Source organism: Jaculus jaculus, chromosome 9 (genome assembly GCF_020740685.1).
Source record: "Jaculus jaculus isolate mJacJac1 chromosome 9, mJacJac1.mat.Y.cur, whole genome shotgun sequence".
In the NCBI taxonomy this organism is placed as follows: domain Eukaryota; kingdom Metazoa; phylum Chordata; class Mammalia; order Rodentia; family Dipodidae; genus Jaculus; species Jaculus jaculus.
Window position 1 is genome coordinate 18,367,242 of NC_059110.1, and position 124,926 is coordinate 18,492,167.

General features: G+C 42.8%; 1 protein-coding gene across 1 annotated transcript; it reads right to left on the bottom strand.

Annotated features, from left to right (window-relative positions):
* Window positions 1-59,711: 59,711 nt before the first annotated feature.
* Window positions 59,712-112,734, bottom strand: Samd5 (sterile alpha motif domain containing 5). The gene is made up of 2 exons (XM_004651136.2): window positions 112,013-112,734; window positions 59,712-60,462 (listed from the first exon to the last, which is right to left on the bottom strand). The coding sequence occupies exons 1-2, from the start codon at window positions 112,448-112,450 to the stop codon at window positions 60,400-60,402; spliced, it is 501 nt and encodes a 166-aa protein (XP_004651193.1). The 5' UTR covers window positions 112,451-112,734; the 3' UTR covers window positions 59,712-60,399.
* Between the last annotated feature and the right edge of the window lie 12,192 nt (window positions 112,735-124,926).

Here is a 124,926-nt window from a genome sequence, read left to right on the forward strand (position 1 = left end):
GAGATGGCGTAGCGGTTAAGCACTTGCCTGTGAAGCCTAAGGACCCCGGTTCAAGGCTCAATTCCGCAGAACCCACATTAGCCAGATGCACAAAGGGGCACATGCATCTGGAGTTCAGTTGCAGTGGCTGGAGACCCTAGCATGCCCAAAACGAAAAAAAAAAAAAAATGATTTTTGAGTGTGGTGAGATTGCTTAGTGGTTAAGGCATTTGCCTGCAAATCCTAAGAACACAGGTTCAATTCTCTAATACCCATGTGCACCAGATGCACAGTGTCACGTGCGCCTAGAATTTGTTTCCAGTGGCTAGAGGCCCTGGTGTACCCATTCTTTCTCTCTCTGTGTCCCTGTGTCTCTCTATGTGCCTCTTTCTCTCTCACTCTCAAATAAATAAATAAATAAATACTTTTTAAAAATTTGAGTTTTAAATTTTCCCTTCAATTTCTGATAAGGCAGGGTCTCATATAGCCCAGTCTATCCTCATCCTTGCTATATAGCCACAGATGAACTTGAATATCTAATCCTTTCACCTCCACCTCCTAAGTTCTGTGACTTCAGGTGTGCACTATCACATCACCTCAATGTTTGTTTTTAAATGCTCATGTGTGGGCATGTGTGGGGGCATTAGTGTGTACATGTGCATGTATGTATATGGTTATGTGCGCATGCATGTGAATGTGGAGGTCATAGGACAACCTTGGGTGTTATTCCTTAGGCACTGTTCACCTTTCTTTGAGGCAGGGTTGATCACTGGTGTAGAAATTGCTAAGTACACTAGCCTTGTTGGCCAGCAAACTTGACTGCCTGACCCTCCTCCTCAGCTCTGGGATTACAAGTATGCACGACAATACCTGCCTTAAAAAATATTTATTTTGTGTGTGTGAGAGGCAGATAGAAAGAGAGAGAGAGGGAAAGAGAGAGAGAATGGGTATGTCATAACCTCTAGCCACTGCAAATGAACTCCAGACCCATGCACCATCTGGTGTATCTGGCCAACATGGGTACTGAGGAATCAAACCAGGCTCCTTGGGATTTACAGGCAAGCACCTTATCCACTAAGCCATCTCTCCAGCCCCTACCTGGCTTTTCTGATGTGGACTTTGGGGAATCACCCTCAGGACTTAATAATTATAAAGCAAACACTTTCCTGACTGAGCTTTTTCTCTAGCTCTGTTTTGTTCATTTTTAAAACTCAATCTCTTCTTTCATTTGCTCTATAACCTAGACCTTGGTGGCTTTAAAATAAAAATAATGTTTCTAATTACTTCACATTAGGCAAAACTAATGCTTTAGGTCCTGGGGCCTGTGTTATGGAAGATGCCTCCACTTCTGGGATTCAGGTTGGGAATGAATGGACATGCACCAAGACCGTCCACCAGGCCAATTTGACACGGTATTTCTACATGCAGGTGAGTCATGAACCTAGCTGTGGGGGGCGGGTGGGGGGGCGGGAGGTTAGGCTCTTACTCTAATTTCGGAACTACAGAAACATAGAGTGTATAATATACTTACCTAAGAAATCAGTACATCGAGAAATAAAATTTAAACACTCATGTGTGCATCTGGTACTTGTTAATTGTTCATTTTTCTCATGTATTCTATTTTACTTAAATGTACTGCTCCTCTGAGATCTTAGGGTTTCAGACATACCTGGCGCAGGGCCATGATCAAAGCTATAAAAAGCAAAACCTAACTTTCCCACAATGCGTTTGGTTTTTCAGAAGAATTGTTGCAAGCATCTGCCCAGTTCTGTGATTTCTTGCAGTGAGAGTGCTCTCAGGGGAAGATCAGTCCTGGCAGTAGCAAGGATGGTATCAGGCCTTTCCATCTCAGCTGCCTGGAGCTGTCTCCATGGGGTGGGGGGTAGGGTTGGACATTGTAACATTCACTACAGTTCAAAGCACACCATATGTCTCCAAATCTGGAAATACAATTTTTTTTATATTAAAGTCCTTTGACAATTTGAATAATGATTTTTTAATGTTGAAGGTATTTGTCATATGTGGTTAGTTATTCAGTAAGGCTGCTCATGGGGGAGGGGCTGTTAGAAGGGAAATGCTCTATACATGATCAGAGTGGGACATGTATTCTGGGGTGTCAGTGAAGTACATATGAGGCACCCCTCCTGGTGGCCATTTGCCCCCCTCCCCAACAAAATTCATGCTCATTAGCTGATCCCGCTCAATCTTGGGCCATTCATTAACCTGAGAAGATTGTATACCCACACGTGTGGGCTCGGGTCTGAGTGACCTATGGTCTGACTTGGTGTCCCAAACAGGAGGTGGCATTGCACATTCGCTTCTCAATCCATGGCTCAAGGAGTAGAGAAACAGGGTTAGTTCTCAGTGCCTTCATCGTCCTGGACTCTGGCCTTTCCTGAACCCCACTACCTCGCAGCCTCGCTTTCTGGAAGGAAGACATTCTTCCTGAAACCTACAGTAAGCTCCCTTCACATCTCAAGTCAGTTCCCACCGCCTTCTGTACTGAGTGCTGAAAACAGCGGTGGTGAGCAGTCTGCCGGGCCCGGGGGATGTCATAGCTCAGCTGGGGAGACAGGTGCAGACACACCTAGACCCAGAGATCTTCAAATGTTCTCACCACAATAAAAGTGACATTCCTGAGGCGATGGACACGTTAACTAGCTTGACTTAATTATTCCACTTGGTATTCATAAGTGACATTATTTCATGCCCCATAAGCTCATGTAAGAAAAGCCTGCATAACTAGCACAAATAAATAAAAATAAATGCTGTCGTATCTTCAACGTGGCATGCCCCACAATCACATCTTTCTCCTGCTTTCTTGGTTGCGTTCTTGCTAGCTGTTTTGTCGGGTCTGAAATGTCTGGCAGGAAGCAACACAATACCAAGCGTACGCAGACGCAGTCTCGCTTTGCAAGAAAGTCTGCAGATTTGCGAACACTGAGCTGGTTCCTCTGTGCCATCTTTGGTTCCCCTACGTGGTCCAAAGATGCCTGCCAGCCCACAGCAGCCATCGGAGGTACTCCTCAGACACTTTCTTTTATCACACGTCTCTTGGCTGACTTCTTTCACCAAGTTGATTGACCAGACCTAGTAAAAGATCCAATCTCAGTTAGGGATTAACCTTGTGTCGGCAAGACAGGCCGGATGTCACGTGGCCATAGTGAGGGTCATCAAAGCTTTCAGGTTCGAGCTCTGCCATCATACCTGACTGCATCCTTTCTCATTCCTGTCTCCACCCTGGATCGGCACCCTGGCTTTCCTACCAGCTGGAAGTCGAGTCCCATGATTGTCCCAATCCCTCCTGCACCTGTCTAATCTCATGATCTCACCATAGCTGTTTGATTGTGCATTTGTTTCTTACTTATGACAGTACAAAAATAAAATAATAACCTTGCCTGTGGTCTTCTCACCACCAGTTCCTCTCCCCTTGGACACTGAGATGTTTCTGCAAAGCTCTGCCCAGGTGATGGCATCCTGTTATCCCTCTGCCACTTTCAGGGGCTCCTCCAACTTCAGAATGAGATTCACGCTTGTCAGTCTGACAGGAGAGATTGTAGGATGCCACTCCACCACCTTTCTCAGTGCCCACTGGCAAGTCAGGCTTGTTGCCTTATTTCTGCCTACATGAAGACAGAGAGAGAGAGAGAGAGAGAGAGAGAGAGAGAGAGAGAGAGAGGGAGACTGGCCTATTTCTATTGTCGACTTGCACTTAATTTGTGTGTGCGTGCGTTGTTTTAGTTTTGTTTTTGTGCACGTGTATATATGTTTGTGTGCCGGGGTGCACATGTGTGTGCAAATGCCCATGCACATGTGCGTTTACTCATGCTGAGGCCAGAGGTTGACATCGGGTGTCAATCCTTCCACACTCTCTACCTTATGTATTGAGACAGGATCTTGCCCTTGAACCCAGAGTCACCAAGGTGGCTGCTGTAGTGATGGCCATCTCCACGTCCCAAGCACCAGGGCTGCAGGTAGACCACGGTGCCTGGGCTGCTTTCATGGGAGCTGGGGATCCAAAAGCCATTCCTTACACTTACGTGGAAAGTACTTTACTGATTCAGCCATCGCCCCAGTCCTGCCATTTTGCTTTTTGCATTTTTTTTTTTTTTTGAGACAGCCTCATTCAGTAGCCCAGGCTTATCTTACACTCACTGCAATTCTCCTGCCTCAGCTCCCTCATGCCCCTTCAGTGCCAACCCCGCCAGGACGGGCGTTGGCATTGCAGGCATGGGCCACCACACCTCTCATGTAAACTTCTCTCACACCACACAGTCCCAACGACCACGTCTAATCCCCATAACGAAGTGTTCTTACTATTTTCCCACTGGGGGTAGACACACAAGGACTGATGTTCTGAGCATAGCCCACCAAGATAAACCTCCCTGAGAGATGGCCTCGTTCCTCCCCTGCGTCTCACTGCGAGCACACAGGCGAGAAAGGCCGGTTCAGAGCAGCTCTGCATGCTGGACACGGGCCTCCCGCGGTCATCTGTCCAATGTCACCCAGCAGCGCTGCCCTGGAGCACAGTTGGGATGCCTGGCTCGGGCCCCTCCCGCGCCGCTCCTGGAGAGCAGAGCTCTTGCCCAGACTTGACACAAAGTATAAATAGTTACAGGTTTCAGAGGCCAAACCCAAAGCCACAGGTGTGGTCAAGTAGAGCAGCCCAAGTCAGCCGGCTGATTCGAAGCCCTGCGCGGAGAAAGTGGAGGCCACAGCAGGAGAGAAATGGCAACATCAAAGCAAAGTACTTAGGATGCCACCGAACTTGCACAATGGAAGCCAAGCGCAGGGCAGAAGGAGGCAGCTTGGGTTCATGGGAAGTAAGGGAGGGAATCGCAGGGCCTCCCTGAGCAGGGGGCACACAGAAAAACACCTGTGCTCCTCCTCTGCCCTGGGCTATGCGTGCTTCCAAGGGCAAGCCACCCGCATTGCAATGTATTTTGACTCAACAACACGCTGTACTTCCTGCAGAAGCTGTAGCAAGTCAAACGGCAGTACTGTCTGCTTCTACAGTTAAGCTAGAAGATAAAGCCATTAAAGTAGAAACCAAGGTTTCTACTGTCTCATTCCACTCCGCCCAGGGTCTTCTTCAATCACGCCTCCCCCTGGGGCAGTAGAACGGCAGACCCCTTAGATGAGGCACTTCGGGTTATCACCACGAGGTGGCACCCTCCCTCGGCCGGCTCCCCTGGACCACCTGCCCGACACCAGGGAAGAATGATGGAACCACCACAGCAGTCAGCTGACAGGGGCAAGAGAAGGGGTACTCGCTCCCCATCCTGCCAGACTGATCTTCCTCTCCGGTAGCTCGGAAGGGCGCAGTTCTCGCTCGTTCTGAGAAAACAGAGAAGCAGAAATTGTATAATTTTCTCCACGAGGCATAATGTGAGGACCGCTTCCTATATTCATTTGTAACTGGAAGTAGCCATGAGCAGCTTTACCTAAGTGTGTTCTGTGAGTAGCCTAGCTGCCTTGGCTCTTATACAAAATTCAGGAAGATTTCCTGGAGACCAAAGTCCGTCCGTTCCTTTCTTCCTTCCTTCCGTTCTTCCTCCCTCCCTCCCTCCCTCCCACCCTCCCTTCCTTCCTTCCTAGCTTCCGTCCTTCCACCCTCCCTCCTTCTCTTCCTTCCTTCTTTCTTTCCTCTCCTTTTAGAGCTTCCAGTCTCTGCAAACAAACTTCAGATGCATGCACCACTTTGTGTTTCTGGCTTTACATGGGTATTGGGTAATTGAACCTGGGTCATTAGGCTTTGCAGGTTAGCACGAGCCTTAACTGCTCAGTCATCTCTCCAGCCTCCAAGGCACATTTCTTTCCAGTCAGGGTATGCAAGCTAATGGATCCGTTTTGTTTCTGTGTCTACATTGGCTACTAGGAAACTGAGAGATAAATGCAGTATTCTCTAAGTGCTTGATTCATTTAAAGTACATGGTAATGTTTTAATGTTTTTCATTTCCTGATTTCCTATAAATAAAAAATATGAATGGGAAAAGACTTCATCTTTAAATGATTTCAGTGTGTAAGTTCTAATATTTTGAGATACTATATCCAACTTCCCAGATATGCTTCCTTGGAGAAATGAAGTAACATTAAAAACATGGATAAACTACTGGAATATACTGAAGAGATACATCTCTTGGAAGAGGTGAATTCCAGGTAGTAGTAGGTTGCTGAATCAATACAGAAATAAGCAGGGTGATCATGAGAACAAGCTGGGCCAGGGTTTCCTTAACTGTCTTTATTGTGCCCATGCAGTGACCATGGGCCTGAGGGGTGCATGCCACTGCACTCCAATTGTGTTGGCTCAGCAAATGGTTTCACACCTCAGCTGAAACCACAAGTGACCCGATAAACAGGCCCCCATCAGGGACTGGGTGTTGGTGGTACTCTCTGCTTGTCCGAGTTACTTTGCTCCTTGCTGTGGCAAAATACATGGCATAGACCTATAACAGAGGAAGGGGCTATTTTGGCTCACAGTTTGAACGGACACAGTCCACTGTGATTGAGAAGACATTCATGACTGGTCACATTGTATCTGCAGCCAGAAAGCAGCAAAAGATGATTGTTGGCACCCAGCTATCTTACTCATGTCTCTCTCTTTTTTTAAAAAAAAAATATTTATTTATTTACTTAACAGAGAAAGAGAGAGAGAGCGAGTAAGAGATTGGGCGTGACAGGGCCTCCAGCCACTGCAAATGAACTCCAGATGCTTGTGCCCCCTTGTGCATCTGGCTAATGTGGGTCCTGGGGAATCAAACCTGGGTCCTTTAGCTTTGCAGGCAAATACCTTAACCACTAAGCAATTCCCTTCAGCCCATTTTTTTTTTCTTTTTGCCAGAGTGGAGGCATGCATGGAGCTATCATGCATCTCTTTTTATTCGATCTAGACCCTTAGTCCATGGGATGAGGTCACCCACATTCAGGATGAGCTTTCCCCCCTCAGTTAAACTTCTCTGGAAATCCCACCCCAGAAATGCCTGGAGGTTTACCTCATAGGTGATTCTAAATATTATCAGGTAGACAGTGGAGGCTAGCCATCACCCCACTCCTCACAATATGGAAAAGACAGCCTCCCTGAGTTTTGCGCCTTGTCTGGTGTATTAGTTACACAGTCATTGCTGTGACCAAATACCTGCCCTGAAGCAACATAGGGAAAAAAAAGTTTACTTCAGCTTGTAGCGCCGATTTACACTGCATCATAGTGGGGAAGGCATGGTGGCAGGAATGCAAAGCAGGCGGTCACATTCAGCACGGCCTCCAGGAAGCAAAGAGCGAGGCATGCTAAAGCCTAGCCTGCCCTGTGCTTGCTAGACAGTCCAAAGTACTCATATCCTAGAATGGTGTTACCCAGCTAGGCAGGTCTTCCCATCTCAGTTAATCTAGTCTGGAACACCTCTCATACACATGGAAAGAGATTTGTTCCCTGGGTGATTTTAAATCCTGCCAAGTTGACAACCAGAGACAAACCATCATGCTGGGGTCTGGCAGCTCTGTTTTGGACAACGGGCTCTGCTTTGCCTTCCTATATCTGGGCCACTGGCTCCAAAGCTGCAGGATCAATATCAAAAATTAAATAACTATTCCCCGCTTGCCTGGATGTGTGCGTGGTTGCCCAGATGTGCCAATGGGCGGTCCCACAGGGAAGTGGGACCCGGATGTCGAGGCTGAGCACGCCCCTCCCCCACTCACCCAGACCCTGCAAAAAATCATAATAATAAAATAAATAAATAAATGAAGTAAAACTTGCGAAAATGGCAAAATAAAATAGAATAGAATAAAATAAAATAAATTAAAATATAAAATAATAAAAGACGCAAAAATAAACCATGAGAAAAAAAAATTAAATAGCTCAGGACTGGGGAGATAGTTCAACCAGGAAGTGTTTTCCATGCAAGGATGAGGGCCTGAGGGGGCCTGATCCACCCCAAGTTTGACATAAGCAACTGAGCACAGCCACTCACGCCTGTCGCCCCAGTCCTGTGAAGAGCAAAGATTGCAGAATTGCTGGAGCTCTCTGGTCAGCTAGTGTGACTGAAAACAGCAGCCTAGGGTTCAGTGACTGACCTTGCCTCAAGGAAGCACATGAATGAGCAGAAAGAGGAGGCCACCAGACATTCTCCTCTGGCCTCTGTAAGTTCACAAGGAGCATACATCTACACACACATGTGCATATACCATACACCTCACAAGACCACACACATAATGCAACAAATAAAATAATGTAAAATGAAACAACCTCTTATGTCATAGGAGATAGGTAATGTTATCACACAACGTGCCTGCCAGTCACAGACAGGACGGTGACATCACCAGAAGCAAGTCATGCATGGACAACAAGGGTAAAATTTCCTTCTCACTGGCTCTGCGCTCCTTCCTAGAAGCCAGGGTGACATGATGAGTTTCACATGTGGCCCAGTGGAGACAGTGACCCTACAAGCTAATGCACCCAGCATTTGTTTCCGGCATCTGCCAGAGCAGTTTCAATTAGCTTCCAGAATAGATCCCGCCACAGAGCTGATGTGGCACTTTCCATTTAAAGCACCGTGGAGCAATTTCACTTCATAAAGCCATCCCTGCAGCTTACAGCCCAGAGGATGCCACATTTGCGAAGATAGAAATGGCGTCATTATGTTCTAAGTAGAGCCTGTAAGTCACAAACCAATTCCAAAGGCCAGTGGATCAGAAAAGTTGCTTTCTCCATGTTGGTTTTTGCAGTCTTTTGAGGGCCCGGTCACAGCAGCCAGTGCTGCACAGAGAACCCACACAATAGGTCCGACACCCAAGGAACTTGCTGAGCCTTTCCCACCTGTCTGTCAGGGGATGCACCTGCCCTGGAAAGCGATGGCTCTCGGTCCTCCTTCGACTGACTCTTGCACTGTGTAAATCTCCCATTCCGAGAATAACATCCTCTCACAGGTATAAGCTTCATCCCAAAGAGACAGCCCACGAATACCCCTCACATAACTAAGAAAGAGAGACGAACATTAAGAGAAGGAGAAGAACTGGAAATTTTCATTAGCACTAGAGCACTTGCCCAGCATGTAGGAGGCTCTGCATTCTGTCCTCAACCCATGAAAAACAATAAAAGGAAAGAGAAAGAGAAAGAGAAGAGTCCTCAACCTGGAATACATAGATCCCAAGTCAATCACAGAAGACACTTTTGTACCATAATTCCAACTTGTCCTATCTCACTAGAATTTATTTACCAACTCTGAAAACAAGGAAACAAAGGGAAAAAAAATCCCTGTTACTCATGTAGATCCTGAAAGATTCTGATGCCATGTGACTATAGCTATCCAAATTAAAAAGCAGTGGGAAGGATGTGGTCACTGATACCTGATGGAGGTGACCACAGACCCTCTGGAGAGGAGGAAGGGGGTGCAATATTTATTGAGCACCTGTCATGTGCCAGACACACACTCTCAGCCTCTGTCATTCGGTCTTCAGAGGACTGCACGCTGCAACAGGTGCCTGTAGCCCTGCTTTCCTCGTGAGGCCACAGCTAAGAAAGCCAGATACCAAACCCTGACATAACACAGCCGGCAAGGCTGATGAGAGCTTGAATTCAAGTTGCTTGAGTGGATCACTAGATAAAGAGCTTGTTGGGCATGCAAGAGGACCTGAGTTGGGACCCCCAGCACACACATAAAAGCTGGGTGTGGTTGCACATACCTGTGAGCCCAGTACGGAGGAGATGGAGATAGTGAATGGATCCCTGGGGCATGGCACATAGCCAGCTAGCTGAATCAGTGAGCTCCAGCTTCAGTGAGAGACTCTACCAAAAATCAGCTGAAGGGGGCTAGAGAGACTGCTTAGTGGTTAAAGCACTCACCTTTGAAGACTAAAGGACCCAGTTTTGACTCCCTAGAACCCACGTAAACTGTATGCACACGGTGGCACATGCATCTGGAGTTCATTTTCAGTGGCTAGAGGCCCTGACTTGCCCATTCTCTCTCCCTGCCCCTTCTCTCTCTTTCTCTAATAAATGAATAAAATTTTAAAAATAGGTGGAGAACAATTAAGTAAGACATATGACAGTGACCTTTGGCCTCCACATGCATGTCCACAAATGTCACCACACATAGGAACACATGCATATGACACACATGTGCGTGCACACACACACACACACACACAAGAGAAAAAAACGAATTCAAACCTATCCTTATCTATCCTAGCAGCATTTTCTTTTAACATCAAGTCAAGGTAAATTCCACAATGGTGAAAATACCATGAAGAAAATCTCTATCTTTAGTGCAGTGTATTTCAAACCATAGCTACTATTTATTTAATTAAAAATATTCAAATGCATAAACTTTCAGTTCACCAAGAAATATGTCATCCTAGCCAATGTTTTCATATCACCCTGCTGAAAAAGACATGTTTTTACCAACACACATTTCTGGCATATTTCAGGGAACAAAACATTTATTAATATTTGGGTTTCACTAGTGTCATATGCATGCAAATTCTTCCCCTATGTCTGGAGGGTTTTGATAAATAAGTTCACAGTCATAGATAAAATAGTGGATGATTTCTACTCCTCCCTAGATAAATAAAATCTCATTTTTTCTCAATGTATTTCAATGTAAATAAAAGTGAACACTTTCCCCAAGTCATAGAAATCAGGTACCAAAAAGCCCAAGATAAACATTATTGGTGATCTATTTTTAAGTTAATAAATATTTAAAGGTACACATTTGTTGAATCTAATCCTAAAATCAGGGCTCTAATGTATTCCTATGGCATCGATGAAATCTAATTTTAAATCACAACCAGCTTTTAAAATCCAGAAATATACTGCAAAATCAGGGCTTGTGTCTGATATGCTTTTCATATAGTGGTCTATACATATATTTCCATTCTGTTTACCTTTTTAAGACAAATATATACCATACATTATATATAGTAAAAAAGCAAAAATACAAAATAGGCAGCTTGATGAATTTCCACACACGAACATATCCAAATACTCAATTTCCAAATCCACATATAGCAAACCTACAACATTCCAGAAAATCCTTGCCTGACTCTTCCCAGGCAACGCGAAGCCCATGCCAGGGAGCCATTTCTCAGATCTGACATTACAGATTGGTTTCGCTGGTGCTTCATCATTGGCGTCGTGGGATCACAGTGTCTGCTTGTCATCTGGCTTCTGGGATGCGTGTATGGGTCGTGGCACACTCTGCTCCCTCCAGTCTGGTCTCGGTCTCAAGTCCCCACCCCTTCACCTCCCAAGTCCTTGTCAGCTCACCCACCACCATCTCCTGCTTTGAGCTTTTCTGAGTTTCCCCCAAACCCTTTTTCTGTCCATGCTGCCTCCTGGGTATGTTGTTAGTTTGGGGAGGGAGTAGAAAATGTCAGTGGTCCCACTCTACAGAGCCACCAACTGCCAGGACAAAGAAAAGGGACAAGTCATGTTGCGGTTACCCTCCATGTAGCTGGGACAAAACACCTGACCAACCGCAGCTGGTAGAAGGAAAAGTTTTATTTTGTCTTATAGTCTCTAGGAAAAGCTGCATGATAGCAGGGGAATATGGCATGAGCAGAAGCTGGACATCACTTCTGCCATAGTAGGTGGTGAACACTAGCAAGAGAATCAGCTAAGAAGCTAACAATGGCAGGCTAGGTGCTAATAAACCTCAGGGGCCTCCCCAAGCAACACACCTCCTCCAGCAAGACTCCGCCTTCCACATTGCCATCAGCTGGGGACCAAACAAAACACATGAGTTTATGGGGGACATCTGATCCAAACCACCACAAATAGTTACTTGGTGGATGTGTGCAAATGAGAGAAATAGCTGTAGAGAATGAATCTAGAGAACTACTGAATTAAGGTGCAGACATTCTCACAGTTCTATTTCCCTCCGTTCCCTCTGCTCTCTCTTCCTACTTTTCCTCTATCTATCCAACCCTAACCTTACTACCCTCCCTCTTCTTCCTTCTTCCAACTTGCCCATCCCCTCTGGATCTTTCAAAGTCAAGCCCTGCTTTCTTTACCTGGGATGTTCCTGTTTTTTTGTGCTCATGCTCTTTAACTCACTTGAAAAAAATAGTCAACGGAACTGCAGGCTACTGACTTAAAAATGAACCTCCACAAGCTCGTGTGTTGGAACAGTTGGTTCCCAGGTGATATTTTAGGTGGTCATAGAACATTAGGAAGTAGATAACCACTCTGAGAAGCAGGCCTTCTAGGGGTGGGTCTTGGGGTTTATTAGCCAGCCCCCACTTCCTGTCACACCTCTGTTTCCTGTTGCACTGAGACAAAGTGAAGCCCAGTCGTGTTCCTCCAGTACAGAGCCATCTGCAATCACGCCTTCCCGCCCTGATGGGCTAGAGCCCCAGAAACCACTGGCCTAAATAAACCCTCCCTCCTTTAATTTGCTTTGTTGGGATTTGGTGACAGTGATGGAAAAAAGTAACTAATATTGATACACCATAGGAGGGACAATGTCAGTGCCCAGCTGCTCCATAAGACAGGACGGTGTACAAAATCCCACAATGGGTCTGACTAGATTCTAGTGCCCAGTGTGTTCAGAGACATAGAAGAGCATGACAAGGGGAAATCAAGATGGAAAACTATGCATTCACAGGACCTACAGCTAAACACCACTCTATACACAGCCACTGTAGGGGTTTCAGGATGGCAGGAGAAGGGGCACTGGATTGTGGGTCAGACTCAGGAGTCACTGTCACCTCTACAGTGAGACTATATGTAGTAATCTTGGAAAAGAGAACCCAGGGTTAGAGACAAGATTAAGTCTTCTCACCTGTTCTAAAGATACTTAGCATAATGCAGCTCAGTGGCCATTCTAAAAACAAGTGAAAACCTTCAAGAGCAGAGGTTCATACTTAAAGAAATTCAAAGACAGTGGTTCAAGATTGCTAGGAAGATTAAAATTGAACATTAATGGGAAGGGAAATGAGGAAAGTAGTTTGAGGGCCAAATTAGTAAGACATTCAATGCCAGGTAATTAAGTGTAAGCCTGGTCCTGGAGAAGCAGCAATGGAATGAGCATTGGGATTTTGGGTTAAAAAAAAAAGCCTGGAAAACATAAGGTATAAATAATGTGTTGGGGGGCGGGGAGAGGGTATTACCATGGGATATTTTTTATAATCATGGAAAATGTTAATAAAAATTGTGAAAAGAAAAAAAATAAAAATAAAAAATATTATAAAAATTAAAAAAATAATGTGTTGAGCCATTAGGTAAATCTAATAATTTTCCAAATTGTGATTTTAATTTTTTTTTTATTTTTATTCTATTTGAGAGCAACAGAGAGAGAAAGAGGCCGAGAGAGACAGAGAGAGAGAGAGAATGGGCACGCCAGGGCCTCCAGCCACTGCAAACAAACTCCAGATGCGTGTGCCCCCTTATGCATCTGGCTAACGTGGGTCCTGGGGAATCGAGCCTTGAACCGGGGTCCTTAGGCTTCACAGGCAAGCGCTAGGCCATCTCTCCAGCCCCAAATTGTGATTTATTTATTTCATTGTACTTTAGGTTAAGTATGTCCAAAAATGGCATAAAACTCCCAGTCCCTGCTAGAGCATTTCTTTACAAATGTCACCACAGAGATAGCTCCTCATCCTGCAGCCTCCCCATTGTGTGATCTCCTAATCATGTGACTGCCCCATCATGTGACCTCCCCATCACGGCTAACATGGTCCAAGATAACTCCATCTATTTGAGGGAGCCATAAGAAAACAGCGTGGCTCCACTAAACCCATAGTACGTTTGCTTTGTGAAAGCTTAAAGTTGACATGTACAATGACAGAAAAAATGAATACATAATCTAGAAACCAAAGGCACACACAGTAAAGCAGACTCAGATATATATATATATATAGAGAGAGAGAGAGAGAGGGAGGGAGGGAGGGGAAACTGTCCCACATTTGCAGCCCAGCACTTGTGCTGAACCATTGGAAGATAAGCAGATGTGTCTAAATCCCAATGAGATCATGGTTTTCCCAGACTGCATTTTCATCACCACGAAGCCCAACCACAGGACTGATCCCAGGGTTCAAGACTATCTGAGTAAAGTTCCAGCCACACTTCTTTATAACCAGCTGTCATCCTTCAGGGGACTCAGGGAGTCTCTAACCTTATTAACTAAAGAATTCAACCCCCAGCAAAGCTGAAAACCAGGTGGCTCAACTCCACCCTTCAGAGGAGTCCAGAGGACCATTTGCATTAACATTGTGAGCACCACAATGGAGGCCACAACAGGCAGCCCTCACCTTCCTCAGTGACTTCTTACCAGTCTCCACTTGAACTTGCTCTCCGCAGACACCCCCCTTTTGTACCTTCTTGCATCTCAGGGCTCATATCTGTTACCCCAAAGCCACACATCTGAGCTTCTCACAGAACGTCTGGCATCCATTGGCTCAGAGGCTCTCTGCATCCAGCCCTCTTCAGCGGCCCTCACCCCAGGGCATCCTGAAAGCCCTCGTCAAATCCTTATCAGAACGCATGCAACCATGAGTGAAATGAGAAGAGATGCTACCAGGATGTAAACTACAGGATTTGGACCATCTCCTAAGACAGGCCTCCTAGAAGAGTGTGTGGAGGTCTGATTAAAAGATGTGCTGGGTATTTGAATTTCAAACACGCTCGGCTGGAATGCTGTCATGTCCTCCAAGTATGGACTAGTAAACTACTGGAGAAGGGATACAAATTTCAATTCCAATTTTATAGGAAATATATTGCATAACAGATGGCAGCGGCAAGAATGCTGTGGAATCCTTTCCCTGGGGCATGGCTTACATACATCGCCCGGCAAGACAGGCTATCCCAGGAGTGCATTCACTGCACCAAAGCCAGGCATGTATTAAATACAAGTCTCTGTTTAGAGGGAATTATTTTTTTTTCCCTCTAGGTTTTTCTCCGAAGGAGGGGTAGATCAGCTAGGAGTCATAGAAATTGCGATGGAGTAGACATTTCAGGAAAATGATCCATTTTCTTCGTTCCGCTGTGTGTTTATCGGCTGGCCCAGGTTCTTTTCACATATGAATGTAAATGGGAACCTGTGCGCACACGATGAAAGATGAGTAACGAGAGATTTGTGCTCAGCATGGGAAGTATTTCGTAAGTGAGAAAATAATGTCCCTAGCTTACAAAACGCAGCGTGGAGTGGGTTACAGGGGGTGTTCATGCTATGTGGGGCGTTTCCCCGACCGTTTAAGGAAAACGGCAGAAGCCACAGGTTGAGTAAACTCACACTAGACTGTCATGAAAATTAAATCCTAGGGTATCAAAGGGAAATAAAGGATGCATTTGAGTCGAGTCTTTTTCTCTATCCCACTGGACATGATCTTCTCTGAGCAGTTCAGCAAAGGGGCAGAGTTCACAGCTTTTGACTTTGGATGGTCTGGTGGCTTGAGATGTGCATGCGGGTCATGTCACGGGACTTTGGTCACTCTTTTGATTCTGACATGTTATAAATTAAATGTTTTTTTTTTTTCCTTTAAAATTTGTATGTGTTTCTGTGTGGGGTATCCTGTTGGTCAATTTTGTGGGACTCAACAGAACCGATCTAATTTGTTTCACTAAAGGAAATCTCCCAGTATTCAACGCTGGACACCTACTCACACATCAGATGTGGCACACGCTGCCCCAGGCCTGCTGGAGTCCTCTCCCTGGGACATACTCTGCCCTCATCTTCGCTCTCAGGCTGTGCTTACCCGTCTCATGGGAATGTCCTCTTTCTATGTCCAATTGGGTTTCCTCCTTACAAGTGGAGCTTTTTTCCCCCTCCTTTGATGTGTGTTTCTCAACACCACATGCAATCTTCGTTGCTAATTTCTTTTTCTTTGGGGTTCAGCTCCTCTTGTCATCTTGGATTACTGCATGGCAACCCTACAGAATTGCTTCAACCCAACTGTGTAAATTCTCTTGAGCGTGTGAAGACACAAAAGAGTAAAAGGCTGATTGTAATGGAATTTCAATATATGTATCTTAAGTTAATACTTTAAAAAAATAGTCATTCCGCCCACCTCCTTTTCTGTTCATTATTTTGTTTATATGAAAGCCTTAAAATATTTCTTTTCCAAGTAAATTACATGATACTTAGATTTTGAGTAAAGACCTAAGACCACAAGGATTACTTACAGATTCTTTGCCTTTCTGTCCTGCCAGTACATTTTATGAACTTAAAATGATGCTAAAAACAGCAACATGAGCATAGCACGAGCCTAGCTCTGAACATGACATGGAAAATTGAGAAACCTCAAGGAAATAAAACCAGACCATAGATTCTTTATTTTCCCACCCCTGATACAAGTCAGTGGCCACATTTTAGAGCTTTATAAGTTCTTCCTGGCAAGCATTTTAAGTTCTCCACTATTTAGTTTATTCACACATGCATCAGGGGCTGGAGGGGGACGGGGGTGCACAAGGGTCCCTTGCCACTGAAAATGAATGCCTAGCCAACCTTACATAGATGGTTGGGGAATTGAGTCAGACAGGTAGGCTTTGCAAACAATCAGCTTTAAGCACTGAGCCATCTCCCCAGCCCTGTGAGAGAAAGAGAGAGAGAGAGAGAAAAAAAAATAGGCACATACTAGGGTCTCTTGCTACTGTAGGTGAATATCTTTACATAGGTGCTGGGGACTTAAGCCTGGGCCAGGAGGCTTTGCAAGCAAGTGTCTCAAATTGCTGAACTACCTCCTCAACCCTCCCCATTCATTTTATTTAATTAAAAGAGATAATTACCCTGTTTTCCATGCTCCAGCTAGCCAGTAAAGCACACTGCAGAGTTTGCCTGATACCAGCACATGTGGGCTGCAGGTGTTTTAGAAGACATGCCCGGGAAGCTGTCTGGAAGGTAATCACATACTAGGTGAATTCATTTGGTAAATCTTCCAGCCTTACCCCACAAACCCCGTGATCCTGGAGCTTAATTAAGTCAATGTGTCAGTGAATTCTTCCAATCAAGCTGAGTTCAAGATCGTTGGCACTTCGAGACAAGATGAACCAAAAAACAAGCTTCACTTTTGAAAAACAGAGTTGAAATTGGATCCCCATTGAATGCTGCTGTTGGCTTGAGCTTGGGTGTTGAGAACTCTATAATTCTGCCAACAAATCCCCCCCTCCCCCCCCCCATTTGTAAAAGTGATTTTGTAATTGCATGGCATTTAACCTGACACGGAAACTGTCTCTTGGCTGTGATCAGCATGTGCAAGGAAAGAACATCGTGAGCCAGGAGAAAGTGAAGAACGCATTTGCTGTCCTCCTCAAACCAGGGTCAGTAAGGCGGTCCAGGCCTTTCTACTGGGAAAAATTAAAGGAAGCATCAAAAATGAGAATTTTCAATGATCTAAGAATGAACTCAGGCCATAACTCCTAATATTAAGCATCATTTAGTAAAAAATTTAAAAAAAGACAACTATTCAGCACATTTATGTAAAAAAAGTGATCTTGGGCTAGAGCGATGGCTTAGTGGTTAAGTGCTTGCCTGTGAAGCCTAAAGACCCTGGTTTGAGGCTTGACTCCCCAGGACCCACGTTAGCCGGATGCACAAGGGAGCACACACATCTGGAGTTCGTTTGCAGTGGCTGGAGGCCCTGGAGCTCCCATTCTCTCTTTCTCTCTCTATCTGCTTCTTTCTCTGTCTGTCACTCCCAAATAAATAAATACAATTTAAAAAAAAGTGATCTTGTCAGTCCGGCATAACTCACCTTGATAGTTTTGCAAATTTACAATTCTCCAACTGACAGTGTTTAGGTTAGAAATAAAACATGATTTTCTAAGTCTATGTTCTAGATTAAAAACCACGGTTGCTGGATTTAAAATTGATTATTTTAACCCGACTCCTATGGCCAAATAAGACCTAAAGCTATGTGTGTAGCCTCGAAAGTGAATGTCGTCTAGGACAATCATTGCAACAACTCTACCAACTGAAGCTGGGAGCACAAAGAAATCAACTGCCCGCGGCCAGGATTACAGCTCTTGCCTCAACCCTCCGCCTTCCAGCAGGGGAGATGGGTAGCGGAACAGTGCTGCTGGGGGAAATTCAAGCGACCAGGATTCAAGACTTGGTTTCAAATGTGACCAGCAGTGTGATGCTGTGCCCAAACAGCTCAGGAGCGACCAGCCATGAAAGGGCCAGGCCCTGGTGCAGCCAGCGAGACAGAGAATGCCATGTGTTTACCCCTTTTAAAGTCAACAAATTCATTATCAATTTATAATAGAAGCAAACTTGAGATGTTGATCGTGGTGTTTAAAATAAGGATTCCCTTGGTGGAGTGTCTGTATTCAAGATAGGTCAAAACTAGAAATCTAATGAAAAAAAAAATCTGTCAATAAAAGCCCAGATTAACATCTACAGCTGGAAAAAAATAGGGCACTAAAAATATTTCAGCTGCCTGGAGAATATATCTAAGATACTGAAATGATGGTAACATTAGATTCTACTTTATTTGAAAAAAGAAAAAAACAACTAAGTCTCAGGGCTAGGGAAATGGCTCAAGAGGTGAGTCCACTTGCCGCACAGAAAGGGGGCCAGAGCTCAACTCCCAGCACCCACAGCAAAAGCTGGGCATGGCCACACATGTCTGAACCTCAACACTGAGTGGTGGTGGGCAGAGAGACAAGAGGGTCGCTGGGGATCCCTGGCTAAGCAACCTAAGGAAACATCTGGCAGCTTCAGATTCAGTGAGTTTCTCTCTTCCCCTTCCCCTGCTCAAAAAACATAAGGTGACAGAGTGATGGAGGAGGACACCTGATGTGCCCTCGCGGCTCTGAACAGGTGCACAATGGGTACATGTATCTGCACACAGGTACCACTACACACACACACACACACACACACACACACACACACGCATGCACACACACATATACACACACATCATTACACACACACGCACACACATATACACATATATACACATACATTACACGCACGCACACACACAAATACACACCCACACAAGTACATACACAAATACACACATACACACACACCTACATCACTACACACACACATGCACACACACATACACATATACACACACATACATCATTACACATTAAACACAAACACACACATGCACACACATATAGACATATACACACATACATCATTACATACACACGCACACACATGTACACACAAACACACATACATCACTACACACACACACATAAACACTCACAAACACACACTTAAGCACACACATCACTACACATACACATGCATCACAACACACATAAACACATATACACACACATAAACATGCACAAACACACATACACACACACACACACACACACACACACACAACCCTCTGCCAATTCAACTTAATTTCTCCTACAATCACCTAGCAATACCCTTGCTCACTGCATTCCATATATAATTGCATAGAAGAACAAGATACAACCAGTTCCGTTTTAAAGGATGAGAGCCTTGAGCCTCAGCTGCCTTATCTTCTCAATTCCGTCTCCACTTTCACACAGCTTTGAAATTACCTCAGTAAGGTGTGTGGGCCTGGAAAATGCATTCCCTTGTATGTGCTCTACTTGATGCTCACCGACTTCAGATGCCGCCCTCTTTTCACTTGTGTACCCAACTTCCTCACCTACACATTTTGCTTTAGTACCATTGCACTGAATATTTCACTCTGCCCTCTTCTGTCTCTATTTTAGTTACCTAACAGTTGTCCTCATTCTGGAACTGCTCTGATTTTATTAAGTGAGGATTATTTTGTGACACTCCCCCCTCCGTAGCATCACTTAGACTTTTCCAAAATTTGAACCTTTATACAATCCCAGAAGTAACTTTCAAAACAAGAAAAGTTACTATAGGGCTGGAGAGATGGCTCAGCAGTTAAGGCACCTTCCTGCAAAGCCTAAGGACCTAGGTTCAATTCCCCACTACCCATGTAAGCCAGATGCATAGGGTAGCACATGCATATGGAGCTAACTTGCAGTAGCTTGTGGCCCTTCCATGCCCATTTTCTCCCTCCTCTTCTCTTTCTCTCTTTCTCCCTCTTACTCTCAAGTAAATAAATAAGCATTTTTTTTAAATTTTTTTTATTTGAGAGCGACAGACACAGGGAGAAAGACAGATAGAGGGGGAGAGAGAGAATGGGCGCACCAGGGCTTCCAGCCACTGCAAACGAACTCCAGACGCGTGCGCCCCCTTGTGCATCTGGCTAACGTGGGACCTGGGGAACCGAGCCTCGAACCGGGGTCCTTAGGCTTCACAGGCAAGCGCTTAACCACTAAGCCATCTCTCCAGCCCTAAATAAGCATTTTTTAAAAGCCAAAATAAATAATAAAGAAGTTTACTATAATAGGGTTTAGGGGATGGCATACCTAAGTATGAGGACTTGCTTGCGTGGCCTGAAACTGTCCAAGTTTGACTCCCTAGAATCTATGTAAAAAATTGGGCATTAACAATGCATTTCTGCAATCCCAGCCACTGGGGACAGTGTGAGGGACAGGAGGTCAAGGAATTGCTAGGGTTTGCTGGCTAGAAACAGCAGCTCAGGTTGAAGAAGAGATTCCATCTCAAGAAAATACACAGATGAGTAATAGGGGGGAAAAATGCACCTAACATTTTCCTTGGACCTGCTTGCGCATGGCATGTGCACACACCACACACAATACCCCACACCACACATGCTCCCTATACACAGACACGCGCAAATCCAGACTGCTATACTTTAATAAAGACTTCATGGTGTCGTATTTCCACCATCGTCATTTCCAGTCCAGATGTTCGATTCCACACTGAACATGTTGTCAAAAATGATGTACAGGGGCTGGAGAGATGGCTTAGCTGTTAAGCGCTTGCCTGTGAAGCCTAAGGACCCTGGTTCGAGGCTCGGTTCCCCAGGTCCCACGTTAGCCAGATTCACAAGGGGGCGCACGCGTCTGGAGTTCATTTGCAGAGGCTGGAAGCCCTGGCGCGCCCATTCTCTCTCTCTCCCTCTATCTGTCTTTCTCTCTGTGTCTGTCGCTCTCAAATAAATAAAGAAAAAAATTTTTAAAAAATGATGTACAGAAAAAAAAAAAAGATTTTTGAAAAGGAATACGGTCTTTAGCCTGTCCGATCACAAATAGAAATGAATGCCATTTAAGGTGAGAGATCTTAACAGTTCTCAAGCTGTTATGTGTTTCTCAATCTGTGCTGGGACATTTTGTAAAAAATGTAAAAGACACTTATGTCTTTGACAAACTAAAACTTAAAACTAAGCGGAAGAGAAGGGAATCGGGCTGAGGCAACGTGGAGAGGTGAGTTGAGCAGCTGCTCCCACACCAAGGCTGCACATCGCCCCATGCCTCTGGGTCTTCCCGGCCTTGAGGACACTTGAGTGTCGATTCAAGCGAAGGAAGCAATGGACCTGCATAGCTTTCGTATAACATGAGTGCGCCCAGCGCACGTTCCTCTCAGCTGCTTCTTCAGGAAGTCCTTAAAATGCATGAATACAAGTACCCTGAAGTAAGCTGAGTCACATCTATCCACTCACTGGCCAACAAGCCATGACTAGCCTGTTAGTCCATGAGAGACAGGAATGGCAGGCACGCGAGATGAAAATAATGCTGTCATTCAATGATTTCTTTCTTTTCTAACTAGTGTCCCTATGCATAGCCACGATTGGAGATGGTAATATCAAATATGCTTATCATCAAACAAAATGGATGCATGGTCATTGGGGAAGATTTGAAAAGAGTGTGCCCTTGGGATCTATTGAAGTTCCGGGTCCCTAAAACAATATTAAATCTGTACAATTTAAAATAATAATTAATAATAATAAATCACAAGAAATGGTAAAATACTCAACTTCCATTAAAAACAAAGTTCCAGAGCTGGAGAGATGGCTTAGTGTTTAAGGTGCTTGCCTGCAAAGCCTAAAGGACCCAGGTTTGATTCTCCAGGTCCCACGTAAGCCAGATACACATAGTGGCACATGCATCTGGAGTTCATTTGCAGTGGCTGGAGGCCCTGGCATGCCTATTCTCACTCTCTCCCTCACCGTTCTCCCTCTGTCTCTAATGAATAAATAAACAAATAAAAGCAAAGTTCCATCATGAGTTAATGAGGTTGTTTTGGACATAAAGATAACTTAATTATCCAAAATCAGAATGAACTAATTGTGTGCAGTCCAGCAAAAAAAAAAAAAAAAAAACCCTCTGATTTATGGTGTTCAGGCCATACACAATACCAAAAGCAATTGCAATCTGCAAATTCCTATGGCAGAAATGTGATGGAATTTGTGGTTTGTTTACTTTGGATGCTCATTTCCTAGTGAACAGCTGCCAACTTGCTAGTTATGACACCCTGGTTCGTAATAAAAGCTGGGTTTCAAACAAGAAGTCCCACTGGAGGAGTGGGTGAGCTAAGTTTCGTTTGTCTGTGATCACTGAGTTCATTCCACATGAAGCCCAGGGAAGGCGACTACATGGGCCACATGCCCATGTTGTGTTTATCACCCAAGTAAAGCACTCAGACCTCATAGTCCCAAGCACAGCAAGAAACACTCACATCCATTTCTGAAGCCCCTATTATTGAAGATACCCAGTTCTAAGCTGGGGCATTCATTCTGCATTGCTTAGTGTACCATCCAAACACCCAGTTAAGGGTGGAATAGCGACAGTAGAGTTTGGTTTCCTTAAGGAATTAAGGTTCTGGCTCGGCCCCTCACCTCTGCCCTCGTTCACAAGAAGCACAACTTGTTCTCACGCTTCTTGGTTTCGCAGCATCATTCAGAGGCGTCCTGTTAAGTAAGATCCCGCGGAACACGGAGACCTACGATCACTTCTTGACAAGCCCCATCTCATTAGTGCCTTTTTTAATCATCAAGGGTGACAACCCGTGATCAATCATGTCAAAACACGGGGCCCTAAATAAGGAGAGTGAAAGTGGGGAAAATGCAATGTACTCCTAGAATAGATAATGTTTCTTTGCCTGATTTTGAAATTAAAGAGAAAGAAAGACAAGCTGAGGGAAAGAGGGCTCTGAGCTAGATGGGGCGGGGGAAGTCTTTACCATACTCCCCCATCACAAAATTAAAAATATGGGAGAAGAGTATTTCCCACTTCGGTTTCTTTACCTCTTTTTTATCTCTCAAGGAATAGAGAATTTTTCTGAAATCAAGAGGGAAAAGACAGGAAAAGTCAGGCATCTCAAACTCAGGTTACCTAGTCAGTCCCTCCATAAAGCTCCATTGGGGTAAAAGCAGAGATAGCCGTAAAAGGAAGGAACTGGGGGACCTCCTGCCAAAGCCATCACAGCCCATTATTGTGGGAAATTTCCATGAGGAAGTGTCCTGTGCTCAGCGCCTATGCAGAGCTCAAGAACCAGCTTCAGTTCTGATAATGACATAGAGAGGATCCACATGCCAGAACCTGGCTCCTGCTCGCTGCTGAGAAGCAGGCCTCCTGCTCTTAGAAGGTTCCAGGAAAGCTAGGCTAGAAGGGTCATAGCGTAGAATTCCAGGACCTGGAATTCCTGGTATGAGGATCTCTCAGAGCCCTGAAATGCTGAGGTCAGACTGGTCCTACAAAATGCATCTAATTAGTTAATTATTTTTAAATAAAGTACAGGTAGAGTTTTTTTTGAATTTATTTGTTTATTTGAGAGAGAGAGAAGAAGGAGGAGGAGGAATAAGAATTAGATAGAAAATGGGCACACCAATACCTCCAGCCACTGCAAATAATCTCCCGATGCATGTGCTACCTTGTACATCTGGCTTACATGGGTAACTGGGGAATCAAACCTGGGTCCTTAGACTTCATAGGCGAGTGCCTTAACCACTAAGCCATCTCTCCAGCCCCTGGAGTTTATTTTTTAAGAAAACATTTTAATACAGGTTTAAGCACAGATATTAAGAGGAGGGAGAGGAGCATGTAAGAGCAGGAGAGGGATGATAGCAGGTGTATCCCTTAGTGAGTGTGAACTTCTCTTGAGAGTCTTCTTGGGGCTTTAGTTGAACAAATGAAAGAAATACCAGTTTGATGTATGCAGTGGAGTTTTGTGTTTTTCTAGGCAGTCAAGCAAAGCTGGGCTCAGTTTTCACAAATCTCCCATGACAAGCAACAGAAGTGAACTATGAACTGATGATGGGCTTGGTTCTCATTGCTACTGACTCTAAGGCAGGAGGGACATTGAGGCCTCAAAGACAGTCAGAGAAAGGTGAGCTTGTACTTTTCTTCTCAAAAGTAATTCACTAATTAAAATAGCAGGTTTAATCTGGAGTGGCAGAGAAGCTAAAAAAAAAAAGAGAATTTCCTAAAACTGACAAGCTCTATGTATTAGATCAAATGTGTATGTTACTTTGATAATTTAAATTGAGGGAACATATCAGCATTTATATAGCTTCAGAAACCTATCTCACTGCAAATTCTTAATAATTTAGACAAGCAAAACCATCTGGCACTTACCATGGAGTCTCTAGCCTGCATATTCTGAAAGGACAAACCTCTGTGAAACCTGCATGTTCGGTTTAACACTTTCTTCTCTACGGAGACCCGCTGCTTTCAAGAATCGTGACCTTCTTATTCACGTCTTTCCCTGCAGCACTGGGGCATTCTAGCCACCACTCTATGGAAGACTCCGGTGGCCTAGCCTTGGCCAGTCAGGCAGACACTCGAAACCATTCGACATATTTCTCACTTGCCCCTTGGTAGTCTCCAGTCTCTTCTACTCCCCTGCCACACACACATGGTGATTCTGTCCCTCTGTTTTAGCTCCACCTTATTCATAACCAGCCACACATCTGCTGCCCTTTCTTGAAATGCTTTATGCATCAGAGGCCCTTATGTTAATTTGTACACATTTATGGTGAGGAGCCCAAATACATCCACTGCCTCAACCTACCACCCAGGCTTTTTCTTCCTTCCGGTCCTTTTCCTTAATCGGATGCACTTGTGACACACCTTTGGGACATAAACCAACACAGTAGGATGTGAACCAACATAGTGAGACACACAGAAGGACCAGGCTGAACAGTGAATGAATGGATGAAACTTTCAAATGTGTAAAAGAAAGTGTCCTTACCTCTTCAGGGAACCCAGGGGTTGGGTTCAGGGAGGAGAAAGAGGAGATACCTGGGTCATGCTCAGTGTCTCAGATGCACATCCCCTCAGCTACACCATGATGCCAGTATCAGGGAGCTCCTCTTGGTAATGCATGTAGACATTGCATGTGTGCGTGCTTCCAGCCCCAGTTCTCTAATTCCTTCATCTCTCGTTTTCTGCTGTATGATACTGCCTCCCATCTACACATAGACTCACAATAAAGTTGGGGACAGAATCATTCTCTCCTACATTTGAAAAGCATACCTTAAAGTTGTGTTCGTTTAAGGGCTCCACTGCTTCAACTGCAGGGTTATGACTGGGCTCTGGCATCATCTAGTCAGGGTAGTTTGGTGCCAGGGAGGGACAGTTAAGCAGAGGAAGGTTCCACCGTGAAAGAAGCGGCATACAAGGAGGAGGCGGTGATCCTACCTTGGCAGCATCTGAGTGACTAGAGGCCAGGGCAATGGAACCGTGTCCAGTGGAGGAAGTCGCCCTGGAGGCCACTAGAAAATTAATCTCTGTGATTCCCGGGAAGAATCCCAGAAGGATTTATCAACCTGGAGGTTCCATGATTTTGAAGCCAGAGCCAGGAAAGAAACAAGTTGCTCCTTAAAATTTATGTTTGTGCTTTTGTTTTGTTTTGTTTTGTTTGAGATACAGGCTCCCTGCATGGCTTTTGGGTGGCCTGGAACTTCCCACATAAATCAGGCAGGCCTCAAGCTTGTAGAAATCCTCCAGCTTCTGCTTCTTGAGTTCTGGGTTTACAGGAATGTGCCAGCATATCTGGTGATGTTTTAACTCTTCCCAGGCTGGCCTTAAGCTCTCTAGGTAGCTGAGGTGACCACGAATGCCTAATCTTTCTACCTCCACCTCCCAAGTGCTGGGGTTGCCACTATGCCCAATGGCCCCTAAAAGCAATGGGTCTCAAGGAAGTCATGAAATTCAAGTAACTGAAAATATAGGTATAATTTTCTTGCTTTATTGAAATAAATAAATCATGTTTAAGAATGGCGAGTCTTTTCTGCTCCATTGCAGTGTTTAATTTTGTGAACACACTCTCCAGTATAGTGTGAGAAATTACAACGGAAGAGCTATGAAGATGTTTATCAAACGTTATCAATTCATGACACAGAAGTATGTCACATACGTGAGTGAGGAGGATGACCTGAAATAATTACAAATAGATTTTTGCTCACAGCAAACTCACAACAGGGCTCTCTTAATAAATCGTCTCTTTTAACTGTAAAGTTCAATGAAGGAAAGGGCTTAATTCAGAGTCTGAAGATATATCCCAGCAGGGCTCAAGGGACAGTTTCTCAACAGACATCTGGAGAATCCACTGATTAATTCATAGATTAATTAATCAGGCAGCTGTACTCTTAGGAGAGAATTTAATTGTTTGGATTAATAACCCCAGTAATTAATCCTTAAAAATCACTAACCTTATAGTTGAGGAAAATGCCAGTTTTCTAAACAAGAATACAAATGATAAATGTCCTTCTAAAATATTGTTGGGCTGACTTAAACAATCACATCCCAGGACAGATGGCTAGTATAAATCCAGGTGATTTCCCCAGCTGGCCATAAAGACCTAGAACCCCCCCCCCTCCCCACCAACTTGTAAGCTCTTCCCTTCATGAAAAGCACCAGGAACACTTGTGGAAAAGAAGTCCCCAAATGGAACCTGACACATCACAAAGCAAGTCTTGAAATATGACTATGAATAAGTTTAAAGGGAAATCAACCATCAGCTGACACAACACGACCACCCAGCCCGCTTCCAAATGAAACCCGTCCCACAGGAGCCCTTGTCCAGCACCTGGTTAGCAGGTGAAGCAGAAAGCCACGTGCACCTTAGTGCACAGGCACGCGTGGAGGGCAGGTGACTCACCCCCGGTGCTGTGTATGACGGAGGAAAAAGGCAAATGGAATGATCTTCATAAACTATTCCTACAACTCTATAAAGTTTTTGATAACAGCCCGTAAGTCATTGAGGGGAGGGCGCTTCTTAAGTCATTCTTTAATTAGTATTTTTTATATGGCACCCAGGGGCCAGAGAGATGGCTCAGTGGGGAAGGCACTTGCTGCTCAAGCCGTGGTACTGGAGTTCGTTCTCAAAACCAAGTGTGAAAACATGGAAGCCATGGTGGGCTTCTGTGATCCCAACGTGCTGAAGGTGAGAAGGGGGGTGGAGGCAGGAGAGGTCGCCAGGAGCTCCCAGCAAGTATGGCAAAGAACAAAGGAGAAAAAAGCCCTGCTTCAAGTGAGGTGGAGAGGTGAGAACCACCCTGAAAGTTGTCCTCTGACCTCTGTGTGTTGGGACATGTGCCTTCCCACACTCTCACGACATACGCACACAAACACTCAACGCATACACGAGTAACAAAAGTGGGTCTCAGAGAAAATAATCACCTTGTTTCCTGTCAAATGTATTTGCAGCAAATGAACATAACTATCTGATAATTACTTGCACACACACAAACCAAAATTTTATCAGACTAGTAATTATGGCCATAAGCACAGACTACTGGCTTTAATAAACCTAAAACTGAAAATAGACTTTTTAATTCATTTTTAAGATAAGACTAAGTTAATGCTTGGGAATATTGCAGAAGGAATATATAGAATATTGTATATATTTCCAGTGTACTATGAATAAGCACACAGGCATGGACCATAATTTCGTCTGTATTATAACATGATGCTGGACAAATGTTAGAGAAAAGCCACTAAAATCAACACCAAAAAAAAAAAAAGAAGAAAAGAAAAGATAGAAAAACAAGAGGTAATACACATGGAGAGAAACATAAACATTGCATGATCTTGGCCAAGAGGGAAAGGTTAAAGAGGATAAAAGAAATACTAAAATAGTCTAGTTTTCTAGACAATTTTCAATTACTTTTACACGGCTGTGGTCACCATACTCAACTGTAATCCCAGAAAAGATAGATGAGGCTATAACTAAAAGCATATAATAAAAATAGAGTATTCTAAGCATGTTATCCTGGGCTAATACTGGCCAGCACAGGACACCTTGTTAAAGACTCACTACCACATTTATATTTGTGTTGATATCAAAAACACGAGAACAGGGCTGGAGATATGGCTTAGTAATTAAGGTACTTGCCTGCAAAGCCTAATAACTCATGTTCAAATCTCCAGGTCCCACATAAGCCAGTCATACAGTGATACAAGTATGCAATGCTGCATTTGCACACAAGGGGGACACGCATCTGGAGTTCATTTGCAGTGGCTGAAGGGCCTGGCACACCCATTCTCTATCTCTTTTTCTCTGTCTATCTCTCTCTCTCTCTCTCTCTCTCTCTCTCTGCCTCTTTCTCTGTCTCAAAATAAACTTTTAAAACTCACAAGAACACTCTTGGGTATCGAGTTCAGTAGTGACTAGTATATGTGATTCTGAGTTTGGTCTTCAGAATTACACTTAAAAATCTAAGAATAGGGCTGGGAGATGGTTCAGCAGTTAAAGGTGCTTGTTTGTTAAGCCTGTCAGCCTGGTTCAACACAGAACTACCCATTTAAAGCCAGATGCACAAAAGGGCACTTGCATCTGGAGCTTGTTTTGTAGTGGCAAGAGGCCACGGTACACTCATTCACAGTCTCTCTTTCTCTCCTCTGCTGACAAATAAATATTTTGTAAAATCTAAGAATAATATTGTGTTACATGTAGAGTACATATTATAATAGTTTTCCAGGTAAGAAAACTAAAGTTTGAAAAATAACCACTTGTTGAGGAATTAAAAAATTTAAGCCACTACTAAAGATAGATGGGTAATTAGGACGCCTAGCCCAGGACATGTTAACTGTAGGGCCAAATAAAATCAAGTTACTAAAGCACTGAGTTAAAATCTGAGTGTCAGTCACTGTTTGTTAGGAAAGCTGTTAGAAGTTTGACACTATTAAGTGTATGTGTGTGGAGGGGATAATAGGATATATTACACACGCTTGGTGTGAGCATTGTCGTGTCTTGTACACATATCTTTTGGCACAGTAATAGTACCAGCAATGCTCATTACTAAAAGAGAAAAAAAAGAGTTGCTAGCTTGGGCGCATTTCAGGTGTACTGGAAAAAGTTTAAGGACTTTTTTTAGACCTTTTTTGTTTATTTATTTATTTTTATTTATTTGAGAGGGATAGACAGATAAAGAGACAGAGAGAGAGAGAGAGAGAGAATGGGCACGCCAGGGCCTCCAGCTGCTGCAAATGAACTCCAGACATGTGTGCTCCCTTGTGCATCTGGCTAACATGGGTCCTGTTGAATCTAGCCTCAAACCAGGGTCCTCAGGCTTCACAGGCAAGTGCTTAACCACTTAAGCCATCTCTCCAGCCTTTTAGAGCTTTCTTTGGTTGTTGTTTATTTTTATCTATTTTTTCTAGAGGGACAGACAGAGAGATAAAGGAGTTTAAGCAGCTGCTGGTGGTGGAGCGAGTCTCACAGCAGCTTAGTTCCCAGATGCCCTGTGACACAGCGGTCTTCTCACACAGGCTAAGTTCTAAGGGTTTATAAAAATATCCTGCCACGTAGAATGCATAGCTTCATCAAGCTTTTCCCTCCAGTTTTAGTCAAGCTTGACTTTGGGTTGGAAAAGTGTGTATGGGCTGAGTCAACACTATAGTAAACAGAACCGTCACATTCGGAGCACAAGACGCCGCCTCTGAGGGGGAGAAAAAGAAAATACCTAGAACCACTCCTGTGTTACATCAGTTTTCCTCTGGGACTCCAGAGAGTACTTCAGGCTCTGGAATTACCCGAGGACCACCAGCAGAAGGGACTCCAGTTTTCATTATCTGTCCAGAGAAATGCTACTTGGTGATAATTCTAATTACCTGACCCACAACGACAAATGCCAGAGTTATCTTTCTCTATAGCCAGCTGTAATAGAAAGACTCTGGACTCCTCACCAGATTCATTCCTTCTATCTTTCTTTCTGTTTTAGATAGGCAGTCAGTCAGTCAGTTAGTTGGTTTGTTTACAGTGCTTGGATGGAAACCAGGGATTGCGCCCACCAGGCTACAACTTCAGCCCTGGTTTCCACTATTGAAAAGACTTAGAAGAATCTGTTTAATAATATTCCTTAAAGTAAAAACAGTATCTGCCTTTGTGGCAGAATGGGTTAGATGACCATGCGTAACATAAACTCAGGCTCCTTAAGTTCTGCTGCTCAGAAGCGGGTGTGATTAAAATCAACAACATTGCCTGTAAACTTTGTTATAATCTCATTTTACTTTCCATCTTCCCTGCCACTGAAACCTTTGGCAAGATAGGATCATGAAAAGGAACAAATACTATTGCATTGTCCTATTTCTGTTCTCTCCTGACTTCTGGTCAAGTCTTAGCAAGCAAAGAAATGAGCAAGATGTCAGTAAGGGGAGCAGGGTGGTTAGACCAGGTGCATAGATAATCCACACGCGGTGTCATTAACGCTGGGGAATGGAAGGGCTCATTGTGGTAGCTTCCCCTTTCATGTTGCTGTTGCTTTCCTCCTTCCTCCCTTGCTTCCTTTCTTCCTTTCCTTCTTTATTCTTCCTTCCTTTCTTTTTAATTTTTCATTCATAGGGGTGAGTTTATAAAAATGTAAGTAGACTTTCCTGCACAGGAATATTTCCCTAGACCTGCTTCTCCTGGGTCCCCTACAGCAGCTTTTCCTACCACTTTCTTGCTCCATTATAGCTGGCTCTTCATTGAATGGCAGGAGAGACAAAAACCAAGAAACATAAGAAGGCCATAGGGGAAAAGAGCCATGCCACCTAGCATGGGACCATGTTTGGAAGTAACCACCATTGTGCCTCCATGAATATAAAAGGTATGGCACACCAGAAAAACGTTCTAGTTTTAACTGTGTTTGGTTTTACACAGTCGCCCCATGGCTACCCTCCCCTCAGGATGGAGACGTTAGAGGGATGTCACAAGGTGGAAGGTGAGGTTCTGTAGGGGACAAACCTGCTCAGAGGTGGCCCAGTCTGAGCTTCGGGCTCCCGGAGCAGAGGTGCTGCTGCCTCAAGGGTACAGACAGCTACACCCACGGCGGCCACCCGCTTGTCACAGCATAAGACATTTCCAAAAACGTGACAGCAGCCCTTCTCTTACTCTAAGCACAATAAGTCAAATTGGTGTGAAGGTTCGATTTTTAAATTCATACAATTTCCGTTTCAATGGAAAACTTAGCAGCGTGGTTTCCAAAAACATGGCAGAGCTGAATTTTGCCTTGAACATCCATCCTTGCATTACAAACCTTAAAGCGCATATTGGTCAGAAAGACCGGTTCAAAACTATGCAGAAAGTGTCATTTGTTCAGGGAGGGTCAAAGTGACTTCTTAGTGAATTTTCTTCCAAATAAATAAGCAGAAGGGGAAAATAAAATCTGAAATCAAACATGGGATGAGCCCTCCTGGGTGGGGTGGCCCTTTGATCCAGCAAATACTCCCTGGCGGTCACAAAGCAGGTCTTTATGCCCAGTGCGTGGGGGCTGCTGGACAGGCCTGCCTTACATATACTGGAGGCACTCGTTCCGCAGGAGTTATGCCTGTTCTTCTAAAGCCATCTTCGTAAATAGGTAAGATATCTCCCAGTTTATATGTGGAGATAGGTATGTGCCTATTAGGGTATAAATACCTCTTTATCTTCTCTCTATTTTTCTCTCTCCTCTCCTGAAAAAAATCAACAAAATACTTAGCACTATTAAATCATCAAATTCTGGCTTTCGCTCCACATAAAGTGGATAGCTAAACCCCTCCCTTCTCCACGTTTCTAATTTGGCAGAGCATTTATACACCCTCTAAGAGCAAGTGAAGTTCATATTTGCATCTTCCTAAAAAATGTGCTGGCATTTGGCTAGATTCGTAACTGCAATTTGGCAACCCTGAACCGTCGATTTGAGGACATAAAGCGATTTCTGCTTGGTTTCTGATTCTGGGCCCGTATCAATATGTATATGCATGTGCAGGTTCAGAACGCCTATGTTGACTCCATTTTCACCAGGACAGAATCCAGCGGTGTGCCGGGAAAGTATCCACGAACAGTATTAGATCTCATTTGTTGAGTGCAATCTATGTGATCGGCCCTAGTGTTTATTCCCTATTTAATTCTCGGAGCAGTAATACCAGCTGCTCACATTTACTGAGAACTTTCCATGCGTCAATGTATTCTAAAAAAAAAATATTTTATGTCTGTCAAATTACACGATGTGGTTGGTAGAGCTGGGATTTGGACCCGCGTAGTCGGGCACCAAAGTGTGGGCACGCTCTACTGACTTTCTAAGGAAAACTACCAGCCCAGACACACAGACGGTGAACGGCCAAGCGGGCACTTGGGCCCAGGTGACTGGATCAGGTCTCAGCCCTTCAGGTCTCGCAGCGGCTGTGTTGCTTTTATCAGCAGCATAGAGGAGGAAAGGCAAGGTTGATCTGTGAAAAGTAAGGGTGGGTGAAAGTGGGAAGAAAGGAAGAGACTATGCGGAAGGTCTTCTAAATGTCCTTTTGGGGGGACTCACCGTGCAAACAACTGTTCAAACTTTTGCAAGTGAAAGTGGTGACCCTGTCGATGATGTTGCCAGGGCAACAGGCATAAAGTAGAAATGAGGGATTTAGTCACAGGACTCTGATATGAAGTCACGTGCATATTGCAGCCAGTCAAAGGACTAGAAGAAATGAGCGCCAATGGTGCAGGAGAGAGCAGTGCGGTACCACGTCCTGCACTAAGTGGTCCTTGTAATACGAGAATCTTGTGTTCACACACAAACTGAGTTGTGGTCATAAAAGCTGTTTCGATATCACATTATGGGTTAAGAAGAGAAATTGATCCAAGAAACTGGAATGATTCATTGAAGCTAGACGATATTATTCATATTGTGTGTTTATGTAAAAACATTTGAAAATCAGTTAGATGCATATCTATGATCCCATTGAGACTTTTGATTGTCATATAATGATGACGCTTGAGAATAAATGAGGTAGGGCTGGGGAAAGGGCTCTGTGGGTAAGAGCCCAAGAGGGCCTCAGACCAACTGAGTTCGATCCCCAGCACACACACAAAGCTAGGCGTGCCCTTGAGGGTTTTGTTAGAGCAACACAAAACAGACTAAGAGGTAGAACTCGAAAATGTTGAAGGAGAAAATGCTCATTTCAGTGCCAGAAGGTATATCCTCATTTGTATGTTAACATATCCATCAGGGCATGAGAGTAGGTTCTATTTTAATTTTATTCTGCAAACTTTTGGATGTATTATACTAGATATTTCTTTAGAAAACAGAATGTCTCTAGCAACCATTGAAAAACAAATATTCTTACCAGGAGTTACATTTGCTGTAAGTATTAAGAATACAGTAATTTGGGCTGTTAGCAGTTAAGGCATTTACCCACAAAGCCAAAGGACCCAGGTTCGATTCCCCAGGACCCACGTTAGCCAGATGCACAAGGGGGTGCATGCGTCTGGAGTTTGTTTCTAGTGGCTGGTGGCCCTGGAGTGCCCATTCTCTCTCTCTCTCTCTCTCCCTGTTTCTCTATCAAATAGATAAATGAAAATAAAATATTTTAAAAACAGAATACAGAAGGGGTGAAGATAATGTAAGAGCCACAGGGTAGAAAGGAACATCCAGAGGAGCTGCTCCGCTCAGTGACAGACTGCTGCTCTCAGAACTTGTAGCCTCCGACTGCAGTGTGGATACTGGCAATGCCACTGAAGAGAGCCCTCAGTGGAGTGGGGGCAGGGAGGAGAGGAATGATGCCACCAATGCTTGATGTGTCCTTATAAAGTTTCTACTTAATAAAAACAATAACCAGCAATAATAAATAAATTCACTATCAAAGTGCCCACATGTTCGGTGCCCATGGAAGTTTCTATCCCTCACTTCCAGAAGACCACTTTCTCAATGAGACCAATGCATGCATGAGACAGGGTGAGAGAAGAGAGAAAAAGAGAATGTAAAAGAAAGATAAAATTTTAGTGTGTTCTCCCATGACACCGATCCAGTAGGATTAGATCACACGCTTACAACCTTATTTAACTTTAACTAATTCTTTATCATCCACATAACAGCTCCAGATGCAGCAACGGGGAGGGTTACTGTGTAAGGCTATGAATTTGTGGGGAGACATTCAGCTGATAATTAATGCCTGTCTCTGGTCTGTGCTTTCCAGAGACGACTAATGTCCGAGTCCGTTGGGATGACAGCAGCAAAATGACATGCACTGTGTGGATCATAAACAATAGTAGCTTGGGAGGTCACTCCCCTCCCTGATGAGCTAAATTGCAATTGAAGGTTGCCTAGGAGAGGGAGTTGTTTCCATCTGAGGCGCAGCCATTAGGAAGGGAGGAAAAGTAGAAGTGCAGTGAGACAGACAGGAGTCAGGGTGATCTGGAGGCTAGTATGGGGTGCACATCATCAAAAGGTAACATGTAACTCTGAACATGTCCAAAAGGCAATAAGTCATATTTAAAAATTGAAAAGAATACAGCAAGGAAAAAGATATGGGCCTTACCTTCTGAAATATATAATCAAATATATCAAATATAATCAAATATATAGTTAAGAAAGGAAGACAAAGGTTAAACTAGAAATCACACAAATACATATAAAGCTCTACAACTAAACCTAATGGGAAACATTATGTTTTTTTAAAGGCACTGATGTTAAAATCAACTTTGTTGGAAATGGCTATTTTTCAAAGCTCAAAATAACATGTGAAGCAGTGGTAGATTCTGTGTTCATTAGTTCCCTTAATGCTGAATTCTTTCTTACAGCATATTGAGAAAGAGGAAACCAGGAAGCAAGAAAAATGGAAGAATGATAGTATGTTTCTGCATTTTGGCTTTTTAAAAATATATTTCACTTATTTACTTATTTTGAGAGAGAGAAATATTGGGCATGTCAGGGCCTCCACCCACTGCAAATGACTCCAGATACATATGCCACATTGCATATCTAGCTTATCTGGGAACTGGAGAATCAAACCTAGGTCCTTAGGCTTTTCAAGCAAAAGCCTTAAACATTGAGTCATTTCTCCAGCCCTGCATTTTGGCTTTAACCTCATGAATTGGCCTTTACTATATTTTATTTTTGCTACCCTGGGGCATTTTTACATAATCCATATATCTTATATTATTTGTAATACAAATTATAATAGCTAACTCTTTAACCACCATGATTAATACAGAATGTGGAAGAAATTATAATTTTTAAAAAAATATTTAGACAGTGTGAATTTAAGGAAAGACCATAGGGTAGCCATGTGTGGTCATTGCAGTCCCAGCATTCAGAAGGCTGAGGCAAAAAGATTTTGAATTTGAAGTCAGTCTGGGATACATAGTATGTTTGGGACCAGCCTGAGCTGCATACCAAGACCTTGTCTCAAATGAAAAGGATGAAAATGATCAGGGTAATGCAGATTGCTTCTCAGGTGGATTTCAGATAGCAATGGCCTGTTGCCGCTAGAAAGCCCTTTCATATTAACCGCAACACAGCTATTTCTTCTCCATCTCATGCTGCCCTTGCGGAAGGCACAGCCATTTTAATTAAATTTATCTAAAAGTGAAATTTCATAAGATTTGGCATTTTTTTGAACGTTATGTACAGTAGGGTTTCTCCCCATCCATCTAAAGCAAGTAAAATATTTCTATTTCCATAGCTTTCCAAATACACACATCTTGACAAATTGGTTAGTGATGATATGAGAATAGGCAGTTTGCCCATAAGTGGAAACATTTTGCCAACAAGCCACAGGCTGCCAAGAGAAGTAGTGACGGTGCTCTGAATATGAGAGGATGATCTCTATGTAAATATCAGGGCCCTCTGCCCTTTCCACGGTGAGGATTCATGGCTCTATGATTGGCAGGTAACTTAATTAATCATGGCGCCATGTGATGGCCACCCTTAAAGCTGCCTGCTCCCTCCCTCGGCTCTGCACAACTATTCACTTCCCGCCCCATTCTTTAACGTGACCCATTTCATTTTGTCATGACCATGCTGCTCAGAGCAGAAACATCAGAAATTTTGATGTTGTTTACAGCTCATCTCTTATCCCACTCGATTTATATCAACACTAAACTTTTACTGATGCACTTTGAGCTGTGTTTAACATTCATGGTGTGAACAAAGCCGTGTATTTTCATGCTCAAATTAAGATAGCACTAAAACTTAAGAAAAACCAAGGTTCTTTAGAAATTCATACAATGTAATCTGTATCCAGGCAATTAAAAGACCAAGTAACAATTCTTTTATAATTGATGAAACAATGGTGCGTTTTCCAATTTTTATTATTTACTTTTTTGCATGTACATGCATGTGTGGTATCCTCGTGTGTATACGTGTGGATGCAGCTGTGGGGTACGCCTGTGTAGAGGCCAGAGGTTGACATTGGGGGGGTCTTCCTCAATTGCTCCCTACCTTATTTTTTGAAACACTTAGGAAGAGAGAAAATTGCCATTCTTTCTCATACCTATAAGGAGTGTTTTCTTATGCTACCCTAGTCATCTCTTCACTGGATTCCTAGTGATCCGAGAGACCGTGTGTGCAAGAATACTTGATTGCTTTCTCGGTATGCATTCGTGCCCATTACATAAAGCTCACCAGAGACTCATCCCAGCTTTCAGGAGCAAAATCTTCCTATCTTCGGTAAGATTAATATTTTTTACTTGGGGAGTAGCAGTCACTAGAAAAAAAAAAAGTTTACGCTCCAACTTCACCAGCCTTGTCCTTTCCCAGCTCCATTTCCTCTGATCATTCCTACAGTGGCATTTGAACTTAGCTCGGTAGCTCTCCATCTGAATCTGCCAGAAGTTTAACAGTCCTCCCCTGGCCTCCATCTCTCTCCATAACAGATCTCTCATCTAAGTGCTGCTACGGCAGCGTCCACATCTTACATCACTACCAACAGTTCCCCACCTGTCACTCGCCGCAGCATCCCTCCCATAAATAAGAAAGAGTGGGTTGTGAGGGTGGATGAGACCTTGGGGGTTGAGGGCAATCACGTGAGCAAACAGGTATGGGTATAACTCTTAGAAGTACCCCTTCCTCCAAGTACTTCTGCGCTCATATATCTATACACTCTAAAGTGTTAAGCATCGTTGACTTGCTACATCTATTTCCACCAGAAGCTGGTTCTCTGTAATCACCAGTGCATTTTCTCTCAAGCTCCCCTTTCATTTCTGTCACAGTTTCTAATAAAGGTTTTATAGCTGATACCACATCTGCCAAGAATAACACACGAGGCACATCTTGCTAGGCACTCACAGAGCTAACCTAATTAGTGGTCTGAAATACTTTAAAGAAAGATATATGTCTCCACTTATTTATTCTAAGAAGACATAGCACACTAACAAAATGCAGAGGCAATGCTAATGCAACTATTAACTTAGGAGTGATAAGATGCTATGAAGAATCAAGACAAATGTCACCCAAAGATGACACAGTTTCTGGGCACCAGTGACTGGTAAGAGGAACTGTAGGTTTGAATCAGTCAAGGCAAGGACATAAAAGAAAAGTGGGAGGAAGGGGCCATGAACATCTCAGGCTAAGCAGCAGTCCAGGATTCCAGGGCTAGGACCCCTGATGTCTGAGAAGGAGCACACACAGAGACAAGTGACAGAGATGAGTGAGATCACAGTGATGACTGAAAACATCCCCTTATTATAATATGACATTGGAAGACAGCCAAAGAGAGCCTAAACCACTTCTGAACCTTCCACAACAGTGTGGAAAGTGTCCAGGGGCTGTTTGCTTAGTGACTTGTGTTTTCATAATCATGAAAGTACCTGGTGAGTGCCAAAGGAAAAATAAGAAAAAAAAAATGAGCCATATCAGACAAATCAGAGGAAAGCCTCAGTAGGACACTGCCATTTAATTTTACAGTATTTTCTAGAAGTGCTATAGTGCTAGAAAGGACTACATAGCCTGCTGGAAGAGAATAGTCTTCAGGGGCCTTAACTAGCAGCACAGCCTATAAGCTACACAACTTCACCATCACCGCCCCCCAGCAAGATACCCTCGCAAATGCGCTCTGTCATGAGTTTCTAATTCAACCCGAGGCTCTTTCTGAGGAAGGGAGTTAATTAATGCCTGATACCAAAATCCTAGCCAAAACCTATGGCTGGGAGGGTCACAAGTCCTAGGGGGGACGTTACTACTGTTGCTTGAGAGAACATTAATGTAGAAATGAAAATAGTAGGAAAAGTGTGGGGGTTCAGTGGAGGGGACACAGGAGAATGGTGGGAGGGGGTTATGTATTTTATTTTATTATTATTATTATTTTTGGTTTTTTAAGGTAAGGTGTCACTCTAGCCCAGGCTGACCCTGGAATTCACTCTGTAGTCTCAGGCTGGCCTCGAACTCATGGTGATACTCCTATCTCTGCCTCCCAAGCACTGGGATCAAAGGCGTGCGACAACACACCCAGCTAATTTTTAAGTTTTGGCCTGGGTCGATTGTTCAGTAGTTAAAGATGCTTACTTGCATATCCTGATGGACCAGATTTGATTCACAACAGCAGGAGGTCCTGAGATGTTCATACTTTCTCTCTCTCAAATAAAAATAAATAAATAAAAATTTAATAGGTAAATAAACATTTTAGAAGTTGAAGAAGATGCGATAAAAAGAATCGAGATTTTTTTAACCTAGTAAATTTCTGCAAGGTAAATTGCCAAGTGTGTGTGTGTGTGTGTGTGTGTGTGTGTATAGATCAATGGAATCCTTCCACAAATTTCTACCCTTCATCTTGCCAGTCTAGGGCAGAATGGCAAGCTGTCCTGACACCAGTGATGAGCAGTTGATCATTTGGCATGGAGGGCTCCTGCACAGAGCTACCTTCAACTTCCTGGATCCTTCTGCCAAGCAGTTACACATATCTTTCCTGGGCTGGCGCACACGCAGTAGCCAGCTACGCATGTGGATTGCATGTGTCAGCTCTTTCTCATGACTGATAATATTGTCCTTTGACTCTCCAAACAATTAGCTGCCACAATGACAGCAGATTGTGGCAAAACAAAGCAGGTCTATTTCCTATGTGATGGATCGTTAATAGGTTTAAATAATAAAAATCACAATGTGCCAAGCTCAAAAGCAAAGCAATTACATTTCCCTTGTTTAGAATGTAATCCAAATTCCCATATTAATTCCATGCTGTGTGCTTAAATCTTAGTTCACCGAGGCTTACTGATTAGATCAGATACATCTTGTAGTATTTCTTTCCATATCTAGCTAACGATGGTATTGGATTTAGCAACAATTCCCTTCAGAGCCCCAATGCGGCATCTGGAGAAACAGCTGCTCAGCTTCCTGTCAGAGAAATATTCATGTAATGAAACGTCTATGTTTAAAGCTAGTTATGGATTTTATACATCTTTTCCAGTACTTCATGAAAGGGCATGCTCGTTTAAGAAATCATTAAGGATTTTAATGCTTTGTTATAGTTTCACTTTGAATAACAAGATTTCTTCACTGGTGATGTCACCAAGATCATCACCACACACCACATCCATGAAGCAAATGTGTTTTCTAGTGCCCGTGAAGGTCACCTCGCAGCTTTCCATGGCGGTAGGCACGCAGCATTCATACGCTGCCAACGTACAAGCGGGTGGTGTTAACCAGAGGACGCTGGGCCTGTGACCACAGCGCTGGACCATCCAGACTCCTCACCTGTAGCCTAAAGCTATGCACCTTAAATAGTCAAGGACAGGTTTTCATAGTGTTGTTTTTTTTTTTCTTAATTAGAACTGTGCACTTGCGATACAAACTGAAAAGAGGAAAAGTCAGAGCAATCACTTTTTAAAATTTTGTTTTAATTCAGTTAAGTGGGAGGTGTAACACTTCCCTTTATCTCAGCGTCTCCCACTGAGTCGTTTAGTAGGTCACTTTCTTGTTGCCCCACACCAACTTCTGATGCACAATTGAATACTTTTGCATTTCAGAGTGTGTGTGTGTGTGTGTGTGTGTGTGTGTGTGTGTGTTTATTCATATGTGTGTGGTCACACATGTATGGGCAGGTACATGTGCATGTGGAAGACAGCAGGTATCTCTTCAAATGCTCTCTGTCTTGCTTTTGGGGGACATGATCTCTCAGTGAACCTGGAGCTCACTTATTCTGCTGGACTAGCTAGCCAGTGAGCCCCAGAGATCCTGATCTTCCTGTCTCCGCCTCGCAAGCACTGGAATTGCACCTCGTATGGTTGTTTTAATCAGATGTCCTTCATAAACTCGTGTTCTCTGAGTGCCTCACCCCTGTTTGGTGGCAATTTGGAAAGTAGAGCCTGCCTTGAAGGGGTGTGTTGCTGGAGCTGAGCTGGGGGGTCGCATAGCCAGCTCCACCTTGCCAGAGCCCAGCCCACCTCTCGCTGCTGTTTTCCACCTGCTGCGGCACAAAGTGAAGTCCAACCTTGGCTCTGCCACCTTCTCCCCATCATCGCGAAGCTTCCAGCCAAGACTGTAAGCCAGAACGAAGCCTTTCCTCCTATCAGCTGCTTTTGGCCCGGTGTTTCGCCCCAGCGACATAAAAATCACTACCATACCTAGGACTCTGGACTCAGGTCCTTGTGCTTACACAGTTTACACCTCACTGACTCAGCCATCTCCCCAACCCCTTTGGGGGCTCTTTATACAAAGATATTTATATTATCTCCATTTAAGCATAAGAGTCACTTGAAGAATCTCAGGGGAAAGCTGGTTTGGGCAAATCCAACACAATACAGGATCTTTCTCAACTGCTATCTACTCACTTGTTAGCACACCTTCAGCCACATTCGCCTTTCCCCCATGAACTGCACACTAACCCCTTCTCTAAGGCTGAGGTTTCTTCAGCCCAGCTGGATCTCAACTCTCTTCCCTTCTCAGTGGCTAGCTCTTTAATGACCTAATAACTCCTGTATCTTCAATGTTATCTACCACCCCTTCCCTTGCCACCAATACATAAGCCTACTCAACTCAAACTCCCCAGTCCCCTCTCCAGCTGTGGCGGTTCCAGCTTCTTCCCCTACACAGCCAAGCACGATCCAGGGGGGCTCTCTGTGACTGCTCACCTTCCACCTTTCCTGGAAAGCCTGGGCCCTTCTTGCCACTGAAACTGCTTTCCCTGGGGTCTGTCACTGCGCCATGTTACAGTGGGCTTTACCTAATGGGTTAGGCCTAAAATCCTTCAGTGGATTATTTTCTACTTTACCTTATCTTGGCCTTTACACAGCCTGTGAACTGTCCTTTTGTCTTCGGTGACTGCCACCTCTTGGTTTTTGTCTAGCCTCCCTCACATAAGTATTACTGGTGTGGCGATGTTCAACGCTCATCCTTTCCTCTCCTCTCCCGCTATACAAAGTCCATTACTGTGGTTCTAATTAGCACATGCCAATGATCCCATCCCCAATGCGCGCGCGCACACACACACACACACACACACATGCACACACACACATCTCCAGAGAATATCTTTCTCTACAAATAGCGACATGTATGTCACTTCCAACTGCACAGCTCCCATGAAGAACTCAAAGTCAACGTGTCCAAAATGGAGCTCACTAACCTTGTGCCTTGCAAACACACACACCTTGTCACATATGCCCCTTATGGATGAGTGGCCCTGTCCCTTCCCTGTCCTTTCCCACACATGCACTGTCAACCGGGAGCCTGTGAGGAGGAAATGCACCACATGTCAACTTCAATTCCGTTTAAAACAGAGCTGTCTCTTCCCTCTTGAAGTTCTCCCTCTGGGCAGCCTTTATGGAGAAGATAGAGGGACAAAAAGAGGAAGAACTATTTTTTCCCCTTGGCTGGAGAAAGACAAGAGGTAGGGCACCAAAATAGCTCAAAGCAGGGCTTTAGCCCCAATAAAGCATCTCTTCCTCACATCTGCTGCAACTTCAAGGCAAAGTGTTAGTAGCACTTCCTACTCATAGATCTAGGACAGAATTAGAACAAAGAATATCAGCATTTAAGGCAGGTGTGGGGCCACATGCCTCTAGTCCAGGTGCTCAGTAAACAGAGGTAGGAAAATCACTGCATGCATAAGGCCAGCCTGGGACACATTGAGTTCAGGTCAGTCCCAGCCATATAGAGAGAGCACGTCTCAACAAGAAAACAAAAGTCAGTTCAATAGGTTTGAAAATATGGCTCAGCAGTTAAAGATGATTGCTTGCAAAAGCCTGATGGCCTGGGTTTGATGCTTCAATACCCATGTAAAGCCAAGTGCAGAACGTGGTACATACCTCTGGAGTTTGTTTGTAGTGGCAAGAGGATCTGGTACACCCATTTTCTCTCTCTACCTCTCTCTCTCCCTCTCTCTCTCTTTCTCTCTCTCTCTCTCTCTCTCTCTCTGCTTACAAATGAATAAATAAAATATTTTTCTAAAAAACTCAGTTCGGTGCATAGAGAAATTTCAGATTCTTTGAATACTAGAAAAATTAAATGTGAGAATTCTTGAGATCCATGGTTATCAGGAAACAGTACATAACGGCATTTTTCATGAGCACCTAGACCTGTGTTATCTCATATGGCACCAATGGAACACATGGTTTCTTAAATTAATCAAAACTGAAAATTGGATTTCCCATCCACAAGTGCCACATTCCAAGTGCTCGAAGGCCACACATGGTAACAGGAGCGGGTAGGAGTGGAACAGAGCGTCGACATCATCACACCGAGTCCAGTGTGTGATGGATTAGATACGCATCACTACAGAAATGAGAAGGATGTCAGCAGCACAAAGACAAGTGGGAAATTAGAAGAGAAAGGGGCTGGGGAGATGTCTCAGTGGGTAAAGGTGCTTGTGTGCAAAGCCTGATGGTCAGGGTTCTATTCCCCAGTACCCATGTAAAGCTAGTTGTACAAAGTGGTGCATGGGTCTTGAATTCACTTGCAGTGGCAGCAGACCCTGACATTTAAAATCTCTCTCTCTCGATCACTGTGTGTGTGTATGTGTGTGTCTATTTCCTTCTCTGTTTGTAAATAAAATAAAATAAAAATTAGAAGTGTTTTAAGAATAAAAGGAGGGCTGGAGAGATTGCTTAGTGGTTATGCACTTGCCTGGGAAGCCTAAGGACCCTGGTTCAAGGCTTGATTCTTGATTCCCCAGGACCCACGTTAGCCAGATGCACAAGGGGGCACACTTGTCTGGAGTTCATTTGCAGTGGCTAGAGGCCCTAGCATGCCCATTCTCTCTCTCTCTCCCTCCCTCTTTCTCTCTCTGTCACTCTCAAATGAATAAAAATAAAAATATTTTTAAAAAGAACAAAAGGAAAGTCAGTGGTGGGTTTGCAGGGAAGGTAGATGGGGTTTGGGTCCCTGTGGAGTAAGAGGAGGTGCTGCCAAGAAAATCAGTGGAGGTTTCAGTTTGAAATGCTGAGGAAAAGATTTCTGCCGAACCAGTGTACAGAAGTCAGAGGAACTTAGTGAGACTAGCCTTGGTATTAACATCCTCTGATTCATTCTTAAATTATACCATTTTTCTCTTCAGCTCCAGGGCCCAGACATTCAGAACCGTTGCCACTGGTCTTGAGTGCACCTGAAACAGGCTGGCTAACAAATGATACTTAAAGTAGTAACGTGCCTACATTTTTTCACATTGCATTTTTCCAATCGTAACTGAATGACGGAGAACTTGCCACCTTGAATGGAAGATAAAGCAGAAACTGGCACCAAAAAAAAAAAAAAAAAAAGAAAGAAAGAAAGAAAGAAAAAAAGAAGCCCCACCTCTGTCCCTCTAGAAATAGTTCCCTTGCAGCAGATGCAAGGCCTAGTTTTCCTGAGCCTAGGCAGTGGTCGCTGGCACACAGGACGGATTCCATACATGCTTGTCTCGTGAAAATACATCGGGCCTATGAATGCCATCAGTCATAAATCTCAAGACAGTTTGAAAATATCCAGCCCGTAAAATTAGACTTGCCCTTTCAGCATAGCATTTAGGAATATGCATCCTGCTTCTAAGTTATGCCAGACATATTTCTCCTTTTCTTCATCCCTCCTGCCAGGCTCCATGCTGCCACAAAATACCTTGGATCCCTCTTTTTGCTTTTGATGATAGGGCTCCATCTAAGAACCTCTCCTATTTTTTTTTTCTTCTTTTACATTTCACCCATCCACCAATAACCAAAATCCTCCTTGTCATTTAAGACCATTCATCTCCATGACACACCTCTTTTTGTCCCCAGAGTGTACCGTACGTTTATTTGGGGGGTCCACTGCTGTGTTTTCACAGAGACTGCCTTCGCAGAGTGTCTGACAAATGCCCTGCCCACGGCCATGGTCTCTGCTCCTCCCTTGCATTCCCTCAGGCCTCACTGTAATCCCTATAACATGAACTACACACCAAGTCCTTCTCAAACTGGATTGCTCAGGCAAGAATGCTTCAGGTCTCACCTTGTCACACCATCTTAGTAGCTTATTTGACAAATATGAAATAAATATAGTGATGGTGACTCGCATTTACTGGACACTTACTGTATGTGCAGACCTAGGTAAGTAGTTCATGTGGCACTAAGATAGGTAACTGAACTTGTCCATAGCCAGATGCATTTAGGAACTAGAAGGAAATGTCTAGCGTTTTCTTTTCCCTTTTTTTGCTGATGTACTGCATCTTGTAATAAACGTAGGTTGGCTTTTTTTTCTAATTTGCATATATTATTTTTCATGCTCTGTATAAAGTATGAAGATTTTTACCCAGAAACAACTTTCAGCCTCTGCCATATATTCTCCTGTAATTATTAATTCCCGGTTGTTTCGGGGACATTTTAGTACCTGATATGAGCTACAACCTACTGATATTTATCATTACCCACATCTACTCTAACGAACTCAAATATCAAAGGGAAAATTCTACTAATATTTTTTTCTAAGAGTAGATGATAATCAGGAGTATCTTTAATCCTGGAATAAACTTATTCTGAAAATAATTTTTCATATTGTCAGCTTCTGATACAACCGCTAAAAAAAAGAACACGACTTACCTTTATTGTAAAGATATATTTTTGTGAAACTTATTAGGCCTGATTTTAAGGCTCTATTAAACTATCTTCAAAGGTGGATATGAATATGGAGGAATCTTACACAGAGTAATTCTCTGTTATTACTCACAATTTTCTTCAAAGAGCTAGGAATGGAAACGGGTGCATCATAATATACACATGTATCTATATATGTGTGCACACAACACTAAATATATTTTAACATTTTATTTAAATATGACATGTAGGGGATCTCGTGTGTTATTTGACCAACAACACAACTTAGCAGGCTTGGTATCAAAATAAACCTTAAGCAACTAATAGACAAGGCCAAAAAATTCAAAAACAAGACTCCAAAACTTATAAAGAGAATCCTCTGTTCTGACATGCAGGACACTACTTGCATAGCTCTTTCCTGCTCTTCTTATTCTCGTGGTAGAGGATTTTTAATTTTTTTATTTAATTATTTGCAAGCAGAGAGATAGGGGGGAGAGAGAGAGAGAGAGAGAGAGAGAGAGAGAGAGAGGGAGAGGGAGAGAGAAGGAGAGGAAATGTGTGTGCCAAGGCCTCCAACAACTATAAACAAACTTCAGATGCGTGTGCCACTTCATATGGCTTTATGTGTGTGCTGGGAATCGAACCTGGGTCGTTTGGCTTTGCAGACAAGTGCCTTAGCCTCTGAGCCATCTCTCCAGCCTCCTGCTCTTCTTTATCTCTCCACACACCACTGCTAAGTAAAAATTGTAAATGTCTCTATTTCTATCCACTGTGTGACACAGTAAGAAACCTGGTTTTGATCATATAATTTAAACCTTGCTCTAACCTTATGATTGCATTTAATACATCTATTGTTTTGATAGACTGGAACTTTGTAAAGTATGCTTGATTCTAGAATGTGGTTTTTAATCAGCTTATTCTTTTACAATCATTGGTTGAGATTATACTACAATTTGTGTTATGATTTACAGGCATATATAGTTGACACATGCTTTATAAAAGATATTAAAAATCACATGCATTTTAGCCATTTTCCATACTGAAAATGGCTACTTTGGTTTATATCCACTTTGTTTTTGTGGATTACAAATGTAAAAATAGACTTATTTTTCATTCAAAATACACCTTTCTTTGCTAACCTTCTCCTTACACCTTCCAAACCAGGAGCTATGCCAAGACTTTTATAAAATATGCTTGCTTATTCTTAAAACGTACTTGGAAGGAGATGAAAGCATGGAAAAAGAAAAGCAGATGAAGAGAATTTGTGGGCTGAAAGAGATATATTCAATTCAGTAGTCTGTTCCAAGAAAGAGAAGAAGAATAAGAAAAAAGAAAAGGAAGGAGAGAGAAAAGGAAAGCAGATAGCTAGCAGACAGGTTCAAAAACTCAAGACAAAATTTCAATTTATCTCAAATTATGCCTTAATTAATTATACTTATCAAATGATTGAATTAACTCCTAACATGTAATATTGCCCTGCTCTGTATTTGAGGAGAGCAATGAAATAGTTCTCCAAAAGGAATATTCCGAATGTGAACAATGAATTTGTACTTTAAGAACTCCTGGAGTCACAGTTTATTATGTCACCAACTGGGTGGCTAGTGGCTCACAAAAGTACAGCGGGCACTAGGTTGCCTCATTCACAAGTCCACTCACAAAAAAAAAAAAAACTTATTACCCTAAAAATAGATTCCTTCCACAGAGAAGCTTTGGAGAATATTCATAGGCACTAGGAAATCTTACAGACTGGCATGAAGCTGCCTGCTGGTTTTTCTAATTTTACAAAACTAGGGGAGGGCTGGAAGGATGGCTTAGCAGTTAAGGTGCTTGCCTGAAAAGCCAAAGGACCCAGGTTTGATTCCCCAGGATGCACATAAGCCAGGTTCACAAGGTGGCACATGCATCTGGAGTTCATTTGCAGTGGCCGAAGGAGGACCTGGCATGCCCATTATCCTCCCCCCCTCTCTCTCTTTCTCTCTGTCTCTCTTTCTCTCTCTCTCAAAACTAAATAAATAAATAGTAGGAGAGATGGCTCAGCAGATAAAATGCTTCCGACCAAACCATGAGGATCAGAATTTGGATACCCAGAACATATATAAATGCTGGCTAGAATGGAGGCCTGCCTTCAATCCTAATACTCAGGAGGTAAAGACTGGGAATTGCTGAAGAAAACCAGGAAGCCAGCCCGGCATTCCAGCAAGAAACCCTGCCTTGGTAAGTGTTGCAGTTTCCTTCTTGTTGCTGGGACACAGCACCCAACCAAAAGCAGCTGATGAGAGGAACGGTGTTTATTTTGCTGACAGTCTAGAGTAGAAACTCCATGTGGGCAGGCAAAAGATGGTAGAATGGAGGCTAGACATCACTTCCTTGCCAATGTCAGGTGGAAAACAGCCATAGGTTAGTGAGCCAAACTCTAGTAAGGGAAAGCTAGCTATGACAACCCTAAGCCTGCCCCAAACTACATAACTCCTCCAGCAAGCAAAGTTCCACCTTCAAAATGACCATCTACTGGGGACTAAGCATTCAAAACACATGGGATTATGGGGCACATCTGATCCAACCACCACAGTAAGTAATCTGGGCAGCAATTGAAGAAAACTCTTGATGTCGACCTCTTGCTTCTACCCACATGTGTACATAGGTGCACATGTACCCTTGAACATGTGCATACATACATGTACATATACCATAAACACATACACATGAAAAAAGAATTTATCTGTATGGTAAAAAAGAGAGAATCCAATTATGTAATAGAAAATGATTTTTATTTGTGCATAAATTTTCTTCTCAGAAGTCACAAGGCAATTTCAAGTACAACTTTCCCCTTTCTTAGGGAAGGTATGAGGAAAAAATGCCCTCTAAAGCAGTATAATAAATTGGTTTCCACTTCAATTACCAATTATGTGAAGTGTACTTCGTAAAGGTTAGGGCTAAGCTACAAACTCTACATTTTATAAATATAAAGATAGCTAATCTAGCGAGTCTGTTTTTTATAAATCTAAGAATATCAAGGTTGACAGAGGTGAAGTGATTTCCCTATGCAAATTAAGCATTTTGTGACTTTGTTTCTTCACCTGTGAAATGAATCAGTAATAGTCATTACTTTATTGAGTTATCAAAAGAATTAAATGGAATTTGAATATAGCTAAATGCTTCTAAGGACAGTTTAAAACTTCAAAATGCTGTGATACAGTTCTAATATTTAAAGCCAGCTGGTAGGAGCAGATATTTGGAATTATATATATATGGTAGGTTCCATATGTGTGTGTGTGTGTGTATATATATATATATATATATATATATATATATATATATATATATATTAAAGTCCATACATACATATTCTAAGGTAATATAAATGTTATATGTAATACACATACTTGTATGTTTAGATTTTATATAATGTTATATATACATATACATAAAACATAAATATATACATGTGTATATAGCTATATGAACCAGTAGTGAGAAGTGATAACAAATTCCTTCTCCAAACAGTAGGCAAGTGTGTAGGTAGTATGCTCACCCATTACTGGTCATAATTATTAGAAATAAAAATATACAAATAAAAATTTATTGTTTCATAAGGGATGGTGATAAATTATATCAAGTGATATTTAGCTGATCAGTTAAGGACTTTCCAGGAGTCAGGGGTCTCCATAAGATACAGAGGCATGGCAGCAAGCCAAACATAACCAAATGTATCACATATATATATATATATAATAAATCATATTTCAGACCCACTGGAGAAAAGTATTAATACAAGGTTGACTCTAAGCAGAAATAGAAGAAACATGTTCTGAATCCAAGGCAGTTACAGGCAAAATGATAGTAAATGTCAATCTTGGCATCATTATTGGCAAAATCAAATGACAATAGGCAAAATGAAATTGTTAGTCAAAACTTCCTTATAACTTGACAAAGACAGGTCATTGATTTGAAGGCCCACACTGCCACAGTTGAACACGAAGGAATCCAGGACGGAGGACAGACAACCCTACTCCAGTTTCGGCTGCAGTGGCAGAGTTTGCACGCAGGGTCTTTCACAGGCACGCTAGCACGGAGCTACACATCTCCAGCCCGGTGTGGTCAGTTTTGATTAATAGTGGCCACCATGCGCATGGCAGAATGTGGTTTCCATGCCCGTTTGATGTCAAACAAAGCCACAAGCCCATGACGTTTCATCCAACAATCCATTTCATGGCCATTTGAAGAAGGAATGACTTGCTGTCTGAAAACCTCCTCAGACAATGGTGGGTGAAATCAACAACGTTCTAGAACCTAAACTGAGAAGGGGTTGGATGAAATCCAGAGGTAAGGGTTTTCAGAAGTGTTCCACATAGGCCAGAGGACTTTGAGGCCAAGACAGCCATGGATAGACATGAATAAAAAGTGATTAAAATTAATCTGCCTGCATAAACATTAAATATCACCTTATATTTATTTCTTATTTTTATGTATGTTTGAGTGATAAAGCATACATATCTAAGATAGCTATCAAAAAAAAAAAAAACTAAAAAGTACTCATGGAAATAAATGTCTTGTAAGCTTTCAATATAGTGGAACTGGCAGGGGTCTTCCTTATTAGTGACACCTAATGGTGCTCTTCCCCTCTACAGCCTCTTGGACTTGGTGAGATGTAATAGACTTGATACAGAATGCCATGATTTGAATGTCAACAGTGTGATTAAGAGTTGGCATCTTGAAGACATGACTAGCCATGAAGTTTTTTCCTATGTGAGTGGGATTAAGAGTCTAATAAAAAGAGCTGGAGAGATGGCTTAGCATTTAAGGCACTTGCCTGCAAAGCCAAAGGACCCAAGTTCAATTCCTTAGGATCCATGTAAGCCAGATGCACAAAGTGGCACATATATCTGGAGTTCATTTGCAGTGGCTGGAGGCCCTGGAGCGCCCATTGTCTCCTTCCCTCTCTCTCTCTCTCTCAAACAAATAAATAAAAGTGAAATGTATTTTAAAGATAAAAGAATCTAATAAAAGATTCTGTTGTGGCTGTTTATCTCTTACCCATGTGTCTTCTGGCATTAGAGGACATACACAATGTCCTCTGGAGAATGAAGCCCTCGACTGACAACCAAACTATGAGGTGGTAAATTTCTGACCCTAATGACCTGATCTCAGCACTCTATTGTGACATTTTAAAAGAGATGGAGAGCTGGAGAGATGGCTTAGCGGTTAAGTGCTTGCCTGTGAAGCCTAAGGACCCCGGTTCGAGGCTCGGTTCCCCAGGTCCCACGTTAGCCAGATGCACAAGGGGGTGCATGCGTCTGGAGCCCATTCTCTCTCTCTCCCTCTATCTGTCTTTCTATCTGTGTCTGTCACTCTCAGATAAATAAATAAATAAATGAACAAAAAGAAAAAAAGAAAAAAAAAGAAATAAAAGAGATGGAGATGGAAACTGGTACCCAACTCCAGCTTAAGAAGGCTGTAGTGGAGGGCTGGAGAGATGGCTTAGAGGTTAAGCTCTTGCCTGTGAAACCTAAGCCCCCGGGTTCCAGGTTCTGCTCCCCAGGGCCCACATTAGCCAGATGCACAAGGGGGCACACGCGTCTGGAGTTCGTTTGCAGTGGCTGGAAGCCCTGGCGTGCCCAGTCTCTCTCTCTCCCTCTTTCTCTCTCTGCCTGTCACTCTCAAATAAATAAATAAATAATTTTTTTTTAAAAAAAAAAAGAAGGCTGTAGTGGAAAGCCATGACAGTCGGGTTACCTGGTTCCTTAGGGATCCAATCCCTGACCCACTGTGTCTAGTCAGTAGGACATAGTCTAAAGAGTTATTCTGGTGCCTTAAGATTTAATGTATGCTTTGTTGGGCTTTTCACTAATTCTTGCAATGTTACTCCCTCCCTATTTTCTACTGTTCCCTTTTAGAATGGGAATGTCTATTTTTTTTTGTTGGAGCTACAGAGATGGAATTAATGTGCTTTGCATGAGTGACTCTTGGGAAGTCAGGAACAGAATATGGATTTGAATGTGGCCTCTACTAGACTCCTATTTTCAACATGGTAGCATTATGAGATGAACTTCAAGAAGTAGGGCTTGTCGTGGTGGCACACACTTTCATCCCAGCACTCAGGAGGCAGAGTTAGGAGGATCACCAAGAGTTCAAGGCCATCCTGAGACTACACAGTGAATTCTAGGTCAGCCTGGGCTACAGCGATTACCTACTTAGAAAAACCAAAACAACAACAACAAAAAGAAGTAAGTAGGGAAGAAGTGAGGCTCCTCCCTTGTGACTAAGAAAGAAGGCTCCACACCATTTTCTGTCTTGTCATCTCCCTTCTGCCATGTCAGATTGTGGCATTCCTCAGCATCTCTAAGCATCTCAACAGGAGAAATCAAACCTGCCAGCTCCTTTATATTTGGCTTTTCTGCTGTCAGAGCTACTTACAAAATAATTTCTGTTCCATGTAAATTATAACAATACAGTATAATAGACTAAGATGCTGTCTTCAGCTGGTCCCCTCAGCCCTCAACAACCCCTCTTTTGTGATAAATTGTCATTCTACTTTCTCCTACCTCTTGCTATATTGGTCTTATGTTTGATGCTTGTATTAAATGTGACCTCTATAAAACATAAAAGGAAAGAGGACAGGCTTAAAGTGACATAGTTGAGACTCAAACCAGGTGATATTTTTTTATTTGTTTGTTTGCTGTGGCTTTGAGTAAATTACCAAAAACTTGTCTTTTCCTCAATTTCCTCAACTGGATGAATGGTGGAGAAACTCTCATAAGATGGTGGTGACTATTATATTTAAGAAATTATTATATTTAAAAAATCTATGGATTGTCTTGGTGTATTTTAAATGTCCTTTTAATGTTGCAATTGATTCATGAATATCAGCTTTTCCTGTAATATATTTTTCACTCACAAATCCCAAACTCTTCTTTTAGCCTCCCACCACTATACTTTCTGCCTTCCAACACTATCTAGCTGATATGAAGTACAGAATTCCTCTCCCAACATCTGTAAGTTGTCTTACATGGTGTGTCGAGAGGGTGTTGACCTCACCTTTCTAGTAACAGGACAGATTGTAAAGGATTTGGTAACTTGTGTAAAGTTATGCCACTAAGTGTGAGGAGCTGGGACCTGCATCCAAGTTTTCATGACTGTGAAAGCTTTAATGTTCTTCCATTCTTCCTTCAATGTAATCCATGAATATCAGAGGAAGAAAATAATGAAGGGGGGTGGCATGTGATCATCACAGAGTTTCCAAGTCCCTCTGCAATCAATCAACTGTAATTCTGAGCAGCTCTGAGGGATTCCCACTCAGATCTCTGCTGGACCATAATGAACTACTCCACATTTTACAGATAACAGGTAGAACTTACTTTAAGGAAAAAATATTTTTTTGCCAAAGTCTTAAGTCACAAATTTACATTAATTATATCTAATATTTATACCCAAAATGCTAAGAAGGAAGCTAGTACTGGTGTATAATAGATCATTCAAGTGTCTTTGGATTTTGCCTGGTGACACACAATATGCTAACATGTAAAGGATAAATTTATTATGCATAGTTTAACTTCAGAAACAGACTGATACTTACTGGTTTCGATTGTTGGAAGAGATGAAATTCTTCTCACAATTCAGAGAGTAGGACAATATGAAGAAAAGAACATCTTAATTCAAAGAGTGTATCATTTTAGTGTGTGCACATGCCTTTACAAATTGTTATGCTTATTATATTGAGTCTATAAAATTTTATTTGATAACCTATTGGCATTTATGATTTTATACAAAAGGAAATAGGAAAAACAGGAGATCTGGATAACAATAAAAAAAAAAAAACCCACACATGGTAGATTTCAAATAAAGGGAAACTTGCTTTTCCAGATTTGCAGGCGAAAGGTCTGCTGTCCTACCAAGAGGCCATGGTGTCCCTCCAAGTTCCATGAAGATAGGAAATGCCCCTGTAGGACCACACCCACACACCTCTGAGCTCAACTTCCCTAGGCATGACAGAAAGTCCATTAAGTCCTTCCTTCACTCACCCAATGATATTATTGAGTATCCACCTGGTGCCAGACACCAGGAACTGAGGAAGCACCAAATGGAGAGCAAGCTTAGTGGGGATAACCAGATGTGCTCAAGACCTAGTGGTGCTTATCCTAAATACCAGACCATGTCACTCAGTGACTCGCTCCACAAGATCATGGGTTTATTCTCATACCATCTGCTCCTCAAACCGTTCCCAGAGTGTGTTTGGCTGCGTTTCGCTGAATGTTTTTGCAGATGGGAGATGGAAGGTGTAAGAGGATGTGACTTAGACAGCTCTACTCACCAGGAGAGCCAAGACTGTATTCGGGGCTTCTGATTTATAGACAAAGATTTAAGATAAAATTGAATGTACATTCGTCATGCAAAGTGGCTATTTTTTTTGTGTGTGTATGCTGTTATGTAGATTGATTAACTTCCACCAGGAATCTGAAAGGGATGGAAAGAAATGTATGTGGAATATATACAGCTCACCATCGGTGTTCATTACCAGATGAGATTTCACAGACATCCTGTTAGTGGTACATGGATGCATTTTAAAATAGAAAAGGTTAGCCAAAAAGTGTCCATAATTACATGAATATACTCTGTCCTTCGGGTAACTCTAGGAGAGGACAAGGAGTCAGTTTCTCATTTAAAATTGTCTCAGATTTCTCTTAAATTAACAAAAATCCTCAGTGGGGCAACAGATGGCCTGGAATGAAACTAGAAGTATTCATTATCCCAGTTCAGATGAAAGACATTTTAAAAGTTGCCTTATGTGAGCTGATTTTATTAATGACAGAAACCATCCATTCTCTAACAAACACCTACCAGTGAGCTTCAGTGCATGCATGCATGTCCTTGAATTTTAAAAGTACATTTTAGTGCTGTCCATCAAGATCATGAACTTTTCTAAATGTGTTTATGAGATCAAGAATGGCTTGAAGCAGGTTTTCTTCCCTGGGTCTGTTCTCTGTGGCCTCCTGGAGCTCTGTAGACAAGTGCTATGGCTTGTCACAAAACCATGGCCTAAGTTCTAGCAGAGTCCAAGCTAGAAAAATGAATCCTTTCCCAATATGTGATGGAACCTTCTAAATATATATTCTATAACCTGAATTGGACAATGAAAGCAGGAGATTCTGGGAGAAAAACAGTCATGTGTCACCTGCCTGGTATGTCATCAAGGCACACAAGTCCCTGACTCTTCATCATTTTTGAACCTGACTAGGTCATCCCCGAAGTCCCATTCCAGTTCTAATCTTCAAATTTTTGCATATTCCTCTGCCTTTCTCATTTCAAATTTACTTTTATGTTTTTATTCAGTGGGGACAGAAGTCACTGGTCATCATCAAGACAGCACACATGACATTCACATGTAACCCAAAGCACTGTCACAAAACTTCAGACTAATGCTTAGGGGTGACTGTCCCAAGCGAGAACAGTGATTATTCCAGTTGTTCAAAGTCCTGGCACCGCTCAGCGGTTATGTTGCATTCGAATGCATGACTCTGATCACTGCTTATCTGAGATTGAATCACGTGGCAAGGCTCAGCATGGTGAAAGCCATAGCAAACCCACACATAGAGAAATTCCTCCAGGGCCCCTTGTACCGCATCATACACCCCAGTGCTCCATCTCTCACTGCGTGGACCGCTGCAACTCCTTAGAATTGCACAAGGGAAAGTCATGCTGTTCATATATAACAGCCATGCAAATGCATCCGAGGACCTTATGAATGGAAGCATTTAGCATGGAACGTGGGGACACCTGCCTTTCCTTTCTTCACTACTGCAACACTGATTCTCCAGACTGATTCCCATCATGCTTCATCATACCGTAGACATATGCATGTACTGTCGACTGAAACAAGGAACAACCCATTGCATTCATCACAGTGAGAAAGACTCCAAACGAGGCAAAGGTGGAGCTGGTGTGAGAGCCATAACGTTTATTGAAGGGAGGACATCTGTTTGCAAATCACAGTGCACCATGGGTATACATGACATGGTTCATAATGACATCCCAATTAGGCTTTCCTTTGACTCATCACATACAGTGCCCCTATAAAAACAATTAAAAGGGGGGAAAGGTGTTCATTTGCAATTCTGTTTATAACACCAAACAGCGATTTCAACCAGAACAAATCTGTGCTTGGCTGCTCAGATACACACATGTTGATTTCTCAGGCTCCCACGCCAGCTCCTGTTCAGGAAAAAGTTTTCAATGAATGGCTTTAGTAACCCAAATGGTATCTCAGAACATGCTCAGGGGACAGGAAAGCAACTGCAATGACAATGAAACGTCTAACATTTGTCCCACTTCATACACCACTTTGTACTTGCAAAGGTCACCAGCGTATTTCAGTTTTTGGAATAATGAGAAAGTCATCTATAAATGGCATGATAAAGAAGATATCTATAAAATATTTTGTGTTTTAAGTGTTTAGAGTTGGCTAATTAAATTTAATTGCTTCAGGGGAAGAATGGTTTGGCAAAGCTATAAAGAAAAACAAAAATGAAAAGAAAAAAAGGAAATACCATACAGCTTTTACTAGGGAAATTAACCACTGATTTCCCTCTAATAAGAAGTACCAGCAATAAAAAAATAGTTTTATTTCCAGAACTTAAGAGAAAGTTATGTTGATCATTTTTCCCTCCTTTTGAGTTTAGTGGAAATGATTAAAATGGTGATTAATTATCATAGATGAGAAATTCACTTGAATTTTTCTCATTAAAGAGTAATAATATAAAGCTGGGGATGATTATGAAATCAAGAATCTAATGTTATAAAACAGCTGAGGTAAGAATGTGTAATGAAGGACGCCATGAGAGGAGGAAGTTTAGAAAGTTCTAAAACCTAAAGCCTACCCACTTTGCTCTGCACAAGTTTTCTTTCTTTCCCTTCTCCAATGAGCCATCTACATGTGCACAACTACTGTTTTATGTTCAGTACCCGCTGACCACTTCTAAGAATTTTCCAATTCTTGCCACTTGGTTAGAACTAAAAATTGGCAATTTCAGATAAGGTTTTCTCTGCCTTCTATGTCCCTGCACACTGCAGTACTTTCTTCATCCCTTATATACTTTGAAAGTGAGACATCTTCCCTCTGCTTGAACATGATATTTTGATGTTAAATGGAGCATTAAATATAGGAATGGATGTAAGTCAAGTATTTTTCCCCAACATTTAATTTTCTATTTTAAAATTTCTACTTTTGTTCTTCTTCATTCCCCTCCCCATGCAAAGACCTTATTTACAACACTCAGGCTCTTAACATAGGAGATTTTAATCAGCCATGCTGATCTCAATGCTCAGGCAGGGATTTCTGGTTGCTGATTTCTCTTCACATGGAAAGAGCTAGCTGATTCATCATCTGCATCATCTCTTCGCTGGATTCATCCCACAAGCAGCAATGGAGAAAAGCCACTTGCCCCCCCCAACACACACACACTTTGTATCCCATTCATGAAATCAGAAAACTGCATACCTGACACTCACACACTGACACCCCAAATATTAATATGTACATGGAGCTGTTACAAAAACAGGAACGATAACAAAATGTCGATGTGTGTGCCTATTTCTCAAGACTTGAAATGAGTTAGTCTTATCAAACTGAGCACTGTTCTGAGGTTCTTTCAAAAAAATTATTTGTACTTATTTATTTGAGAGAGAGGCAGAGAGAGAATGGGCACACCAGAGCCTCCAGGTGCTGCAAATGAACTCCAAATGTGTTCCCCCTTGTGCATCTGGCTTACGTCGGTCCTGGGGAATTGAACCTTGGTCTTCTGGCTTTGCAGACAAGGGCCTTAACCACTAAGCCATCTCTCCAGCCCGTGTAGTGGCTATTATTATTTTGTTTTTGTTTTTGTTTTTCAAGTTTTGGTCTCACTCCAGCCCAGGCTGACCTGGAATTCACTGTGTAGTCTCAGGATGGCCTCAAACTCAAAGTAATCCTCCTGCCTCTGCCTCTCCCAAGTGCTGGGATTAAAGGCGTGCACCACCAAGCCTGGCTTTATGGTTATTTTAAATTATTTTTTTTCAATCACTAGACAGTTAGGAGCAGACAAGGAAGGTATTTTTGTTTGGTTTGATCCTTCCTAAAAGAAAGCCAATAGGCCTTATTCAGTAGGCTGTAACAAAACATGCCAATATACGCTTGAGTTTTCTAGTCAGTTTTAGGGTAATTTCTCCACATAAGAAAAAATAAACGAGATAACTGGAAAGTAGGGAATGGAGAGAGGCAGTTAGCACCTGCTAATGCCAGACCTAGGCCAATGACAGCGAGAGAGCATAAGTCAAAAAATCTTAAGCCTCTTCAGAACAGGAAGAACTATTTTCCATGTTATGAATAAGGAAAAAAAAGCTTTAAGTTTCCTAAATATTTCAGATGATTCCCCAAGTTACACTACAGCACAATATGCCTAACAGTCACCACAGAAAAGTGCTATTGGGATAATTCTAGAATTTGAACTAAGATCCATGTAATTCTAAACTAAAACCTGAATGCTCACTTATTGTGTATTTCAAAACACAAAGACACTAAATTTGTCCAGACTAAAAAACCTGCATGAGTTCTCTGGACTGAGAAAACTACTAGCATTTGTTGCTATAAATTTAGTTTTCCATAAGATTTTTTTTTTAGCTTCACTTTTTCCTTAAAATTATTACTTCCTTAGATCAAGAATTATTTTTCTTGCTCTGTGTTCTCCACCCTTAAATTTATTTTGGGGGTGGGTTGGATACTTTTTGTTGCTGTCATTTTTCTTCTGCTTGAGACAGCAGGGTCCAGGCTGGTCTTGATTTGCAGTTTGCCTATGCTATGCTGAGATTACAGATGTGGGCCACCACACCAGGCTAAGAAACATTTTGTGTGTATAAAATTTCTTCATACCATTCCTCTCACAATTTTAAGTGGAATTGGGGAAAATTTTGCTATTATCCTCTAAACTCAATGTTATGATCTAAACTCTTGTAATGAATTACTTGATTTTTCTAGGATACACAAGTCAAGATAGCTAAGACTTGTTTTATTGACATATTTTCCCCTTACTTTTTTTTCTTGTTTTAAATATATATATATGGAGAGAGAGAGAGAGAGAGAGAGAGAGAGAGAGAGAGAGAAAGAAAGAAATGGAGGGCCTCAGCTACTGTAAATGAACGCCAGATGCTTGCACCACCTAGTGGGCATGTGCCACCTTGCACTTGCCTCACCTTTGTGCATCTGCCAAATGTATGATCTGGAGAGTCGAACCTTAGGCTTTGCAGGCAAGTGTCTTAACTGCTAAGCCATCTCTCCAGCCCTTTATCCCTTATTTTTTAACCGTACTTCTTTTCAATTCAAATATCAGAAAATCTGCAGTGCTTTATAAAAGGAAAAAAAGCTAATTTTTAAGCATAATTAACTATAGAAGCAACCAAGGACAAGGACACTCTTTCTCCTAATTTTCTTCTTGCCTCATCTTGATTTAACACAAAGGAGTTAACATGCTTCCTTCACTGGTTCTCTTCCCAAGGCATTTTCCCCCTCATCTCTTAACTCAGAACTCTTGCTTGGCCATTGAATATTCCATTGTTCTAAGATGTGACACTTAATTTAGGTAAGTTATTGTTAATTTTGAGTTCCAATAGTGACACAGAGAATAGATTTAATTATGGCCAGACATTACTCAAATGACAAATAGAACTTGAAGGGACCTAACAGTCCTTTCATGGTGGCAGGACATTTTATTATCTTGCCCGTGGTGAAAATAGTAGATTTTTTTTTTCAGAAAGTAGGTAGTTTCTAGCCACAGATCAAGATATATAAATGTACATCTGTGAAATAAATCTGCCACTGATGCTGTATCTAGATATGAGGTCCCCAACAGGAAGCCATTTGTTCTCACAGTAAATTACTTCAGTAATCTATACAGACACCTACACCCCTTTAAAAAATCTGATGTGGAGATTTTAAAGACTATTTCACTTGAACAGGCGATGAACAACTGCTTTGAGTGTATTCACTACAAAACTGCACACTCTATGTCGCAGAAGGGACAACTTACACATGCTTTTCGAACTTAATTTCCTTATGCTTATATAGAGCATGATACTGATTTTTTTTTTCACTCGGTACTTAGATGAATCACTGAAAGTGGCTTAAACTATTAAAACTTTAGATTTTAAAAGACAGTGTGATGTCATGAGCGTCCTTGGAGACCTTGTCCCTTCTTAATTGTCTATCTATTCTTATGGATAAGAGGTCTGTCCAGCTCTTGTCCTTTGAAAGTTTCCTGTCCCTGTCCAGGTCTATCGTGACATAAACTTACTTCTCTTATGTACCTGTAAGTAGTAGTAGGAGGAAGATTCCAGAATACCCTACTGCTCACAGGATCTTGGGAACCATTACATTATTATATTCTTCTGCTATGGCCTCCTTTCAGCTAACTTCTGATCCCCTCAAAATTTGTATTTGGCTATATTTTCTAAGCAGAAAAATAGAACTTCCAACAGCTAAAGAAAATATCCATGAGAATTAGAATTCCGGTTTCATATGAATTTCTTCCCTATCTTCCTCCTCATCTCCTCTGCCCTCCATGTTAGCTGTAAATGAATGAGGCTTCTCATACCCAGTTGCCTTTGTTGAATTCCCTGCCCCAGCCTGCAGTCAGAAGCCCACTGAGGCAGGGGAACGAGACAGTGCAACCCAAGCAAGACTGGGGCCAGACAAATCTCCACGTAGGCAGGAAATCCTTCTGTGAATAAAAATGGTTGGTTCTTCCTCAATATAAATCAGAGCACAATACTCCTAATAGTTTTACTTCAAATAGATCAAATTGAAGAAATTTTCTTTTGGGGGGCAAAGTATATCAATTTGCCAGCTCTACAATTATACCTATACATGAAATAACTATATCAAGTACCCTAAAATAAGACTTCCTTCACCAAACTAGTCTACATAGAGTTATAAGAAGTATCGTCACTTAATTAAAACAGAGTCCTACATGAAGTGAGATAAAAATGCATGTTAAACTATCAAATGAAAGCTACTGTTCTCAAGATAAAAGCTAATTTGGAAATGATATAATAACTAGTTGTCAGAAACCTAATTTTTAATATTATACTTAAAATTAGTAATTACTCAAGTGCCTTAGTCAACCCATCTATTTTCATGAAGAATTCACAGAACAAAGGTGAGAATCCCAAGAGATATAAAGACTGCGCCCCATGTGCTGTATGCTTTTAAAGCTGAACTCGGTATTTCTTCAGGTACAGTATTTCACTGCCTTGTTTCTAGCTACTAAAAGTCAGTTACCCAGTTTACTAAGTTGATTATTCCAGAATTTTCCAAGCCAAAAGTTAAGCTGACGAATATTTCCAGGGTCACCATCCAGTTCCCTTTGTGAAAGAAGGTTCTAAATATGCCCTTTTCCAGTCTTCAGCACCTCACCAGTCCTCCACGAGTTCTCAAAAATGATATCTAGCGGTTCTGTGATGACTTCGGCCAATTCATTAAGTACTCTAGGATGCCAGCCATTGGGACCTGTGGATTTGAACATATCTGGGTTATTGACGTTCTCCTTTAAGCCGTTCTTCCCCTAGTCTCTCATGGGTTCCTCCTGGTCCTGTCTTCAAGTCAGGCTAGTCCCTTTCTGCTTACCATGTGGAGTTTAGGGGAAGGAAAAGCTTTTCAAGTCTTTTTTGTTTGTTATTGTATCAATTTTCTGTCAAGCAAATAAATGTGTTTTATTCTTCTCAAGCTTGTACTTTATTTATTTATTTTTCCTGTGCTTTACTTAAAATGGTCTGTTTTCCTTTTATGTTCCTTGTAAGAAAAGGAAATTTTTTAAAAAATCAAGTCTGCCTTGTAATAGTTTGCCTTCTTAAATACTACTACTCAATACACATGTCAGTAACTTTAATAATAAGGCAATAGTCACCATCCTACAGACAGTTTAAACTCTAAAGGCTTCCTGCCTCACACTTCAAAGGGTAGTGTACTATTCAGCTCATATCTGTGTCCATGAGGACTAATCCAAGGGCATCTTCCAAAATAAAGAAGATTCACAATCATGTTTAATCATTATCATTTGTGTACATAAACAATAGTTTCTCCTGCAAGGCTTCTAAGAAAAGGATGAACTGGACTGGGGAATAAGGATTTCTCACAAAGCTGTAAGTAACGTAGTACAATTCATTCCCTATGTGACCAGCAGGGTTTGCGCTCTCAGGTTCACATTGCCTAGTCATTGCCAACTTCTAATGGATGAAGAAAGTTTTACCCTCTTCATTATCACAATGACCCCTCCTGCCACTAAAAGACAACAATGGATTACAGTTTTTTGGCCATCTGTCATGCTCTGCCTCGTACCAAGAATGTCCCGACAGGTCCAGGATGGACAAAGGAGAGGGAAAAGGGTTAGAAGCAAAGAGAAAGGTACTTGAGCTTGTCCCGGATGTCATATTGCTTGGATCCAGAAAAAGACTGAGAAAAGGTTAAAGTATTTTTTATTACTTTATTTATTTATTTATTTGAGGAAGAGTGTGACAGAGAAAGCCGTAGATAAAGAGAGAAAGAATGGGTGCTCCAGAGCCTCCAGCCACTGCAACAAACTCCAAACGTATATGACACCTGGCTTTACATGGGTACTAAGGAATCAAACTTGGGTACTTGGGCTTTGCAAGCAACAGCCTATATCACTGAGCCATCCCTACAGCCCCTTGAATCCATTTTTTTGTTTTGTTTTCCTAGTTTCTTTCCTTTTAGCCTTAAACCCTGATTTATCCTCTGAAGTTTAGCAAGTACCAAAGGAATAAAAATCTCACTCCAGACACCATAAAGACGATGTTAGAGGACAAATCTGTGCATTTCTTCCAGAATCGCAATTTGTTTTTACATATCTTTGACTTACCCCTGCTCCAAGAGCCATCCACTGCTGGCAATATGTTAGTGAATATGTCATTATTAATTAGTTTGGGGGAGACTGTTTGGCAATCACATCTGAATGAGTGGAAAGGATTACTATCTGTGCTCAGCAAGTTTCTTCTCTGGCAATAGGCTATTTATGGGTCTCTGCTTGCATTTTTGACTCTAACACCAAAAAAATCTTACTAAGAATTGATACATGCAAAACGTCTAAGAAACTATCCTACATTTAATGCCTCTATTGAATTCACTTCCCACTTTATCTGTGAAAAAGTAATTTTATTTTTAAATTTTTGTATGTAGATTTATATGCAATGTGATATATATACATAATGTGTGTGTGTGTACATGGCTCACGCACATGCAGTTGGAGGCTAGAGTAAACCATCAGTGTCTTTCTCTATCACCCTCTGTATATTTTTTGAGATGGGGTCTCTCCTTCAACCTGTAGCTGCCATCCATCAATGAGCCCCAGCAATTCTCAGCTCTCCACCCCTAGCCCCATGGACTGAGGCTATAGACATAAGTACATAGTCACACCTAGCTATTTACATGAGTTCTGGGGAGTCAAACTTAGCAGTCTCCAGCAGAGAGGACCTTATGCTCAAGTAGATAGAGTTCCTAACCACTGAGAAATCTCCCAGCCTTGAAAAAGTAATTTTCAATGTGTCTTGACAAACCAACATGTTGGAGCATCTTGGAAGTGTGGGGAAGTGTGGGGAAGTAAGATGAAGTCCTGCCAAGGAGGGAGGTCACTAGAATACACAGAAGGTCATGTTGCTTGATCATTAATGCCCTAAGGACATTAACAACAATAATTACATTTACTACATGGTGTGAGATAACTAGCTGTTTATATCAGAAAAAATAAAACACAAGTAATACAAAGAGCCTTAGATTATAATGTTAAGCATCACCAGAATGCAGAAAGATCATGGTGAAGAAAGAAAAAAGTCATGATTACAACCTGCCTGGGGGGGGGGGAGGGGCAGAATTCTGAATTAGATCAGCAAGATGGCCTTCCCTACTGCCCCAGTCAGCTTCACATTGCTGGGATGAACGTGCAGACCAGACACAGTTATGGGAAGAAGGGAGTTTATCAAAGCTTACAGATCTAGGAAGCCGGCCTCCTTTCACAGCTCCAGGCAGAGAGAAAAAAGCTACCACAACTAACACAAGCAAGTACATTCCAGGAGTCCCAGGCAGAGCTCAAGCACTCTGCATATCTCTAGGCTGAAATTCAGATCCACCCCCATACCTTAGAGCTGAACCTTAGGACCCATCCACGGTGACACCAGATTGCAAGCTTGAATAAAACTCCTGAATACTTTGGGGGATGTCCATTCAAACTACCACACCTACCTTGCATGTTCCAGGAACATATAAGAAGAGAGGAAATGTCTTTAAGCAGGTTATCAGTCTTAAAGCTTCAGCACCTACCAGTTTCAACTCATCTGGAGACGTGGACCATGAAGTCATTTCACAAACTTAACCACAAGCCAAAAGCTTCCCACACCTCTCTTAACTTTGGTCCCATGAAAACAAATTGGGTTTATCTAACAAGCCCAGCCTTGCAATTCACTATTTTTCACATTCTCTGGGGAAGAGTGTGGGAGGCAGACGAACAGGATTTCCACAGTTGGGTCATGGAGGATTTCAAGACACGAGAGCCCTTACAGAGCATGGTAACGAGAAGAGCACATGTCACTTCACGAGGTAGGAAATGTTAGTCATTTCCCTGTAGCAAACGCTCTTCATGCTCTGATGGCTGATGTACGCTGTGACATCCCAGAGCCTGGTCCTGACAGATCCCACTCACACAGGATAGAAATAAACAGACCGAAAACTTCTGACAACAAGCAAACTGCTTAAAAGAACTCTTCAAGGACAAATGTGTATTGCACAGAGCTGCTCCCTCACCACACATTTTTTTCATAACTCTTTTTCCCCCTAAATTATCTGGCATTCTTCTAGGAAGAAAAATGAAAAAAAGGGGGGCTTTCTTCACTCCATCAAGAAAACAACAATCTGTTCAGAGTTATTCATATATATATTATATTATTATTCATATATATTATTCATATATAATATATTATTCATATATCATATATATACGTATATATATGTATGTATGTATGTATGTATGTATGTATGTATGTTATTTCTTGGCTACAGTACATGGCTGACTTAAAAGTCATGGGATATAGCTCAGGGGTAGTATGCTTATGTGGTATGCAAGAGGTCGGGGGTTCAATTCCCAGTAGTGTGGAAAGTAGGAAGGGGCTGAGAAAGTTAACTCTTCACACCTACACCTTTCTTCAAAGTGTATTAAAGCCAACCCCAGGAAGAATGAACATCACTTTATGTTTCAGATTCATACTTGCCTTGAAGCTTTCCTTTTTTTTTTTTTTTGTATTTTTTTTTGTTTGTTTTTTGGGGGGAGTTTTTTGAGGTAGGGTCTCACTCTGGCCCAGGCTGTCCTGGAATTCACTATGTAGTTTCTTAGGGTGGCCTCAAATTCACAGTGATCCTCTGATCCTCCTAACTCTGCCTCCTGAATGCAGGGATTAAAGATGTGAGCCACCACACCCAGCTGCTTTCCTATTTTATTTTAATAAATATTTTTATTTATTTTGTGCAAGCAGAGTGAGAGAGAGAGGAGATACAAACAGAGAGAAAATGGGCACACCAGGGCCTCCAGCCACTGCAAACAAACTCCACACGCATGTGCCCCTTGTATTTCTGGCTTACGTGGGTCCTGGGGAATCGAAGCTGGGTCCTTTGGCTTCACAGGCAAATGCTTTAACTGCTAAGACATCTCTCCGGCCCATACTATATTTAAAAGTTTTGTTAAAGGATTTTTTTCTAATGGCTGAGTCTCAGAACCACATGAAAGCAGCTGTGGTGACAAAGACCTATAACCTAGTACTCTGGAGGTAGAAACAGAAGGATCCTGGGTCCAAGCTCATTCTTAGCTACAAAGTAAGTTGAAGGCCAGCCTGGGATACATGAAACTCCTTCTCAAAAAAAGGAGTGCTGGGCTGGAGAGGGGCCTTAGTGGTTTGGGCATTTGCCTGCAAAGCCAAAGGACTCAGGTTCAATTCTCTAGGACCCACATAAGCCAGATGCACAAGGTGGCACATATGTCTGGAGTGGTTTCAGACCCTAGTATGCCCGTTCTCTCTATCTATCTACCTCTCCCTCTCTCTCTCTCTCTCTTTCCCTCTCTCAAATAAATAAAATAAATAATTAAATTTAAAGAAAAAAAGAGTGTTAAATTTCCTGCCAGGTGTGGTGATACATGCTTTTAATCCCAGAACTCAGGAGGCAGAAACAGAAGGATCCCTGTGAGTTCAAGGCTAGTCTGGTCTACATAATGAATCCCAGGCCACCCAGTGCCACATAGTGAGACTTTATTTCAACAAAAACAAAAATATATATAAACAGGGTATGGTGCATACACCTTTAATCCCAATACCAGGGAGGCAGATATAAGGAGGATAGCTATGAATTTGAGACCAGTCTGGGACTAAAGAATTGGTTCTAGGTCAAACTGGGCTAGAGTGAGATCCTACCTCAAAAAAAAAAAAAAAAAAAAAAAAAAGCTCTAAATAAATGAATAAGTGCAGCAGTTTGCAGTGTCTACATGATCGTCTCTGTGTTCGTGTTCATAAGCAAGCACTCAGAGAATCATGTCCTCGGTCTGTTTCTCCCTCACTGACTAACAGCAGAACACCTTGTTAGTCTTCACATAAGAAAGCCACCCCAGCCTAATGCATGGGACAACTGTGCCTTTCTCAGTGTCATTTGTTTAAGCCTTTGGGAGGCTCAGGAAAGCCTATGCTTTTGCAGATAGCTGGAAGTCCTCTCCCATGCCACATTTCTTTCAAAGTTAGAATTCTATTCTGAGAAAGAGAGGGGCAGAAAACATTCAGTCCACAAAGAAACCATTGCTCTGTGCTTCGAAATCCAGATTTGTGAGATTAGCGTTTCCCAGTTGATTATTCTGATTTCATTATTTACTTATTTAAGAGAGAAATGGGGAGGGAGAGAAGGGAGAAAGAATGAACATGGCTCCTGCAGCTGCAAATGAACTCCAGATGTAGGTATCACTTCATACATCTGGCTCTACATGGCTGTGAGGAATCAAACTTGGATCGGCAGGCTTTTCATGCAAGTGCTTTTAACTGCTGAGCCATAGCCATCTCCCCAGACCTACCTATTCTGATTTTTTTTTTCTCAAGGTAGGGTCTCGTTCTAGTCCAGGCTGACCTGGAATTGACTATGTAGTCTCAAGGTAGCCTCAAACTCACAGTAGTCCTCCTACCTTTGCTTCCTGAGTGTTGGGATTAGAGGTGTCAACCATCAGGCCCAGGGCCCCATTCTGATTTTTACCCAGCTTCAAATATGTTATTCTTTGAGCTTGTGATTCTCCGTACTTAAAAGCAACCAGAGCTTTGGGCAAATTAAACCATCGTGAAGTTAAGTTCTCTGACGAGATAATACACTATAGATTGTAGTTTAATAAGCAGTGTCAAAAAATAAGACACAAATTCTCTGTATTTCTGTTGCTTAAGTAATAACTGGTAGATCTTTGTGATTAATTAATAGTCTATGTAATTTCCATACAGCTTTTTGGGGGCGAAGCAACTGTTTCCTAGAAACTTTACTAAGAATGACTGACGGTATCATGTCCTCCTAGATGATAAAAGAGGGATGTCACCACTGAAACTATCGTTGGCAACATGATTTTTTTTTGTTTGTTTATGTCGTGACATACTCGAGCTAAGTTGTCTGACACCATGCTGCCACACTGGCCACTGTTATAAGACCCAGCAAGATGGGCTTCACTTAGCAAGAGGAGATTTAAATATTGTCTGTTTTAACTGTCAACTTCTCCGAGTATAGAGCCCACATGTTAGGCTTGCCTCTTTCTCCTTCAACAGCAGTCTATTTAAGTCTACCCCATAGTGTGATGTTTTCATTTTCACATTAAATTTATCACCAAAGTAAATTCCCGTTGAGAAATTGCAATCTAGAAAGTCAGTTTCTGGGCTGGGGAGATGGCTTAGGTCGGTAACGGTGCCTACCTGCAAAGCCTAACAACCAGAGTTTGATAACCTAGTACCCACATAAAGCCAGGTGCACAAGGTGGCACATGCATCTGAAATTTGCAGTAGCTAGAGGCCCTGGTACAACCATTTTTTTTTTCTCTCCTTGTAAATAAATAAGTAATATTTTAACAGTCATTTTCCTTTGCCTACATAGGTAAAAAGTGACTGATATATGTCCACTAAGCCTATGTACGTCTTCATGGTCATCTTTCAGTTGTCTGGATGATTGGAGGGTTTCCTCTTGGGCTTCTGTTTGGGGGAACACTCAGGCTGGCCCACTGAACCCAACAGGAGGGAATGTACAGAGTTGGCCTATAATTGCAAGCAAACAGCTAGCATATAAATGCATCTAGATATGTATTTTTTAATACTACAGAAGTCATAAAGCAGACTTCCTAGAATCCTACAGACAACAAAGATATTTGGTCTACTCGTGAATGATACACATGGAATGATTATTATTTTTATATAATTTAAACAAACACCAACATGTCATCAGTTAAATCATGACTTCTCTTGCTAACCATCTGATCTGTCTCCATCCTGGTATGTTGGCAAGTGCTGATGTAGTGTCCTGTTTCTGGAACAAATTAAGTGGATTATAGGAAACTGCATATCGCTGCCTCCACTGGCTGCACACGGTTCTAATCTTCACTCGGGACTTATCTCCACATTTTCAGCAAATGCAAAATATACTGGAGAGGCTGCCTGGAAATTTTTCTACCCACTTATTATTCAGAAAACTCTTAGGGACAAATTCAGAAGTTAAAAAAACAAAAGCAGCTCTGTTTATGCTATCCTGGGGGCATTAACTGATTTTATAATTTTTCCAACTGAATAGCTATGTAAATTCTCAACTTTTGTACATGGCTTAAAAAGCAAAGACTGCTTTTGTGCCCTCATCCTCCAGTAGTCAAAGAAGCTGGCTTCCCACATAGAAAAGCTCCTGCAGCACCTTGGTCTCCCCATGAAGGCCAGTACCCCTGGACACTGTCCCTCCTGTCTCCAAGGCCTCCCCAAGACCTGGAGTCAGAGGCACATTTTATCTCCTTCATCAGGAACAAGAATCAGGAATTTAACTGCTGGGGGGTTTGTATTGAGCTCTTGGTTGTTTCATAATAATTAACAACCAGTCACAACAAGAACTCAGGCTTAGGTCATGTCTCTGGAGAAGTTTAATAGCATGGTTAAGGAGGTGAAATGGTAGTGAGTTAAGAACAGGAAGACTGGCCGTATTTACAGACTGCACGAAAGGATCCCATGGAGAAACTACTTGCAAAAAAAAAAAAAAAAAAGGAAAGAGACGAAGAAAGGGATGGATGGAGGGAGGGAGGGAGGATGGAAAGGAGGAAGGGAGAAAGGAAAAGAGGAATGGAGGGAAGGAAGGAAGGAAGAAGGAAGGATAATTAGGGTCCATAACTATTGCAGGGGTCAAGAGTGATAACCATGGGAAAATTCTGAAAGGGGCAACGTCTCACCCAAACTCCTGGGGAAAATTGAGCAGATGAGCCAAGACATCAACATACTTGCGGTGCAGGGCGTGAGGGGATAGCTGGTGGGCAACACACTCCTGCTCCTAAGCACGGATAAGGCCAAGGCTGTTGGCAGGACTGGCGGTGAGGGGACAGCTTTAAGGAGAAGCGGGACAAGGATAAATCTCCGCTGTGACAACTGTGAAAGGAAATTGGTGTGGCTGCTGCTGGAAGGCAGATTTCAACCGGAAGGCACAGGATGACAGTGATGGGTTTTTAGTTTCTCTTCACATTGTACCTCACGGTCTTCAAACACCAGCCACATATGTGATCAAAGAAGGGTCTCTGAATGCCCCAAGCACAGAAGGCCATGAATGCCAGTGAGCACAGGCTCTGAGGTTTTGGCCCTCCAGTGAAGTTCTTTGAAATGTACTTGGTGGCTCTCTTTATATGAAAAGCATTCAGTGATGCGGATCACCATTCAGTGTCCTGGACTATTCAGGGCTCTTGTTCTGTTTCTTTTTCTCGCTACCCCCCCCCCCCGCATCTAACTAGTGCTTACAATAAAATACTTCATTATTGCTGAAGAGACGGTTTCAGTGTTTTCTTGAAAACCCTGAAAGCTAGAGTTTTATTCCCTAATACCCCTATAAAGCCAGATGAATAAAACGGAGCATGTATCTGGAGTTCCTTTCCAGTAGCAAGAGGCCCTGGAGTGATTATTTTCTCTCTCCCTGTTTGTAAATAAAGAGATAAATTTAAAAAAATTAAAGCTTTGGATTTGGGGAGATGCTGTAGTGGTTAAAGGTGTTTGCTTGCAAATCTTGCCAGCTTGGGGCTAAATCTATTACCTAACTAAAGTCAAATGCACAAAGCAAGGAATGCATCTCAAGTTCCTTTACAGCGGCAAGAGGCCGTTGAACAACCATGTAATACCTCTCTCTCTCTCTCTCTCTCTCTCTCTCTCTCTCATTCTCTCTCTCTCTCATTCTCTCTCTGCTTATACATAAATAAATAAAATACTTTTTAATTTTAAAAAATCCATTACTATATGCCAGTGGTCTCTGAAATCACCATTAACCTTAGCATGCTATCTCTTAGTCTAATGGCCAACAATGTAATCACAGTTACAAGTTTCGAGTAATTCTATGATTATCTCTTGTCCCAGCAACAGTAAGCAAACAGGAACTCCCATTGTAGCATGCATGATGCTGAGATGTGTGCTTAGATGCGATATCCCTCCATGTCTTATTCCATGCCAACTTGATGGTGAGTCTGGACTCAGGTTAATACATGAAGATGTTGAGCCTCTAAAGTGTACATAACCTGCCAGAGTCAAGCTGCCCACTGTGGGCACAGCAGCTCTGCCCCACAGCACAGCTCGACCTTGTCAGATTACTGCAATACACTGTTCACATTTGCTTTGGAATCTGTAGTGGTTGGATAACGTACCCCAGCATTCATGTCTCCCTAAAATTTCAGGATGGAGTCTCAGGTGGAAATAGGTTCCTTGTTGATGGAATTAGTTAAGGATCTTAGTTGAAAACACCTGGGATTTAAGATGGCTCCTGAACCCAATCATTGCTATCCTTATTTTAAAAGGGGCTGGAGAGATGGCTTAGAGTTTAAGGTGCTTGCCTGTGAAGCCTAAGGATCCATGTTGGACTGGCCAGATCCCATGTAAACTGGATACACAGAGGTGAGGCAAGTGCAAGGTTGCACATGCCCACTAGGTGGTGCAAGCATCTGGAGTTCTATTGTAGTGGCTGGGGCCCTGGTGGGCCAGTTCTCTCTCTCTGCTGTCTATCTCTCTTTCTCTTGCTTTCTCTAAAAGAAACAAAACAAAAAAAGCAAAAGATAGGCTGGGAAGATGGCTCAGCAGCTAAAGCTAGTTGTTTGCAACACCTAACAACTCAAGTTCAATTCCTAGCACCTGACACAAATGCTGCCTATATCTGTGATCCCAAAGCACTAGTGATAATGGCAGACAGCAGGAGAAACTGAAGCTCATGGTCGCTTGCAGCAGCAAGACCCAGCCTCACAGAAGGTCTAAGAAGAGTACACACACACACACACACACACACACACACACACACACACACTGAGGTTGCCCCCTGACCTTCACATGCTGGCCATGGTGTGTACACACACATGCATAAATAACAAAAGCTAAAGAATATGAGATTCTGAAATACACTGGCAAGGTGGTCAAATGAGGCCAAAATCTCATTTGGAGTGGTCCTGCTATATGCTAACATTACCAGCAGCCACGGGAGGCCAGCAGGAGAGAGGGGGTCTCCCGAGAGCCTCTGGAGGAAGCTGAGCCTGCCAACACCTTAGGTTTACACTTCAAGTCTCCATGATCATAGGAAAAGAAACCTCCATCGCTTTAGCCACTCAGCTTGTGATACACATTTGTTTCCTAGGCAAGTGCCTTCCTTATAATCACCCCACACCTACCTATCTGACTCAGTCCCAAGGAACTGGGACCTTCGGGCCATGAAGGTGAGATGACCTTTCTTGTATGTGAGAGGATTTGCAAAGACGGCTGGTCTGCTCTGAAATCCCTGCTTCTCTTGGGGACTAGGCTTTTGCCAGCCTTGAGAACAGCAAGGGCTTTTGAAGTGACTTTGGCAATTCTGAGCAGAGCATCTAGTCTAAGGCCCCAAATCCTGAAGTGTGGCCTCCACTGGGCCTTGATCTGAGCTGCCAAATTGGAATGAGCAGGGAAGCAAGACATTTGCCCTAATCCTGCTCAGCAGTTCTCTGCAAGGCGTATTTGCATGTTTAGTGGCAGCCTGAGGGAAGGCTCGCTCGTCCAGGGGACCTATCCTGTTTCCCACCTCTCTCCCTTGTCTCTAATGCTGGCAGGGTAAAGAGAGACCTTTGGCAGAAGGCTTTGAGAGAACATCAAATACAAAGTCAATGGATCAACTCTCAACAGGCTAGCCTCATCCAAGTGAATTTTGAGGACGTGTGAACAGGTTACTTGAAACAAACAAACAAACAACAACAACAAAAAATAAATAAACCATGGAAATCAGGCTGAATTTCATCTTAACACTGAAGGCCCTGAGTCACACACACTGCGGCTAGATAGTGACAGCTCCAAGAGGAAAGTATGAGAGCAATGTCCACACCAGAAAGCACATCGTGTAGCTCAGATCACCGTGTCCATGGTGGGTATATCTGTTACGGGAGGGCTGGGTCGAGGAGGAGGTGTGAAGAGAGAACATGTAAAACATACCACCTCAAATCAAGCCAGCCACCTTGCAGGTCACTGTGAGAGTCCTTTCCTTGCAAGATAGATAGAAAATCCCCCAGGAGGGAACAGCACAGGGCTAAGAATCCACACACACACAGACTCTAGATTCAATCCCCAGTCCTGTTACTCCCTAGAGGGATAATCTGCACCCATTCAACCTTACGTTCTTTTGATTTATGTTTTAAAATATGTTTATTTATTTATCTTTATTAGATATGGACTCAGTCCCTGCTCTGCTCTATGAAAGAGGAACAAAAGCATAGCCTACATCTCAGAGGGCCGTTGCCAGGAAATACAGGCATTAGCTTATTTATTTGTAAGGCTGTTAAGAACAGTATTTTGTGGATGGAGAGATGGCTCAGCAGTTAACGTACCTGCCTGCAAAGCCTAACGACCCTCCTTTGATTCCCTAGTTCCCACGTAAAGCCAGATGCACAAAGTGGCACATGCATCTGGAGTTAGTTTGCAGCAGCTAGAGGCCATAGTATGCCCATTCATTCTTATGCATTCTCTCTCTCTCCTTGGAAATAAATAAATAAAATATTTTAAAAAGAACAGTATTTAGTGCTGTGTAAGTCTATCTAGCAGTTGAATGCATCTCCTAGCATTTATATCTCCTATGAAAGACATGGAATTATATGACTTGGTCCAATCACTGGAGGATATAAATCCACCCTAAGGAGGCAGAGATATTGGGACACATCTTTAGGACAAAATCGTAATGGATGCTCAGCAGTATTAGTGAGTTAGCCATCCACAAACGTTATTAAAATAAATCATGAATAATGTGTATGCTTTAAGCACTGTTTAGCCATTATCTTTTCAACATTTCATTTAGCTTTGTGAAGCATGCCTTACAGGACATAACTACTATACTAGGACTTCTCAGCTTGTTGAAGCATGAAGACCACGTTAATTGTTTTAAAAACATAGACTCCCCCCACAACCAGGCATGTGTGTGTGCGTGTGTACACAACATCTGAGCACACCCACAGCATAAACTTGCTGTCTTTTTTTCTTGGTTAACTGACTTTTGCTGAGGAAAAAAAAAAATTGCCTTAGAAGTGGCAGAGACTTTAAGAACTTCAAATATATTTATATAAAATGTATTGTTTATGGAGCAATTCACTGACAAGAGTTGGTACCCAAATAGGTTTCAGATCTCTTGTATTAATTCAAGACTCCATGTTCCTTGGATTGGGAGCATTTTTTCTGGGGATTAGAATTATATTAGTAGCTAAAATTGGATTCTTAAAGAAGTTCAAATACATCGAAATAAAATTAGCAAAAAAAAAAAAAATTAACTGAGTTAAAGTCAGATCCCAGAACCTGCACTCCAAATATAAGTTGAGTGGTCTCTCCATGCTTGCCATGGTTAGTGTAGAGCACTGTGATTTCAAGAGGTGAAAGGCCAACATTTTTCATGTCTTAACTAAGAACAGTTAATTTTCCTTTCCACCCAACCTTCCACAGATAGACCTTGGACTATGTCGTTGCTCACTCCTCCAGGAATCTGACCCCATGCAGCTGAGACATTAAGCAGAGAACACAGATAATCCCATGCAGTTTCTGCAGGAACCACGATTCCAGAGATAAAATAGGAAGGGCTCACATTTCCTGAAACTAATAATTCAGACTCATGGAAACATTTCTGAGAGAAAGCACAGCCCAATGGGTTGGATATTTTTCAGAAAATTTAAACTAGGATAAAAGGATTTCAGAGATTCCCTTCTCTGTATAACACAGGACACAGTCTTAGCTACAGGCTTCAGTCCATTAGATGTACACACGTGTGTATGAGGATGGACGTATACATGTGTGCATGCACACACACACACACACACACACACACACGCACACACATGCTACAATCATATTTTAAGAAAAAGTTCTTTAATGTTTTTTTCTTTCCCATTTCTGTTGAAGATAAATATAAAATAACCTTTCACATTAAAGAAAATGTTTTTATTTTCAGACATAATGTGCAAAATCATGCTACTTAACATCACATTATATTCACAGATCATGCAAGTTAAATAAAGACACCTTGCAGGTTTCTTAATATAGATTCAGCTAAGATTAGTTATGCATCTGCCACCTTAACATTCAGATTGGGCAGGGGAAAAAAAAAACAGCCTTAGTTAAAAATCACACTTGCATTGAAAGTGCTTAGAATTTCATGGTTCATTTAAGAGCATCACAATCAAGAATTTAATTATGTCAAAAAAAGAATTATGTCTTCTTAAGTCAAAATTACATCTTCCTCTAATACTCTTCCTCCATCCCACAAACTGAATGGCTTTTCTTAACCTCTGTGGACTTGTTTCCTGACCTATGAAATTAAGAGTTGGCTGGATGATTTTAAAATATACTCTGAACAAAAGGTAAAATGGAATACCTTCTGTTCTATCAGGTTGTAATGTTAAGGTTTTCAGGAAAGTAGCAGAGCCCAGCTCCTAAAGGAATTGGGTTGACTCAATTCCTTCAAAAGGCAATGTTGAGCTGGGGAAATGGCCCAGTGGGTAAACTGCTTAGCATTCCACCATGTGGACCTCAGTTCAGATCCTTAGCATCAATGTAAAAACCCAGCTGTAGGGTATGTCTGGACTGCCAGTGCTTAGGAGGCAGAGACAGGAGAATCTCTGGGGCTTACTGGTCAGTTAATATAACCAAACTGGTGAGCTCCAGGTTCAGTGAGAAACTTTGTTTAAAAAGTTAAGGTGGGTTATAGAGATTGCTCAGCAGTTAAGGTGCTTGCCTGTGAAGCCTAAGGACCCGGATTTGGTTCCACAGAACCCACATAAGCCAGATGCACATAGTGGCATGTGCATCTGGAGTCCATTTACAGTGGCGAGAGACCACTATAACTAAAAAAACAAATCTAAAGAAAGTAAGATGGATAGCAGTTGGAAAATGTTGCCCCCGGCCTCCACATGTGTACCCACCCACATATGACTATGCTTGCATACATGTGCACATACACACATATATATGCCAAAATATTTTAAAGGCAGCATTTGCCATGGTTCTAAGTAACTGCTGCACAGGGCACTGTAGGCAAACTGGCAACGTGGAGCTCAAGGTCAGCCAAGTACTGTGGGTTAGCAGTTGTAGCCCCCTCTGTACATCAACACTTTTTTTTAAAAATTTTTATTTATTTATTTATTTATTAGAGAGCGACAGACACAGAGAGAAAGACAGATAGAGGGAAAGAGAGAGAATGGGCGTGCCAGGGCTTCCAGCCTCTGCAAACGAACTCCAGACGCGTGCGCCCCCTTGTGCATCTGGCTAACATGGGACCTGGGGAACCGAGCCTTGAACCGGGGTCCTTAGGCTTCACAGGCAAGCGCTTAACTGCTAAGCCATCTCTCCAGCCCCATCAACACTTTTTTATTTGGGCCTACCAGTGTGCTATCCAAAACCTGGATCTCAAAAGCATGAACTCCATCCAGGTAAGACTTGTGTGTCACAACATCAGCGTGGACCTAGAACTAAGGACTTAATCACGGCAGATTAACCTGTGTGTCTGGGATGGGGAAAGACTGATTTGGAGATCAGCAAAGCTAATAATAACTGCTAATGTTAACAACAAAGTATTTATGTTTTGTAAGTTACTAGAAATGTACACTTTAGTCCTTTACACAAGAAATTATTTAAAACATTCACTCTAGTGGCAGATAATGCTTTGATTGGCTCCTTTAAAGGAAGGTCTAACTGGTGGCGAGTCTTTTCCTCCAGCAATCAAGGCCTGAGACAAAGGCTTACACATGGGTGTTTAGTAAGAAATCCAATTTCCAAGAGGAGAAGGAAGTGAGAAAAGAGTGAGAGAGGAATGAATTTATGATGTGATTGATCTCCAATTATTGCTCAACTATGCAATACTTCCCCAGGAGCCTTAGGAAACATAGCTCAGAACTGTGCATGGAAGAAAACAAGGAGGGCAACCTTTCTCCATCAACTCCTATGACCAGCTCATCAAAGCGTACCTCATGAGTATTAATCTCCTTGTGCTTTCCGTTTATGCACGTGAGTGCTTAGTCAGCTCCAGAAGGACTTCATGACAGACTGAAAGAAGCCACAGGACATAAAGCATGAAGCACAGGCCTCACCAGTGAGCTGTCAAGTTGCACCTCTGTGATGTCAGCTGAAGTGGGTGCAGAACTGCTTGCTCAGCATGGGCTAGTGTGAGACTTAAGACCAAGATCTTCTGAACTGATGCACACAAGAGCCAGGCCATCCGTATCAGTCAGGATGGGCCAATTATGCTGAAGTAACAAATGACCCAGAATCTCGGAGGTTGACAGCAAAACACTTATTTTTTTTTCCACTCCTTTTACAAATCTACTAGGGGTCAGCTATAGTGCTGTGCCATTTTCTTCAGTCCAGGTACAAAGTTGCCCGAACAACCTCTATCAGGAATACTGTCAGTATTGTGACTAGGGGGGAAGATTTATTGTATAAGCCATGAAGAGTTTTTTGAAGATTCTGCTTAGAATAGATCTATATCACTTCGGCCTGCACATGTCATAGTTCACAGGGAAGGGCATATAATACCACAGGAGGGAGAGGCAGTTTGGGAAAGGTTCCTTAGAGTGCAGTGCTAGAACATTCTTCATTATGCTTTCAGATTCATGGACAGGAAGCCAAAGAGAGGAGGGACAATACAATGCGGGCACCTCACGGGAGTCAACTGTTCATGACACTATCTGTTCTTTGAGCATTATACACCAATCTAAACAAACAAACAAAAAAGCACATCACTTCCAGGGGACCTTTTGCTAATCGGATAACCAGGAATTGGAATATTTGGGGGATGTACTTAAAATCATTTAAGTACTATATTGTAAATTTCCTTATATATTGTATAGATGTCATAATGGCCTCCATTCTCAGAAATTACAAATGGAACGAAACTTAAGTTGATGACAGAATCAAGCTAGACTCAGCTCTCCATTTTCCCATTCCAAGGCAGACATGAAGTGAGATACCATGGCTATTATTCTAATGTTCAAGTTGAAATGTAGAGAATAAAGAGTCATGCCAATAGCTAACATCATTTCAAAGTGTCACATTCTGAAAATGTGATAAGGAGAGATGATGTGTTAATTCTTGCACGATGATCTATGAGGAGGCAACATGCAAGAGAATTACTAACCCGCTCATGTACATTCAAGCCATGGCTTTTAATAGCAGTTGGTAGCACTATACTCGAAGGTGTCTTGTCACCCTCTCATTACTCTAAGGTATATTGTAATTCTATTGGGATGTTGAGTGGCATCATCCTCTCCTTTTCTCTTATTTCCAACTCCTCACCCAGTCTGTCTCATGTGATTAACCATCACCACAGATTATCTTATTGAACATATTAAATTAAAATTTGTGAATATTACTTACAATTTTGCAATTAACTGTATGATCATTTAAGTTGGTGGGATTGCATATTTTCTGTGTTTTAAGCCTTTGGAAGAAAAGTCAATCCTCTCTCCCCACCAACTCTAGCCACAATGCACTCACATGTAGTTCTTTTGAAGGATTTCTTACTTTGAAAATTTGTATTGGACAAAAACACAGGTTCCACTAAACAAAACTATTCTTTGTAACCTGTCCTGGGCAGATACATCTGGACCCTAGAGACTCTTGTGCTTGAAGAACCCCATCTTTTCTGAATGTGAGTGGAACCTATGGCTATGTGATGAGAGGTTATACTCATGAGATGGTTATACTATATAATGAAAGGGGGATTATTAGGGCTTGCCCAACCTAACACTATGGTTCTTCAAAGCATAGTGTTTCTCTGGTTGGAAAATACAAAATCCAAGAGCTATCAATCCTAAGAAAGACTTTCTCTCCCGCGGTGAGTGTGAACATGGAGGGATTCACACAGGAAGACAGCCACTAGACCCAGAGAGTAGCCCAGGGCTACCAGCCATCCCAAGACAGCAACCAAATCTTCAGATATAAAATTCAGACTCTTCAAAGACCTAAAGAAGTTTGGCAGTGTATTTCTCCTCCAGGTAAGAACCTAGTCTGACTGATACCTTGAATTTGGTTTTGAGAGAACCCTCATCAGAGAAGACAATCAGGCTTGGAGCTTACCCAGAATCCCAACCTATGGAACCCTTGGATAATGAATGGGTGTTATTTTTAGCCACTAAGTTTGCAGTAATTAATTATGCAGGAGTAGAAACTAATACAACATGTAACTGGATTTATCAACTGCAGCGCTCTGTTAAACAGCTAAATAATGACTCTTTCTCATCTTCCAAATGTGTACCATTAATTCTCCTGAAAGGAGGAAAATTCACTGGGAACAGAGGGATATGTCAGTGATGGAAAGGTTGGGTCCAACTAGGATAAATGACCATGTTCCAAGCCTCAGTGATCGGAATATGGGTACAACCAACTGATTTTCTTTCCATGTATGGACATATGAAGCAGAGGGTACCAAGAAAAGTGATGAAATTATTTAAAAGATGTCATAAATTCATGATATTTTCTTCTAAATTCACAAGATTATACACTGAGATTCCAGAAAGCACTGGCATAAGACAACAGATGGAATGTTGCAACTATCCAATACCATCTTATTTTCCTTTGCCTTAACACCAAGAAAGGCTGCAAGTACTACACTCCCTTACTAATAGTTGGAGGTTCATAGAGATGTAAGTAGAAACAATCAAAGTGACTTTTAGGCTTTACATCCGAAGCCAATATGCCTCTTAAGTAGCCAGTGTTGAGGTGTGTGGTGGTTTGAATGCAAAATGTTTTCCAAAACCTCAAGTGTTTGTGATTAAACTTCCTGCATTGTCCCTAGCTGACTGAGCCTTTAGAAGGTAGAGACTTTCCAAAAGAGATGTGTTGCTGGGGGCAGATCTTGGGGTTGATTAATATAGCCTATGTTGGTATTCAGAGATAACTCACTTTTGATTCATTCTATGTCCCCCTTCCCTTTTTCTCTCTTTCTCTACTGATGATGAAGATATAAGCCAATTGCTATCCCTCCAAACTGTAAGCTGAAATAAACCCTTTCCTCCCATAAGCAGTTTCTGGGAAGGTATTTTGTCCCAGCAATGAGAATATAACTGCTCCAAGATGATAGGTCACGAGAGGGAGCGATTCCCTGCATCACTGAATGGAAGAGAGCCTCCACAGATAATTTGACAAGAAATTCTTATTCTGGGGCTGGAGAGATGGCCCAGCAGCTAAAGGTGCTTCCTTGCAAAGCCTTCCAGCACAGGTTCAAGTCCCCAGTACCCACCTAAAATGAGATACACAAAGTAAAGCATACATCCAAATTCATTTGCAAAAGCAAAAGGCTCTGATGTGCCCATTCTCTCTCTCCCTCCACCTCTCAAATAAATAATTTTAAAACAAAAAAGAAATTCTTAGGCTGTAATATCTTGATACATGCAATGGATGACTTCTTTCATACACTGTATCAATAATATAAATCCTAATTGATATATATATTTATGTGGATATACATACACACACATTTGCTTACATGAAAATTTATATATAATTACTAACGATAGGAATCATGACAAACTCCCTCTGGTAGTGCCAAATCCAAGTATATTTACTGCTACGTATGTGTCCATCCCTTACTGGTCCCACCTGTATTCAGAAGAGCCCATGTTTCTAGTCTTCTAAGCCTAGTTTAAGGAATGTTGACATGAAGCCAAGAGAAGTCACAGTGGAGACTAGCCTGTGCTTACCCTGGGGAGGACTCGCAAGAAGAGATTCAAAGTGTTATCAACATCCCCCAAAAATATTAACTCCTTGCAAACCAGGAGGCAGAAGTGAGTACACCCAAGTTGTCCCATCCACTCACCCATTCCCCCATTCACTTGAAATGAGTTTCAGAAGACCTAAGGAGAGACAAAGGGCTAATACATATTCTTCAATATACAAGATTATAATTAACCTAACGTCTGTTTCAAATTTACTATTATCTATTAAGGAATAAATAATTTTACAGCTCTCTAATGTAGCTCTTAAGCTTTCAATCACTGACCGTAACTAATAAGCAGCTTAATAGCAAGAATACCCTAAACAGAGCCACAGACCAGTTTCCTTGAGTATAAATCATTATCATTTTTAATGCAAGAGCGACAGCAAATCTCTGTAATTACTGGGTGCATTTTGAATCATTTTTATTATTACTGCGCTGGCCCCATTAAAAATCCAAAACACTGAACTGCATGGAATATAAAACTGGAATTATGATACACTACAAACTCTAATTGAAATCCATAAATTTTCTACTAGTGTTCAGAATTATTTTGTTGCCAAAGAGTTTTGGTGACTCAAAATTCACTTTAAAAGCATTCGCTATGTCATGACCAACAAGTAAGGACATATTATATTGGCAAATTTAAGGAGTTGATTCTGGAGAATATTTATTTGGGTTCTTATTCAGTCAGGATTTCACATTCCTGGAGCAAACAATAATATCCAAAAGAGGATTTTAAATTAGAATGTAACAGTTCTATTGCAGGTTACCACCACATCCATCCTTATCTATCATAGCCAACTGCAAAAAACCTTATAATTCCAGTATTCATCTCCTTAGTGAAAAATGGCAAGAAACGCAGCACTAAATTTGCAAAAGGGTAACAAATACATTATGGCATTACTCTTATTTATGTGCACATAACAAATGAATATATGATGAGCCACCAAGCCATTTTGATGGATGGCCATACTCTCAACGTAACTTTGTAAATTTAATGGCTAATAACCTAAACAGCCTCTTATAAAACCATTCTATACTGGTGATAAATATTGTGTGTGTGTGTGTGTGTGTGTGTGTGTGTGTGTGTGTGCGCGCGCGCACGTGTGTGGTGTGTGTGTGTGTACATATGTGTGATGGTGCATATCCACATACATGTGTGTGTGTGTGTGCATGCATGTGTGTGTATGTGCAGAGGTCAGAGGACAAGTTAGAGTGTTGATAGTCAGGAATGCCATCCGTCTATTTTGAGATAGTCTCTCATTAGCCCAGAGCTCACCAACTAGGATAGACTGGCTGGCCAGCTTGCTCCGGGGATCTACTTGCCTCTACCTCCCCAACACGGATGTCTGCCTTCAGGATGTCAAACTGCAAACCTGGTCTCCTCAATGCTCTCTTTGCTGACTGAAGGCGGAGCTGCAGCTGGAATGAAGTTGAAATCTCATGGCTCTTGTCCGGGCCCTTTATCTAATTTTGTATTCCTGTCCTGATTTTTTTTTTTTTTTTTTGAAATAGGGTCTCTTGTTGCCAAAGAGGACCTGAAATTTAATTATGGAGCTGAGGATGGCCTTAAACTTCTGACCCTCCTGCCTCTACTTCACAAGTGCAGAGATTCCAGCTGTGGGCCGCCATGCCTGTTTGAGTTGGCACTGGGGATCAAACCCAGAGCGTCACAGGAGACAAGTACTCTACCCACTGAGCCACAGCCTCAACCCATGTGTCTCTGAATTTTTAAGAGTCATGTCCCAGAATCCTGGATCCGTCCTGGATTCAACAGGTTGGCCGGAGACCACGTATCAAGTCTAAGTTCTGCACATGCTGTCAATGCCCTTCCCTGCCCCAGACTTACCCTAACTCCCTGGTCACATTGGCCCTGCTTTCATTCAAGTACGACCAGGAAGTTGACAGACATTCTGTAGTGAATGTTGATTGGATATGTTTTCTACCTTGATGAGTAAAATGAACTGGAAGAAAGCGACCTTCACATTCCACACAGCACTCACTGGGTGTCCAGCCAGCCTGGTACTGGGCTCAGTTGATAGATAACAGAGACACAGTCCTGCCTGCATGTTAGGGAAAGAAGATTCCAAGCAAAGCAACATTATTCTGATAATAATCTAAGATTACAACGAAATGCTGTATTTTCAGGCAGGGAATTTTAAATGCTTAGCCTGATTCAATCCTACAATTTTCATAATCATAACTGATCATTATGATTTTAGTTTAATTTCATATATGGACTGGAGTTTATTCACATAAACAGAATTAAAATGTTTGTCAGGGACTTGAGAGATGGGTTACTGGTTAAGGCACTTGCCTGCAAAGCCTAAGGACCCAGGTTCAGTTCCCCAGTACCCACGTAAAAACCAAATGCACAGTGGCACATGCATATGGAGTTTGTTTAAAGTGGCTAGAGGCCTTAGTGCACCCATTCTCCCCATCTACCCATCAAATAAATAAAATTAAAGATATTAAACAATTTTTTTACAGAAACAATAGAACAAAAAGAACTGAACATTTTAAAGTATAAAGAAGTTCTTGGGCTGGAGAGATGGTTTAGCGGTTAAGCGCTTGCCTGTGAAGCCAAAGGACCCTGGGTCGAGACTCGATTCTCCAGGACCCACGTTAGCCAGATGCACAGGGGGGCGCATGCATCTGGAGTTCGTTTGCAGTGGCTGGAGGCCCTGGCGCGCCCATCCTCTCTGTTTCTCTGCCTCTTCCTCTCTCTGTCTGTCGCTCTCAAATAAATAAATGAAAATAAAATATATTTTTTTAAAAAAGTTCTTTTATCTGTCTGACATGAACCAATTCAGGACCCCAGTGGTTAGCCATACCCCCACAAGACCAGCATGATTTGGAGCCCATCAACATTTTAAAATTGTACTTTTTAGTTATTTATTTGAGAGAGAGGGAGGGGGAGGGAGGGAAGAAAAAGAAAAAGAAGCATATGTATAGAGAGGGAGAGAGAGAATGGGCATGCCAGGGCCTCTAGCCCCTGCAAATGAACTACAGATGCATGCACTACCTTGTGCATCTGGCTTACATGGGTACTGGGGAATTGAACCTGGGTCCTTAGGCTTTGCAGGCAAGCACTTTAACCATCTCTCCAGTCCCCATCAGCATTTTGACATGGAGGACAGAGTAAAAAATAATAACAAAAGACACAAAACAACAAAATAGAGGAATGACTAGCTTGAAAGAGGACAGTCCTCAGGTTATAAAGAGCAGAACAGGAAGGACAAGAGGACGATGAGACAGAAATACAAACGAATTACCATATGTTTACATATTAAAGTTCTCAAATAAAAAATTAATCTAGAAAATCTTTTTTATTATTTTATACCTAAAAATGGGCAAAAATGTGCGGGAAATAGTATTCTTGGATCCTCAAAAGTATAAATGTCCTAAGATAAACGAAGCATGCGTTCTGGTTTTGTTAGACTTAGACTTCTTGAGCCAGAAAGGATCTACAGTAGGAAGGCGGAGCATATGTTTTATAAACAGAACCCTGGCTAATGTGCTAGAGTCAAGACAGCAGTTTACATTTTTAAACAAGGCTAATTCTAAATGAAAGTGGGTCAAGTTCAGAGGTTAACTTGGATTAACTCGGATCTGCATTTCATGATTTTGTAGTCGTCAGAATAGCAGATCAAATGGAAATTGCATAGGAGGCTGATTATGCAAACTGCCCAGGGCTCAGCACCCAGAACGTGACTGTCCTCTGGGTCTGGGAACAACGGACGACGGGACTGGCTAGACCGTAAGCCCTCAGTCCCTCCCCACTCCACTGCCTTCCCACCGGTGATTTCGAGAGCAATTGCGGGCCCTCTCCTGCCTGCAAGGTTTACTGCTCACAGCTGTTCTGTTTATTAAATTAATTGTACAGAGGGCTGGAAGGATACACAGATTTCTATGAGGAAAAGATACAAAGCAAAACCGCAGCCCATTGATGCTGAGGAGGAAGGCATTTGGGGAGGGATGGCATGCCTCCAGGATGCCAGGGGAAGGAAGGAGTTGGCTGGGCCCAGAGGGCACCAGAGGCTTCCTGCTTCCGACTTCTCACATGAGAGGAAATGAGAACTGACATGCCCCATCACTGAGGGGAGAAGAAGAAAGCCTTCCGCACCTGCCTCCCGGATGCTGCACACAGACCTGCTCCTTCTACGAAGATACCCACAAGTGAGCGGTGCTGATGCTGGCAGATGCACACCAAAAACCATTCCCCTCCCGGATGACTGCGATTCCTGCCCATGTCACTTCTACTTAAAGTTAGAAACGTGGTTAATTATGACTTACCAGAACTCTCAAACACAACTATTTCTCTTTCTGCAGGAAAACACAGTAACAGTTGTTTGATAGGTCTATTGGCAGTTTAGGAAGCAAATTCTAAACATCAGGGGAAAAATAGGCTTCCCCATATATGATAAAGATTAATTCACTTTGAAGTAAAATGAAAGACCACTATAAGAAACAGTGCTGCAGAATCTTAACTGTATGTGTTTTGAATTGTTTGCTGGAAGCATTTCTAAAACCAGAAAACAGTTTTTACTAATTTTATTTTTTTAATATACATTAAACCACGTGTATCTAAATGTCATACACTTATATATGATTTGTGGAAAACCTGAAACATAATGATAACATTTTCCAAAAGCTTTATATTAAGAAATATATTACATGCCAAACTCAGCTTATCTGAATATTTTTAAATGCTTAGATAAATAAAATAATTACCTTAAAAAGCACTGATAGACTGGGCACAATTATGCACGCCTTTAATCCCAGCACTCAGGAGGCACAGGTATGAGGATTGCTATGGGTTCGAGGAGGCCAGCTTGAGACTACATACTGAAGTCCAGGTCAGCCTGGACCAGAGCAACAACCTACCTGGAAACTTCCCCTCCCCCCGCCCAAATAAAAGCCTTGGCTGACAGGGGCTGGGGAAGACGTCTCAGTGGTAAGATATCTTCCTGTACAAGTTTGAGAACCTGAGTTCAACCCCCCAGCACTCATGTAAAAGGAAAAAAAATTAAAAAACAGGTTTGGCCAGACAACATGCCCTTAAGGGAACAGAGATAGGAGAAACATTGGGGCTCCGTGATCATGCAATGTAATTGAAAAATGGTGAACCCCAGGTGTAGTGAGAGAGTGTCTCAGGGAAACAGGCCCTAGAGTGACCTTCGAGGACATCCAAGGTCCACCTCCAGCCTCTCACCTATACACGTGTGGCACACACATCTGCATGCACATGTGCAAATTACACACACATACACACTATATACTCCACACCCACCAAAGCACTGATAATAAACTGACTGCATTGCTTTGAAATGAGATGAAGTAGGCAGAAACTAAAAAAGATCCAGAGACATTTATTCAGCATTTTCTATGACTGCTATACTTCCTTTATGTAAATTTTCTGGAAGTTTTCCTGTGTGAGGTCTTCTGTGATGAAATGATAATGGTGTCAGATTGCCCTATACCTAAGCAACACAGAGAAATAGTTTATTTCCTCCACAGAATAAGCAGGCTCGGGTAATTCTCCAGAACAATCCGTATCTCACAAGTCTTCAGTCTATGGAATAAATTACAAACTTATTAGGACTCTAGGGAAGTCCATAACAATCCACTCTCATCATTTATATCTACAGTGGCCTCAGATGTCTCATGCCTTGGGCTGGGGAGATTGCCCAGTGGTTGAAAGCACTTGCTTGAAGTGCCCGTCAGCCCAAGTTCAATTCCTCAGTACCCATGTGGAGCCAGACGCACAAAGTGCTGCATGTAGATGAAGGTTGTTTGCAGTGGCAGAAAGCCCTGACACATGATTCTCTCCATTCATTTATTCTCTCTCTCTTTCTGACAAATAAATAAATAAAATAATTTTCAGGAAGTCTTATGTGTTAAAGGTTTGGTTTCTTGGCCAGGACAAATGGTTCTATTAGGAGATGGTAGAGACTTTAGGAAGTAGGATCAGAGGAAGAGACGTCATTGGGCACTTGACTGCAGAGAACCTTGGGACCCTGGCTCTTTCTGTGCTCGTTCTCTCCCTCTCTCTCTTTCTCTCTCTCTCTCTCGATCTATGTATGTATGTATGTATGTATGTATATATATATATATATATATATATATATATATATATATATATATATATATGTGTATATATATATGTATGTATGTATGTATGTATATGATGTGAACAGCTTTGCACATCAGGCTGCCTCTGCTAGGATGTTATGCCTCTCCGTAAGTACAAGGCATGAGGGCCAAGTAACCATGGGCCAGAAACCTCTGAAATCATGACCCCAAATAAACCTTTCCTCCTTCCATGTTGTCTATCTTAGGTTTTTTTTAATCACTGAAGGAAAACACACACAGCTCAAACTTGTGCTTTTTATATCACATAACTACTGTGTCTTACCACCCCAAGGAGATGATCCATCTAAATCTTGATCTTTTTAATTTTATTTATTCATTTGAGAGAGAGAGAATGAATGGGCATGCCAGGGCCTCCAGCCACTGCCACCAAATCCAGATGCATGTGCCATCCTCTGTGTCTGGCTTATGTGGGTCTTGGGAAATTGAACCTGGGTCCTTAGGCTTTGCCTTAACTACTAAGCCATCTAAATATTGATCTTTTTAAATTTTTAGTTATTTTATTTATTTGAGAGAGAGAGAATGAATGAGCGTGCCAGGGCCTCCAGCCCCTGCAAATGAACTCCAGATGCGTACGCCTCCTTATGCACCCAGGTCCTGGGGAATCGAGCCTCGAACCGGGGTCCTTAGGCTTCACAGGCAAGCAGTTAACCACTAAGCCATCTATCCAGCCCCAAGCTTCCTTTATTTTTTAAGTTGGCATAGAGGTTTAGGTATCATGCATTCTAATATTTTAGTTGATTTTCATTCCCTCTTTCCTTCCTCGTCCACTGCCCCGCTTCCCCTCCCCCACCCCACATCTTCTTCCCCCTGTTTGCCTGTCACAGTGTCCCGTGTCCTCTCACTCTTTGCCGTCTCTCTTCCTGCCCATCCCTTTATACCTGCTCTTGGCTACCATTCTAGCTTGACAGGTCTTACGTTTGTCCCCCATATATGCATCTTTATAGATGTTACATACGGTTGCCAGAGAGCGCAGGCAGCTTTGGTCACTCTGAACTTGGGTCACTTCACTCAATATCTTTCTTTCTAGCACCAACCATTTTCCTACAAATTTTATAATTTCATTTTCCTGAACTGCCGGAATAGAGTTTCATTGTGCCTATATACCACATTTTCATTAGTTTTTTCATCTGTCAATGGGCATCTAGACGGGCTCTGCTTCTTAAATATTACAGATGGAGTGAATTAAACAGGGATGTGAAAACCTTGCACTTTCGTGAATTGAGATTTTGAGGATGCTGTCTCATGTACTTCTGTATTCATCAAATACCTGTACTAAGGTGCTGAATAACCCCGGACTTCATCCAATAGACACCCCTGTGTAATCCACAGCTGGCTTTCAGCCTGCAGTGCCCATCCATACCAGAACACCCCCTTGTGTAGTCCTTACCTATTCTTTGCATTAAAATTCACTGTCAGAGATCCTCCCAAACCCCGGTCAAAATGAATGGTACATTCCTTAGCACTCCCATGAAACTGTTTACATTTCATCTTGCCATTCCTACTGTGCTAAAAGGTTATGTGCACTTTCATATCTCATGTACATGGATTTGTACATGTGTGTACCTATGTAGGGTGTCTTCCTGTAGATCATAAATTCCCTTAGAGCACAACTATACCATAGTCAACTTTGAATTCCCACCCACAACAACGAACAGGGCTTTGCACATTCTTGGCATGTAATGTGTAATGAATGTAATCATCAGTGCCAATCATGAAGTAATATGCTAAGGCGCAGTGGGAATCAAAGCCATGAAACCCTTCAGGTCTAAGTCTTAAGACGATGAGATTTATGGTATCCACCCCCAAGGGCACTGCACCCATTCCCTCTGCACATGTTCATGCTTTCCAGCTAAACCACAACAAGCCCAGGAGTCCATTGTGTCTGCGCTCTGCCCCGAGAATTTGTTCCTGGCAAACATTTGAAGAGTGTGGGGTGTGAATAACACTGACAGTGTACCAAAAGGCAGCCAGGCATGTTCTGTCTGGTATATCTGAAGCCCATGTGGCCTTGTCCCTGCTTGTTGGAACCAAGATCAGCCAAGAGATAATGTCATAGGATGACAACTAAACCTTCTTGCTCTCCAGAAGACAAGCTGCCATCCCCAGGAGTGGGATTCCCACCAGTGCTTGCTCAATAGCCCAACCCCGTTCAAGGGGCAGAAACCACCAAGAGCGTTCTGGGACATGATCAGTAACCCGTGCTTCCCTCCTATAGGCTTGCAATGGCTTTTCAGTCATGCTGTGACATAAGGCATCCATCGAGTTTGCTCCCGTGGTGACAAAACCCCATGTTTCACATCTTAATTTGGTTCGTTTCTGACAATGATAAATGGGGAAAATTTACAAGCATATTTGTAAATCCCAGCTACTGACACTTTGGATATCAATGAATTTATCCAATACTGTGTCTCTACTTCCCTATTGTCTTAGTGTTTAATGGGCTTATAAAACTTATTCCTCCAACAGACACCCCAAATTGATGACACACTTGCCTCCAAGACACATTTCTCTGGGACCAAGCTTTAACATCACCTCCTTCACAGAAATCTAGTCAGTGGACCTTACGGGAGCTCCCCAGGCACACTCACTGTGCATAGCCCTTTAAGTTCTGACCCTATAAATTGGTCTGTCTCCACAGTGAGGTTGTCAGGACGTAGACTGAGTATAAATCTTCAAGGCAATTCTACCACCTGACATCTAGCAGAGAAAGAATTCTTAATAAAGTTGTTTAAATGTGGGCTGGCGCGATGGCTTAGAAGTTAAGGTGCTTGCCTGCAAAGCCAGAGGATCCTGGTTTGATTCTCCATGAAGCCAGATGTACATGGTTGTGCATGCGTCTGGAGTTTGCAGTGGCTAGAGGCCCTGACACAACCATTAATTCTCTCTTGGTCTCTCTCTCTCCCTAATAAATAAAATACTTAAACCATTGAACAAATGCAGAAATGAGGCAACTGATTAATACAAACAAGCATCAAAATTGAAGTGAAATGGAAACATTCTCTAAGTTTTTGGAGAGCACATGGAGATAGAACTCTCAGCCCTATTTACACAGAAATTAAAGGAATATAACATCATGGCAGGTGCATTAATTGTTATGTTCCAGGCATTTCTCTAGGCCTTTTATGCAGAGGACATACTTCAACACTCACAAAAATTCATGCAAGTTAGGATGGTTATCCCATTCATATATGAGGAAACTAAGACACAAAGAAGTTACTATGTTTAATGTCACTGGACACCACAGTATAGTTATAGACAAACAGTAAAGTTTTTAAATATCTTATTTATTTATTTGAAAAGAAGAAAGAGGGGGAGAGAGAGAGGGGGAGAGGGGGGGAGGAGAGAAAGAGAATGGGCATGCCAGGGCCTCCACCACTACAAACGAACTCCAGATGTGTGACCCCTTGTGCACCTGGCTTATGTGGGTCATGGAGAACCAAACCAGGACCCTTTGGCTTTGTAGGCAAACGCCTTAGCTGCTAAGCTATCTCTCTAGCCTGATAGTAAATTTTTAAGTTCATTTTAATTGGGCATTTGATGCTCTTCAAAAATCCCACAGTGATTTTGGACAGGATTTTTGATATAATCTATGTACACCTTTTCAGCTCCATGAGTGCAAACTAATGTATATAGCCATCTAACCACAACCATAATCAAAATACACATTTCCATCATCTTAAAAATTTCCCAGAGAGGCCCCTTTTTCATCAGTCCCCTCCTTCCACCCCTGTGCATTGCATTCACTGCCTTTTCTAGAATGGCATATAAATGAAGTCATGTACTATAAAGTTTTGTGTCTGGCTTCTTTCATTTGACACCATGATTTTGAGGTTTATCCAAGTGGCTGAAAGTATCAGCAGTGTGTTCTTTTCTAGGGTCAATTTATTCCACCTCATGGGTATATATGGCAGTGTGTTTATGCATTAGCAAGGAGATGGGCATGTTGGTTTGTCTTCAATTTGAGGCTATTTTGAGTAAAGCTTCCATGCATATTCACATACAAGCCTTTGTATGGGCCTATGGTTTAATGGCTCTTGTGGAAATGGCTAAGAATGAAGCCATTCAATTAAATGGGACATCTCTGGTCATCATTATGAGAAACTGCCAAGATATCTTTCAAAGTGGTTGGACCCTGTGCATCTCTACCAAAACTACTCAAGAATTCCACTTGCCAGACATTCTTGCTCACACTTGGTTTCTAGTTTTAAAAATTTGTTTGGGGGGGGGGTTATAACAGATTTTCATGGCCCATACACTTGCCTGCAGCAAGGTGGGCTCACCCACAGTGGCCACAGTGGAACATCAGGTGCCCCTCTCCATTACTCTTCTGTCCCTTCTTATTTGAGCTGGAGTCACTTACTGATCTTGGAGTTTACTGGGTATTTTGTTTATTTTTCTTACTAGCTCCAGCGATTCTTGTTCTCTGCTCCTCTGGGAGAGGAACTGGGGTGACTGACACACGTGGCTATGCCCAGCTGCTTATACAGGTCCAAGGTATGAAACCCCTGTGGTCCTTCAGGCCCTCATGCTTGTGCTGGAAGTGCTCTTACCTGGTGGGCTCCTTAATTCTAGCTCTTCTAATTGTGGCCCCTCTTCACTGTGGTTTTGCTTAGCATGATTCTAATATAGAAATGATGCTAAGGATCTTTCCTTTTGCATAACGGCCACACACGTCTTGCACCAATGACCCAATGTTTGCCCGTTTTTCTGTTGATTATTTTACTAGTGAGTTGTAAAGATTCTTTACGTATTCTAGTTAGAAGTCCTTTATTACATATGTGATTTGTAAATACTTTCTTCTAGTCCCTGGCTTAACCTTTATTTCCATGACAATGCATTTTAAATGTGTCCCTTAACAGCGTAGTTTTTATTAAGCTTCCTTTATTAGGGAATGTTTAGATTTGTAGAAAAATTATAAGGATGGTGTAGAGTGCCTATATACTCTTGTGCCCTGTTTACATCCTCACTAACATTTTACACTAGTATAGGATTTTTATTTTTTCATAACTAACAGCCATTTTAAAGTTTATCTGACAGTTTTAACATCCTGGGCACTTCTAGATGGAGTTTTGTTGACTTGTTTTCCTTGGCACATACATATTTCCCATTTTATTTTTATGTCTTTTAATGTTTAATTGAAATGCTAAACATTTGTATAAAAAAAAAAGACAAAGAAGAACAGCTGAGACTTGGATAAACTAGTTGCATTAATGAAATTGTCCCATTTCTTCTGCTTGCCACTTTTGTGAATGCTTGGGTTAATTAAAAAAAAAAAAAGACCTGGGTGTGGAGGTACACATCTTTAATCCCAGTACTTGGGAAGCAGAGGTAGGAGAATCGCTGTGAGTTGAGGCCATCCTGGGATGACGAGTGAATTCCAGGTCAGCCTGAGCTAGAGTGAGACCCTACCTCGAAAAAACAAACACAAAAAAGTGTCTTGTGACTGGCCTAGGGGAGCACAACTTTAACCCAAGCCCTCAGGAGGCTAAGGCAGGAGGATTACCATGAGCTCAAGGCCAGCCTAGGCTAGAGTGAAACCTGGCCTCAAAAAGAGAAATAGTAATAGTAGCTGAGCTAGGCTTGGGCTTTTTTTATTTAATTTTTTTTGTTTATTTTTAATTATTTATTTGAGAGCAACAGACAGAGAGAAAGAGGCAGAGAGAAAGAGAGAGAGAGAAGGAGGGAGAGAATGGGCATGCCAGGGCTTCCAGCCACTGCAAAGGAACTCCAGACACGTGTACCCTCTTGTGCATCTGGCTGATGTGGTTCCTAGGGAATCAAGCCTTGAACCGGGGTCCTTAGGCTTTACAGGCAAGCGCTTAACCATCAAACCATCTCTCCAGCCCCTGGGCTAGGGTTTTATTATTGGTACAGTAACCTTCAGTGCAGCAAGGACCTTGAATTCTTTCGCAGTGAATTCTAGCCAACATGAACTTAAGGTGAGCTTTTCGGGGTCATGTGGTTTTCTTGTGTCTGCTCCACACTCGGCTTCTAGCAGGGCCTACACACCTATGCAGAGCGCTCCTCCCTGTCATTCCATCCTCCTAGCGTTGGACTAAGTTGATGAATTATCCTAAGTAATTCTCATAGTGAGGTCAAAAAGGACACTCTTCTTTTTCTTTTCTTCCCTGAGATAGGATCTTATATACCCCAAGCTGGCCTTGAACTGACTATGTAGCCAAGGATGTGCTTGAACAACTTTCTCTAGTGAGTCTCAAGTGTTGGGATTACAGTCATGCTCCACCACACCCCCATTAAGTCGTATTGGGAATTGAATCCAGCGCCTCATTCATGCACTAGACAAGCACAGTATGAACTGAGCTACAACCCCAGCCCGAGAAAAATTCTCCCGCAGTAGCTTCTGTCTTTGACAGCCCCTGGGTCCTACTGCTCCAAGAACGAAACATCTTCAGAATTCTGTAGCTCCTGCCCAGGAATGGCTGCCTGATTCATACACACACACACACACACACACACACACACATAATATATATATATGTGTGTGTGTGTGTGTGTGTGTGTGTGTGTGTGTATGTATGTATGTATATGTATATGTATATGTATATGTATATGTATATGTATATGTATATGTGTGTGTGTGTGTGTGTATATATATATATATATATATATATATATATATATATATATATATATATATTGGATATCTTGAGGTCAGCCTGCTCCTCCCCAGCTATGGCACAGTATTGTATCAGTTTAGGTCCTGGGTACAAGTGGGTTTTCCAGCTCTCTGCTAGTATAGACAAAGTGTGTCTGATGTCAGCACAGAGCTTGAAAAGTATCATTAAAAAAAAAATTCAGCTGGGCGTGGTGGCGCATGCCTTTAATCCCAGCACTCAGGAGGCAGAGGTAGGAGGATCGCCATGAGTTCAAGGCCACCCTGAGACTTCATAATGAATTCCAGGTCAGCCTAGACCAGAGTGAGATCCTACCTCAAAAAAAAAGAAATCTCAATTTTGACAGTTGAAAGTTCCGGTGTGGGGCAGGTATCTCATTTACCCCAGCCCCTTATACAACTTTTGCGTACTGTAACAAGAGGTTCTAGACAATTACATATTTGTACCTGCTCCTTGGACGGAGCTAATCACCCCTGCATACTTGCTCCAATGAGGGGACCATTCAACTTTCCTATCCCGTCCTTACTTGCCCACATACATCGCCCATGGTTGCCTGTCATGAAGAGGCAGCACACACAAACCCTCTCTCTTGGGTTCCTAAAAATTCCAAATTGTGAAACTAGCCCATATTGGTCTTCAGAAACTCAAAACAAAATTGCATGGTTTTCCTCAAATATGCTTTGATCATTCCTAATCCTTTGTTGGAATCTGCCAAAGACACATCAGCGGTGTGACCCTCCTGTCCCTCAGCTTCAGATCATCCTGCCGCCTCCAGACCTCTGCTCTGCGGCGGGATGGGAAGTGCATACTCATGAGGCATACTCATTGCGAGTGGGAGTGATATTGTTTTGGAATTTTTATACTCTGAGTAAAAGCAGAATTCTAAAGCCTAATATGATTTAAACTGAATTTCCAGTCTTTATAAAAAATCATGGCCTAACCAATGCTTTCCCTCCTGCTAAAGGCTCTCTTTCCTTCTACAAACACACTAAAACCACTGTTCAAATGATGGTGCATCTTTTGTTCACAGTCAAATGCTTCAAAGGTGCCCTAAGCCTATTCCCATTAAAACAAACATGAGGGCTGGAGAGACAGCTTAGCAGTTAAGGCATTTGCTTGCAAAGCCAAAGGATCCTGGTTCAACTCTCCAGGACCCACATAAGCCAGATGCACAAGGGGCGCACGCATCTGGAGTTCATTCACAGTGGCTGGAGGCCCTGGCGTACCCATTCTTTCCCCCTCTCTCTGTCTTTGCCTTTTCCTCTCTCTCAAATAAATAAATACATACATAAATGAATAAATAATGTATTTAAAAAAAACATACATGAGGGCTGAGGAGACAACTCAGTTAGTAAAGTGTTTGTTGTGCAAGCATGAAAACCTCAGTTCAGATCCCAGTTCCCACATAAAATTCTGGGCATTGAAGTGTGCCTATAATCTCAGCGCTGGGCAAACAGATAGGAGACTCTCTAGAGCTTGCTGGCAGGCCCATCTAACCAAATGGACGAGCTCCAGACTCAGCAAAAGAACCTGTCTCAAGAAAGAAAGGTGGGAAGCCATTAAGGCACACACTCAACATCAACCTCTGCACTGGTTAAAGAAAAAAAAAAAAAAAAGATAAAAAAGTAAAGCTCTGGAACTGGCCTGAGCAAGGAAATGACTGTTGGATTAAATGGCTTCCGATTCCAGACTTCCCTCCACATTGTCAAAAAGAAAGAGAGACTACCCTTCATGGTGGCCCACACCTGTAACCTTGGTGCAGAGCAGACAATTTCTAGCTAACTCAGAGAGCTCTAGGTTTAGTGAAAGACCCAATTTCAGGAAAAAAAAAAAAAAATAGGACAGGGCCGGAGGGTTAAGGCACTTGCCTGCAACGCCAAGAACCAAGGTTTGATTTCATAGAACCCATGTAAGCCAGATGCACAAGGTGGCATATATGTCTAGAGTTCATTTATAGTGGCTGAAGACCCTGCATGCCCATTTTCTCTCTCTCAAAATAAAAGAAATTTTTAAAAAAACCAAAGAGCAATTGGGAATGATATTAATCTCTGATGTGGACACACACACAAACACACACACGCGCGTGCGCACAGAACTTTCACATATGAGCATGTATGCATGCCATACATGTGTACACCCATTAAGAGGAAGGAGAATCTTGGATTGTAAGAATATATCATGGGGCTGGAGAAGATGGCTTAGTAGCTAAGGTATTTACCTGCAAAGCCAAAGGATGTCAGTTTAATTCCCCAGGACCCACATAAGCCAGATGCACAGGGGGGCACATGCATCTGGAGTATGTTTGTAGTGGCTGGAGGCCCTGGCATGCCCACCCTCCCATCCTCCCTCCCTCTCTCCTTCTCTCTCTCTCTCTCTCTCTCTCCTCTCTCAAATAAATAAAATATATTTATTTTAAAAAGAATATATCACGAACTACCAAAGCATGAATTTAGCAAAGCCGTTAAGATGGCAAACTCCCAAAGATCTGAACTTTGCAACAAAAGCTAAGATTGTCTTGCACAGGGTGTAACACAGCCGCAATCACACACCTAGCCACTCTCTAATCATGCCTATTTTTCATGACCACAAAGACAGAAGGTTGCCAAATCACATCAGGTGATAATTTTTGGCAGAATTGTAATGAAACCCATGGCCTCTGATGTTAGCATACCTGGCTTCAAGTGAAATTGGCTAGTTATGTGACTTTGCATAAGGTACTCCAGCCGACTCAAGTAAGCTTCACTTTTCTCATCTATGTGTAAAACAGAAATTTCCAAAATAGCCTCTGCCTCAGAGGCTTGTCAGGAGAATTGAATGAAATGATGTCATAAAACACTTTCCTGAATAAGAATATATGCAATCACATTCCTGTTACACAGTATACAAGTCTGACTTCAATCTGACTTTTAACACGAATCTAGATGGGAAAGGACAATAGCACTTTATCTCTTTCTACATTCCCTGAGACCAGTGAGGAAGCCAATTCAAGCAGGCATAGTCCCTCCAGATGTAAGGGAAACTTAAATGGATCCATAAGCAATTAACATATGGTCAAGTGACGAATAAATCTAATTATCACGATTAATGAAATCAAAGCATGATGAAAATATTTTCAGAATACTGCTTCAGTTCACCATTAAACTCCTGCCTTTTCAATATGCCTACTTTCAAACATGGCAACTCCTTTCACCCCCTCCCCCCATGTCAATTTCAACATAAGGTGGAATATACATCTAAGACAGCTAGATTGAGGATGACAAAGAATACTGTACTACTCTTTTTTTTGCTTTCATTTTTGCTTGAGACAGGGTCTCCTGGAGACCAGGCTGGCTTCTAACTCACTATGTAGCCAAGGGTAATCTTGAACTTCTGATTCCCCTGCCTCTATTTCCCCAGTGCTGAAGATTTCTGGACTGTGCTACCATGCCCAGTTTATACAGTGCTAAGACTTAAACCCAGAGTTCTTTGCATCAACAACTGAGCCACATCCCTAACCATGAATATGATAGTTCCTGTCAGAGAGCAGATCTGATATGTCCCAGTGGGTCAAGCATGTCTGTGGTAATTTAAATCTGAAGTGTCCCCTAGCCTCATATGTTTGTGATTAAACCTCATACTTGATCTCCAGCCCATGGAACCTTTACCTGGTGGACCCTTGCTAGAGGGTGTGTCACTGGGGACCCCAGGCCTTGGAATTTTACAATCCAGCCCCATTGCCAGTGCCAGCTAGCTCACGCTTGCTGCTTCCTCCCAGCTGGTGTGACAAGATGTGGCCCCTTGCTATTTGTTCTTGCCCTGCTTTCCCCAGCAAGATGAAATCCCCCCTCAAAATTGTAAATAAAAACAAACCTTTCCTCACATAAGCTGCTTCTGGGTGGGTGTATTGTCTCAGAATTGAGAAAGTTAACTGTTGGGAGTGTCACTAATCACAAGGTTTTAAAAAGAGATCAACAGAGTTAATTCACCATTTCCAAGGTAAGCGTATCCACACAAGGATTCTATTAGAAAAGATAAAACACTGGCCCAAAATGCTATGTTGAAAAGGCAGCATAAAATTCTGATTTAAAATGACAATGCAATAAAGCTGAATTTGAACATCATCAATCTAATGGCAACTCACTACTATCTCTCTGTAATGAAATAGGTCTCAATGAGTAAATTACTTTGCATACCCTCTGGCTCCTCTCTAATGTATAATGGATGCAAGAGGCCTCTCCCAGATTATTTTCTACTGCACAAGCCTAAGCAAGCCAGTGTCATGGTGAGTCTGTCATCCCAGTAAACCCATTCTTTCTTCAAATGCCTATAAGTGACAGTGTCTTGGATATAATTAACAACTTAGCAAATTATCTCTTTCCTCTTTCACAGCAGGGAGGATTACTTGCACCTTCACCTGATCCTCCAGGAAGCAAGTCCCAAGTATGGCTCCATGGGTTTTATGCCAGAGATTTTCCCTTCATAAAGCTTATCTATAGCTTTATTGCTTTTTGCCCATGAAAATATTGCTACTACTTAAAGCAGTACTATTTTTGTCAATCACAAGCTTCCCAGTGGAGTGCTTCATAACAGCCGTGTTGCATGCCGTGTTGATACATGGTTCCTTTAAAGTGGCTATATCTTTATTATGTGATTGATGGCTAACTTGGGAAGTGTTGGGTGTATCCATTTCTGCGAAGTCAGCTGGCTTCGGCACCTGATTTACGAATCTTCTCTAGAAACATGCAATTCCTACACCTCACTTAATCCTTGCTTCAAAGATTTTTTTAATCCATCTATTTGACCTTTCAGTGAATGTTTAAATATAAATCATGGTTTGTTACATTAATATTTCTTGTAGAGTTTTTCAATTTTATCTTTGTTACACATTGAACTGTGGTTGCTATGTGAAGCCAATATGCAAATTAAAGTGAATGCCATTTCAATTTTTCTTATGAGGATTCTCACTTAGCAGCTCTGAACCTGTATCTTCCACTTAAAGGTGTATGGGTGGGTTGGGAACTGGAAGGGGGGAAAGCAATAGAGGGAAGGGATGGAGTATAAGAGTGGGAAAATTTTTAAAAAGAACACATTTCTACAATATAGGAGAATTTCCTGAACTATTCTGAAGAAGAAAAATCCCTTCTTTGCTGTGAAAACAGTAAAGGCAACAGAGGTTCAAGTTAACCTTCAACCGTCACCACAGTCTCTGCCCCCAGTTCAAAAACAAAGTGTAGCAGAGGTCAAGCACAGCACATTATTACCTGCAATGTCTAGACCAACACCACGACTTCCACAAAGCTAGTGGTACAGAGTCTAACATAATGAAATCATGACTGCGACTGTTGAAGCCTTTATACAGCTGAAGGTGAATGATGAACACGGGCACCAAAGAAGGACACAATGGAAAAGAACGTGACCATGACCTGTTACAAGATTATTATAAATTCTTCATCTCGTGCATGGTTTGCTTTAGTATGTAATAACAGTGATGTAACAGTGACTCGGTATTGGGAAGTCTAATTCATTTTAACATAAAGCCAAAAAAGAAAAAAAAAAACTGGGGCTGGAGGGATGGCTTAGCGGTTAAGGCATTTGCTTGCAAAGCCAAAGGACCCAGGTTCGATTCCCCAGAACCTACATAAGCCAGCTGCACAAGGGGGCGCACACATCTGGAGTTCATTTGCAGTTGCTAGAGGCGATGGCATGCCCATTCTCTTTCTTTCTCTCCCCCACTCTTTCTCTGTCAAATAAACAAATAAATAAAAATAATTTTTTTTAAAAAAGAAAAAATTTGGACAAATTTTAGGTTGCTATAAAAGATTTTTCATAGAGTTAAGTATTCATTCTTAATATAAATTATCACAAAATTAGAAAAAAGAAGCTGGGTGTGGTGGCACATGTCTTTAATCCCCACACTGGGGAAGGCAGAAGCATGGGGAGAGCCATGAGTTTAAGGCCAGAGTTTAAGGCTAGAGAGTGACCCTACCTCAAAAAAAGAAATAAGAGAGAAAAAGATTTTCTTAACATGAAGAGACTATGTTAAACTCCATGCTAAAAATAAAATAACAAAAAAATTTACCATAATAAAATATAGATTAGGATGAAAATGCTTGGTTTTAGTTATTATTTAACACTGCTTTATAGATTCAAGCCAATGCTAGAAATAGAACAAAAAATAGCTGTAATTTTTGTAAATAGAAGATTAAAGGTTAAATGATTGCATATATAACATAATCTTGATAACAATAGAGTTATCCATCATATCATGTACCAAAATAATATTCAGAAACATTAGACAATTAAATTTAAAGTGAAACCAAAACGATAAAACACGTGTGTGTGTGTGTGTGTGTGTGTGTGTGTGTGTGTGTGTAAACTAACTGTGAAATCAAGCAGGAGTTTGTAAGAATAAAAACATAGAAGTAGATTTTCCTTATTTAATATTAAGGAAAGTCTATAGAGCAAATGACAAATTTAACAAGATAATATTCTCAATGGATATAACAGATCAAAAGTTACTTGGATTTTTAAAAATAGGTTATTTTAGTTTATTTATTTGAGATAGAGAGAAAGAAGCAGAGAGAGAACGAAAGAGAAAGAGAGAGAACGGGTGTGCCAGGGCCTTCCGTTGTTGCAGACAAACTCCACATGCATGAGCCCCCTTGTGCATCTGGCTTATGTGGATCCTGGAGAATTGAACCTGGGTCCTTTGGCTTTGCAGGCAAGTGCTTCCACTGCTGAGCCATTTCTCCAGCCTAGGATTTCTTTCTGTTTTTTTTTGTTTTTTTTTTTTTTTTTTCTTGTTGGAAAAGTTGTTAGTTTTTTGCATTGAGACAGGCTCTCATATAGCCCAAGCTAGCCTCAAACTCTATATAGCTGAGGCTAGACCTGAACTCCTATTCTTCCTATGTCCAACTTCCCAAGTGTGGGGATAACAAGTGGGTTATTTTTTTTTTTAATTTTTATTTATTTATTTGAGAGCGACAGACACAGAGAGAAAGACAGATAGAGGGAGAGAGAGAGAGAATGGGCGCGCCAGGGCTTCCAGCCTCTGCAAACGAACTCCAGATGCGTGCACCCCCCTGTGCATCTGGCTAACGTGGGACCTGGGGAACCGAGCCTCGAACTGGGGTCCTTAGGCTTCACAGGCAAGCGCTTAACCGCTAAGCCATCTCTCCAGCCCAACAAGTGGGTTATTTAATTGAGACCAGATCTTGCTATGTTTCTGAGAATAGCCTGGAACTTCCTATATATCACAGCCTGGCCTTGAATTTGCATCCTTCCTGACTTAGTCACCTGGGAGCTGGGCTTACAGGAATGGAACATCGCACCTGGAAAGCTGTTCTTCTAGTTGGAGGTTTTGTTTAATTATGCAAAGAACAATCATGTCTCCATAGACCAGTGCAGACATGAATAATTAAAGATCATACCTTCATATTGATGATAACTTTAAAATCAACAAGTTGTGTATACTACTAAAAATATACCAGTTGTTCTAAATGATCCCCATTTTAGGTATTACATTAGGCCCTTTGCACATAATTGTCTCATCATCCTATCTTAATAAGTGGAGAATATTATACTCATTTTAAACAACCCCTCAACAGAATATTTTACTTTATTATAAGCATAATGATTTATTCACCACCAACAAGAACACCTTAAATCTACAAAGTTCATTTAGAGTTTATAAGTAACTTCATACACTATGCCATTAAATTCGTGTCACAACATGTGGACACCATTTAGAGTGGAAAGAACTTCCTTTAAACTTATCACATTTGAGGGCCGGGCAATGGCTCAGTGGTTCCCAGTGCTTGCTGCCCAAGAATGAGGGCCTGGTGTTAGATTCCCCAGCACCCATGGAAATAGCTGGGTGTGGTCACACACATCTGTAACTCCAGTCCTGCAAGGGGCAGAAATCTCTGGGGCTGCCTGACTAAACATAGCCACAGTGGGTTGAGTGACTTGATTTGCTCCATCTTGAAGAAACAGTCAGCTGAGTGAGAAGAGGGCATCAAACATTCTCCTCTGGCCTTCACACACATGCACACAGGATGAACGTATACACACCACACAGCACACGGCACCACACATCCTGTACACACACACACATATGCCAGCATAAGGAAGTGTTTACTGCAATTTCAGGCAGCAGGGAACTTGGCTTCCTTAAGAACAAAATGAGACTTCCAATAAAAAGAACATGTCCCAACTCGGCAGAACCCACATGAGCCAGATACACAAGGCGGCACATGTTTCTGGAGTGCATACGTGGTGGCTAGAGACCCTGACGTGCCCATTCTCTCTCTCTCTTTTCTCTTTCTCTCACCTCTCCTCTGTAATAAATAAATAAATACTTAAAAAGAACATTTCCTACCAATAATGTGGATCAGTGCCAGTGAGAAGACATTTCACCCAGGCTGGGGCCGACACTTGCTGGCTGGGTTCTGATAGTCTGTGTATATCAGCCCCCAACTATGCTCACTTATGGTCTAGAATAAATATTGCAATCTACATGAAAGTGAATTAAAAGACTTTGAACTGTACAGTTGGTCCTGAAACCACAGAATTGGCTCCAAAAGTTCTTTCAGGAGGGTAAGTTTATAAAGTTGTCATGTCTGTCTTATGGCACTACCTATTCCAGAGTTAAGCAGTCAATTTGAAATAAACAGTGATGGTGTGTTGTGATTTGTAAAAGGAAAACACTTCGAATACTTCAATTCTTTTCTTATGTGACCATTGGAATTTTTGTATCGAAAACTTTTAAATAATTTAAAACAGAATACGAGAACAAAGTGTAATGCTTTAACTGAAAATTCTACTCAGCAGATGAAGTATTTTTATTAACTTGAATACTTTAAAATTCAAATGCATTCCTCCTTTTAATTATTAATTACTTTCAAAGAAGAAACAAAAAAGTAATTGTCTATTATGTAACCATTATTTGAAATAATTTTGTCAAATAAAAGTAAGTAAGGTATTGAATAATGATGTGTTGTGTGTGTCAAACACAATAGGTATTCATCTGACTGTGTTCTTACAGAAAAGGAATCTTAAAATTTGCCAAATCTGCTCACTGTCATTGGTAAATAAAGAACATATACCAACTCTTGTTCTTATCTTTCCAACATGCTTCAAATGAAATAGGTCCTATTTTGTTTGTATTTATAGCACTATGGAAATCACTTTTTAGAGAGCTTCAGACCATTTATTTCAATTAGAAACCATAATGAAACCTCTTTCAACTATCAGGTGTCACTGAGTCTTTACGTAAGACAAATCGTATGTTTAATGCCTTTTGGCATGAGCCTCAGTTATTGGCCTTTAATAGTTTTTATATTGACTAAAAACAAGTATCGCCTTCCTTGGCCTCCCAGGTCTCCCCAAGTCTACATCAGTGGTCGATTTAAATAGCATTACTTCATAAAACTTAGGAAGGAACTGATAAAATCATTTTACCTCAATACTAGAAGTAGGAATAATGAGCCTCTGCTATAGCCAAAGACTCCATGTTGCTCCTAAATCCACACAGGTTATGACCTTAAGAAGCTATCAGTGGGCTCAAGAGATTGCTTGGTGGTGAAGGTGCTTCTCTGTGAAGCCTAAGGACCCAGGTTCAAGTCCTCAGTACTCACATAAGCCAGATGCATGAGGTGGCATTTGCATCTAGAGTTTGTTTGCAGTGGCTGGAGGCCCTGGCATGCCTATTCTCTCCCTCTCTCCCACTCTCACTCTCTCAAAATAAATAAAATAAATAAATAAATATGTTAAAAATAAAAAGGAAGCTATGAGCAACACAGTTTCTTCCAAACTCCTCAGCATAATCCTTGGTTATCTCCAGGGTCAGCCCAAGTTCTTATCTCATGACTTGTCTTCAGGAAAATTTACTTCATGGAACCCTTGCTGCATGAGAGGAGATGTGATGCTCTTTTTCTAAAAAGGACATTAGTTCTTGCATTTAGCTCTCAAGAATGAAGGAATTTGAGTTCAGGGGTGATGCCTTTAAGACATAACTTGGCAGTGGGGAAAGAGAATGCTAAGACCACCAGGACAAGCAAGCAGCCAGCCTGGAGCACCACACCCTGTATGGACGAGCATGCGGCTCAACTAGTTCCTCTCCGGCGCTCACCTCAGGCACCTTTACCGTAATTACCTATTAGCAGAGACCATGACTGGTGGCTTGTTTGTTGAAAATACTGGGGGATGGCCTGTTGTATTTTTCAAGCATGGACCCACAGTGAGAGCAAATTCCTTAAGTATGTAATAGAGAAAGGGTTATCAACACCATAAAGTCTAAACTCCAATTTACAAACCAACCTCCCCCCTCAAAATGCATTATTTTGTTGTCAGATCCACTTTCCATCTCATATTTTACTAAATATCATTCCTCTGAATGGCCATTTGGTTCCCAACCATGTTAGATCTTTACCCAAACTAGATCCACCTGAGAAGAGCCAGAGCTTGTCACCACTGAGGAGAACCCAAAGAGGGTTAGGATGCATGGAATTCAGAAATGTTTCAAGTGACTGTTTCAAAGATCATGCCTTAATTTTGATGTTTCTATTTTGAAGAAATGATTTTCATTATTGTATCCTTGAGTGCACAAAACTCACTAGGAATCATTTGTTCTAAAAATGTACTTATTTATTACCACATAAATTTGTATTGCCACCAAACCCTACCACTGGTTATTCTGTGTACTGAATTTTTTTTTTTTTATTCAGCTGTAAATAATATATTAGATACTATAATGGGAGCTGAAATACCTGAGCAAATCTCCATACCAGGCTAAGAGGAGCTAATCAAACCAAGCATGGACCATGAGCTGCACCAAAAAGCTCCTTCCTGGCCACTTGTGCGTGGCACTGGCAGGGCCAACAGCATACCTTCACTGTCCGTCCTCAGGAGTGAGTCACCTCTTACCAGGTGTAGGGGTCCTTGCTTGTAACGTCCAGCACTCAGGAGAGCGGATGCAATAGGACTGCCCCAAGTTTAAGGACAGCTTTGGCTACATAATGAGATACAGAGTGAATCCCTGACTCAACCATTCTAGACCTCTTGGCCAGACATTTGCATATCAGGAAGTTGAAAATCAATGTGACAAAAATTCTGGGGGCTGGAGGGATGGCTTACCAATTAAGGCATTTGCCTGTAAAGCCAAAGGACCCAGGTTCGATTCCCCAGGACCCACATTAACCAGATGCACAAGGGGACGCATGTGTCTGGAGTTTGTTTGCAGTGGCTGGAAACCCTGGAGTGCCCATTCTGTCTGTCTGTCTGTTTTTGTTTTTTTTTTCTCTCTCTCTCTCTCTCTCCTTCCCTTTTTCTCTGTCAAATAATTAAATAAATACAAATAAAATATTTTTAAAAATTCAGAGCCTTCTCCCTTAGGGGACTTTTCTGTTGTCCAGTGGGTATGGGGCATGTTGAGATACTTTGCAAGGAGTTGCAATTACCTTGTCATTACTGGGACAAAGCACCTGTCCAAAAGGAACTAGTGGGGAGGAAAGCTTTTATGTTGGCTTACAGTCTGAAGGAGAAGCTTCACGATGGCAGAGGAAAGCATGGCATGAGCAGAGGCTGGACACCACCCCTGCCACAGCAAGTGGAAAACAGCAGCAGGAGAGTGAGCTGAGCTCTAGCAAAGGGGAGCTGTCTTTGACACCCCTAAGCCTGCCCCAAACAATACACCACCTCTTTCAAGGCTCTGCCTTCTAAACTGCCATCATCACGTATTGAGAACACGTGAGTTTATAGGGGACATTTGATTCAAACCACCACACAAGGTGAAGGATGAGCAGTGCCATCTGACTTCTTCCTACCTCCAAGAACGAGAGGCGGTGCCCACATGCCTCCTTGCACTTGGAAGGCAGCTTATTCCTCTTCAGTGTGCCAGGGCTGTTGTGGTGCAACTCAAGGAGCTGTTGCTTTTCACCAAACCACAGAAGGTTCTGCAGCAGGTCCTGGCTGCTGTGCATGCTGCCCAGCCACAGGACCATGTGATCCAGTCAACCCAATGTTGCTTCAAGTGCCAGGCACAGGTGGGGGAATGCAGTTTGGAGCCATTGGCAAGTGCCTACAGGTGAATCACACTGTCAGCCCTCAAGATTTTAGCCTCCAGAACTGTGAGAGAACACATTTGCCTTGTTCCAGATACGCTGTGTGTGGTACCTGTTGAGGCAGCTAGAAGCTGACACAAGTTTTGATCTAATAAGTTCATGAGCGTGAGCTCATCTGACCTCTCCAACAACCCTGTGAGGTAGTCGCTCACTGACCTGTTCTTAGAGTTGCCGAAGGTGATTTAGCTTGGAATAGAGCTGGGGCTGGAACTTTGGATCTGATTCGGAGCCCATGCCCATACCCCTTACTTACTCTTCAGTGTCCACAGAATGAGGGATATGAATACGTAGTGGCATTCTTGCCTGGATGAACTCCCAACAGCTGCTGCTATTCATAGAAACCATGGGCTACAGTCTGTGACAGCAACAGTGACTCAGCTCTCAGCACACAGCTACTAAATGTAGGAGTATACAGGGCTAGAGTGATGGCTTAGCAGTTAAGGTGCTTGCCTGAAGCCTAAGAACTCATGTTCAAATCTCCAGGTCCCACATAGCCAGACATACTGATGCAAGCATGCAATGCCACACATGCACACAAGGGGGCGCACATGTCTGGAGTTCATTCACAATAGGTTGGAGCTCCTGGCATACCCAATTGGCGGGTGCTCTCTCTCTCTCTCATTAAAAAATAAAATATGGCTGGAGAGATGGCTTAGCAGTTAAGTGCTTGCCTGTGAAGCCTAAGGACCCTGGTTCGAGGCTGTATTCCCAGGACTCACGTTAGCCAGATGCACAAGGGGGCGCACGTATCTGGAGTTGTTTGCAGTGGCTGGAGGCCCTGGCGTGCCCATTCTCTCCCTCTCTCTCTTACTCTCTCTCTCTCTTTCTCTCTCTGTCTGTCGCTCTCAAATAAGTAAAAATAAACAAAAAAATTAACTAAAAAATTTTTTAAAAAAAGATTTGTTTTGGGCTGGAGAGATGGCTTAGCGGTTAAGCGCTTGCCTGTGAAGCCTAAGGACCCCAGTTCGAGGCTCGGTTCCCCAGGTCCCACATTAGCCAGATGCACAAGGGGGTGCACGCGTCTGGAGTTCGTTTGCAGAGGCTGGAAGCCCTGGCGCGCCCATTCTCTCTCTCTCCCTCTATCTGTCTTTCTCTCTGTGTCTATCGCTCTCAAATAAATAAATTTAAAAAAAAAAAGATTTGTTTTAATAAAGGAGGATGATAGTAGCCTGAATAGTGTGTGGTTCAAGAAGTACATATGATGCCTACCCATACTAGGTATTTCATGATATGGAATTTGTTCCCATAATGCCGGCTGGCCCTCCATCAAGATCTACATATGAGAACCTCCTAAAACCATTTATCCTGAGTGCCTTTCTGCCTCATCCTGTACTTGCTATAGAATATTCTTCTAAATGTCCTACAAGGCCAGCACTTTAACTCCTAGTTCTTTTTTAATAACTCTTAAAGCATAAACACATTTTACTACTAACATCATTATTACCTTTACTCATGATTTTACTAGAGTTAACATTTCCCCACAAAATAAACACAGGTACAAAATTCTCTAACCCCTGATGTTTGTAGAAATAACATCCAACTCTGATATGGTACAACTGCCACCACATATCAGGTACTGGGTTAGACCCTCCACATATAAGCAAAGACCATGTCTTCTAGCTCCCTATAGTTCTAACTCCAGGGCAGAGCACATGGCACATGCTTCTCATTGGCTAAACGGGAGGAAGGATAAGCAGATGGATTGGTGGATAGGGAAATGGATGGGTAAACAGATAGACTGAAGAAATGAGGATGTATGAATCACTGAATCAGAGGGGGAACTGATGAACTGATTTGTGGGTAGATGGGAAAGTGTGTGGGAGGGTGGGTAGACAGATGGGTAGCTGGGTGGCTGGGTAAATAAATAAGGCAAAGCTTGAAAGAAGAAAGAATAGATGGAGAGTTTAGTGGGTCAGAGGATAAACAAAAATGCAGGTTAAAGGAAGAAAGGATGAATGGATGGGTAGGAGGATAAGTGGGTGGATTGGTGGGAGGATGGATGGAAGGAAGGACAATGAATGGATAGGACATATGAGCAAATGGATCAATGGTGCAGGCTCTACTTGCATGAAAATTGCACACACGGTAAACTGTCCAGGCATGTTCAACATTCATACAGCAGAGGATGGGTATGAATATGACCCAACACAAAATCATTAACTCAGTCCAAGACATTATGAGATGTTCTGTTTTTCTAATTTGATTCTCTGGTTCTCAAGAGTATACTTTGCATATGACATCATGTCATCTTAAACCTGGACCACCTGGCATAGAATGACAAGGAAAAACAACACAAGCACTTTCCTTCTCCCACCTCTTCTTTCCGCAGCAGTCTGATGAGACTAAAAACAAAAATGCCTAGAAGGATCTAGAAAGAGGGCTGGAGAGATGGCTTAGTGGTTAAGGCATTTGCCGGCAAAACTAAAAGATCCCAGTTAGATTCTCCAGGACCCATGTAAGCCAGATGTACAAGGGGCGTGTGCATCTGGAGTTCATGTTCAGTGGCTGGAGGCCCTGGCACACCCATTCCCTCCCTCCCTCCCTCCCCTCCCCCCATCTCTCTCTCTCTCTCTCTCTCTCTCTCTCTCTCTCTCTCTCTCTCTCTCTCTCTCTCTCTTCTTCTTCTCCCTCTCTTTCTCCCTGCCTCTTTTTCTCTCAAAAAAATAAAATAAAATAAAATATACTTAGAAAGAGCTAAGCTACGAATATTTGAGGATACTGATTGAACTGGAAAAACGAAAGCTTGCCAATTTTCAATCTGTCCTGGTAATGTCACAAAGACAGAAGGGATTCTTGGAAGGAATAATATTTACTGTCATTTCCACTTCTGCCAAGACCCCAGGCAAAGCTCCAAAAGACACAAGCATATCTTTGCCAGGATCCCTTCTCTTTCGAAGTCCAGCTATGTCCACCATTCACAGAAACCTTCCTGCTACCTCTGTCTCTTCAAATTCCTTCCTCCTATGCCACCTCTCCTTAAGTGTCCACACAGAGCCTTATTGCATTGGAGCCTGCTAACTCCACTCATACTAAATTACCAATGAGGAGTACCACCCTACAGTATTAAATGAGTTATATTAACTTAAATAGCTTCCATTGGCAAAGGGGCAAGAAGATATGTTTCAGTGAAGAACTCTAGAAGCCTTACTCACCCTCTGTGTACCTCTTAGTCCTCAGTGCTCTGGAAAATAAAATACCTTTCCAACCCCATACCTTTCACACCTGGACCATTCCCATTCACAAGCATTGCCACACTGCATGGGATTCAAGAAAATATCCCATGTCGCCTATACCCTGCAGTACAAATATATTAATAGTGAGGGTATTCTACATGTATATGGTTTTGGTTAGCCCTATATATTTGATTATATAGTATTTATATTTAGGCATAATTACAAATACCAAGTCATGAGAGCTAATACTTGTCTTTCACACAAGCTTCTAATGATATCTCTACCAAATGTGTCCAACCCATGAGCTAGCCCAAGGTAACTATGAACTTGACATAATGCAAAATCATATACTTATTTAAAATGTTACAGATTGTGTAACTCAATAGCACAATTCTCAAGTGTAAATTCTTTTTGTTGACAAGGTGATATCGCAATGTCAAGAGTTTGGACCTGCCTGACCCCTCTCAAAGTATCACAGGGTCAGACGGAGAAGTTCTTCAGAATAACCCTTCAGTCTGTTTTCTCTCCTCCCTTCCACTGGAAGTCAAGGCAACCTCCCTTCAAGCACCCTTGCACGACCCATACCTTCCTCTGAGTAGCTGGCCTCTTGGGTTGACTGTCTCCCATACCTTCTCCATCTCCTTTTCTCTGGCTCCCTATGAAAATCCTCCAGCACACATCATCTTCTCTCAGCCTTAAGTACAAACAAAACCAAAAAAGCCTCCCATTGACCCAAGGGTTCACCCCTTTCTGTAGCTTTAGTTAAATCTATTCAAACTCTACTAAAAAATGGAAGCGTGCTCCCCCCGACACACATCACCTCTACCTGCCGTTGCCAAGATCTTGGACAGGACGGTTGCTACTTCCTAAAGACACAATTCCTTCTTTCCCTACCTGACTATGATCTGACCTCCTTGAAACATGACGACTTCCAGTCATTTCTAGAATGCCACTTCCTTCTTCCTTCAACTTACCTCTCTGCTCATCAGTTCCATACTACTAGTTCTCTGTAACTGAACTGAATGATCTTGTTCATGGCACCCTAATCTTCCTACCAAAGCAACATCACATATGGTTTTATTATCAATTCTATTCTCTGTCTTCCCCTCTGGATCCTAAGATTTCTGAAGCACGGTGCCTGTATCCTGGCAACCACAGTGACCTGAAACCTAGGAGAAGACATAGTAGAGAAAAACTTGACCACAGAAAGAAATTATAGACATTCAAATTTATATTGGCATCATAAGCCAGACATGGCAGTGACTGCTTAATGATCCCAGCACCTGGGAGATGGTGGCAGTATGACCAGAAGTTCAATCATCCTCTGCTACACAGTGAGTTTGAGACAACCCTAGACAACATGAGCCCCTGTCTCAAAAATAGCAGCATATTATCTATACATCCATATGCATGCATGCAGTTTTCATTTCACACAGTCACAGCAGTGAATGAATGTAAACATGTGGCTGACAAGGGACTCACACAGTGTTTTCTGACTGGCAAGGCCAGTGGTCATTCCCCAGCTACTGGTTTTCCAAAGCCATAGATATCTTTTGATAAGTCAGGGAGAAACTTACTTCTTACTCATATTTTAACTCATTTATATCTAAGCCAGGTGACCTAGAGCATTAATGACATGAAGTCTAATCCTTTCAGATGAGTCTTGGGGGTGCGGTGGTGGAGAGGAGATACCCCAGCCTATACTCCTGTGTACAAGATTGCCCACTCCAGCCTCACTCCCGCTTGGCATTATCCATCTCTCAGCTTATAGTATTCCCCTCACAGTACAAAACCCTGGGGCTCAACGATGCAAATGCCAGTAGAGGAGAGTGAAAGTGCTCTAGCAAGCAGAATTCTAAATCCCCACGGTTGGGCACATCCTGGTCCTGACAGAGCCGAGTGATTCAGAAAAAAATATTTATCAAGTGGATGCCACTAGAAAGACAGAGTCCCAGCACTGGGAATGAGAGATCACGCTGCATCAGGAAATTAGTTCCTAAACAACCTAAAATGCAGAACACAAGAGGTAATCACACCTGAGCAATGAGTTGCAGATGAACCATGTGCCCCACGCCTTCACACTTGTGTGCTCAGCTTCATGTGTGCTCAGTATATTTTCATTTCTATATCACTCTCTGTTCTTACTTAAAATAAAGACAGCCAGCCCCATTCCTGTGTCCATAGCAGGAGCATGTTGGAGAAGGCTGTGAAACATTTCTGCTCCCAATTTATTCTTTTATCAAAGGGAAATCAAACATGTATGTTCAAAGGGAAAATCAAACATGTGTGGGAAGTGAAACATGAAAAGTGACAGAGTTTATATCAGACATTATTGTTACGGGGTCTGTACAGAAGAAAAGCTGAAATCCAGGCATGGTGGTACACACCTGTGATCCCAGCACTTGGGCAGCTAAGGCAGGATTGAGAGTTTGAATCCAGTTTATTCTATACCACCTTAATAAATAAACTAACTGAAAAAAAAGTGCTTTACATGGAAAGAAAATTGCATGACAACGCAAGTTGAAATTTATATACATCTACCTCACAAGTAATCACTGTGACCTGGTATGGTGGCACATGCCTAGAACCTCAGCTCTTGCGAGGTGAAGAACCAGGAGTTCAAGGTCGTCCTTGGTTACATATTGAGTTCAAGGCCAGCCTGAGCTGCATGAGACCATCAAAGATGCACCTCTATATTACTCACTGATCTTTCTGAAATCCCAAGTACAGAACCTACATTCAGACAGCACAGGTCTTAAATCCTTTTCTAAGTTTGACATTGTTTTTGCTGTGTCAGAATCACACATCCCCAATGCATTATTATTGCTTGTTTTCCACTCTCATCTCCAGCCTATGGCCTCGCTGTCCCGGGTCACAGCCCCAGTGACACGCCTTACTTGCTGTGTCCCTGTGGGGCCAGGACTTGATGTGGGTCCTCCGCATGTGAGGTACTCACATTCTCTCAGTTCCAGCCCACCTTACTTACTGGAATGCGAGAAGCTCTCCTTTGGTCCTGAACTAAGTTCTTGCTCCGTTAACCAGGGCCCTTCAATCCATACAGGACACCCTCAGATATTAACTGCCTGGACAGTTGGTGATGCCCTCTTTATTCCTGATTCCAGCGCATACGAAGAGCCCCGTTAGAGCGGATTAACTGGAACGAATCATATTCCTCACCAACCAACCCTCTTTATAAAATCAATTAATATTCCTAGGCAGGTGACCTCAATTGTCTCCCTAATATGGAACTCCTTGTCTCCCTTTACTGAATCTGCTTTTGCTAAGGCGTCCCTCTAACTTCCTTCAATACGGCTTTATGATCTGAATTCACTTAGGGCTACAAATCAACTCAAGGCCCCAAAGACGCCCACACAGCACTTAGATCATTGCATCCCCCCCTCGGGGTGTTGTGTCTACACTCTCTGCCAACTGAGTATCTTGCAACCACTTTTTCTCTGGCTTCTCGAAGACTGCCATGTTCATTTTCCCAGACAACTAACTCAAGGCAACCAGAGTCCTGGCAACTGCACAGTCGCTCTAGGTGGACAACTGCAGAAACCTCAGGGGAACGCATTCCCAGCTAGAGGCAGCGTTCGGTCGTGAAGGAGCGCTTTTTGGTACTTAATTATTCAAAGCCCACTCCGAGTGTCAGCTTGCCTCCCAGGGCAGCAGCAAGAACTTCCGGCAAGTCTCCTCTCCAGGGATGGAAACGGACCTTCTTGCGCTCTGTCCTTCATCCCCCCAAAATGCAGGGGTCACTTGTCCTTTCTAGAAATATCTATTGGATTTCGACTGGATCAGCAAGTCAGTGACACCACCAGTGTCCAAAGCTTGTCCCGTGACCCTGTTACCCCTGGTTGTCTGGTTACTCCAGGATGCTTAAACTTCAGGAATCGGTCTCAAGGGGATGGACAGGTGTTTTGTGTCTTATAAACCCCGCCCACCACCCCCACCCCCAACCCTCCACACACAGGTTGTCCAGTTGACGGCAAACCCCTTCCACATTCAGTTCCGCTAGGGCTCAACAACAGGGGCTCTCAATTCCCCCACTTCTGCGAGAATGTTCGCCCTATTTCTCTTGAGAATTTCTCCAAACTCAGCCAAGAAAGAGAAAAGAAACGGTTGAAAAGAACCACTTTGGGGGGGGGGAGGGATCCCCTTCAGACCCACACACTACGACAGAGTTAGAAATTCCCTCTTGCCACCAGAAGCCAGCACCCTCCAGTGCACGACCTGACAGCCCGGGCCCGCAGATGCCCACACGCTGCCTTGGCCCTAGTTTGAAGTTAACATGTGGGTGGCAGCAGCTTGCCTTACTGGCGGCTGGTTGACACCGAGGAATAGAGAGACAACAGAAAAGCAGAAGAGAATTCCGGACACCAGAAACATCCCGGCCTGCCCACCGTCACCTCGCGGGGCTGGGTTGGCAAGCCCTGGCAGGAGCGGTGTGGTCTGGTCCCCTCCCGCCCTCCGCGCCCCACCACCAACCTGGCCCGCGCGGGCGAGGCCGCCTTACCTTGCGGGAATACGGGGGCTTGCTCAGGTGGATGCCGTCTCGAACCAGCTTATCCCTGATCATGACCTTCAACTTCAGCTTGGGATAGCTCACCAGTTCCCTGCTGCGGGGGGCTGTCGCCTGGCCCCGGGGATCCCCACGAGTGCCCAGGGTCGGGCCACCACCCGGTTCCCCCCGGTGGGTGTCGGCGGGCGTCGCGGGCTGCGGCTCCAGCGTGAAGTAGAGGCCGGCGGCCGCGGCGTCCTGCTCCCGCAGCCGGCGCACAGCCTCCAGGATGCGGCGACGGTGCGCGGGGGCCAGTACCCCGATGGCATCCAGGTCCGGGTCCCCGATCTGTTTGCAAACCTCCAAGTCGTCGTAGCCGTTATCCACGAAGGACTCCGCGTACTGCGGGAGCTGCAACGCTTTCAGCCACTCGTAAACTATGTTGGTGCACATGGTGACGACGCTGGTCTCGAACACCTAACCCGGTGAGCCCGGGGTGGCACCGGCTTACACCGGTCCTTTTGCAACTTTTGAATCCTCTCGGCTCCGATGTTGGTGGGTTGGAGGGAGAAAAGAAACGGCAGGGGAAAAGTTTCCCGGTTAAAAGATCGGTTGAGGCTGGAGAGTGAAAGCTATCGGAAGCAGCCCGAGAGAGAGAGTGGCGAGCCCTACACAGGATTTCCCCGAGCCGCCCCGGAGCTCGCGGGCGCTGGGCTGGGCGAGCCGCTCCTCCCGGCTCCGCGCCGCCCCTGGATGCGCCGCCGCCGCCGCCGCCGCCGCCACGGGGAGGAGAAGGAGGGGCGAGGCGGGCGGGGCCGGGCCGGGCCGGGCAGGCGCACCCCTCCCTCGAACCCACGCCCGTCACCCGCGCGCCGCGCCGCCCCGAAGCTTCCCCAGCCGGGACGGTCCGGACACGGCGCGCCGCATGTCTTCGGCTGTCTGGTCGCCTCGGGGCGCGTCTGGCACGCGCGGCCCCGCAGCCTCCGGGAGAAGGAGAGCGCCTTGTCTCGGCCAGTGCCAGTCACTCTCCCCCAGTGTCTCCGTGCTCCTCGTAGGGGAGCCGGGGTGGCTGGGAAGCTGCCAGGTGCCTTGGATGTCTGATGACACCCGCTTGCTCCTAGCCGGTGCAAGCGTCGGGGCGCAAGGTTTCCTCCCAAACGTGGTCACATGCAGCCTGGACTCCCAAGGACACACGCGTCCCACGGCGACGCGATGCGCGGGTCTGCGGGGAGATCAAGAGTCCCTTCTCCCTTTCAAAAGCGCACTTTCTTTTCTACGGAGTGCACCCTCCTCTCCAAGCTGGAGCCCAGGAGATCTGGATGCTTCTGGGCTCGGCGCCCCCACCCCCACGAGCGGCGACGCTTGGGTGGGTGGGGTGGGCGCGACGTGGGGACCTCCCGCGTCCAGCCTGCGCAGCGCGGCCCCTCCCACTCCAGCCCGTCACGCCGGGTGGGCGTCGGGAGAGGCTGTGGCCGCTTCTCCTTCTCCTATGCGTGAAAGTTTGGGATAGATGGTGACTTTCTCATTTGCAGGCGCAACCCTCCCTGCTTCCTTGCAGAGTGCCGCCCTCCTCCCAACCTCGCCCGCTTTCTCCCCTGCGGGTCTGGGGATGCTGTGGGGGACCCCTGGGTAGCTGTACTCTCATGGGCGTGTGAGGCTTGCAATCCCAGGGCTCAGGAAAGTGTCTCCCTCTGAGGCCTGCGTGGAAACTGGTAACCAGCCATGCCGCTGGTGTTAGGACGCGTGGACATCCAGCACTTTCTGTCTAGACTGCCACACAATCAGCCGAGTTTCTCCATGGTATCAGTGTCTCACAGTTGTGACTGTGTTGCGGGGGGAGGTGGCCAGTGCCAGGATAACATTCTTTTTCCCTGCCCCTCCCGCCCCCCAGGCTGGCCGCTTCGTGGGATCAAGAAAGTGAGAAGCCTTGGAGGCAGACGCACCTTTCCTATTTTTTATCTGCAGAAGTGAGATTCAAATTCACACTCCGTCTATCATTTCCAGATCTCACCCTTTTCCTAAAAGGAGTCCTCGTAGGGACGGGCCAGGCTGTTATCAAGACACCCACCGAGGGGTGGACGCACACTGAAGTGAGTTATCCCATCACGCCCCTTATAGCTCTATAGTTGGTGTGTGGGGGTGGGGACGGGGAGCGGGGGTCGGGAAAAACAGAGGTTCGGGTCCCAAGCTGCAGAACTGGAGAATCTGACATTAAAAAAACCAGCGGCGCTAGAAAGGACCTTAGATTCGGGAGGAGGGAGAAAAGACGAATGCGGGTGACTGTGAAACAGGGTGCGGCTGGGTCGCCCTGGTGGGTTACCTCTGTCCCCGAGACTGGGTTAGGCCGGCGGCCCAGGCAAGGCGCGATGCTCGGGGCTCTGGGATGCAGGCTGCCCTGGACCAGGGCGGCGCGCACGCCTCCTCGCTCTCCAAAGTGGACTCCCAGCGCCCCCTGGCGTCCGCGCGCTCGAACTGCAAGGCGTTGCCCAAGTGGTCCCTCACCCCCCACCCCCCAAACCACCACCACCACCACCAAACTTGTTTTGTTCAGCCCAAGGAAGGGGGTTTTATGGTGTGAACCCTAGCCACCTTTTTAAAACTGCAAATACTAATGTCCCGTTACCTTTGCATCTGAGTCCTACCTAATAAAGACCTTTGGACTTTACAGAGGAAAACATTCCGGTCTCTTTGAACTATTATTGATGCTTGTAGGAAGTTACCAGAAAACACGTCCTGGGAAATCAGCGTGTCAGGCACGTATACGTCTGTCTGAAAAATGCCAGATGCAGCCTGGACACCCCAGGACACACCCGTCCCCGTCACCCCACAGCTGGGCGTTGGTGCTGCGAGGGGATCAAGGGTAAGTGGTGATGTTAACTAATGGCTTTCGGGAACAGTAACTCCTGGGTCACCGATTTGCTCTGTTCACGGTGGAGCGGGGGTCAGAGCCAAGAGAGGATACCCAGAGTCCGGCTGCAGTCTACGAACCTTCAAGGTCTTCCGCAGTAGCTGGTAACAAGCAGAAAACACCGGGCCACTGGTGAGATTTACACCATCATGCTGTTTTCTTTCCCAAGTTGTGCGAAAAGTCCTATATAACACTACTCAGCAATGCTTTGCCCCCTTAAACACAGCCTTCCCCCCACCCCCTGGGGGAACCGAAAGAAAGTCCCATCTTCAGCAAGACAGAGAGGATTTTTTAAATTTCCATTTTACAATGAGGGAAACTGGACTGAGGAAGATGACTGACTTGCAAGGTCGTCCAGTCAATCAGCGCAGAGACAAGCCCAACGTGGCCCAGCAGAGCAAGAGCCTTTCCTCTATGTTTCTCCCTTTATTTGTGCACAGGGCAACTGTCAGCCCCGCCCTCCCCCCACGTGCTTTATGGGCGGGGGAATGACTTGTATGAATTAATCATTTGTTAATCAGTCCTAAATAAAACCTCCTCATTTCTGACCTCTAGCTTAAGCCTGTTGTCTGGAGACTTGACCAGTCTGGGCTTTGGGGACCTTGGCAGCCTCCTTTTCCTCTCTTGCTTGGTCCTCCCACACGGGCTCAAGTCTGCAAAGTGTAACCCCAAGGGGCTTCCTTCTCCATCTCAGACCGCTGGCACGTTGAGCCTGTGGCTACATTTCATTCATTTGGGTCATCACAAAAGTGCAACTTCTATAGCCTGGACTTGTCTCTGCCTCCTAGGGTGGGGTGGGGGGGGCTAAAGCCCAGAGGAAAAGCCTTCATTGATTCCTTTTAGGATGCAGATGGCCTCGCAGCCATAGCATCCAAAGGAGGCGGAGGCCCAGAAAGGCAAAGTTCTTTACAAAAGGTCACAAGACTTCTGGGTAGCAGACCTATGACAGAAACCAAAGTCTGGTCCATATTTTGTAGTTTGTTGTCAACAGTTTTACCGCCTTTTTTGCTAAGAGCATCTATAATCAAAATCACTGGAAGGCAGGGTGTGGCCACACAAGACTTTAATCCCAGCGCTTACACTTAGGAGGCAGAAGTGGCCTTTTGAGGGGAACCTGGGACTATAGATGAATTTCCATGCCAGCCTGGGCTAGAGTGAGACCCTACATTGGAAAATATAATTATTAAATTCCTCATCAACTTTTTTTTTTTTTTAGTGTAGACAGTACCAGTTACTGGAGTTAAAGAGATTTTCTTTATGATGGGAACTGGAGAGATTTCAGCATTAAAAAAAAGTTATTTATTTATTTGAGAGATAAAGGAGAGAGAGAGAGAGAGAGAGAGGGCACACCAGGGCCTCCAGCCACTGCAGATGAACTCCAGTCACATGTGTCACCTTGTGCTTCTGGCTCACCTGGGTACAGGAGAATGGAGCCTGGGTCCTTAGGCTTTGCAGGCAAGCACCTTAATGGCTAAGCCATCTCTCCAGCCCAATTTCACCATTTTAAGGATGTAGAAAATTAACTTAGCTATTTTTTTATGTTTTGTCTCCTGTCCAAATACTAACAGAATCAAACCTTCTTAGCTTCCAAGAGCAGGTACAATCAGAGCGGCACAATATGGACGTGGATTCTATAAATTTTGTAAATCATAACATTAGCCAGATTTTGAAATTAAACATCCAGACAAAACCTATCTTCAAAAGAGTGGCAGTTATGCTCTTAGTCACGGCTTCAAATATCACAACTTACTAGCGTACATTGTTAAGTGTCATAACTCAATTAAAAATATATATAGATATAATGTTTATTATTCAATCTATTTGTAGCCAGGCTTTTTTGGGTTGCTTTTTGTTGTTGTTTTTGCAGCAGACACTCCTCCATAAAATAAAAATCACAGGGAAAATAGGTCTTGGATAATAACTGTGGCAAAATGCAAAGTTAACACTGACATTCTCCATGTAATTAATGATAATTATATTCAGGTTTTAAATTCCCAGCATCAAAGAGAAAAACAGTTTTCCTACTTTGCGCAGTAACTCAATTTAAGGTTACAGAGTGAAAAATAATTTGTTTTGAAATTTTCCCAATGTTACACAAGGTTTCATTGTATTTTATTTAGAAGATAAATGTCTGTACCCAGTGTGTATAAAAATTAAATTCCAATAACCACTATTAAATGTCAGTCCCCTGGGTGGGTGCCCAGCTTTGTAAAGAGTCAGGGATATGTAATGTTAATCTTAAAATGCTGAATGCGTCTTGCCTTTCCTTAAAGCATGGGCTAAGAGCATCTAGGAGCAAAGTATGCCACAGGGAGAAATGAGAATAATGGCTTGAGTAATGTAGCAGGCAATCTGTTCTCCAGTGTCTGTAAGGGATGCATGGCATTGGCACCTTAATTGGGGGCAGGTGGGGTGGGGGGGTCTGTTAATAGACCTGGACTGTAGATGTTATACTTGTATGTGGGGGGGGGGGAGTATCAGCAGGATACCATTAGATTATGCACTGCTATTACAACAGGTCTCTCTTTAAAGAAGGAACAAAAGACATAAAATGAATGTTCTAGAAGTCTTTGGCTTACCAACAGAAAGAGAACAAGTAAGAGACCTATAAAAGAATATGCTTGCCTCTTATCTCTGCTAATCCCTAGGAAAAAATATCTATATTTGGCATGAACTCAAAGATGAACCCAGTAGTTCCTGAGGTAAAAATAGTGGCTGCTGTGTTTTGCTAGATAGCACTATAGGCAACCTTTTTAAAATTTGAGCAAAATTAACCTAGCATTTAAAAGTTAGGTTACATAACCTCCTACAAGTGAAATGATATTGATAAGGGCTGGAGAAATGGCTTAACAGTTTAAGGCACTTGCCTGTGAAGCCTAAGGACCCAGGTTCCATTGCCCAGAACCCACGTTAGCCAGATGCACAGGATAGCACATGCATCTGGAGTTTGTCTACAGCAGTTGGAGGCCCTGGAGCACCCATTCTCTCTCCATCTCTAGCTGCTTCTTCTTCTCTCTCTCTCTCTCTCAAATGAATAAATAAAAATAAAATATTTTTTAAAAGAAATGATATTGCAGGTGCACACCTTTAATCCCAGCACTTAGGAGGGAGAGGTAGGAGGATAGCCATGAGTTTGAGGCCACCCTAAAACTACATAGTGAATTCCAGGTCAGCCTGGACCAGAGTAAGACCCTACCTCAAAAAACAAACAAACAAAGACAGAAAAAGAAAAAAGAAAATAAATGATATTGATAAAAGCTACTTCAGAAAATGCAAATTATATAAATATGTCATCACAACAATGATATCGCTGAACTGGAACAACGAAGAGTCATGCCCAACTGTCTGTGTTTGTTTGCTTGTGACAGAGTCCCATGTAGTCCATGTAATCCCATGTAGCTGTGCAGCAAAGTCTTCCCTTAGCCTTGAATTCCTTCCTGACTCTCCTGCCTCTACTTCTCAAGTGCTGGAATGACAGGTAGGTATGTGTCACCATGCCCAGACATCTGAGGGTCTATGTCCAGGCAGGAATCAGGACAGTTGACCTGGATGGCATGTGTTGTATGAGACATACTTGGCTTCTGATGATAGGGAAAATGGTTGGTCTCTTCTTTTTGGGAATTTTGTGGACTTTTTTTCTACTTTATGGGTTTGTTTGTTTGTTTTTTTTTTTCCAGATAGGGTCTAACTCTAGCCCAGACCAACCTGGAATTTACTATGTAGCCCCAGACTGGCCTTAAACTCAAAATGATCCTCCTACCTTATCCTCCCAAGTGCTGGGACTAAAGGTGTGAGTTGCCATGCCTGGCTTCATTTCTCTTTTGAAGGCAGAGTAATTTTGTTTTTGCTTTAAATTTTTCATTCATTATTTGGTGAAAGTGAAGGAGGGTATCAGTCCTACTACGTGGGACTTCTCTGTCTCTGAAGCTGTCTGCCTGCTTACAACCAGAGTCGTTAGGGTCAGAGCCTAGACCCTTGTAGGCCCAGCAAGCCAGACTCAGTAACCGTGTTTAGTAGGCCAATTAAGTAGACAAGAGAGAAGAGCAGAGAAAGGAGATTCATTGTAGAGTCCCTTACCCCCACCCCACTGCCCTTTACCCAGTCAGTCTTCACAGAGCAACAGGTACACATAGCTAAGAAGTCCTGGTGACGGTGTGGTCCCACTGAGTATCGACTCATCATTATTTGCTGCATTAGTGTCACTTCCTGGCTCTGATCTGCCCTGCAGATGGTCAACACTATGTGAAATCTGTTGCCGGGAGACCAGATCCGATCTTTTCCCCTCCCTAGCCTGAGACTCCCAAGGAAATCCCAATTCCTTGAGGTCTATGTCTCATTAATATATATAGCTAAAGGGTCGAGGCCAAGTGTCTCTCTTTAGTATGTCATCACGCCAGTCAGGATGGTTACACCCTTTATTTGTTGTAGTTTGCTTCATGTTGCTGGGACAAAAGACACAGCCAGGAACAGCTTGTGAAAGAAAATGTTATTTCTGGGAAGTTTCATCATGGTGGAGGAAGCATGACAGGGGCAGGCAGCCAGAAGTCACAGGGTCACCTTAGCAGGGAGGAAGCAGAGTGTGTGAGCTCAGTGCAGCAAGCAGAGAGGAGCTATAGCTTCCCAAGTTCAGCCCCCCAGTGACATACCTTCTTTAGGCATGCCCCTCCCTCCCCGCAAAAAAACCTCCATGCTCTGGGGATTAAGTGGCAAACTTAGTCACAAACACATAAGGCCATGTGAACATCTGACATTCAAACAACCACACTTCCCTACGGCATGTGTATTTCCATTGCAATGGTCTTCCATTCTCCAATTCTTCAGAGAATCTTTGTTATTTAAGGGATAGCCTTTGTTATTAAGTGATAGTCAGAAAACCACTTTGTTGCTTTGAGAACAGAAACATAAAGGTAAAACATTGATTACTTTTTCTGTTTGTTTTTCCTATTTAATATGTATCTTGGGAAACAAAAGCATTGATGAGGAGAAATTTCCTTACCAACATTCTAAGGTAATAAAATTGTCATATAACTAAAGCAACCCTTAATAAATTAACAGATCTAAGCCAGCAGATGTCTAATAAGGACTGCAGGAGGTCTCTAATTTATTCTTAGGGAGATCACAAGTTCAATTTTATTCTCAAGATGATGTCAAGACATTATTGTCCTTTTCACTTTGGTGTCATTTACATTAATGGTACAAAGACAGTCATGACAAAAAAAAAAAAAAAGTACCAGAGCTACTTCAAGCACGAAGACATTGGTCTTAATTCTGCTGTCAGTAGTTATTATATTTAACACCACGATGCACTGCAGGTAGAGGAACCTAGTTTCACGAAGCAGTAAAAATTAATAATTGCGTGGACTTCTGAGCACTTTTCAAATAGCTCTTGAAATACAATGGAAAAATACGTCCAAGGCCTCTATGTTGTGCTCCACGCTAACACGTGACAGCATTTTACTTCACTGAAACCTATCTCTGTCATTATTTGATAACAAACTAGCCATCTTTTCATGAGCCCTCATTTTTACTTTAATAGATGGCAAAAAAGGTATGGCTGTACATATTTGGGCCTTTGATAGAGTTTTTCTTGAAAATGAATGAAGTAAATCTGATGCTTCGCTTAAATAACTGACAGTCTTTCCTGGTAGTAGTGAAATTCAAGCTTTCAAATATGAATTTTGGCAAGACTACAATTGAAGCTATGAATTTAAAAACGTCCTGATCTTTTCAGGATCTTTTCTTTGAACAATATCAAGGTTATTATTGAATGTAAGTATTTTACACTGAGCAATGAAATATTCCTATATTTGTAAGATCATACAAACCAGTGGTACAATAGTTCCCAAATACTTTTACAAAAATTAAGCACAGGTAAGACAACCATTAAAAGAGTAAGATAAACTGGTGGAGATAGATAGATAGATAGATAGATAGATAGATAGATAGATAGATAGATAGATATAGATATCTATCTATCTATACATACATACATAATTAATTTATGTATTTGCAAGAACAGAGAGCGAGTGAGAGAGAGAGAGCACTCTAGGGCCTCCTGTCACTGCAAATGAACTCCAGACACATGTGCCACTTTGTGCGTCTGGCTTTACATCGTCAGGCTTTGCAGCAAGGGCCATAACCACTGGATCATCTCTGTAGCCCAAAGCAGTGGGTTCTAATGTGGCTGAGGGGGAAAGGTCAGGGATATGGCTTCAGTTTTCATGTTTGAAACTTTAGTAAGTAATAGTTCGTCTGGTTTGGGGAAAGAAGAACATCTGCAACTATCAGAAAAGGGCATTAAGACAAACTTTACTCAGCCAAGTATACATCTTTGTGTAGACGAATTCCTCTCATGTATTATCTAAAGCAACATATCACAGCAGACTAAAAGAATCAGAAAGAACTCATGGTCTTCTATAAAACCAGACAGTAAGAGACCTGTAAAAATGTGTGAGACCGGGGGCTGAAGAGATGGCTTAGTGGTTAAGCACTTGCCTGTGAAGCTTAAGGACCCTGGTTCAATGCTTGATTCCCCAGGATCCACGTAAGCCAGATACACAAGGTGGCACATGCATCTGGAGTTCATTTGCAGTGGCTGGAGGCCCTGGTGTGCCCATTCTTTCTCTCTGCCTCTTTCTCTCTCTCTCTGTTGCTCTCAAATAAATAAAAATAAACAAAAAAATGTGTGGGACCACCCCTCATCTTACATATTTATGATTTTTGGAAAATATAGTTTTTTCCAGTAAAATATGGTATTTACATTAACTTGCAAGATTTTTATTGTTATTCCAAATAAATTTTTAAGGTTTTCTCTCCTTTAATTTCTAACATAATTGTAGCAGACACATAAACAAAGATCTGCAGGGTACTCTGTGAGTTTTTAGGCGTCAAATGCAAATGGAAGACCAGAAGTTTGTGAGATGCTGATGGAAGTAATATTCTCCACAGCTGACAATCTCCCAGGAGAGGGAGACATCATTATTACTTCTTATTTAACGTGGTCCATTCATGAAGGAATCTTATCAAAATTATATTGACCCTAAATCTCATCAAAGTGCTATATCTAGGGCTGGAGAGATGGCTCAGTAGTTAAGGTGCTGGTGCTTGCCTGCAAAACCTATGGACCCATGTTTGACTCCCCAGATCCCCATGAGCTAAACATAAAAGGTGACACCTGGGTAAGGTCACACATGTGCACAATGTGGTTCATGCATCTGGAGTTCGATTACAGTGGCTGGAGACCCTGGCGTGCCAATTATCTCTCTCTCCTCCCCCCCTCTCTCATAAATAAAGAAATAATTTTAAAACTTATAAAAATGAAAAATATATGAACACTCACTAGAAATTTGTAGATATTTAAGAATATTAAGATTAAATTTCCCCTTTTAATATAGAGATTCACTATATTTCAAAGATGAAATATTTATAGATGAAATTACATAGTGCCTGGGATTCGCTTCAGAAGACTATGAGGTGCTAAGTAATAACACGTGAAACAAGAGTAGCCAGGAATTAATTGCTGAAGCTGGGTTTGGTTACATTGAGTTTATTATACTCTTCTCTTTACCAGGCTACATGTTTGTAAGCTTCGAAAACAAGTTAAATAAATATGTAGGCAATGAAAACTCCCATCATCCTACAGGATGACTGGCAGGCCTGGAAGACCCATGTCAGCCTATGTAATAAGTAGCAGAAAACTGACCGTCTCGCCAAGGATGGCATTGGTGATGACAGAAATCAGACATGCTATGCAGCAGTCAGAGCCAAGGAGGGCTAGAACTAGAGGTATAAAATGAGCTCCTATAGATGGCATGTTTGGGGCCTGTCCCCTCCTCACAGTTCACATATTGAAACCCTAACCTCTCTGTGAAGGATAGAAGATGGAGCCTTCGGGACTATATTAGGTTTAGGTAAGGTCATGAAGCACCGACAATGAGAAGAGGACTCCCCACACCCTTGCGCTCCCATTCCTCCTCCCTCCTCCCTCTCCCTGCCCCATCCCATCACGTGAGCACTGGGCAAGAAGGCGGCCATGTGCAAGCTAGAAAGAAGGCCATTTGAGAAACCGAATCCACAGGTATCTTGATCTGGGGCTTCACAGCCTCCGGAAATGAGAGAAATAAATTTCCGTGGTGAGGTGCCTCAGTCTGGGACACGTCATCCGACCAGCTGCAAAGACTACATGAGAGCTCTAGGCCAATGAACAGGTGGTCTCAGGCTGGAGAGATGGCTTAGTGGTTAAGCGCTTGCCTATGAAGCCAAAGGACCCCGGTTCGAGGCTCGGTTCCCCAGGTCCCACATTAGCCAGATGCACAAGGGGGCGCACGCATCTGGAGTTCGTTTGCAGAGGCTGGAAGCCCTGGCGGGCCCATTCTCTCTCTTTCCCTCTATCTGTCTTTCTCTCTGTGTCTGTCGCTCTCAAATAAATAAATAATTAATTAAAAAAAAAAAAAACAGGTGGTCTCCATGTGCCAGTGGGGCAGGACTAGGACTGAAAATATGAACAATGCTTTATGCCGCTGATTAGCTCTTGTCATTTAATAGTCACTGAGTGTCTGTATTTATTTAAATCTCTGCTCTGAGTACAGAGATACAGCATGTCTGAGGGACTAAATGCCTCCCTTTGTGTAACATATAAATAACTATAGCATTTCAGATGAGATTAAAGAAGAAGGTCTGGGGAGACGGTTCAGGGTTAAAAGTGCTTGCTTGCAAATCTGCTGGTTCAAGCTCAACTCTCAGCACTCACACAAAGCCGGATGCTAAGTGATGCACGTGTTTGTGATCCCAACAGGCCTGTGGCAATAGAAAGCAGAGCCAGGAGAATCTGGATGCTCATGGGCCAGCAAGACTGGTGTGCAGCAAGCAAAGCCACAGGGGAGAGAAATGGAAATCCTGCCTCAAGCAGAGTAGAGGGAGTGGACAGAGACTCTGAAATTGCTCTCTGACTTCCACATGTGTGCCATGGCATGTGCATGCCCACCCACACACAACATATGTCATACATTTCCACACATGCATGCAGATACACATACATGATTTAAAAATATGAAGAGAGTGATGGAGAAGTGGCTTAGCAGTTAAGGTGCTTGCCTGGAAAGCCAAAGGACCCAGGTTTGATTCCCCAGGACCCACATAAGCCAGATGCACAAGGTGGTGCATGTGTCTGGGGTCAGTTTGCAGAGGCTAAAGGCTCTGGTGAGCCCATTTTCTCTCTCTCTCTAAAATAAATAATAAAAATAAACTTTAAAAATATAAAGTGGGCTGGAGAGATGGCTCAGCAGTTGAAGGTGTTTGTTTGCCAAACCTGATGGCCTGGCTTTGATACCCCAGTACCCACATAAAGCCAGATGCACATGAGTCTGGAGTTCATTTGCAGAAGTGGGGGGGGGAGGCTGGAGCACCTATACTCACTCTATATTTGTCTTTCTTGCTCAAATAAATACACAAAATACTTTCCTATATATGAAGAAAACAAAATGGAGAAAGGGATGAAATAGCCAGGGTCGGAGTGTTCTGGGAAGAAGGACTTGCAGCAAGCATGATGTATTTGGGAAGCGGCAAAAAAAACCTGTATGTTGGGACCAGGTGAGCCTGTGGAGGGGAGCAGTGATCAGAGCAGAGAGGCAGGCAGGCAGGGCCAAGTCACGGCCAGGGCGCTGGAGACCCTGGAGGTCATCCCGGGTCGAACTTTCTGCTGCTCCGTGGAGCAGAAGGACCACAGTGGTCAAGAGTCAAAGAGAGGAGACCAGTTAGGAAGGAACTCCATTGACCCAGCAAAAGCAACAAGGCCCACCTACATAGGTATGAGAGGGTTCATGGTAGTGAGAAGCATCCAGAAGTTGTGAGGTGAGTGTGTGACTTTCTGGAAGCAGGCATTAACAAAAGAAAAGTTCACAGGGGTGACTGCTGAATCTCAAATACGAGCAGCTGAGTGAATGGGATGTTATATCCTTAGAAAAAAGAGTGAGTTTGGGACTGGAGATGGGAAAGAAGTGTAAGTTTGGGTGTGTAAAATCGG

What these genes read in the sequence shown, in the direction of transcription:
- Samd5 (XM_004651136.2), bottom strand. Translation starts at nt 112,450, where the DNA reads ATGTGCACCAACATAGTTTACGAGTGGCTGAAAGCGTTGCAGCTCCCG. An exon ending in AGCCCCCGTATTCCCGCAAG is followed by an intron (nt 60,463 to 112,012) that starts GTAAGGCGGCCT and finishes TCAAATCCACAG; the next exon opens with GTCCCAATGGCTGGCATCCT.